Below are 144,179 nucleotides of genomic sequence, written 5' to 3' on the forward strand. Positions count from 1 at the left end.
GTGCTAAAAAGCCATCTGGCAGTGTAGAAGCTGCTCTCCGTCGCTAAACAGGCTGGTGCCAACAGGAGGCTCCCAGCAGGGAGTTCTTGTAAGGCTGGAGGAGTTTGATGTGAAAGAGTGGGATAACAGCTGCCAGCTGCACCACTCTGCTAATGAGGTGTTGCACAGGTTTCCCCCACGCTGCCAAGCCTGGTGTAAGTTGGGATGAGACTTCTCCTTTAATTTACAGGTGGGCTGTTGGACAGTTTTTTAAGCTGTTTTTAGTTCTCTATCAGTTGCTGGCAAGGCCTGGTGCCTGTCTATGAGCAAGATTCCCCTTCCCGCTTTTGTGGTTTTTGGGGTTTTTTCTGGCCATGAAAGTCACATCCTTTAGTGACATGTTGCTGATTTCTGAGAGCAATGCTTACATGCTCTTTCAGGTGTGATGCATTATTCTCTTCTCAACTCCCGTTCTCTGAAAAAGCTTTTGGCTGACTGTCTTGGATGGGATTGAAATGTGGTTTGTGCTCTGCTTATCTACATCTCTTCCATGAGGAAATAACATCTTAAAACCTAATTCACTGTTGACATGACAAAGAGAAAAATGCAGGACACAGAGCCTGCTGCCTTGAATACGTGTAACTCCACATGCACCCACTGCTACCTACCAAAGGAGTCAAACAAATGATAAGTCAGCCTTTACATTGTGATACAAACCTATGTGCAGAGGTAAAACCCGATATAAGGTGTTAAATAAAAGGCCTCATAATAGTCCAAGAATACAATTTTATTATGGCAGTGTGTCACTCAGGTTTCTACCGAAATTACCAGTATTGCAAACTACAAGCAGTGGGGTTTTGGTCTTGTTTTTTTTGTACAAATTTACCTAGACATCTCTGACCAGCTGTGGGCCTAATCATTGGTCACAGAAGCCAGTGGAAAAAAAAATTAGACTCTCTTACAGAACTCTACTGATGTTACCTATTATTATGTATATACTTAATAAAAGTGAGTGAGTGTGTGAGTAACATCTCCATAGTCAGCTAGAGTAGAGGACTTGGCTTTTAGGAGTGCTGACTAGAGCTCCTCACTGTGCTGTGGACATGAATAAAAAGCAGAATCAACTAAATAGGAGGACTCATCAGCTCTCTCCCAGTCTTTACTAGAAAGTGCAGTTGTCTTGGTCTTACCCGGAAAGAGGAATGAGAACACTGGAAACTGAACAATATCTGTCATGGGATGTTGTAATTGCCCAGCAGGTAGAGGGGCTGTTCCAAGAAGCACCAGAAGCCTGTACCATATTTCACTGGTGTTTCAACCTCTCTTGTGATCCTGGGGGTGCAGTGGATCCTCTGGCAGACTGCCTGGGGAGAGCATTTCCTCACATTGCCAACATTAATTTGGGATTAAAGATTTGAGCTAATATCTGATCATAGTCTCGAGCCAGACAGTTTGGTTAAGATATTGTTGTGGCATTATGTTATTGTTCCTGAAGAATAAGTAACCTCTAAGTAGGAGTTGATAATGTTTTTAAAGGCTCTCAGACATAATAGAAAAGTGTGTTTTGTGGGAAGACAGCATATAAAAACTTGCATTTTTGTCAGGTTTCTAATTTATGGGGAACAAGGACATGCAATAACCTAATTTGTCTGTGTACATTATGTCACTGATCACAAGTAATGGAGTACAAGCAGGTGCTTTGATTTGTATGTGTAGAAATTGGTAGTAGGCTGAGCTAATGGTGAAGTAGCTTTAGCTTGCCAGAGGAAAGCTTTTGATTTAGTGTTGGTAGCATGAGAAGGTAAATCCAGGTCTCATGCTGAGCAGAAACACATAGCTAGTGTCCATGAAATCTGTACTCTGCAGGCTGAAATGGTGGATTTTGGGGTCCTTTAAATGATAAGATTTAGAAGGGGAAGCTTCATTTTGGAGATTAAGATTTTATGCAGATGTATTCAGCTTTAAGGGTGTCTCCTCCAAATGAAGACAGTGATTATCGTGATATTTGTCTGTTTCCAGTAAATGTGATTATATGATTATTTTTATCTGGTAATCTTAAATGCCTTTAAAAAAAGACAAATTCTACTAGTGGAAATGAAGATAGCTGATTTATTCCATTTGTTAGTGAAATCGGTATATCATATACTAAATGCTTTAAATTCCCCCTGCCCCCCCCAAAATAAGCTTGTTTTTCAGATCTTGGTGTGTCACAGGAGCAGAAGAATACATACTAATATTTTCATACTTGGGTATATGAACCTTCAGTCAAAGCCTATGAACTATCTGCCATCTTTTTAAACCAGAGATTTCAGTAACAATTGAACTATTTTTTAACGTGTTTTTTAACAGATTCTTTTCCTATATTTCAATCTTCTTAGTCCATACATCTAAAGAAGGATTATATTGAGTTTGTTATTTCCAGGAAAACCTGGGGGGTAGGGAGGAACACTGGGTGACACCATCACCAAAGCAATCTGGTGCTAACAGTGGACAGGACATGTGAACCCATTACATTGGTTGTAATACTTTTATGTACTCAGGACATGTTTGTGAGATCTTGGGGAAAAAACAAGGCCATGCATTAGTAATGAGATCAGTTTGCTAGGAAAGGCACTGAGGACCACTCTGTGTCAATTAAGAGCAATTTGGGGTGGCAAATATCTTGAATGCTGGCTGACTCAGCTTGCACAATGCAGCCAATAACCAAATAGCAGAATTTCACAAGCAGCCACATCAAAGACACTCTGCCTCAGTTGGTGATGCAAACAACAGTAATTTCCTGTGTAAAGTATTTTCTCTAGGAGTGAGATCCATTGAACCCATTTTTTTTTTCACATCTAAGAAAGCATAATTTTCCCACTGTTCATGTCTCCTTGTCCAAACAAATTCATTTCCTCCTTGTTCTTCCTGAGTCATGGATTAATCTTTTCCTTCAAGTATTTTGCCTTAGTTTTCTTCTAGCCTTGTGTGTGAGTGCAAAGGACTTCACCTTTTTTGGTAGAATAAATCCTCTATGATTTTTGACGTGAATATACCAGATTGACCTATAGTAGGTAATGGCGTAATATAAGGTGAGGTTAATTAAAAGAAGAGCACCCCTTCCTTTTGAGAAAATGAGGTGTCTTTCTTCTCCTCTCTTGTCTCTCTCTAGTACAATAATGTTTGGATACATCTCTTGGTCACTAGGAATAAAGGAAAAACATTAGAGGAGAAAGGTGTGTGCATCATTTAAAATGGTTATAAAAGGAAATTGTTTAGCACGGAATGGTCAAATACTTCGGTAACTTAGACATCAAGGACCTTTCTGTAATGTAGTACTTAACAATCCTGAAATCATATCACAGAATAAGTAAGGTTGGAAGGGACCTCACTTGCAATCTTTCTCACAATAACATGAAGAATTATTATAATAATACATTTTCTCTAGCATTAGAGTTATTACAAAATAAATGAGGCTAAGTAATACCTCAATATTAACTCAGAAATGCTAAACCCAGATGGTTCTGACTTGTGCAGTAGTCCAGGATCTTCCAGCATATGCAAACCCTACACTGTTTATGCTGTGAAATGTACTTAATGACCTTGGTTATCTGCTGGAGTTGTGGGGTACCTGTGGAAAAGGAGCCTTTTTAATTGTTTTAATGAGTTCTCTCCACAGAAGAGCAAGACAATCCCACACCAGCCTGGGCTGAAGATGCCTGAGTTTCCTTAGGTTTACTAAATGACTGTTTTTTTTTTTTTTTCTAGATTCCAGCCTATGGAGAAGTGCACATAAGAACTGGATAAATATGGCTTTTAAGGGCGAGGACCACTTAGATTCCCTTTCCTTACCAGTTCAGCGGTAAGTGGTGCACTCTATTATCCAGATTTGAGTGATTAAATGCTTCTGAGGCTGCAGCTGCACTTTCCTTTGAGGCTCTGAAGATTCTTAAAAGCTCACTTTTAAACTCAGTATTAGGTAATATTCCTACAGAATCTGGAGAATGAATACGGAAATTTGAGATAAATTTCTTGAGGCATTTGCAAATTTGTATACTTGGAGTCTGGTAAATCATAGCAGTGTTTCTGCAGCCATGGTTTTAAATGGATGACCATGTTTGCAGTGGAAATGTGACCATGGTGACTGGACTGGTTCTTAGTCATGATGGAAATGACTGGAACCCTCTGCACTCTGGGAAGACTGCTGAAAGTTACAAATGTAAATTATTTAGTGTGGTTGACTTTGTTCTGGTGTAGGTATGGTAATGATATGAAGGTTATGATATAAATTCTCCAGTCTGTGGTGTCCTGTTGGGAGAGGAGACACTGGTGACTCTGCTAATCAACAGATTTAAAAAAAAATCTATCTGTTGGTTGCCATCTTGTAGCTGGCTCTGTGTAGTGTAGTTTTGCTTCTAGCATAACAGAGGTGCCATGAAAAGAAAAAGAATACAATAACCTGCAGCCATTATGTGGCACAACTGGGTTTGTTTTGTTTTGTTTAGGAGGAGGAGGAGGAGGAAAGAGGGTGAGGCCTGCTGAATGCAGGAATAAAATCAGAAATAAAATGGATTTACATTTCAGTCTTTTCCCTAGTCTTCTTTCTTCAGGTCAGACTGCAATTCTTTATTGTAATTAACTGGTTGCTGACATACAACCTCAAAATATGATGCTTTTCTTCATTAGTAATTTGATATTTCTCTACCTTTCCTTACCTTGGTCTTCCAGCAGACACTCTGATAATGCCATTAAACTCACAGAGTAAGACCATATAAATACATTCTCTTCTGGAATAAACACTATATAGAGGTATGCCAAGAACGATGGGTTAGTTAAGACTTATAGCTGTAGAAAACCAGCTGGAAAGAGAGCCAAGGGAACAGGTCCTGTGGGTAGCCAAAGGCTGATCCATGCTGATGATGGCAAGATTTGTTTACCAGTACGTAAATGGGGAAATAACCATGAGTCTCTCCATGCTAGCATTGGAAATGTGGAGTAGGAATAATGCGCTCAGAGGTAACAGCAGCACGGAACAGAAAAGCACTGAATTTTGTAGGCTGGTGACTTCTAGAAAAGGAAAGTGCCTGCAAGTCACAGGTGTGCAGTGTTTGGGGAAGCAAAGCTCTGCCATGTTATGTGAACAAAACCACCTACAAGGACTCCACTGTAACTTAGCACAAGAAGTGACTTGGAAAAGTCCCATATAGCAAGCACTATGTTTTGACAAAGCACTTGACTCAGCTGGGAAATTCTCTATAGTGAAATTTAAAAGTAAATAAATAAATACTCTCCCTCAACCACAATAAAATATAAAGCTCCTATTCTTTTTTAAATTTCTATTTTGAAAAAGAATCCTTTTTCCTAAAGATGAGGGTTGTTTCAGGTAAAGCCCCTGTAAGAAATGGGCAGACTGAAGTTGTTAGTTGTCAGAAAGGTGAAGGTACAGAGAAGGCTGGAACTGAAAAGAAGAAAAGGTGTTTTTAACTTAAGAATTCAGCAGAAAGAGCACAGTATGGACTAGATAAAGTTCAGGAGCTGTACAAAATGCTTTTCTTGATTACTAAAATAACCAACAAATCCCACTCAACAGCTTTTCCGAAGAAATGGAATTTTTATGAGATTAAGTAGTTTCTTTGGGTTAGAGAAAGGAGTGATATGACTCCTGTAGGGAATTTAAAACGATTAAGGGAATTTTCAAAATAACAAGATTCAAATCTTATTGTTTTTATTGTTCCTGTATCCAAGGCTAGGATGTACGACAGTCTCAGGATTCCAGTTCCTGCTTTTGGTGAGAGGGGCTTGAATTAACTTCTTGTGTCCTGTCACAGGGAGAAGGTACCTCAAATCCAGCTGAGGTTAATCCTGTATAGGACCACAGCCATGTCTTGGTTCATGCTGAGGTCATGATCTTTCAGAAATAAAAACAGGCAGGTCCCTAAGCAAGAATATCTGTCTCCATAGGAAAAGTGTATCATAAACATGCAGATTCCAAGTGTTTCCACAGTGGTCATTGGGGTCAACAGTTATCTTGGCTGTATAAGGATTTTAAACCTGGGGCCTTAAACCAAGTCTCTGTGCTGCATGAGTTGTTTACACTCTTTCCTTAGATTTTATGGGAAATTACCGCTTATATTGGAGTCTCTAGGGTATTGAGTCACTGTGTTAATGGCTTCCTAACACACTGTCAGACCTGCTGGCTCTAATTGACATCTAGGCTTCTAAGGATTTAAAACAATGCACTATCCTGAGGAAAAACACAAATTATTGTTACAGAAAATTTATTTTCTATTTCAATGAGTTAGGAACTAAAATGAAGGTTTTGTCTCTTAGGAGAGAAAACAATTGGAAATAGATCACTTTTATAAAGGAGTAATTTAGTACTCTCCAAAAGCTGTACTCCTTTGTGAAGAACCTTACAGGACCATAAAAATTGTTTTCATCGGTGAGGGCCAGTTCACTATAGCATGTGAAATGTGTGTGTATTCCTTAGAGATGCACATTAGCCCCATTCTGAAATAGCTGTTTTTAGTGTAACTTTGGGAAAATATCAGTGCCCTTTCCTTATCTTTATACTGGTATTGTTTTTCCATATTTCTGGTGAGCTTTTACATTGGTTTTTCCATCTGGAATAAAACCTACCTTTCACTTATGCTCCCATCCTTCATCCTGTGTCATGAGTGTTTGTTGGCATTCTTGCTTTCAGTGGGTTAAAATTGTAGTTTGCACAGGCTTTTTTCATTGTAGACATGCAGATTTTTATACTTTCCACACTGGATGGTAAACTAAACTTAAGACAGTGCTGAATCCGAAGTCCTTCAACTAAAGAGAGAGTACTCATAACCAAAAGTTGAAATAGGATACTGTTTTGGCTTCTTGGATTATGTGTTCAGTTCAGGGCTGCAATTGGAGAAATACAGTATAATTAGAATTTTTTTAAAAAAGAATAAAGAATTATCTTTTATCAAAATTAGGTTATAAAAACCAACCACAATTGTCATCACCAACTTCCCCTCTTCCCCATAAAAACCTCCCAACCCTAAAACAACAACCAAGTAAAAACAAAATAAAATTAACAAAACAAACTGAAGAAAAACCTAATCCTGAATATGAGTCAACAATGTGCACTAGCAGCTCATAGAACCAGTTGTATCCTGGGCTGCATCAAAAGAAGCGTGATGGAGATTTGAGCAATCTGGTCTAGTGGAAGATGTCCCTGCCCATGGCAGGTGGGATGGAACCAGATGATCTTTTAAGACCCTTCCAACCCAAACCATTCCATGATTCCATGAATTGTTTAAAATAGCTTGATGGTTTTCAGCAAGCAAACTAAGGCTACTTCCAGAACTCCAGGAGTGTCCCTGAAGGGCTGGGCACCATGTTCTCTTTCACGACTCTGTTGAGTACATTGCTGCTTGGCCAGTGGGGAAAGAAGTACTGATTGAAATGATGCAAATGATGCCTTCATGGAAATAGAAGGAAAAAAAGAATTGTTTATATTTGGTATTAATTGACTCTTAGATAATATTCATCAGAAGTTGGAACTTGTGACTGGAAATAGAAGCAAGAGAAATTCAGGACTTTATACTGCAGGCACTGCATTGATTCTGCTTGTTACTCTGCCAAATCAGGATGGAAAAACTCATAGAACTTTACAGAAAATATGGACATATGAGATGAAAAATAGAGAGGTCTATAGTCCCAGAAGTGAATATTGTTTAAAAGGAAAAAAAAGGAAAAAACCTCTTTATAAAGTAAGAGGATTTCTACTTGATTAGGAACTGAATTTTTTCAGGGACCATTCACATCTCATTTTACTTCTACTTTTAGAGCTTCATGTGGCCCCTATACAGCTGAAAAGAGGTATTTTCAGGGGTAAGACGTGCAAATCTTTCAACATATTTCATATTGTGTTCATATGGGGCTGTCAGGAAAAGAATGGATCCATCCATTGGTCTCTACCTGCAGAGTGTCTAAAATTTCTCAGTAGTCAATATATGATTTAGTGCTCTGAATCAAAGGCAGTGAAATTCTGTTATCCTGTCATAGAAAGTGAATTCTGACTAAAATGGCATCTATTTTTTAATTATTATTATTTTTTTTTTTTAAATTTTTTTTCCTTCAGCTTGCCAATGATGTCCTGCCCCTTGTATTCTGTAGGTCATGGGAATCTGTAGGCATTGATGCTATTGTTTTTCTGGCCCTGAATTTTGGGCAGTGAGTTGTTTGGTTGCATGTCAGTTCATTGAAATGTTTGCTGTTTCATTATCTACGTGGTTTCTTAGATATGAGTCCCCAAGTGGAGGATTTCTAGGGATTTGACTTCTGTGAATAAATGTGAATAAAGATTGTTCTCTTTTTCCCTCATTCTGGTCTATTTTTTTTAAACCATCTCAGTTCCTCTTACCTTTCTATTTCCAATCTGCATGGCTTCTGTAATTTGTTGCCACATCTTAGTGCTTGTTCTCACAAGATTTTCCTCAGTTTTTTATTTTTTTTATACCACCTCATTTAGTTTTCAGTTTTAAGACCATGCTCCAGTTATAATTAATCATAAAATCCTTTTTAAGTAAAATTGCTTTAAATGCTTTGTCCGATCAGGGTTTGTATATGTCCTATATTTTTAGGCATCTTTTGTAAGTGCTGAATTCTTCCTATTTCAGTTTCCTACAGTGTTCGCTGCTGATAACCAAGGCCTTGTTCTGTATTTCTGGCTTTTCCCACCTGTGTCTGCAAACTGAACTTCCTGTCTAACAAGATCTTCATTCAAAGCAGGAAACAACATTTATATTTCTGTCTTGTATTTTACAAGCTACTTTCTGTGCATAGATCTTGCCCTGTTAGTTAGAATCCTACATTCCCTATGATCAGTTTTATTTGGATTACGTCAGGAATTTGTTTGTTGTGGCTCCTTGAAAGTAGTCAGATAAAGACTGTAAGAAACTCTAGAACAAAAAAACACCAAAAACCAAAACCCAATTTATTTGTAATACAAGAGGTAGAGCAGAAAATTTTCAGAATTCCAAGTTCAGTGTGTTTACATGGCTCTATGAATCACTGCTTTGAGTTTTCAAAAACCATTTGAGAATTGAATGCTTGCTGGGGAATTGAAAATGTGTTTTGAAAAACTTCCTCTTGCGATAGGCTGTAGGAATAGATTATGACAGAAGAAAGGAGGGTGCTTTGGCAATAATGCAATAAAATCACCTTCTAGTGACTAGAAATAAAATCAGTTATTGCATAGCTCAAGGCACTCATGATACCTCATTTAATGACCTTGCATTTTTTTTCTTTCATTTGGTTTACCCTACAACAATTCAGCAAATAATTTTATAGCTTCAGAAATTGAGCTCACCTTACTATGAAGTATTTTTGACTTTAGTGATTTACATGGCACCTGCAACCAAACTGAAAACTGAGTTGTTTGTAGGGAGTTTTATGGTGGTTGTAAAACAGATTTGTGAATCTGTATGGTCCTTCTGGGAAGGATTTTCAGGCATGCTAGCTGACCAAGTCCAAAGGGTGATGTTAGTAAAGCAGCATGTATTGATTTGCCATCATTTGATGGCATTCATGAGGAATATGAACTCAACAGATTTTTTTTTCACCCCCCTGTGAATCCATGGGTAAAAATATCTCTGTTCCTCTATTTCAGGATGTTAGAATGTAGGTCAGCAGTTTAGCTAGAAAGCAGCAAAAATAATTGCATTTCACTTGTACTTTGGGCATTTTTGGGGTCTGTAAGTCTGCCAGAATGCAAGATATTTCCTAACCTTTTCCTTCTGATAGTTTTAGCCTTATATCTTTATATTTAGTTGTATAATGCACTGTAGAAATATGTTATACTACTTCCCAGAGCTATGCTGTAAAATATTGTATGTTGAACTGTAGAAGTCACAAAAGAATTTTGGCTTTTAACCTGAAGGAAATTTGAGTTTGTCTGTTACAATAATTGTGAAGTTATGGTAACTTTAAAATGTGAACAAATTGATGAATTTAAACAATCTGACTGGCCTCACTAGACCTTTCCTTCATTAAACTTGATATTTCTTATTTGTGGCTTGCTGTTACTTGGAAACTACTTTTTAAGGATCAAGGACTGCCTTTCATCCTTAAAGACAATTAAGAGTTTATTCTGAATCCCTTGTCAGGGTCAGTGATGTTTCCTAGCATGTGGCGCACAAGCACTGTAAAGAGCTTAAAGTAGTGCTGGTGTAGCCTTTATTATGGAAGAAACTCTCCCTATTATTTTGAGAATGAGTATTTTTGAAATGTGGGAATCTGTAGAAGAGGCTCCTCTCTTTTTGTGTCTTAGATAAAAACCAGTTGTGATCTGCACAGTGAATATCTTGTGTTTGGGCCTTGGTATCCTTTTCAGAAATTAATTTTAATTAACCCTCAGATTAATGTCTTTGAAATCAGTGACAGAACTGTGCCTGAATGTTTGGTTGCCTTATCTACCAGGCATAGATGATGGGTTCTGACTGCATCTTCACAACTGTTGCAGGAAGTTTTTATTGTGACATCAAATTAGTAGTCCTGTCAACTTTACACCCTGTAGCTTGGTCTTCTAGCCATTGGTTTATGGCTTTGACTCCACAGTTTGTGCTTCTCTGCTTTCACTGATCCTAGCAAGACCTTTTCAAACAATTCAAATATTTGTGGTCTGTGTTGCTTACTTGCATTTTGACTTTCATAAGCGTGTTTTCCTGTATCACATCTCAGAAGTGATGTTGATCAGGTTTAGATATCTGCCACCACTCCTGTTGGAGTGCTCTGTTTTCAGAAGACAGACTTGCTAGTTATTTCTGTGTAAAATTAAAGGTTTTATCTTGCACATGGGAGCCTTTCCTGTTTGTTAATCTAACAACATGAATGATGCATTGACACAAATGCTCTGATTTCCTTTAGTCTGCCAAATATTTTTGCTGCAGTTTGATACTTTTCTGCTTTATGAAATCTTCTAGCCAGGTAGATGGATTCTTAGAAGATATTGTAAATGTACTATGAGAAGATCATGGAATTTTTTAAAATTGTAAAGTAATTCATATTGTCATCTTAGTACTTTTGCTCAGAATTTTGCCATTTTCTATTATCATAATGGTTTATACTTTATATTTCCCTTAGCATTAACAGTATTCCTTTTTGGTTCACAGGTGGTCTCCCATAAATTCTCTCTCTGAAAAAAAAAAAGGGCAAAAGTCAAAACCTGAAACTGTTTAATTTTGGTGCAATCTTAAGTGAAGTATGTAGGTATCTTGCTTATTTGCCACACATCCTTAGAAAAAACCCCACCTAAAACCCTACTATAATGCCTCTTTTGGTTGAGTTGCTGTGCAGTAATGTTATGGTTTTTTGTCATAATGTTTCAGCCATGGGTAGCTGCTAGAAACCACAGGCTTCACTGCTGTATTGTCTTTGTGAGCTTCCTGGCATTAAATACTACTGAGCCTGAGCTCCAAGTGTACACTTTCTGAACCCAGTGTGTTTGCTGTGGGGAAGACACATGCAAAAGGAAACTCTCCCAGCAACAAAACATATCAAGTTATTGTAATGGTCTGATCCTGTCCTGCTCTGATAATTTGGTCATGCAGGGAAGAATTTGCAAGTTAGAGTCTTCAGGATGGCAAGGTTAAGTAGTATTATTGGTAAACAGTGCATTTTACAAGGAAAACGCAGAGCCTGCCGTGTCTAATCTTTGACTTCTTTACTTTCCAAGTCTGAACTTTGCAAATGACAGAAAAGACTGTGTGTCTGCTCTTCCATTTACAATACAAAGTTATTAGTTATTTGTATTATTGAGACACTTTGGCTTCCTATGCAACTTTATCTATGTCAGGTAATCTGAATTTACTACCCTTGCTGGCATAACATTGGAAACTATAGCATGATTTTTTTTTTGGCAGGGAAGTGTATGGGACACCACCTGTGAACTAAAAGGGAAAATTGTTAATACTAAGGGAGGTAAAAAGTGTAAATTATTATCATAATAGGTAGACTAAGCTGAAATCAAATGGCATGCCATGGGATCAAAAGTTCCATAATTTTCTCTCCTTTCAGCAGTTAGACCGTATTACTGATATTATCACGTTGGTAATGTAGCTGCAATTGTTCTGGTTAGCCCTGGAAGGAAATTAAGGATGAAATCCTATCTTTTTACTGCAGTAAATATCCAAAATACCTTTCCTGTACAAAATTGAAGCTGCTTTGAAGCTTTCCAGGGCCTTTCACCTTTACTGTTCTAACAAAGAGGGCAAAGAACCAAGTCGTCGTCCTTAACAGAAATACAACTCTGCATGAAACTTGAAAAAAAAAAGATCAGACTAATGAAGGCATCCTAAAACTCAAGGAGTCAAGTTCACTGAGTTAATTATTGACTTATTCTGAGAAAATATGGTGTTGTCACCTGTCTTCAAAAGGGCAGTATGGGTTGTTGAAACTTACTTAGCACTAGAGACATCACTCCTCTTGATTCTATTGTGGCTGTAATGCTGATTAATCTTCTTGCCTCAGGCAAACCTCTTTACCTTCCCCTGTCTTTGTGTTCCACCTCAGCTGTGAAAACACAGAGGAAGTCCTTACTGGCCTATCTCCATATGTTTCTATTTCAGTGGTTCTTATACAGCACTATGCTATGAGCTCATGTGCCCTGTTATGCCTGCCGTGGGTGCAGCATCCTCCTGCACTGCAGCACGTAGGAAATGTTGAATGTTACCTACAGGCTGCTTTCAGTAAATGCAAAAAATATGTTTCTGTTTAAAAAACATAACTTGTTCCTTCCATATGTTACATTCTATCATCGTTTTCACAGTGGTGTTTTCTGGCAAGTGAGTTCATTAAACTCTCTTTACAACCATGGCCATAACAGAGTATGATGAATAAATACCTCTACCTTGGTATTTCTGAGGTTTTCCCCACAATTAAATTTTTTTAAAATTAATTCCTTCATTAAAGATATTTTAATGGTCTTACTATGACTTGTCTTTTCAGCTGTGTAGGACAAATACTAGTACCATACTGAGTTAAATACAGTACTTTTCACGTCATTTCATGTTTCCTGGAAATTTCTTCCTTATTTAATTGCCTGGTCTCTCTTAATCTGGTTCACTGTTGCCTGGGGATGGTTGGGAGGATCTTGTAATCAGTTGTTCAGTAGCCAGTAATGAGCAAATTTAAGAAAGCTGTAAGGACAATGCTCCAACTTTGTTAATTTTTTTTTGTTGTTATTTTCCCTTTTTTACAAATAATATAATGATCTTAAAAAATGTGCTGGTCAGTGTGACCCCATTTCTGGTCTCATTAAATTGGCCCATGTCTGTTAGTGGTTGGGTTTATGAGCTCATATTAACCCTGAGGGATTTGGAGTGCAAACAGGAGTTTAACATTAAGCTGAAATCTGACTGTTAACAATTCCAGTTGTTTTGTTTTGCTCCTCGCAGTCTTTCAGAGAATGTGGTAAAGTGAAAATATATGTACACACATATACAAACATATTGTTTTATTTAGGGCAATCTGCATAAAGGACTATATGTAGTTCCTGTTTCTAAACAAACAGCTTTTCATTATGTTGCATGTATAAACTATGCTTCAGGTATTTGAATTTTGCATTTTGCTAACTGTGGATACTTTATTGCTGAATTTAGTTCAGGGCTATTGTGGGAGTATAGAAAACATCTACATCAAGAATGTAATATTCTCTTCAACTAAAGACATGGAAATAATTTTCCATTATCTTAAATGTCAGCAGCACTGATGTCAGGATAAAGATTAAACAAGAGCAAAGCAGGGAAAAGCTGAGAAAATTATTGAAGGAAAAAGGGAAGAACTAGGCAATGGTATCCAAGTAGTTGAGGCTGTTCAATGGATGACAAGATAGGTGAAAGCAAATTTTTGGGAAGTGCTGTAGAGCAAAAAATATCTTGTTCAGTATCAGCTGCCCAGAAATAGCATTTTGATTTTTATTATTATGTGTTAGATTAGAGTATTGTGTTACACAACTTAACTCTGGGATAACTGTGGTAGTGGGGTGGGATGAAAGCAAAGGGCAGGCAAATACTGGAATTGGGGAGCAGTGAAATCAGCTAATGATACCTACTCAGATTGTTAACCTTGCTTGCCAGAATCCCAAAGTAAGGGAGCCATAGATGTCCACTGGCTGACTTAACAGGCCAGGCTTGATTTCTGGGCCAGAGATTTCTATGCTTTGTGCCATCAATGCAAAATGACACTTTTTACATTATTTTAAAACTTTTTGAAATTTTAAATAGCAACTTGCAAAATGAATTCACTTAAAATACTAAAGTTAATATTTCAAGCATAAAATCTGCCATGCTGGCCTGTCTTTCAGACCTTGTGAATATTACAAGTGCCTAGTCTGCAGCAGTGAAGAGTCCTTTATCCAAAGGTGTTTGAGTTGGGTTCTCAATCTTGAGAACATCAAGGAAGTCCTCAGGCTTCCAGATTTCAAGTAACAATCCTTAAAATCAACTGTTGTTTAACTCTTTCGTATAGTTCAATGCAAGCAGTGGGAAGTCAGGAGGGAGAATTACGAAGAGCCATATATCTTCATAATTTTATTTTTATATTGTTTTGACAGAAACTTCTCTCCGTGATGGTTCAGGCACAAAACTAATTTTTTCCATCTCATTTAGAAGCAAACAAACTTTTCTCAAGCTTGTCTTCCTGTGGCACAGTGCTGATGTGGAGGCGTAGGGGCTGTGTTTATGTTGTGAGGGTGAATCAGGAAGCGACTAGATGGGAACACTCCTGGCTTAGTCTAACCCCCTATTGCTCTTGGCTAAAGTATCAGGAGCAACCTGGAAAGCAATCAGCTGCTACTGCCAGGGACAAATAAGATATTTTGTTCTGCTCCAAAGGGCTGGGATTGTGCTGAACATTCTCTGTTTAAGTGCTGGATGAGAGATTGATCTCAGTAAGTTTGAAAATGTATTTTTTATTGGTAAAATGTGAAAACAGTCCAACTGACTAAACTGCTGCGCAGCTGCCCTGCTGTGAAAGAGAGGGTATTTCAAAGTGCACGTTTTTCCCAGCATTGTTCTACTGCAGTTCCAGCTGCTACAAATGCAAGGTGCTCAGTAGATGCTCAAATTGAACAATTTTTACCACTTAACAGCTTAATATAAATTTACATTCCTCAACAGATGACACAATTTTGATGAATTTTCCAGCACCAAAAAATTGATTCTGCTCTTTTCTCACCAATTAAATTTCAGTGTGCATATGTGTGTGTTTGTGGAAGAAACAGGAAGGGTTTTTGGACAGATCTCATGTTCTTTCAATTAGAATTCAGCTCAACATTTGTCTATCTTTTTAAATTTGACACAGAATAGGGATATATATGACATACATTTAATACAGTTGTGATAGTGCAAAAGCACAGAAGATTTGATTTCAGTTTACTCTTCTAGCAAATAATGTGCAGTGCTTTGTGTTTCCAGAAAGAAGCCTAAAACTATGTTTGGAAGAAATAAAATGGGCTCCATGAATTTAAAAAACTTGTTGTCATTCTCTGTTTTTGTTGTTTACTTCTGTCTTTTGTAGGCATTTTTCCAGTGATCCATCCACTTTGAGGATTACAACTTATTTTTTACATATAGGTGTTTTCCTGCTGTCCCCCCAGCGTGTCTTAAGGAATGGTTTTGCATCACTGCCCTTTTCATTTTGTATACATGATGCTTTTGACAATGACACTTAAGCTGAGATTTTCTCAGAATTTCTTAGAGAGACAGGTTACAAAGAAAGCCAAAGCTATGTGGGGAGGTTGTCCCCATATTTCTATTAGAACCATTGGAATGTCTTGGATTGAAAGGAACCTTAAGCATCATCTGGTTCCAGCCCCCTGAACAGGGACACCTTCCACTACATTGGGTTATTCTAAGCTCTATCCAACCTGGCCTTGAACACTTCCAGGGATGGGGCATCCAACATCTCCTTGGACAATCTGTTTCAGAGTCTCATCACCCTCATAGTAAAGAATTTCTTCCTAATATCTAATATTTAAACCTACTCTCAGTTTGAAGACATTGCCCCTTGTCATGTCACTACATCTTCTTGTAAATAGTCTCTCTCCATCTTTCTTGTAGGCTCTCTCCAGGTACTGGAAGTTCACAATTAGGTTACATAGCTCTGAGTCTTGTATCACCTTTTCTTCCCCTCTTTGGCATTTCATTTGGATCCCCCTCAATGTGTGCTTGCACATGGACATGTGCTTGTGTTGTAAAATGGTGCTTACATGGAGGCCCTGTATGAAGTCACCCTTTGCACTTTTCATATGTCTCTACCTGTTTCATACTCTGAAGAAATGCCTTCTGCAAATATGATCACCTCAGCATTAAATGAATCAGGAAAGAGGAAATGGATATGCTGGAACATGCATAATATTTCACAAATGCGATACAGGAACTGTACCTGCTTCCTGCAGGTATATTAACCTTAGTTTGATTTGAGCCTATAAAGAGCCTCCAATCACTCTTACTCCCAGAGTAAAACTGTGCTGCTCCTCCATTTAGGTCCTTAAATAATCTATAACTAGAAGTGAGTTTAGTTTTATATCCCAAAGAGCATCAGTGGTGAAAACAGCCCATTACCATCAGACCTTTGTATACATCCCTGCAGCTCGTTAGGACAAAGGTTTTGACTTCAGTCAGAAAAATGTGGTACAGGTTAGGTTATTTACTACAGTTATGTAAGATAAGATATGCTAGGATTTCAGGCATTCTTTTATGTCAGAAATAGTAAAAATTTTTGCTAATAGGCAGCAGAATGATGCTGATATTTGTCTTGACACTATTCTCCAAGCTTTTTTCTTCTGGGTGTTTTGAAAAACATTCAGAAAGCTCATAATTCTGTCATTGCTAAGCACCTGTGCAAGGGGTAACCATGTGGTTCACTGAGCCACGTGTTAAAAAGTGATGAAAGGATATCCTAACCAATGGTAGAGTGACACAGAGATTATTCAGCATGACCTAGAGCATTCCTTTGGGAAACTCTTCTTCAGTTTTCAGGAAATATGATGGTAGAAAGTTGAATGTATCTCGTATGCCCGTGGAAGGTGACTATTTCTCAACATTTTCAAACATCAGGTTTGAAAATTAAATAAAAGGGAAATGAAGTTTGTAGGACTGATTATCAAGGTACTGCATTTCTTTTTCCCAAAGCTGAAGTTGCAGAACAAATTAACTGGAGTTCTGAGTACAGTTGGCTGAGAAATGGTTCTTCTGTTTGAATATTTGAGATTGCAATTTTGTTTTACCTCTGCACAAAGATGTTTCTTACCTATTCCACTTAATTATTTGAAACCAGCAAAGGAAGATCTTCCACTGAGAGCTTCTATCCATAAGAACAACCCTCAAAATTGGGGCTTGAGCCCAAGTTCATTATAAATGTCCTAATATTTTTCTGGATAAATACATATATATGTGTTGATAGGCAAACGGTTCCAGCAGGATTTATTGCATGAGGCAAATGTTAGAACAGCAAATATCTAGCAAATGAAATATGAAGTTAAAATATGTTAAAAACACAACCTAGTGATCTGAATGAGGAGCTATATAACCAGGTATTCACCCACAGGTATCCACATATGCATATATGTGCACCCTTAATTGTGACTCCAAGCTAAGTCTGATACATAAAAACTGATCTGATTGAAAAAAAAAAAAAAAAGGGAGAATGGGATGGAGACAGAAGCAATAAAATTGCTCAGAAAACAGCCAGCTACTTCTAGATCTGATGTATTAAATAGCATTTTGGTATTTGGGTTGTAGTCTTTTCCATCTGGTAGTTACTTTTATTATGTGAAGTATCATGACATTTGATTTCAACTGTGTGTGTATGGACACAGACAAGATAATGACTTAATTGGCGTGTGCCCTGTCATGGTTTCACTCCTGCTGTCATCAGCCATCATTCCAGGCAGTTGTGAATACAGGAAAATTTAGTTCCAGTAAGGTTATGCTTGGTGCAAAATCCAACAATATATTTAATATATCAAGGGTGCTGTGAGACAAAGGTAACATTTCACGAATAGAGAAAGAGGATAGTCTCATCCCTCTCCAATCCCAGTGGAACCAATGACACTTATACCAATATTGCTCTTCAAAACCTCACTATGAGACTTTGACATGAATAGTGTCATCTGGAATATCTCAAGTCCTCCAAACTTCCAAGTTCAGGTCAGATGTCTGTGGGGTTGTAGTGGTGTAAAAAAGGTGGGAAGGGAAAAATCATAAGTACACAACTTTGGCCATCAGTACACATCTGACAAAATACAGACAGAAGACATTTAATGATATTTTTACTGGTTCAGTTGTTGGAGGAAGTTAGCAGCATGCAGCATTGATTTCCCTCCACTCCCAGCTTTAAATAGAGAACTGAAGGTAGTTTTAACGTGTGAAATTGTGGTGAACTGCTGTTGTTTTGCTTGTGCCTTCTTTCACACTGTTTTTAATAGCTGGTTTTTTTGATCAGCCTTAAATAAATTCATTGGCATTTCTTTTCTTCTCTCCACTGGAAATGGGCGTCTTTGCCTTCAGTACACAGCAATAGTGAGAGGCAGGAAATCAGAGACATTATCTTGTTTGTTTTGGGGAACAGAGGTGCTTATCAGTGCCTTTTGAAGAGCATGTCTATTCAAATTATTAATTTCTGTAGTATATTGAAGAGGAACGATGACTCTTTCCCCAGGTAGGAATTGGATAATTGGATCTTGCCTTCTGATTTCAGGAGGAAGGTTCAGCTGCTTTTCTTTCAGTTGGATAATGTCCAGTCTAAGAATTAATTTAGTGAAATAAAAATTTTGGGGGAGAGGGACACAACATTTCCCTCCAAGTTAGAGATGGCCCAAAGTACACTGTGTTAAGCCTGTAAAATGTTTTAAATGTAGTATTTGGGTTTCAGGACATTGTTCGAAACCTTCCAGGAACAGGTGTCAGGTGAGAAGTGGAATCCAAATTACACATCTTTTTGCTTGCAATCGATGTGACAAATTAGTGCTGAGATTCCTGCCTGAATTTTTTGTATTAGTGGCAGCTACAGAAAAGTACATCTTGCATGAGAACTGGAGCTTGAAAAGGTGTTGAGCAGGTGATTTGCAAATTTTATGAAGTGATGAAAAGCCTTTAATAAAGCTAAATTGATTTATCCTTGCATGCTGAATAACAGTAGAACACAGAAATCACATAGAAAACTGGATCTACTTTATTTGCTTCTCTATACAGTGAAGTTAGTTATCTTATTTTCTGTTTACATGATGGCAGCAGAAGAGGATTTTTAATCAGACAAACACAGAGCTTTTTTCCTTCCTATGAAGACTTTACTCTCATAATATGGCTGAAAAAGGGAAACTAAAAGACAATATTCAGTGAATAAGTAACTTTATTTTGTGTGTTTCACACGTGTACTTTTCATTTCTGAGGAAATTTTTTTATTTCACAGTAATTTGTATGAAATAAATTCCTTTAGCTAAAGCTGATGACAATAAAAGACTTAATATGGGGCAATATATCCTTGCTTCCATTTCTGATGTATTTTCAAATCTGATTTTCTTGATGTGCTGTGAGGTACCATAAAGGATTATAAGAGGACAAAAACCTAGTTCCACTCATCCTTTAATTGTTTTTTTAATGCAAAATACTGTACTCCCATAAAACATCCATTTATTTATATTTGGTGCCAGAGGCTAATTCATTGAACCTGGGATATATTATTGCAAAACAATGGTGTTCACTACATTTTATGCTCTGTTAGCTGTTTTCCAGGTTCTTTGATGATGGCCACTAAGAGTTTATTATTGCTAAATAAATAATTAAAAAGGGATAATTGGCTTATTTTTGTGCAATGATACCAGAATGTGATACCAGAATGATGTGGGATTTTTTTTTGGGGGGGGGGGGGGGGGGGAAACATCATTGTTCTGTTTTTAATGTACTGCAGAATGTGGAGCCTGCATACCCTTATGAATCATGGATAACTCATTTGTGCCAGAGATTCACTGGCAGTGACCTAAACCCTGCTCCTGCTAAATGAAGAGGAATAAATAGATATTCTGTTTCATTCTACTCACTAAGAAGGGGGAAAAAAGAAGCAATCCTTATTCTGTCTTTTCTTTCTGTCATCGTTTGTAATATTCTCTCAGTCTGTGTAAAAGCCATTTGGTTCTATCCTCAGGGGTTTGTAATTCTTTTCACTTGCTCCCTTGTGAAGGTGGAGATTGACACCTGTGCAATGGGGCTCTTGTCAGCCAGATTTGCTCCCTCCCTTGCTCCTCTTTTACACCTGATATTATGAGTTGCTGCGAACAGGGGAGAGGTGAAAAGTCCTTGCTAATGAATTATTTCCCGGGAATGAGCAATCTGTGGGATTCCTAACCCGCTCATCTTTACTTTTGCCAGGAAACCAGGCTTTGTTTGTTTCTTCACCTCATTCAGTCTTGCGAAGGACCCTCCTGAACTCTTGGTCTATTTCAGGTCTTGGAATCCAATTGCTTTGGATTCTGTATTTTAATGAGAGTGTTCTAGTTCAGGCATTCTTCATACTTCAGCTGTTGCCCGTCATTCCAAAGCAACTCTACGGTGGTAAAAATAACCATCCATTTCCTTTTTCCTTTTCCTATTTGGCCCTCAGAACTCTTCTCAGGATTGCTTGGAAAAACTTACTCCTTTATTGTGTTATGGTAGCATCTGGAAGCTCCACTCAAGATGAGAACACTGTGTGCAATGCTCAGTGCAAAACCAAGGGAGTGTCACTTCTTAGGCTAAGCAGAGAATTTATCAGGAGAGAAGGATGGCAGGAGGTAATTAAACTTCTCAGAAGATTAGTAGGAAAGCAAAGAGCGGAGCCCAACCTTTGAAATTTCTGCTTGAATGTATCCACTAGATCGGTCTTCTGCTCTGAGTAACATTGTTGTGGCTGGAGGGCACAAAAAGCTTTAAGGAATTCAGAAAATATAAGTCTGGCTGTGTACAGCCTTCCACCACATCTGCATAGATAAGTGAGGCAAAATGAGAAAAATATTGTATTTCTTTTTCTGATATGAAATAGAGCACAAAGCTTACAACCTTAAACAAGAGTTACTCAGAAAACATTGTGGGAAGGGCACATCGTTAACTGAACCTGCATGGTCAGCACAGACCCCTGGAAAAAAGGGATTTTTCTGGGTGCTTCAGTCTGTTGGGTAGTGGTTCTTGCACCCTTCTGGCTATCTTGGAGCAATACTCATTGCTTATACACCTTCCCCATCACATGTGTTGTATTTGCTCTTGAAAAATAAATTCTGTGAAGAGCATCGCTTATGGAATGGAAAGGAATCAAACTTGGAAATAATCCTATAGAGGTCTGCTTTGTTTAAACAGATGTACAACTTCCATCATGCCTGGGCAATGCTTCCTTGCACCCCACAGTGCACCCCCCAAACCCTGGAATTTCAAAGCATTCATTATGCATTCAAATGTCCATTAATGAATTCAAGGAGTGAAAGCCTTTCCTAACTGCAAAGGGTAGGAAAATCTATTGACACCAGTGAAGGAAGTATTTCCCACAATTCCTTCCTAAAACTGTATGGTTTTGAGATTTAATGTTCAGTTTAGGGATGGGTTTGCCATCATTGTTTAAGTCAGCATCTTCAAACATATTTAAGCTTTTTTATTATTTACTCTTCTCTTTCTTGCCAGCATTGGATGACAGTATAACACTTCATTCTGAACAAACAACTCTGTCTGCATTATTGCTGGAGGAAACAACGCTAAACTGTTTTTTCCCTGCGTTCCAGTCAAAATATCTTTAGCTTCTTTCTGAACCACCTTCCTCTAAGTTTCTGTTCATTTAGCATAGTAAAGACGTGCTGCACATCCATAGTATTGTTCTGCAAACACAGTCTCTATTTCTATGGTGTTTGTAGCTTGGCCTGTAACAGTAATGCACAATGCAAGGAAAATGCCAGAGTCAAAAGATGAAATGAAGCTGTTTGATTGCAAGCAAATAATTCTGATAAGTTTATTCCTTTGCTTTAACCTGTCTTATTTCATAAACAGAAGTCTGTTACAGCGGGGATACTGTAACATGCCTATATCAAACCAGGAGTCCCGTGGAAAGGAAATATATATGTGGACAGATTCTTGCTAGATGTTTCAGAGATGTTTATTTCTCCAGCCGCATGGCCGGGGCTCTGCTGAGGAACTGAGGCAATCCCGGGACCCGAGGGTCCTTCCCCACGCTGGGAAACACAAACCAACCAATGGGAACGAGGCTGACCAGGAGCAGGGAAACCCCGTGTCTCCCCCCAGGGCCCCTCTCCCAGGGCTACATGGCAGGGATGAGGAGACCCCAACAGAAGTCTAGAATTTATAACGATCGATACAAAAAAGAGGAAATTCTTAATACACAAAGCACAAAGTTTTTGTTAGTGGAGTGAAGTAATTTCAAAGGTAATGGAACCAGTCTCCTTGTAACTAAACAAAGATTTGCTACAGATCTGTCTGTGTGGATGTGAATGCCCCTACTTAGCACAAAGGGTCCTGTCAGGGGAGGCCGCTCCTTTCCACGCTTTCCCCAGTCTCTTCTCCGCTGTGCTGACAAGTGACTTCCTACAAATGCTATCTCCAGTGCCTGAGCAGCATGAAGGCAGTCAAGAAAAGGGCTTTGTATATGTACTGTTGGATCTTTCCCTCTGCTGCCAATGCAGGCATTGTCAGAGCCTCCTGTCTGGCTTCCAGGTCTGCAATTTCCTTCTTCACGCGCAAGTGTAGCAGCCGAAGGCTCGCCTCCTGCTCCTTCAGCCTCTGAAGGATTTCTTCTCTTCTTCCCTTCTCACGAACAATTCCCTTCTCTTCAGAGGACAACAGCAGCTGGTCGATGTCAACAGCTGCCATCAGCAAAAGGAGCACCCAGAACAGTCCCACAACCATGGCAGATCCTTCCTTGAAAAAGAAAGAAAGGTGCAATGATCCAAGATTCAGACTCTCAAGAAGAAAAAGAAGCTTCACACTGGCATGAAACCTTTCTCATCCTTTCTAGCCCTGAAAAAAAGCTGGAAGCCAGAGGTGCTCCTCAGTGCTCCTCCTGGTGCTGCAAGTTCCAAACTCAGCTGCCCAAAGAGGCTCCATCATCATGTAGTGATGCGGAAGGTGAGGAAGGTGTGAGACACCGAGACACAGAACAGAAGTGGCCATGTTTGAGGAGAAAGAAGTCCAGAATTTTAGATGAAAGAGGAAACAAAGTCCTCCAAGCAAGAGGAGGAGAGAAGGGGCCTGACAAGCTGGTGGCAGGCAGATGGGGGAGACATTCCCCAGCTGTCTTGCTCGGCCTCAGGGTGGTTCAGAGCAGGTTGGGTACAGCAGGACCTTCTGCTGGAAGGCAGGGAACGATGAAGTGCTGCGAAGGAACTGTTGCTACGGAACTCACACGCACTCACTTGTTCACAGGAGTTTTAAATCTTAAAAGTGAGAGTTTGTCAGGGTCTTCCTCTACTACTAAATGCCTAGAGATGTTGGAGAGACCTTGACTGAACCTGAGGGGCTGGTGGAAGGTCACTTACCACCAGCAGGTGCCTCTCAGCAGTAATGGTGGCTGCACCTCCCTCTGACACCTACGGTCTGTTGTTGCCTTGGAGACAGACCTGGGGTCGTTGGGTGCCAGGGTCAGGGAGTCCTAGATCACGGAATCCTGGGAAACCACAGATTCTGATGCTGAACTTTTTGCTTGGAGATGATGCTAAGCCATCAGGCTCCTGAGAACATTCTCCATTAATTGTATTGGTATTTTCAGTGAATATCTTGTCTCTTCTCAATTCCAATGTAGGAATATGTTGTTCTTAAAATTCTTTATCCTTGATTGTTTCTCTTGGGGAAATAAACTGTAAGCATCATCAGAAGAATCATGAGTGGCACATACCCAAGCCTTGTCCAAAGTCCACTGAAGCCAGAGGGGGAATTTACTTTCAATTTTAAGGAGTATTGAAACTACACTTCTTTATCCCACTTAAAACTGGTGGTTCACATTTGCTGCTTATGTTACAATCCTCAGGTATCCATGATTATCACCCAAAAGCCTATGATATACTACATCGCTGTCCCACAGAAATATGCTCTATAGCAAGGTGGCTCAGAATTCCCATTTTCAGTTGAAAAATACTGGACTACTTTGTGAAAATATTTTTGCCTCAAGTGTTTTATGATAAAGCACACTGTCATCATGAGCAAAGCATGATGGAAAAAGTGATAGTATAGCCTGAGTCTCTTTCTAGATGTGGCCTGAAATGCAGATATGGTGTGAGTCTGGCTTTTCCTGTTGGTTGTAATTATTGAACCTGCTTTATTTGTGTTTAAACCTTCATTTAGACTGGCTTTCTTAGGTTCAACACCTGCACAAACAAAAAACCACCTAGTTTTGACTTTGTCTAGTAAATGGAAAGAGAAAGATGTGTCTGAGATAGAAGCAAAACATAACTTAATATAGAAAAGGCAGGAAAAATTCTCTACTTAGGCTGCCGAACTTACCAAAAATTTTTTGTAGTGACTCGAGGTGTAAAATAACAAAATATAATGTTTGTATCTAGGAAGTGAGAAAGGGTGGAATAAGATTTAATTGGAAAGGAAAAGGAAGACCTGGTAAAGAGTAGTTAAAGGTTTGGAATAAAGCAGGAAATGGGATGACAGGACGTAAATGAATGTATCAACGATGCATAGTAATGAATAATCAATCGTTCTCTAGGGCAAACAAAATTACCCCTTATCATTTTCCCTCTGAACAAAGGAAATTCAGTGGTTATATACACAGTATTTACTATTAAATACGGAAAACTAGTTATTAGACAAAGGGCTAGTGACAAAAGGTACTTTTGAAAGTAGAGATTTAGAAGTGGACTTTATTGAATTATTGAAGAAAAAGGGTGAGTAATTGAAATCTCAAGGTTATGCATTTGGGGGTTGAGAACTAGAAAGTCTGCAACAACCTGTAGTTCATTCTATGGAAAAAAAAATAGGAGGATGACCTACATATGCTGGTTGATTGAGATGACTGTGAGTGTCTTTTCCAGTAAGATGTGGTGATGAAAGCAGAAACTCAGTCCTAGACTGCATGAAATGAGATTTCTGGTGGAGATAAGGGTGTACTAACATCACTGAAACTTACTGTTAGACTTTGTTTTGTATCAAGCAGGATATCAAGTCTTTCAGTAAAAAATTAATTTAACAAGAACTACAAATCTATTCAAATCAGGGGTCTGGAAAGACATGGTTTCATAAAAGGAATCTGAAGAATTTTGCTTGTCAAGTCTTGCAAATTAGAAGCTGAGAACATGTGTTTGCTTTCTAGAAATGCATTCAAAGATAAAATCTTGTTCAAAAGGAAAGATTAAACCAAAAGGGAACAGACTGGCTTTTAAGAAATTTAGATTAAAAATAAAAAACTTCCAACCAAACTTCCACTGTGATTCTAGAATAGCCATTTAATATAATATATTTGAGCCCTCTAAATTATTTTTGGAGTGATTTTTAAGCCATTTATGAACAAATTATCAGAAGTGTAGGTTTGATGGCATAAGATTTCCTTTTCCATTTTCTGACTTCTACAGAAATATATAAACCTATGCACAAATATTCAATTTGTTTGAAACTGCTTCCTTATTTGATTGAGACCACCTAAGATATTTTTGCCAACTCATTCCAGTATTTGTGACACTGTGTCGCTACTTTTCCTCTTTTTAAATTTTTCTGTTGAAAGGGTAATATTCTGATGGGAATCTTAGAAAAGTCAATATCAGACAGTCATTTCCTCACCCCTTTTTTGACAGTTTTAGCTGGAGCTGATGTGTAATACATGTGAACAAGGGTCTCCAAATTTCTCTAGTCTCCTGAGTGATACTGATCTCATAGCTCTCTGTAAAATGCTTGTTGCTCCCTTCATTAAGTAATCCAGGCTTTACTTAATCAGTAGGGTTAGGACCTTAAATGAGTAAATAGTAGAAGGTGAAAGGCTAATGCTGCTGCTCATAATGCATGTCATAACTCCTTTGAATAAGGCACAGAGAGCTGTACTGTTTGTTATTAAACTACAAATTAAGGCAGATTTGGAGGAAGGAAAAAACAATGTTCAACGAGGCACTGGTGCTATTTTCATGGACTCTCATGCTAGTCTCCAAATTAGTCATTGCTTGTGATTGTATTTGAGCACTTTCACTATCCACGGCCCCAGATTATGTCCAATGTTGTTTTTCTCCTTCTCACTTTCATTTCTGGTTCTCCTTCCCTGCCAGGTGTCTCTCTTCTGCAGCATATTTTTCTTATGAGGCCATGAGAAATATTGTCCCCTACAATTACAAGTGTAGCCTGAGCACTGGGAAGCAGTGAACCAGGATGAGCTCTCTCGAGCATGTTCTCTCCTGCTGCTGGCCTTGTTGATTTTTCTCCTTCACAATGCAGGAAACATGCCCTGTTATTTATGGGAGGGAGAACTATATGTGTACTTGGGAATCTGCAATTTAAATGTGTGCTGATGGCAACATGTCTTCAAGTTTATCAACATGCTTCAGTCACCATGTCAGATTTTAAACTCCTGGAAGAATCTGTACGGATGTTCTGAGCAGATCTGTCATGCAACGTTCCATGAGTGCTGTTCCTCTTACATTGGGCTAAATGAAGCCAAAAGTCATGGATTCTGCCATTGTGTAAAACATTAAGGTCTCTCAGCTCTACTATCTCATCTCTCAGGAAAACTATAAATGTTGCACATTTTTGCAAGACCCAGGCTGTCATTTGCAAAGAGATTGAGTCATGGGATCTTTCATCTTCAGCACTACTTTTGTCTGTTCACTGGAGAATAGTTTGTTACCAATCATCAGGTAACATGCTGAGCAGAAGAACCAATATCCTTCACAAAACTTGGTCAGTAGATTATTTTTTGCCCCATCCCTTATGTCCAAATTTAAGAGTGGCTAAAATTGCCTGTTTCTAAATTTTCAACTCCTTAAATTGGGTCAAAGCTCATTAAGTCTGATTTGAGTCCATAATAGTTTGCTAAATCTAAACATGCTGATACCACAGGGTTCAATAAGCTCAGTGGTTTTGAAAACTTTCCTTGGTTTACTATCTTATAGCAACAATGCAGTAATATTAATTGTTAGCATGAATTAACGATACTATACAAATATAAAACCTACATATTTTGGTTGGTAAGCGCTGTGACAATATTAGCCTAGTCTTTGTCCAGCTTTGTCTGAAAAGAGGCCAATTAACAGCCTTATACTGTCATTAACTTGCTGATAGTGGGGCTTCTTAGCATTTTCCTCCTTTCTTTCAGGAAATTATATTCTTTTACTGAGGTCTTAATTTCTGGGAACTCAGTGGCCAGTGTGTTTGTCAAGACAGCTATTGTTTTAGCAATGTAATGTGCTAGGCAGGAAGTAAAACTCCTCAAAGCCAGCTTGAACTGTGCTTCAGTATCCCTCCAGCTGATGGAGGCTGGAGACGACTATACCCATGTAAAGAAAATTAGTATATGATAAGTTTGTCCTAGACTTTCCATAAACTAATCAGCAAGCTGAGTTAGTCTGTGATTTTACAGAGTGACTTCCTTATGTTCTGTAGTGTCCCAGCAATTCTGGGCTGGTATAATATTTCCAGACATTTTTAGAGGGACAACTCACAGTGAGGATTTCTCAGAAAAACATAAAGATCTGAGCAGAACACTGGTGCAGCATTTACACTAAATTATTTATATGGCCCTTTAAAGAGGCCTGATGAAACAGCTGTAAATTCACACATCATACTATTATATATTACAAGTGATTACTCTGTTTTTACTTTCCTTACAGACTTTTCTACACTGATGATTTTTGAGTAATTCTGGTTTTGTTGCCAATATTTATATATTCTGCCCATTGGCACACTGCTTCCTGAGGCTAGTGGTCATATCTCTTTTATTTCTTTGCGGTTTAAACCCACTCCTAAAGTAAAGAGAAATTTTAAAACGTCTAAGGGTAATCACTACTGGCGAACAAAGTTCTGCCTTCCACTTCAGGACAGCTGGCTGAATGCAGTGCACCTTTCTTTAAGTTGTTTTGTTTTGAGAAATATTTGTGCTGTAGTTTGCATGATCTGTTACTGACTTAATTTGGGGAAGTTGTTAGACTTTGGTAACTGTAAAAATTGAGTAATCACTGAGGCAAACTAAAATACTATTCTAATATAGCCTGTTAACTTTTTAAAACGTAGGAACTCGCTTTTTATCCATGTGTTCTAAAGGTCTAAGTAATTCATGCTAAAGTCACCTTTTGTCACAGTGAAATTGGATTGCTAGTGTTCCACTGGGAAAGGAGTAAGTAAAATTAAGGGGGAAAAAGAACACCCTGCAAACCGTTTGGCTGTACTTTTATCTTGCCACATCAAGTACAAAACCTAAATATTTGTAAGATTCTATTACCTTAGGAATGATCTACACAACAAGTGCAATCACTTAAAAAACAGGAGTCTGATTCTTATCTACTTTAAAGCTACTCTGTACATTTTAAGCTATCTCTCCCGCTAGCTCTACAAAATTTTGCCAAAATCAGTGCAAATACAATTTCATGTATCTAGAGGGCTCTTTTATGTGATTAGTGTCATGTAAAGCAATTGAAGATAAATGAGCACTGTCTCTATGGCTCTTCACTCTCTTCTTCCACTGAGAGTTGAGTTCTGCTGGCCATTGTATTGATGTGGAAATTGGCCCTGAGTATATTGCATATCCATGAATAATTTTGAAAAGATGAATTAGAAAAAAATTAGAGATTATTTATGTTCAAAGAGGGTGCTAAATTCATTCAGTAAGTTGTTTGTTGCCAATTAATTACCTACCACTAATTAGAATAATAAATTTGAACACCGTTGTAAGATTTGGCATTGACTTTTACCATAGGCTTATCTGGAAGCGGTACTAAATGCTCTCATTAGTATTGGTAATAAATCTGTCATATTAGCTGAAAATGGATAAAAAGGCTAAGAAGCCTTGAAAACATAATTTGACTGAGCAGAAGCCTTTACACTTTATAAATATGACCACTGGAATTACTCACGTGAATTGATCAGCTCAGACTTCGCACAATGTTATAAAACATGAAACTTTTGCACTTTAGTGAAACTCAGTGCTAAATTGGAGGTATAACTCTTTTTCATGATAACATTTGCAATTTAAAACAGGAGTGTATGGGCTGCCAGTAAAATGGTGGTAAAGAGCTTCAAGCTGGAAATTTTAGACAAATGATCTAGTTATTAACTCTTGACTTTTGTATTCATGTAACACCAACAAGAGAGAGATCAATCCTTTTGTTATCAATCCATCTTGTCTGTCCTAAAAATCATGATTTTTTAGTCAACAAACTACTTGAGAAGATAGAAAATAGCAAAAAAAAAATTTAAAAAAAGGAAAGAAAAGAGAAATGTTGGTAACAGAACTTTGAATATCATGTGTCTCTTCTTAGATATTTAAAATAGGAGTATTTTTTTTATGTCTTTACCCAGGATGAAATTTGCCTGCAATGTGCTATGTAGTGCAGAAGCATCTATATGAAACAAGGTCCGAACATCTTTTGAAGTAACACACTTCTAACAGGCTGTTGCTCTAAGCTGGCCTCAGCCAGTGACACAAGAGGATTTTTTCAAAATTACACAATTTTTAAAAGGCTGTTTTCTTGGCAAGCGCACTAGAATTCAGAGTATTCAAATTACTTGTTAGTCAAGTTCAGTTGAGTGCTCTTGAAAACTGTGTCAAATACTTTACAACCTCAATTAAAACAGAATGACTTTTAAGAAATATTGGAGACTTTCTCTTGAATTTTCTTCTTGCACTGAATTATTTTTACAACTGTTTTTACATTAAATGCTGCTTTTATATTGTTGAGTCTACATAAATTGCTTTTCTGTCAATATGCCACGGCGCACTAAATTCAGTAATTTTAACTCGTGGGGAACCACTATCCATCTATGTATCTATGCATCTTCCTTTCAAGAAGGAAATCCTAAAGGCACAGGAGCAGGCTGTGGCCATGTGCCAAAAAATGGGGAAGAAGACTGACCTGGCTGAACAGAGAGCCTTGGCTGGAATTCAGGAAAAAAAGGCAACTTTATCACTTTTGGGAAAAAGGGAGAGCTACTCGTGGGAGCTACAAGGATTGCCATGGGGGATTATGCAGGAGAAAATTAGAAGGCCTAAAGCCCAACCAGAATTAATCCGGTTACTGCAGTAAGAAAAAACAACAAAAATGTTTTTATAAATATATTGGCAACACAAGGGGGGCTAAGGAGAATCTCCTTCTTTATTGGATGTGGGGGGAAAACATGGTGACATAGGCTGAGAAAAAGGCTCAGGTACCCAATGCCTTTTTGCCTCAGTCTTTAACAGTAAGACCAGCTGTTCTTCATCTTCTCAGCCCCCTGAGCTGGAAGACAGGGGCAGGGAATAGAATGAAACCTACATATTCCAAGGGGAAATAATCACAAAAGTCTGTGGGATGGAGGGAATCCACCCAAGAATACTGAGGCTCCTGGTAGAAGCGCTCACTGGGCCACTTTCCATCATTTACCAGCACATCTGGCTACATGGAGAGGTCCCAGGTGACTGCTTTTTAGCCAGTGTGACACCCGTCTTCCAGAAGAGCCAGAAGGGGCATCTGGGGAGCTCCAGGCCTGTCAGCCTGACCTCAGTGCTAGCGAAGGTCATGGAGCAGGTCATCCTGGGTGCCATCCTGCAGCATATCCTGGACAACCAGGGGATCAGACATATGGGTTCAGGAAAGGCGGGTCCTGCTTGACCAATCTGATCTCCTCTGACAAGGTGACCCACTTAGTGGATCAGGGAAAGGCTGTAGATGTTTTCTGTCTGCCTGGACTTCAGTAAAGACCTTGACACATTTCCCACAGCATTCCACTGGAGAAGCTGGCTGCTCATGGCTTGGATGAACGTTGTGTCAGGCAGGACCAGGGCAGTGGTTGTCCCCCTGTACTGGGCACTGGTGAGGCCACACCTTGAGTGCTGTGTCCAGTTCTGGGTCCCTCCCTGCAAGAAAGACCTTGAGGGGCTGGAGTGAGCCCAGAGAAGGGCAATGGAGCTGGGGAAGGGCCTGGAGCACAAGTCCTGTGAGGAGTGGCTGAGGGATCTGGGGGTGTTTAGCCTGGAGAAAAGGAGGCTGAGGAGGAACATATCTCTTTTTATTACCTCCTGAAAGAAGAATGGAGCAAGGTGAGAGTTGACCTATTCTCCCAAGTAACCAGTGATAGGACAAGAGGTAATAGTCCCAAATTGCCCCAGGGGAGGTTTAGATTCAAAATTATGGATCATTTCTTCACTGAAAATGTTGTCAAGCACTGGAATGGACTCTCCAGGGAAGTGTTTGAATTCCCATCCCTGGAGGTATTTAGAAGCTGTGTAGAAGTGACACTTAAGGATATGGTTAAGTGATGGACCTGGCAGTGCTGGGTTAATAGCTGGAACTGATGGTGTTAGAAGTCTTTTCCAACCTAAAAGATTCTCTGATTCTATAAACATCAGGGTCTCAGCCAGTTAACCAGATACTTTTGCTAAATTAGAGAGAACTGTGGAAAATCACACCAGTAAGATCTCTTATGCTTGAAGAAATCTTGTTCAATGTATTTAATGACCTGAAAAATAGTTATAAAAGCAGGACAATACAAGACTGTAAAATTCTAGAAGAATTTATATGTTAATGAACATAAATTAGTGCATGTGAGGAGGGAAAGGGAGCACAATTTCTTTCATCACAGGTATAGTGAACTCTACATTATGTATTATCACTCATGGAAAAGATTCCAAAATCAAAATAAGTATATTTTCAGAAAGGTAAAAATGAAACAGCCCTCTGGAAAACACTTTAGTAAAAAACAATTTAAGAATTGTTGCCAAGTAGGGACTGTGTAGAAAATGTGTTTCAAATATAAAAATTTACCTGAGTCTTGTATACTGTGTCTTGTTTCTCCCATCACATCTTGGGACACAGGGAAACTCGAAAAAGCTTTTTGAAAAGGTGGGGAGAGTGAATGACCAGAGGGTTGGAATAATGTCCATAAGGGGACAGACTAGATAGACTGAGTTTCTACACTATAGAAATAAAATAACTTAGAGAAGATGGGGTAGGGCAAATAAAATAATGAATTGCATGAAGAGGGCAAATACAGAACTGTCATCTCGTTTACAGCATCTCAGAATATAGCAACTAAAGTGTTTGTGTTCATATCTCCAGGCAGCAAGTTTAAAACAAACAATAAGAAACACTTTTTCATACAAAAAATAAACAATGTGAGACACTGCCACTAGATGTTGCAAAGGCCAAGAGTTTAACTGAGTTCAAAAAGGGATTAATGGCTACTTTTGTTTCATGAATTGTAAAAACATCCTGCTCAGACACGACTTCTGGCTGAGGAAGTTCCTAAACCACTAATTGCCAGAAGATGGGAAGGAGGGATTGTTCAGCTCTTGCCACGTTTCTTATAATCTTTCCTTATGCATCTCCTAATGGGCATGTTGGGACCAGGATAATGGGCTAAACAGAGTTTGTTTGTTTTTTTGTCTGAACCATTATGGTTCTTTTTATTTTGTAGGCGTAGATTTTTATTTTTTTTTTCAGTAATGGGAAGACAAAATGGAAATTTCCAACTTGATTTTGAGTTCAGTAAATGCTATCTGGAATATGACTCCTAATAACTAATTAGGGATGATCACATTCTTTTGCTTTCCTTATTTTGAGTCTACAAATTAATCTGCAGAATGCTTACAAAGATTTTCTCTAAATACAGTGAGATTTGGATGAAGGTGAATCATTTATGTATTTCATAAATGTATTTCATCATTATCACTCGATAATGATGTATGTCTAATTTAAAGGACAATGTGTCAGAAAAGCTGACACAGTAAGCAGGGGGAGTTTTCTGTGGTCCTCTGGAAAGAGATGAATGGTATTATTTTTGGCTCTTGTTGTTAGTTAAGGAATACTAAGTTTCAGTAAAAGAATATCCTACATTCTGCAGTTGTACTTCTGGCAATTAGTAGGAACAGAAGCAAACAAGGAGGTTTTCTTTAACATCTGTGCTTTTTTTTTTTTTGTACAACTCATTATTTTTTTTTCTCTTTAGAGTGAAGAATGACTTTTGGGACTAGAGGAAATAAGAATTTTTTGTTGGTTTTTTTCCTCACTAACTTTCTATTCTAGTTTTTTTATCTATGTGAATTTATAATGTAGAAGTTTATTTCTACTTACTAAACAGAGATTTAATCAATTATCACAGTGCACTTTGGAAATGAAAGATATATTACTCTGTGTCAAATGAGTTTATCCTGTTCTGCATGCAAACTATGCACATCGTCATAAATCATGGTCTCAAACTTCTAAAGTTGTTGTTTTTGTTTATTAGGAAACTTTGCTTCAGATCCAAAAAGGCAATAAGGAGACTACACGTAGCAAGAAGAAAGTGGGCCTCAATCGATCATGAAATGCAATTACACAATATTCAAAACTGAGTGAAATAAAGACTTTAAATAACAGTAGCCTGTAAAGTTTGGAATTAAAAGTAGTTTCATCATATATTGTGAAAAGGGAGATTGGATCAATGAAACTGATCTCTTGTATCTTGTTTGCTGTCAATTTACATGAAATGATGCTTGAGGTGATCCTCCTTTTCCTGTATATGTAAATACATTTTGTTTATTTATGGAATATTACTGGAGTGGTCTGGCAGGAGATTTCTCAAGTTCAGCTGGTGCTCACTGTATAAATGGAAGCACAAGAATTGAAAAAGGCTTCCACCTGGCCCTCCTTAGCTTAGCTAATGTGATTGCAGATTTTGCTCTAGCAGTAAGGCTTTATATAACAGCATGGAACATGACTGGTGTGTTGCTGAGTTGCAATAAATCAGTATCTGAATTAAGGGAACGAGGACTATGATACAAACTTTCTTTTTGTCTGTTCTGGTATAGCATCATAAAAATCTGCTCATGCTCATGTATCCAGGGAGTAGGCAACAATCCACTACACTGTCAGACTAGCTCTAGGATACCAGTGGAAGTTTGAAAAAAACTAAATCCATTTTTTAAAATAGTTAAATCCAGTCTTGCTTTCACTTGATCTAATTTCTTCTTTACCTTGCATCTTCAATTCTTTGGAAACTTTTAGCATGGTTAGGGTGAGGATTAAAGTGTTTTTGTTAGGACCTGGGCACCTTATAAGAAAAAAAATTTAGGCATCTTCATCTCAAGACTTTGAAATTTGTGATCTCTCAAAAAGATGAGCTCAGAATCAGTGCAACTTCTGCCTCAGGTACCACATTTTACTGGCTGGAGGGTGCAAGGGCACGAAATGCAGGCACATTGCCCTTGTGTCAGGGTACACTTGTCAAGGAGCTTGTCAGCCTTGCTCATTCACATCATGTTTTTTGTAGTGTAAAAAATATGCTTTGGAAATCAGTGTGCAAATTGTACAGAGAGCAATGAGAAATGAGGGGGAAGGTAAAGGTCTGGTTTGGAAGTAGAATCCAGCTCTAGTTTCAGGGATTATGACATGGAACAAATAGATGTTGCTGGCAGTATTGTTCACTGTCTTTGGCTGTGTAAGTTTGGAAGGGCTCTGGAGAGATACTGCAAAATAAAATCCTATGTTAAGTCCTTAATAGGCCAAATGTCTAGAAAAACCCAACAGTCCCATAAACAACAAGAAAACACATTCATAGCTTTGCTCCTACTCCACATTAAACTCTGAATGTACAAGAAACATTTTTCCCCAAAAAACGAAATTTAAACTTCTGTTTACTTATCTCTAATATCCACTGATTTTTTAGATATAATTTTATAGCCAGGTGTGTGGTGTAAAAGTGATTAGAAATCTAGAACCTGTTTTTAGAATAAAGAGCTAAACATTTCACTGTGTTACTACAAGCAAATTATTTGTTCAATTATTTCCTTTGGTCAATCAATTGCAACCTCATAGTGGGTGCAGCTGTATGGTGTTGCTGGTGGTTATTCTAAGGTTTTTTTGCTTTACCTCATTCTTCCCTCTCCTTCTCTGCCTTCCAGCATGCACTTAATCCAGGTGGACTCTGTTCAGCGATGGATGGAGGACCTGAAGTTGATGACAGACTGTGAATGTATGTGCATTCTCCAGTCCAAGCCCATCAGCATTGAGAAGGATGAACCAAATGAACTCATCCTTTCCTCACAGTACAGCACCTGTGATAACTTGCAGCTTCTGCTAAAGAGGGCTTGGATCATAAGCACAGAATTGACCAGGATTGCTCAGAAGCTGGACAAGAACAGATGGCAGAGGGTCCACAGCATGACAGTGAGGGTCAACTGCCACGTGCGTTCCATGATAAACGAGTACAACACCTTCACCAGGAGTTCTTCAGAAGAAATGCACCAGGTGAGAAGATGCCTTGATGGCCTGTTTCTCCTGCTTTTTGAATTTTTATTTTATTGTAATTATTAAAACTTGCTTTAAACAATCTGTAAGAAATCCTTACGTACTGATACTGGTCCCTTGTTTAAGGCTTTCCCATCCTGTTCCAGCAATGGAAATATTCTTGACTTATTTTGGATCCTATTTTATCATGGGCTTGATTCTGAATATTAATAGTGTTGTCAAATTGCATATAAAAAACCGTTTTGCTTTTGACGACTACAGGACTAAAGTATTTTGACAACCAACCTGTGAGTTCCTTTGCATTTACAATGTAGAAAGTGCTACTTTTTTATTGACCTCATTTTTATCTCTACCGGTTTTATACAGAAAAGTAGCTGAAGGGTGTTATGAAATATTATCTTTTGGGAGGGTTTTCAATTAACAAACAAGCATTACTTATTTTTGTAAGGCAACTGTGTGTATGGACATAACTTTAAAACCACTTTCTCTTTCTCTCTCTGCAGCTTGAAAAACTTTTAGTAGACAAGTGTTCAGAATTTACAGCATTCACAGAAAGGTAACTTAAATTTTGTAGTTGCAATATTAATTTTGCTGTTTTATTATGTTGTAGAACTTCTAATGAGAAGCACAAACCCATGAGCACCCTCAACGGTTTGAGCTAGGCCCCTGGAACTCTGCAGTGTTCCTAATGTTAATCTCTTGTGGGTGAAGTGAGTTGCTTTTACCTAAACTTCATCCTAATGAAAGATGGGATCTGCTGCTGCACAAAGAGCCTGACAAAGATGCAAAGCTGCATGCAAGTGTATTTTTTAGGACTTTTAGGCATCAAGAGAGAAAATCTGGCTCTACTGATATCAGTGACAAAGTTCCCTTTTAGTTCTGTGGAGTCAAGATTTCAGGTTGGGTTGTGAGACTGTCGTATTACGTGTTCCTGCATGAACAGATCCATGTATTGTAAATCAAACCACAGTAAATACACATCCCTTTAAACTGTAGTTGTAGGTTTACTCATCTCCCTTCACTCTGGAATGCTGTGACTGGAAAATAAAAATCTCTGTAATTCTTCTCATGATAGTTACACTTTCTAACATAAGTTACCCATTTCCCCCAGCACAGTTCAGTCACCCTTTTTAAATTAATTTAAACACTGTGCAAGTCATTCTGTTTTGGGATATCATCAGGGAAAATGCCACCATCTGATTATCAGGAAATAACATTTTTTTGGAGCACTATTGCTTTTTGCCAAACCTGCACAGCTCAGACTTTAGTTTTGTATTCTACTAGGAGACACGGTGCTTAAATAATGAGCTCCAATCTCAAAGTGTCTGCCCCAAATCAGCCCTCTCCCTTGTCTTTTTGACAAAAAATTGATATACGTGGCTGACAGACAGGTAAAGCTGAAAAGGTGACCTGTGTGCAGCTAGAGAGGCTGATCACCCAAACTATATCTTCCATTACGGTGGCCTGCCTGGGTGGAATATGTTTTGAAAACTCAAATGAATGCCTTTCTGTGGGGATGTATTAGTTATTTTATTTGAATTGTATAAAGTTTTCCATCTTTATCTCATTTCTTCAATTATAGCCAAACATCACTGGTTGCAGGACAACTATACCAACTCTGTAAAGATGCTTTATGTATCTTTCCGTATAGAGGGCCAAATTTTATTTTTGATTATGCTGTTTAACTCATCTGGACACACATTTCTTTCTTCATCCTTATCCTGCTATCATTAAACTATGACAAAGAAGGTAAAGACATGAAAATTACTGAAAGCCCTTCATTGATCATGAAAGATGGGTGGATATGGACAGCTGCAGTTGAAATGCAGGCATCCAAGAGTGATTGGAAAAGAGCAGTGTTACAACTGTATAAACACAGCATCTGTGGCAAAATTTGGCCTGCAGTCTGTGAGGTAAATTGTGATACCAAAATTATTCAGTAGTGTCCACTGTTGTCCTTTCATGGTGTACTTACCATGTGTAGGCAAAGCTTTGATTAAAATCTGGAATGATGCCAATGGCACAAAGACAATGTCCTTGTGAACAGCTCAATTCCCATTATACCCCGTGATTAACATGGGCCTCACCTCTGACAATCAGCTCTGTTGCATCCTTTCTTCCTTCATCCCTATTCTTTCTCTTTCTTTTCAGGTGCTTACAGACTGAAGATGAAGAGATACTGAAGTCCATGAAATCTTGTGTTAATGAAACACTCACTACTGTTGCCCGGTACTTTGGCCAGTTGATAGAGCTGGTTTTGACACATGAAACACAGGTTTGTTTGTAGTAAAAAAAACCCCAAAAACAAACAACAAAAAACCAAACCAAAAAGGTCTTCCAAAATTGTTGAATCTTGAGGATAACCATTCATTAAGGATCCGAGGTTGGGTTGGATGGGGCTTCTGAGCAACTTGATCTAGTGGAAGTTGTTCCTGCTAATGGCAGGGACATGGCAACAGGATGTCTTTAGAGGCCCCTTCCAACACAAGCCATTCTATAATTCTGTGATTAAGAGAAGGATTAGAATTACAGCTCTCAATTTTCAACAAACTTATGATCAGTAACTCACACATGTTGCAATGAGATTTAGGTATTCTTATTCTCAAATTCTGCAATAACCTGAAATTCTGAACAAAATGAACTTGTGGCTCATCATGTTACTTATTTTTCCTGATGTCTCTTTCTTGCAAGGCATCTAAATGATGACTTCTGATTGTCCCTTCCAGCCTTACCCATTCTGTGATTCTGATTCTGTGAAATACACTGAGTAATTTTTCTGAGGCTTCAAATAAGTTAACTGTTTTTCCATTCGATCATTATTGAAACAGTAGCGAGTCTAGCCAACCTATCTTGACTTACACTGTTTTCTTTCTTTCTTTCTCAGTAGAAATCCATACTCTAATCTTCCTCACATATAAAAACCTCAAAAGTAATTCTGCTCAATTAATGTGTCCATGTTTTAGACTGATGTTATGCTGATTTTTTTTGTTGTCCCTGCAGAAAAAGAGGAGAGGTTTAATGAACACAAATAGTTAAATAGCATTTATTACAGTGCCAAAACAAAATTAATGCATGGTATTGGTTAAAGTTTAACATACCCTAATCTGTTAAGACGGCAAAAAAATTTGTGGTTGTTTCAGAAACATCCCTTCTGGTTTTAAATGATTATTACCAGGAGCTGAGAATATCCCAAATACATTTTTAGAATTACAGTCAAACTAACAAGCTACTTGCTAATGCTCTTCAGGTGGGATTTATGAGAACTACATGAAATGTATGAGTTGAAGTGTGTAAATAATTTTGCATATTTCAAATTCAGTGAGTAGGTTGCTGTTGTTAAGATGCTTATTCTTTTCAGTCTGAAGAGCAGTTCTTCACTGCTGATATTTCTGCCTTTGGGCATCTTGGCACCTACTGATACACCTGAAATCCTACTCCATTTTTTTTAAGGGAATGGAATTATTGACTCCATATCATCTTGTGTGTATTTGTGTGGCTGAAGGACTTGGATTAGAAGTCATTAATAAAAAGAATTTTATGAAGAGTTTTCTGAGCCATTCAGTCAGGCTATGTGCCCACTTCTGCCATAAAAACACATTGTCTGGGGGTAGTTTGCTGCTCTGAAGCAGACTAAGTGTCTGTGTGAGAGGTTTCGTCTTAAATTGTATCAAGAGCTTTTTCTCAAATCAGTGTATCAGGATTTTATTCAGGTTAGGTTCATATCAAAATGTGAACTCAAGCTATGTTTTTTATGGAATATTCTTCTAATGCTAAAGGTGGAAGAACAGAGCCTCTTAGAGGGAAGGTAATTGAATATTTTATAAATAACAGTGTAAAATGTGGGATACTTCCTTGCACGCTTCCAAAGTTGGATTAAATACAAAAATGCTTACCTTCCTCCTCCTAGCAAATAGAATTAATTCTTCTAATGATTCTATGCCTTTTTTCAGAAACAAAATTAAATAGACTTTATGGTCTTCTCACAGCTGTGCTTCTCTAAAGCTGCAGCGGCACAAATGCAAAAGCAAGATAATTATTTACAAAGATAAAACTATTTAATCTATTTCATACATTGGAGAAACAAACTGTTTCTTTATAAGAATCTCTATTTGTCAGTGATGTTTTGACTAAGAGTAGTGATGAACCCAGAGCCTTAGAAGGTAGTGTAAGAAGGGGTGTAGCAATGTTCCTTATCAATAAGGTGGAAATCTTGTATGACCATGTGATTCAGCTTTACACTAACTAAATTAGTTGCCTTCTGAAAATTCTGGTTCAATCCCAGACCAAAAGCCATAACAATTTACTAAACAGCTGAAGACCATACTGAATGTTCTCACACATGTACCCGTTGTCTCACTCTGTTCATATTTATTTTTGAATATCACTATCTTTGGTTACATCTACTCAAACGCAGTAAGAAATGTGTGTTATCAGTCTGACTCCAAGTTTTTTATCCTGCATCCCCCAGAACCTGCTGAGGCAGATAGAGCTCTCGGGCAGTCTGTATGTCATGGAGTCGGCCATCAGCAGTTTATTCAGCCTTGCCCAGGAAGGTGCTCACCTCTGCCGCATCATAGCCAAGGTAAGGGATATATGGAGTAATCCAGTGCAAACTAGCCATACAAGAAAGTAATTTTACTGAAGAGCAACAAAATTTACTCTGAGAAACTACTTTTTTCCTCTTCTTGTGGTGCTTTTGCAACTCTTACTCTACATAATTTACCACCACAACTATTGTATTAGAGGTTTTTTTTCTAAAGAGGACCACGTCCCCCCAGTCTTTAATAAAGCCCAGTACCTGTGCAAGCAGCTTCAGTAGGATGGTTAGCTCCAACAGGCTTCTCAGCATTGCTTCAGTTGCTGTCTTTGTGCCAGCTGAGGTATTATCACTCCCTTCATCATTTTGGGAACTTTTTTAGTGTCTCACCTGATAATACTTTTTAAATACCAGCCATATAAATGGAGAAAAACTTTACAGTTGGCCATGGCTGTGGCAGACTGTGCAGAGAAATAGCAAGACCTCTTCAGCTGTGTGTACAGGGGGGTTAGAGATATTATTAAAGATGCAAATGTAGAAATACTTCGCACCCATAATTATCCTTTATCAAAAGACCATCATTGCAGTTACTTCTGTCAATGTGTGTTCTCATTTACTGAGTAGTTGGTGCTAACTTTTGGTATAAATGAGTCATTCTGCCAAGATCTGTGATACTGGAAATCCCTGCAGAGTTTGCACCTTTGTGAACACTTGGATCTTGAAAAAGTGAGAAAGGTGGGACATGGTGTCTTGATGAGGGTGGGATAAGCACAACCACAGGGCATGCAGAAAGAGGAAAACCTCCCTCCCCCAGCTTCTGCTTGTGGAGTGCTGTGCCAGTTCCTTGTCCTACCCAGAGACAGGGTTAGACAGCAGCATTTCATTACTTCTGATGTGCCTTTAGATGGAGATTTACACCACAAAATGTACTCGTCTGATCTGAAGCCTGAGAATGAGGCAGACTTAGAAACCTATAGTGGATTCTGGGAGCAACCTGAGAGAGTCCGTTTTTTTCTAAATTGGTATTTGAGCTCCACTCAGTGGTACCCAAAAACAATGCTAAAATGTTGAGTATAGAGAAAATGCAGAACTAACAAATTAAAGAAAATTGGTCTTGGGCTTTTTATCATTTTACGACTTCCATAACAGTTTAATTTAGCAGAAGTGAAGTCTGACCTTTCATAAATCACTAAACCAATATATTGCTAAAACCTGGGCGTGTGTCACAGGTTTACAACTGAGGAAATGCATCCCCTTATGCAAAGAACCCTAAGTGGTGTTTGGCTGCCAAATTACAGCAGTGATTGCATAACCTGTCCCGTGCCTCTGTCTGCCCTGTGCACTGGGAAATGCATTTGTCCAGACTGACCATTATCCTTCACCCTCTGTATTGCCTCAGTTACCTGCATCAGTGACCAAGGGGGCAGAGGAACTGCAACAGACCAGAATTTCAAATTGGTCAAATGGGTAAAGAGCTCTGTTCAGACAAAGCAACTTAATAGCACTGAGCTTTGCTTGCTTTAGAGGTTAACTTGCACCTTTCCAAAAGCTCCCAATACGAATAAAGTATGCTTTCATTTATGGTTTGCAGACTTTTTGGCATTTCCAGTTTTTGACCAAGTAACACACAAATACTGTTTGTGCTGTAATTCAAGTTTCATTTGTGACAGGCATCACAATCTCTGAAGCAGAAAGGAAGAGAGGGGCACTGGTTTTAGTTAGCTATGACAGAAAAATTCAGGGTGATTTGAAAAAAAATAAACTAAAAAATAATCTGTAAAATCTGTAATTGTTCTCAGTCATTATGAGGGTGAAAAAGGATTGAAGTCATGCAAAGATCTCAAAATCTTTTACAGAATCTGTAGTACCCTTGAGAGCTGTCACAGTAGTATTAAAACTAGCCAGAGAGGTTGAATATTTGTTTACCGTGAAAGCAAACCTTAACTAATTTGTTTCTGTAACCTTGAAGTCTTACTCTCCATGACAAAGTGTGATCTTGTGGAACAGTGCTCTTAGTTTTATTCCTGTTCCAAGCTATAAATTACAACTCTAAAGCACACCAATATCTAGAATGTGCAAACAAAAAAACCCCCACGATAGTGTTGCAAAGCTGCAGAATTACAGGAGCTGGTCTATTTCACATTTTGTTGAGGGTTTCAGTCTTCTCTCTCCTTCTCCTCCATCACCTGCTAATATTTTACAGAAACTAAGAAAGTCTATGAAATGCTGAAGCATCACCTGTAATTTTATTCCACCTACAGGCATTCTTTGACACTTTCTTTTTTAGCATGTAACTTTGTAATCTGCTGTGAAAAAATCATGTTGCTGACTCACCCTGGCAGGCAGTAGTAGTTCTCACTAGCTGTCAGAGACATAAAACCTAAGGTCTCTAACAAAAATGAGTAGTAGCACGGACAAGATAAGAAAATTAGCATTCCTTGGGGCAAAAGGGCTATAAATAGATTTGGATTTGTAACGATCAGAAGAACTGGTAGAAATCTGTTTCTTAGTTCCAGTAAATAGGTCATAGAGTGATAAAGAAAATAGTATTTTTTAAAAAAATTCACTATACTGATGATAGAGTCCAATACCAACTGTACTGAACAGAGTGCTGTGATAATAAGCTTGTAAAAGAGAAAGAAGCCAAAATGAAGATATTCATACTTTCATAGAACCCCCTTTGGAGAATACTTGACTATTGGAATTCCTTACTCCTGTGCAGCAGATTACTTAGTCTGAGAAGCTTCTAATGCATCTTGCCTTACCTTCTTGATATGCCAATTCCTTTTCTAACAAGTATTTATGATGAAGATCTCTTTGGAGATCATCTATCAAAAGAATTATAAAAGCTGTCAAAGCCTTGATGGGAATTTACTGTGCTTTGTGTCATTTCAGTCTGAAACTGCAAAATATTCCACCTTAGAATTAGATGCCTTTTGCTTCCCCTCTTTTTTCACTCAATTCACATAGTTTTGTTGATTACATTTCAGATGATTTCGTGACCTACACCTAGCCCTTCTGAACAGCATCCCACTAAATTGAATTCCTGTTAATCCAATATAGGAGAGACATAGGTCATCAAGCAGCGAAGCAAGTGTCCTTCTCTTCCTCTGAATGTTTACCCACTTGACCAATTTGTGTATATCCCTGTCAGATGGAATGGTTTGGCATCACTGCAAAAGATACAGGGGATGAATCTTGAAAAAGGTGAATAAAGTCTGAGAACTGCTCCGATCCCAGTGAGGAGACAGGTTTTTGACAAGCCAAGGAATGAGGCTCAGCATTTTCCACCCGTCCAATATTTCACTTACAGATCTCTCGGTTCATTACTCGTGGTCAATATTTTACAGCTTAGTAATGGCACATGAGGCACAAAATAAAGAGTACAGATCTCCTCCTGACAAATGCGGTGATAAATCACTCCCTGTCCATCAGAGGCAAAATCAGGGCACCCATTTGGCATAGAGAAGGCTTGAAGCAAATGTGCCAGCACCACTTGAGCATTACTAGATTTGTCCACAAACTTCTGCTTATTATGGCTAGAGCAGAGGATTAGATCATCCCTGATTCCTTTGAACTGTGGGAAAATTCAAATTGATAATGAAATTAAAAAAAAAAACAAAAACCAAACCTGTTACCTTTGGCTTGAGAATGATAATGCAACACCTTTTTCCCTGTATTTTTGATAGACACTTTAATTACTGCTTGGGTGAAATATCGGTATCCTTTTGAGGAAGGAAAAATATGACTGAAACTTTTTTATTCGTGTACTGCCTCTTTTTTCCTTTAAAGGTTCAGAAATATCTTTCTGCATTAGACTATATATTGAGGTACCAGATAAAAAATAACAGAAATGTGAACACTTGCAATTCCAGAAATAAGTTTTACTCCTAACAAACTTCAGCAAGCCTATTGTTTTCACTGATGTCACAGAAATTCCATATGCTTGTGCAAAGACATGATATAAAACTTCTGTCTGGAAAATGTGTTGAAGAGTTAACTTTGTCTAATTCTACATGACTTGGTGTGAATTTTTTGTTAGACTGAACAGAGGGTTTTGCTTCCTCTATTATTCTCTACTGTATTCAAGCAGACCTAGTACAGAAATATAGAATTCTGGAAATGAGTAAAGTCTGAATTGTAGCCCAGAGGTTTTAAGTGAGTATAACCTGTTGAGCTTTCAAATAATGCTTGGGGAAAAAATGGCTGAGGAAAAAATAGATGACTTATGTGAATCTAAATATATTTTTAAACAGAATCTACTGAAACAAGCTTAAAAAAAGGGTGCACTTTTAACACAGTCCATGATTTCAACTATTTTTGATTTACTGCTCTAATCCGAATACTTTAGTCTGAGAACTTTCATCCATCGTCAATAATTTAAATGCTTTCCTCTTCACCACGTCTGCTTTTGCATCATAAAAGTCATATGTAGTTTACCTGATAGCACAACATTTTGAAATGAAAAATAATTTAAAAAAACCCCACCACACGAAGTGCAACAATTGTTGGCATTTACTTATATTTCTATTTGTTATGTGAAATTTGCTAAAAGGTATGTTTGCAAGCTGTGTTGGGAATTAATTAAGGATAGCTACCCTAGTATGTACTCAAGTCTTTGTCACTATTGTTGTATTTAAAGAAAAGCTTTTAGCGATGAAAATTTTGTTTATTAGAGGATGAAGATATGGATTGTGTCTGTTTAGCATTTGACTCCTATTTCCACCTTATTTTCAGTAGCTCTTCAACCATATGACCTTCTGGTTCATAATTTTAGCATTAAGTAAATATAGTGTGGAGCTCAGAAATTAGAGGAATGGGAAATATATGACAATAAAAATCTATTTTATACTAATGAATATGGCTGAAGGATCACTTAAATGTCACTCTAATTGCCGCCTATTGATGATTCTTTGTAACTTTTGCAGGAATGTCAGGTTTAATTTAAATGGAGCTTGTAATTGGTAGAAGTCAATCACTTAAGCACACCTCCTACTGAGGTTGTATTACTTTTCCATCACTCAGTGTACAAGCATTAATCCACTTGAGTTCTCTGTGTGAGCTTAACACCCTCTTTGTTGGTGTTGTTGCTATAGCTATTTTGGATAAACTGCTAAAGGAATCCACCCATCAGCCCAATCTTGGTTAAGTACTAGGGAAACCTCCAGTGCTGCTTTCCTGATTGCCATTTTTCCCCTACAGGAAGGAGGTGTTGTTTCTCTCTTTAAGATCTGTCGCCAGGATTGTTTCAGGTGCCTTTATCCCCAGACCCTGAGAACACTGGCATCAATTTGCTGTGTAGAGGAAGGGATGCACCAGCTGGAAAAGGTAGGCACTTCAGGATTCTTTACTGACTGTGTCATAAATAGAGAAGCCCTGTCTTTAATCTCTTCCAGAAATTGATAATTTGGTGGTGTTTGATACTGTGTTCCATATAATGCTCACCTTTTCAGTGCTGAACACATCTTCAGTCTTTACAAAATTAATCCCAGCAATAGCATTATCCTATTATCCTTGCACAAATAAGCTTTCTAAGTAGGATAGTTTCATCAAACAGGTAAACATGTTACTAACTACATCAAAAAAAAGAGAACAACTAGAGAAATTATAATTTCTGGACTCTCTAAAATGTTTGTTTAGAAACTCCACTGTTTCAAATCATCCTTAAAAGACAGAAGGCTTAATACCTCTTTAAATTCTTTCCTGATGCTCTGATAGGGCTCCTGCTTGTGCCAGTGCTGCAGCTTGTGAGAGCTGTAGTGCACAGAAAGAAGTGGGACAGATATGGTCATTAGTCAATCAAAAAATGCGTCTGCTAATCAGCAGCAGATTTCATAAAAGCCACTTTTAACTGTGATGGCCGACACCAAAAAATTATCCAGATAAAATTATATCAACTTCTTTAGGCTCCTTTCCTTTCTCACACTCACTACCTTCTGCTGTGTTTTGGAAAACGAACACTTCTGGTCACTAAATCATGATCTCATCCTTTGTATTTCATAAAACAGTCATCTTCCCCAGCTGAATTATGGCCTCTTCAAGTTAATGATAAATGATTTCACTGCCTCTTTACATTGACATGTCTTGTAATTTACTGCCCCGAATTCAAGCAAACTGTGACCGAACACCTGCAGCAAAAGCAAGTCTCTGAGTTTACAGTAAATGAAGATGACTTAAATTTTTTTTGACATAATGCTGGTTCAGATTGACACCAGAATCAGTCTAAAAGGATCTTTCATTATGTCCACTATAATGGCAGAGTTAATAGAGTTGGAAATGAAAAAGATTGATTTAAGTCACCCGGTCCAATTCCTGGCAGTGCCAACATGTGTTTAATGTGGCCCATATCAAAGCTGATGGAACAGGAATCCCAGAAAAATTGAACACTCTTAAACTCATGTTTCTTTGATCTGCTTTAATGTTGGCCACGAGTAAAATTGGTCAGGGTAAACTTGATCACAATCAGGATTGGAGTAGTGTTTAAAGGATTCTTAACTGAAATCCCTACCTTCAAGGAATTTCAGTTCTTAAATAATCTTCTTTAAATATGAATAGATTTTTCTTTCAAAATTTGAAGCCCTCTTCCAAAGAACACAAAAAAGAGGTAAAAGTATTAGCAATCCTGTAATTACAAAAGTTATCATAGGACTTCTTATCTTGCAGAAAGGGTGGCTTCTTTTCTCCAACTAAGTATCTGGATGTTGGTGAATCATTTAATTTCTCTAATATGAATATCATTATGCCACCTAGTGCATTAAAATATCAGTGCAATTTGAACTTGGTTTTTAATGACAGAAACTTCATTAAAAAAAGCAAACGTAGCCACCAAGCAATTCAGATTAGGCAAATCAAGATAGAAACAAACAAAAACCTGTGCAAGCCCTTCTCCCTGTATTTTTCAATTCGATTGCACAGCCATTGCAGTGTTTAAAAGACCACTTAAAAGAAAGCATCAAGAGCTCTAATTTGTTATGAAACACTGGTACACTTTCTGCAGTAATTGCAGTTCTTAATTGCTAAAGACATCAGGAATATTTATTTATCCAGTGCTTTTTGACCTTGCCAATTCAGTGCCCATTTCTAAAGATGTAGAAAATTGTCTATTTTAATGAAAAATACTTCTTTCCATTAAAAAAAAAAAAAAAATTATTGTTCTTCCCAGCCACACATAAATATATCACACTGGAAAAAGCCATTATCACCTTTTTTGTCATCTTGATAAACAAGCTGATCTTTGCTATAATTGGAGTGATAAGGTAGTTGTTGCAATGATTAGCTTTTCCTCTTCTAAGTGAATCTAGTTGGCTCTGTGTACAATGGTGTAAAATCAGTTGGTCAAAATGCGAGTTTGGAACATTTATTTCACTTGCAAGTAATTTACTGAATTGTGATAACATACTGGTACTCTTACTTTGTTGTACATTGAAGTGCAGAGCTCCAGGAATCCAAGAGTAACAAATCAGGCAATTAAAGTAGAAAAATAGTGAAGAAATAGTCCCATTTTGTGCCCGAGAACCGCATAAATAAATGTTCTCTGTAAGCTATGCTCAACAAGTGGTAATTTTGGTGCTTCAAGCTGCTTTTGGGTGTCTGGTTGTTTAATACACTTTAATTTTGTAATCCACTGTGACACCAGCAGGTTTGAGATTATTATTTGGTCTCAGCTTCCCGACCAGTCCTACTTCAGAGTGGAGAGGAGAGACCCTGGAAAAGCAATCAGAACATATTATTCCTACAGATGTTTGTCTCTGTACCCAAGTAAACTTTGTCATCTGTGTCTTGTGGCACTCAAGCATGCAAAGTTTTGTGGGGAAAACTCACTGCACCAGAAAAGATGGTTGTTCTTGATTTGGACATTCAGAGTTTATACAGAGGCAATGAGTAATACAGGTAGTTGGGAATAGAGAAAATAGATAAAATCCCTAAACCCAGAACTGGAAGGAGTTTGTGAGAGCTGAGCTTGACTAAAACTGAAGAACACTGTTAGTGCTGCACATGCAGACAGACCTGGTGGTGTGTCGTGCCTGAGGTTTAGGACAGAAATACAATGATGTAGTGGGAGATTGGCTCTCAAGATTTGTTAAGGGTTCTGGAGAGATGAATATCTGAACCTTCATGAATGAGCTTTGCGAACTTAATTCACCTCAGTGTAGGAAGGACTGTTGGAGGCACAGATTTGGAAGAGATTATTGTGTGTATTTAGTGACACTTAAGGTTCAAAAAAGTAAAAATTTTGATCTTGTTATGTATATCCTGGAAATTGAATTAGGAGTAACTGTACTTCAAGTAATGCTTTCATTATCAAGACACACATAAAACCTAACAGATATGGTCTTCAACATGGAGCAACCTTGCCTGGAAATGGGATTTGTGTTTGAATTGACATGTTTTTCCTAAACCATTTCTTCAGCCCTTACCCCCCTGAGGCTGCATTAATTCCTTGTTTTGCAGAGCTCTCTGAACAAAGTGTCTCCTGTACATTTGCTGACACACAGTCTCATTAAAGTCTAAAAACTGTGGCAGTTTCTCTGCTTCAGGGCTGTCTGTACAAAAGCTGGTGATGGTGGTGCTAAAAGGCATGGCTTTCCAATTTTTGCCCTACTGAAGCTCAGTTATGTGGCTTTCCATTGAAGCTTCTGTGGCAATGAACTTCCTGCTGCAATAAAAGAGCTGCAGAGCTGGTTCAGAGCTAAATAGCAAACAGTGAAATGTACTGCAGCTTTTACTCTGCATGTGAAATGTTATCACATTAAAAAATGCATCTTAGGTGGGACCTAGATCACACAAACAGGATGATTATACAAATAGTCAGCTGCTTAAATTTTCACAGTGTGCAGAGTAGGGTTACTTACATTATTTAAACTACTCCAGAATGCAAGACACCTGGAATCAACTCATTAAGAGGAGATAATCCAGAGACATGGGTGACAACAGCTGTTGCTTTCATTAGTAAAACCTTTTTAACAAATGACACAGCTTTTATCACTGTGCTTTAAGTAAAATGGCCTAGGAATAGATTACAAATTACTTTGAATCCTTCATTTAAAGCACACTAAATCAAATTACCTCCAGAAGAAGAAGGGTAAAGAAAGTATGAAGTATATATTTTTTTGTGGCTGGGAAACTATATGAATTCTACAAAGACTTATAAAACATGAGTGACCTAAAAATCTATTACTCATTTTGAACCCACTCTGAGTCTTAGAATAACCATATTCTTATACACAGTAATAATTTCTGCATGATGGGAATGTAGTCTGTCCATGATGCAGCTGAAAAAACAAGCTTTTCTGGGGAATTAAGTAAAATCTACATTACAGAGCTTCCTCCTATAACTTATTCACAGTTTTTGGGTGCATATGTGTTGATTACTTAATTCAGCTCCAACCACTTTGAGTTTCAAACATGAAACTCAGTAAAAATCATGGAGTAATTTTGCTTCAGGTGAAATCTCATCTTCTAAAACCACTGAAGTTCATGTAACCGTACAATGAGATGGAAGAACTCTGATTAGGAAGAAATTCCTCACCGTGAGGGTGGTGCAACACTGGGACAGGTTTCCCAGAAAAGTTGCGGTGATGCCTGGAAGTGGCTACCTGAAAACAGAGGCTAGACAAGACTAAGAGAATAAAAGTAGGTATTTATTTGAAAGGCCTTCAAAGGTACACCTTGGGAGTGTAAACCAATGAGGGGCTCCACTCAAGATGGACCCTGGGTCATGGGTTCTTCACACTTTTATAAGTTTGGTCCATTTGCATATCGGGGTTAATTCTCCAATTATAACTTCAGTTCATGGTGTAATTACCCCAAGTTTAACCCTCCTCTTCAGAGGCTTTTAGTTTACACATTTTGGGGCCTGGGATAATCAAGGTGTCCTTGAAGAGCAAACCTAGAGAGGCTTTGTGATGTCTAACCAGCACGAGAGAACAGCAGCTAACAGGCCACACGAAACTTCAGAGTTACACACTAGGCAGTACAGGATTTGAAAAATACAAAAGTTAAAACCTAAGGCATCAGTGGATGTCCCATCCCTGGAAGTGTTCAAGGCCAGATTGGACGAGGCTTTGAGCAGCCTGGTCTAGTGGAAGATGTTGGAAGTAGATGATCTTTAAGATCCCTTTCACCCAAACCATTCCATGAGTTACGGAGAGGGCTTTCATTATGAGAGCTTGGATGGTATGAAAGTAAAGTCACTAATTCAAAGGCTGAATGCAAAAGTTAGCTGGTGGCCCACGGATTTCATTGTCACAACATGGGAATGCTCCACAATCATGAATGTTTTAATTTTCATAGTACCTGGTATACAATGGAAATAACTTTGTACAAGAGATGGAAAATTTTCCTGATCTGAATGAATGATATAGTTGCCTTCATATTTCATTATTCCAAATACAAAATGTCAAGGGATATTATTAATAATAGTCTTCTCGGAAAGGTATGTGAGACTGCCAGTTTAGATAGGAGAAACCCATAGGCTGCTACATTTAAAAGCATGTCTGCAGGTTGTTTGCTTCTTTTAAGAAGTGCAATAGTAGTGTGCAGCTTTCTGAGGAGCAGTGAAATGTTGATTTTTATTATGGCAAATAGTGGTTGATTCAGAGGACTTCCAGCATTGAGAAAATCTCAGAAAGCACAGAGGTCTGCCTCAGCCTCTTAGCCTTTCTCACTCCTCAGAGAAGAGCTTTGTGTTAAAGTTTCTTTATTTCTTAGGTGAAAAATTCTCATGGCCTATTTTAGCAGTTTCAAAATAAGGGATTATATGGCCTATGAGATGAAAAAATAGCATAGTTATTTTATTCTAAAATGATTTGAATTCAAGAACTCAAATGATTGAGATTTTTTTTAAAGAAAAATATTTTCAAAAAGGCCATAATTTTCAAAATTTAGTTTTAATTCATGGAGAGTCAAATTTCATGTTATTCTGTTTCCCGAGTGAGACAGGACAAGGCTGGGTAATACCAACATAATATAGGATTCTTAGAAGCCATTAGAAGGTGTCAGGTTGTTAGAGACCCTTCTCTTGTCTCTTTCCCACAAAGACAGATAACATGCAGTGTTACAACCCTTTCTGAATTTTTCATGGGTCATGCTGGCAAACACTTCCTTAATGCTGTTTTCTAAAGGGGAGTACCATTCTTTTAGGTTCCCTAAAGCAGTGCTTGTTTACAGGAGAAACCTGTGAAGCTTCATGGTCAGGAAGAGCCTGGAAACTTACTTTGTGCATGCTTGAAAACACAGAGTGCTGGCTTGTGTGCTAAAAACATGTGAAATGATTTAGGTGGATAGGATTCAATGATGTATTGCTTTTACAGCCCTTTGGCTGGAGAATCAACTCTTCTGGTCTGCATAACATACTTCTTTCCATCCTGGAACACTGTTTTGGCTCATCTTCCATGGCTGTTTGCAGCCAGGCTTTGAAATCACACTTGTGAAGTTACAAATGGTAAGCAGGAATGGATAAAGAGGTTTCAGAATTTTGAGGGAGAAGGATAACCTTTTAAAGACTAATTCTGGCAACTTTTGACACACAGAGCACAGCACGCTGAAAGTTGGTGGCATTGATAGCTGGAGCTGGGAACTGTGTCTCACTCTCAGTGGGTAATTGTGCAAGTCATGTGAGAATGAAAAGCAATGAGAAAAAAAGAGAAGTCAAACTTCAGGAGTAGCATGGGGAACAACATTTTTGAAGCTGCTTTTTACATAGCCTTTTAGATAACCAGGCGTATCTGTTTCAGTAGCTGAGTTTGTGGTACAATTAGATAATGTAAAGTTCTAGTCTTGCAGCTCTTTAATTTACTGGACACTTCTTCATAGTAAGGCTGTTTAATTAATTGGCAGTGAAAAATGTGCTGTGTTTGGCAAATTACATTTCTGTCAAAGCCCCTGCAAGATTCATTAAATCACATCTGAGAGTGCAGGAGCTGCCCTTCTGCAAGTGCTGGCTTCATATGTGTTAGGTGGTTCAAGTTTTACCTCTGACTACACAGTTATGTACATGTAATTAGTAAATGGAGCCTCTTTCAGCACCTTCCCAGGCAAGAGTAACAAGACTTCTTAGGTCACTGCAGAATCTGACCGTCTTAGATGCAACAGGCTGCAGTTCTAAGGCAAAATAAGGAAGTCATGGAAGTGACTTATTTGTGAACACTGAAAAAGAGTGTGAAAAGAGGTTTAAAAAACTCCCCCATCCCTCCCCCCAAAAACTCACAACAACAACAAAAGAAAAAGCCTAAAACCAACTGGGAGCCAATCTCTGAAGTAGTGTTTGATTTGTTGAAAACCTTCTGCCAGTTACACAGCAGATTCAAATTTGTTCACTTTGTGGTAGTACTCACTTTTTCATGCAAAAAGGAAAGCAAGAAGGTTTTTTTAATGCCTTATTCAAGAGATGTAGAATTGAATAAAGACAGACACGTTGGATGCGTACATTGCCAGACGTCTGTAGGAAAAAAGTTTACACAAGCTGCTTTGGCTGAGGTCATGGCCATTATTTCAATTCTGTTAAAATGACTAATGAAATTATAGGGGTTGTGTTGTAGTCCTGATGCTCTGAAGAGATACATATCAATTGCTCTGATAAAAGATATTACCTCTCCTTACAAACCTTGCTTCACTTAAATCATATAGATTTTAAAAGAGGGAGAAAGGAGCCAGCAAGTGTAGCACTAAAGATAAACATTCTGATAACACTAGTGAAGGAGGACAATGTGGAACTTAGCTGAGGAGTTGGTGAATACCTGCCTTGGGCTTTGGAGGACACAGATTCTAATTTTTATCAGCAGATCCTCATTTAGATATCTGGCCTTGCCCAGATTCTGCAAACATAAAAATGTGCACTCAGCCTTAAACCTGTGAGTAATTTAATTTAAAAAACAAGAGAACTACTCCCTGCTAAAAATTCCAGCAGACATGAACATCTGTTGGTCTGTTCAGATTTCTGATGGCAATAAATTTCACAAAGTAAATATTAATTTGTTGACTACTGAACACAGTGCTGTGGCACAAAGGAAAACTTTTAGAGTCAAGTCAAACAGGTGCAAGATCTTTTTGATACACTTCTTCTGCCTTTTCAATGGAGTGAGACACGCAGTCTATGAGTTTACATACAGATCTATTTGTAATTTGATAAATTTGTTAACAATTTATGGATAGATTTGTATGTCAATTCAAAATGAGCTGTCTTCTAAACCAACAATGAATACTTTAAGTCCTTTTCCTCTAGTGTGAGTTCTTCCACATCATCCACAGATATAAGCTTTGTGAGGTTTGTCCTGTACTTGAAGTGATGTCTTGCTTAAGCATGGATCTGTGATAGTGTGTCCACATGCAAAAATTTTGTAGCAGACAAAGCAGCCCAGTTTTATTGGTTTTTTTTTTTCATGTTTCAGCAAGACCTGATCAAGAGAAGGCATTGCAGTGGCATTCAGGTATTATCACTGATGTGCTGGGAGTAAATCTTGCTACTGCTCTGTTTTTCATGGCTTCAGAGCAGTGTTCAGCAAGTGAGAGCTGACAGAATGAGGTGTACTTTGGTATTTGGTTTCCATTCAAGATGTAGTTACTGAAGGAGGAGAAACCTCTCTTCTAATCTATCCCTCAGCTCTGTGTTTTTATACACCTCAATTTTATTAATTGAGATGCAGAAGAGACTCTACAGATTTCTTTTTTCTTCCCGTTTTAAAAAGATAAATTTCATTGAAATAGATTTTAAAAGCTGAAAAGGAAAGTCCTCAGGCTATGCCAGGTTATTGAGGTGTACACTTCAGTGTGCAAGATCAACTTGGAGCAGTGCCTGTAGATTGCCATTCCCTCCAAGTTCATTTTGAAGCTTTGGACTGCTGCCAGGTTATTGCTCTGCACTTGTTTGGCTCCCATATAATTTACACATGGTTTTTGCAGTCAGTTCTGTTAGTATTTTATGCTATTATTGATTTTATATTTCGTTAAGTATTTTACTTCAAGCACTCCAAATAGCTCTAGATTTATGTTTCAAAAGTCAGGATGTTAAGAGAATTTTATAAATGAAAAATAATTTGGAAATCACCAGATGATGATTTTTCTGTAACAATTTAAAGTATTACCTAAAGTGATGACAGTGATCAGGGCAGCAAATGATCCACGAATGACGTCCGAAGGAACAGAAGCCAACACATCAAATAACAGGTGGGTTTTCCCTACCTAATAATAATAATAATAATCTATCGAGCAAATTTAATTTTAAGATGAAAGAAACAGCTTACTCAGCTCCTAAACTGAAGGCAGAGATTAATGAGAATCAATTGAAGCATTTAAAAAGAGAGAGCTTTTTTGGACCTCGAATATTCGCCTTGTCCCTGACAGAGGCAGAAAACTGGAAAGAGATGGCCTTACAGAAAGACCTAACAGATGAGTAACTTTCATAATCCTTTTCTCCTCACTCAGCAGGAAACTATTGCATCTCATATCTGCATTTGTATCCAGTTGTAAACACATGTACTGAAAGTGCTTTAGTTGCATTTTCTAAATAGCTTAGCTGTAGCCATGATAAAGGAGAGATAGGAGCAAAAATGCTTGTAAAAGGAGACAAATACATTAGATATTTCCCCTCTATAAAATCTCTGCTGAATAAGTTGTGCTGATCTAACCAATTCATCCTGCTGCAGATTTTATGACTCAGTATTGTGGATAATTTTTCTGGCTCATTAGAAAAGTCCAAAGAGTTTACTGCTCAGAGCTTCCCTTTCTTGTCTGGCTGATCCCTGAGCTTACCTAAAGCCCTGCTGGTTTCTGAGACCTGTGCAGGAAGAAGAGCAGGTACCTTCCTGCAGAGATCTGGTAACATGTCAGGGGTTTAAATGCCTCTGGAGCCTGAGGATTCGTTGCCAGCATTATTTTTCCTTCTAATTCTTCTGTCATGTTTATTTTCCTGCCTGAATTAACTATCACTCTTCGAGTTTTCTAGTGCTCTGTATGGTTTCTTGTTCATCTATTCCTGCTTGCATAACATCGATTTTCAAAAATGTTAATACATATTTAATTTTGAAGGACTGAATTCTCAGATGCACATTACTAAAAGGCAAAAGGAGAAAATCCTTTCTTCATTCATCTAACTGCACCTATGGAATTCCTACTAAAACTGTATTTTGAGAAGTACTGAATGATCAAAACTCTCAGAAACAGACAGTTATTTCTCCTGGTTCCAGGTGATAAATATTTCTTATCTTTAGGGCATGACAGTTGGAAACAAATAGCTCTGTATGTTCATAAATGAGCAGATCTCTGTCATACATGAGGGTAACATGATGGAGGCTGCTAGATGAAGTGACTGGCTTACTTGGTCTGGAAATAGATATTGGTCGTATTTGGGGTGACAGTCAGGACATGAGAGCAGTGCAGAAAATTGGTTTTCATCACAAGAGCATCCATATTCTGAATCAACTTTTCATCTTGGCCACTTCCTTGTGCTTGCTTTTTGGTAGTAGCTCAAACTAGCAAAACACATAAACCTCAGCTTATGTTCAGCTTAGAACTTGGCTCTTTTCCAAAACCACTTTTGCCATTCTATACTCCCATGAATGCTACTACCCCTCCTCCAGTTCAACCTGGGGTTAACAAGCCCTTGCATCACAGCACTTCCCAGAGTTCACACTTAGGCAGGGAGGCTCTAAGAGTCCTGCTGTGACACAGTTCAGTCCAGGTGTAAGCTGGGAATCTTTTCTAGCTGCAGATACTGAGGAACCTTTGCAAATCAGGTCCAAGAAGGGCTCCCAAAATCTGAAAGATCTGGATATTGTTATTGAGAGGGAAATGCACAAGTTTGTATTTTGCAAATTTTAATTTTATACAGCTGCTCGTAGTTTTTGTTTGGTTTCACGCAATGTTTACCAAAATTACAGTCAAAATACTTGGTTCAAACTCTCTTCTCTTTCCTGCTCTCCAGCACCTAACACCGTAAGAAAGTCAGAAAACACTTTACAAAACAAGGGAAAAGTACATGCAGGAAAATTTTACAATATCAGCCTTGGCCAGTTCTAGCCCTGGCAACTATCAAACTTTCTACCAGTAGGTTTGCTTAGTTTAAATGAGTGCTTAGTAGTTTAACTTTACGCCTCAAACAACATTGTAGAAACAAAAACCAGTGTTTTCCTGTTGGTAATATTCTGACTCTGCTACATGGGCCAGAAACTAACCCTTAGAGAAACTGAGTCTCTCCCCAGAGGTAGTTGTAAAAAAAGAAACTGATGAAATAAAACCCAGTGTAATCCAGCTGGTTAATTAGATGAAACCTGGTATCCTTTCCTTGTGATGTTCATTTTAAGTCAGGGCTGGCATTACTCAGGTGAAGTGTCTTGCATGTGCTCCCAACAAACCAAAGGGAGTTAATTGTGTGAGTTTTTTCTTAACTTAGGTTTGTAATGAGCTCAGAGTTGCCCTGTGTCTTAACTGAAGTTCACCCATGATCTGTAGGTGTCTCCATGTATTTCTTAAAAAAAGGGAAGGTTAAATAATAATTAATGGCAGATGACGTAGAGATGTGTTTGTGTGTCAGTGTTAAGAGGATTTTTCTGCTTAGGCTTGTTTGCAGGAAACCACTTATGTCTGATGCACTGCCTGATTTACACTAAAACTTTCATGTTTCATAAAGCATCTTTGAAAACACTTAAAGGGCTGTTGGAAAAACAACCTCTTCTGGTAAAGATAATAATACTGTTAGACAAACATCTAACAGCATTGCTTGTATATTTACCTGACCTCTACCTTTCTTCTCTTGCCTACCATTAAGTTCCCAGACAGTAGCTCTTTCACCCTTGCCAGTACTGTCTTGAGCTTTTCCTTTTTAAGGGCTTTCAGTTTGTTCATTTGCAGTCCCTGGGAATGGATGAGCAAGCTTTTGCATGGATCAGGGCACGCTCATATGCTTGTCTGACAAGGATCTTCAGCTGAGATGAAGAAGGAATCCCTATGGGACCAGCAGGTTGAATTAAGAAGACGGAAGTCTTTCCAGTTTTTGCAGGAACTCATCTTTGTCACTTTGTTCTCACAAAGAAGGTACTGGAAAGATTTCACAGTAACTTAAGCCAAGGGCCAGTCCTGCCTGACCAGCCTAATGGCTTCTATGATGGAGTGACTACACTAGTGGACAAGGGAAGATCTACTGATATAATTTATCTGGACTTCTGTAAGGCCTTTGGCATGATGTCTTCATACTGAGAATCCTGTCTTACTGGAAATGTGTGCACTTCCTTTATACTTCAGATATAACTGACAGATTATTTTGCTCTCACCAATTTTTATTTGAAACTAACTGTTAGTTTCAGTCTCAAGAAAATAATATTGAAGGAAGATAGTAAATGGTACTGGTCTGAATATGGGCTCCTGAGGGACCCCACTCATCACTGCTCTCCATCTGGACACCGAGGAGTTGACTACTACTTTCTGGTTGTGAAAATCCAGCCAACACATCATCCAACAAAAAGTCCATGTCTAATCCCAAGCCTGCTGGTGTAACTAATGTGTCTTTCTAACATCTGTTGTGTCTCCGTTATGCCACACTTGCGTGTCTCTGCCAGAGTCCAAATGTCTTCTTGTCTGTCTTTGTTTAAAAATGGGCTTAGCTGGATTGCAAGAAATGGGCATTGCTGGCATGAACACTTCAGAAAACTGGATTTGGAAGGGAAGCCAAAGGTTTATCATAGATACATCCCATGAAGACTTATTGACGCTCAAGAGGGGATCTATAACGTCTGTCACTGAAGAAGTTGATTTTTTTCTATTAAATGTGCCATGAAATTCTGTGATGTCATTACTACAGTGGTATCTGACAGTTGAGCAGAAACTGTCTTACTAGATTTACTAGTCCCTACACTGCTGTTCTTAGTTACAACTGGGAGGTCATCTGAAGGTTCTCCCTCCATCCTTCAGGACTTTATATCCTTTTCTCCCATATGTACATCCATCTTTTGTAAGGAGATATGTATCTTCTATGTATATCTTGAATTTTCAAAGAAGCCCCTTCTTAGAAGAGTTTGTGACAGCCTCAATGTGACTGAAGGCAGAGCTGGCTGCCCACAAAGCTGAGCCCTATGCCACTGGAGAGACCTTGTCACTTGCAGATGTCCAGTAAGAGCCATGAAAGATCTGCATGTGATGACATCATTTCCTGGTCATTCTATCTCCTACAAACCTTCAGCTATACTGGCCAGAGTCCTGATTAATTAAGGTTTGTAAAATAACGGAAAGAAATTAAACCTAAACCAAAAGAAAATACCAAACCCTAACAGATAAGTAAAAATGGAAAGCAGTGCTGAGGTTGAAGCCTTCTGATACCCTGGCAATTGCCCAGAAAAATGCTGAAGGCAGAACAAGTTTTTAGAAAGTATTTCTGGTGGCTGTGTGGAGGCAGTTTCCTGAGCTGTTGGTGAGGTAGGAAAGACCATACACATTCTAGATTCCTTGAAGTGGGAATGGGCTCTCCCACCCAGAAATTTTTAGTTCAGCTGTTAATAGAAAGACAGGGATCACAAACTGATTTATAAACCTGAACTTCTTTGCATCTGTTATGTTTCCTTTACATCCTCATGCATCTGTCTAATAGCCACACATCAGGTTAAAGAGCAGGTAGATAGTTCTTTTGTCCTGTTGCTTTTTCTACCATGATTCAATCAGCAGGCATAAGGGAGGCAACTACGTGGGTGATGGTCACTCCTGCAGAGTTTGCCATATCTGATGAACAGCAGCTGGAATGCTGAGGGAGCACTAGAACAGGGCTGCTCTAGTACAGTGAAATTCTGCCTCTGTCTCAGTCTTCTTTTGCAAGTGCTTCTGTTTCCTGCCCTGGGTGAATTTCTTGAATTTATTAGATTACCTTACTGGATGAATTGCTGTTTCTCCTTTGCCAAAACCACCACTTTTGAGTCTCCAACAATGCAAGAGCAGCCAGACTTCAGGACATTGGTCTTCCCTGCTGCCCCCAGACCTGCCCCACAGATCTGTTTAGCTGCTGGTGTCAGTGATTTAGCTGACTTTGAAAAACTGTGGGTCAGACTAAGTTTCGGTCTGTTTGCTTTTGCTGATTTTCCTGCTTTGTTGTATAGTCTCTTTCTCTCTTCCTGCTGCATCTCCAGGCCTTAGAAAAGTCGATACTGCCAGACTACTGCTTACATGTTCTTTTTTTGCCCATCTCTGTGATAATACAACCAATACTGGGCAGTCACTTAAGCTTCTCTTTGCAATAAAACCTGTGTCAGAATACAGCAGATTTTCAAAGAAGTATTTTGGATCTCTGCTGGAAAAGATCCTTTCAAAGGCCAGGGACTATAGACGTTTCTGTACTTATCAGTGTCACCCTATATGAGTGTTGAGAGGAGTGTGAGGAAAGATCAAGTTAAAAAAATAGACTTCATAAATGCTGAGACACTGCTTCCCGCATCTTCAGCAACTTGAAACAATTGTGGTTATGTCAATTCTGCCAACAGAGTAGGGTAATAAATTATTCCATGATGGAAGACTGGCATGAAAATCTCCTTCTCACAATACTTCACCTGGAAGGATTTTGTATGTTTTCTGTAAGGTCTCAAAGTATTCCATTGGGTAATATTTATTTATAGAATTATATAGATTATTGAATATAGTATTATATTTTTATTTATTATAATATAAGTTAATATTACTTATCTATTTATTTAATTCTTCGAGGCCTGGGAAAAGGAAATAAAGAAAAATCCAAGAGCAGGGATAATGTGAAATAGACAAACCAAAGGTGATTACATTGTCTGCCCAGAATTTGCAGAAGCGATTCATAACATTAAGCTTCAGTATTTTTGGGTTCCAGGTTGAGTCACCAGAATGATATCGATCAAGTTGTGGATATCCATGCACCATCAAATGGCAATTAAATCCACTCCATAAAACTAATACTTAATTTCTATTAAATTAAAAGTTGGCTGATAATGTATCTTTGGTGTTATTGTCATCCTTGGGATGTGCACACAGTTTAAGAGCATTGAGTGAGTGTTTTTAAGGTATCTGTGGGTCTGTGGTAAGATTTTACCCTTGTGCTAGTTAAACTGTCGTCAAAGCACTGTAGATGGAGACAGAGAACAATAGAACAGTTTGGGCTGGAAGGGACTTTTGGAGGTCATCTAATCCAAGCCCTCTGCAGTGAGATTAAAAAAGATAGGGCAAAATAGAGGGCTAAATTGATTATCAGTCAGAATGGAGGAAGAGATCCACACGTGGGGATAAAAGGCTTATAGAAATACAAAATCAGGAACGAATCTGAGCGCTTTTGAATGAGAGCTTTTCAGCTGTAGCAATCTAGGAAGAATTAAATCCTCCTCGTATTTCTGTGCTAAAATGATTATCATGTGGCATTTTAAGGTCATAAAAACCAAGCGATAATTCTCTGCATATGGTCTGAAAACTTCACGAGAGAGAAGCACAAATCGAAAGTCAGTTTTGCCAGGCTGTTGACTCCCGCAGCAAATGCACATTATGCTGTGCAATAGTGGCACCCAGTGGAGACTGGAATTACAGCAAAGTTTGCGCTGCTGCTGGGCAAGGTCTGCCCAAATCTATCCCGTGTTTAGGAAGGCAGCAGAGGATTTGAAAAGACAGGTTTATGAGGAACAAAGCTATGCGCCACTGAAGCATCCTCCTAAATCAAGGCAAACCATGCCAAACGGGCTTTTAATCTGAAAAGTTTAGGCTCTCTTATCTATTCACAACAAACTGGATAGTGTGAGAACTGTTTTCCTACAGGATAGACGCTCCGCTTTAACTGCTTTAATTAATTAAAAAATAAATCCCTTAAGCAACATCTAATGCAAGAGAATCCTGGAGAGTGGCGAAAAAAAATGCCTTCTGTTCTTGCTGTCCTGAAAGTACTGCCTGGATAGCGACAGTATCAGCCTCCGAAGCTTGGAGAGAGTGTGAGGAGCAGGATGTGCTCATGGGGAAAGGGGGGATTAGAAGGAAAGCATGGCTTCTCGTTCAGTTGCAGTCTGGGCTAAGATGCAACAGTCTGAAAAGGCTGTAAGGTGAGTGAGAGAGGAGTTGAGAGCAGGAGGAATGCCAGGAGTGTCAGGTGGGTGGGAAGGAAGTATCAAGGGAAAATGTCTTCAAGTTCTAAATTCATGGAATGCTAACAGCAGCACCACCAAAAGTAAATGGTTACTACTAATAAGCTGTAAGCAGAACAACTCTCCTCAGTGCAGAGTCCTCAATATATTACAGTGTGAAATATCAGATTTCTCTAAAGAATGCATTATTTACTATGGGGTGCTCCACTTGCTGCTCCGTGGGGAATGAGGCTTGTCATCTTCTGGTTTTTGCTTTCTCGGGCATTGTGTATTGCAAATAGTTGTGATGAGCAGGGATTTGGGAGTGACTGACACGTAGTGCTAAAGAGAATGGAGTGAAATTAGAATAACCTTCCTGCGCACGAGGTGCTGCTGAGCTCAGATTTCAGTTCCTGTTATTTGTAGGCCTACTCATAAGATCACAAAAATGTGATGAATGAGAATGATGATCTGAGTTCCTAGAAAATGTCCATCCTTGAATGCTTTAGTACTCTCTGCCCTTTGCATTTATCTTCATTATAAGCACGGATGCTTTGGCATTTTGACCATGCTGGAATTATTCTAGGTCTGCAGAGGATGCAGGAAAACACCTTCCAGGACTTTCTGTTGATCTGGTTATTATTCGGAGTGAGAAACACTCAAATTATATCTGAAGAAATGACAGTCCATTTGGACAGTAATAGGTGAAATTATTTCAATGGCCTATATTCACATATTATGTGGTTGCAGGTAAATTTTTATCTTCATTTTATAGCACGGGGTATGAGAGGGAAATTAAGTACTCAGAAGTGAGAATCTGCCTCAAATGTGTAATGTGAACTTCATGGCTGATCCAAACATGACGTTTTATTACTGCCTAGGTTCAGAAAGGAATTATAATGAAAGAAGAGGCAAAAAAGCTGTTAGAATAGGTTTGCAATTTATTTTTGAGTAATTGGTTTGTTCTGAGCAAAATAATTAGAAGGCATAAGTCAGCTTTTAGTTACTAAAGATTGCTCCTGTCTCATCCTGTATCCTGGAAGAAAAGCTGGGTTACAAGTCACAGGATCTCACCTAGGAAATATTCATGGATGAAGCCACATGACTGACTTCCTGCTCCTGTTAGCTGAATTTATTTATGTGTTTAAAGGCCGTGACAAATTGCTTTTCTCCTCACTCAGAAGAGGATTTTTGATGATTTGTGCCCCAGGGAACTGGCAGTGTTTGAATTTTCCAGCCCATGGACTTGTGTGTGGCTGTGTCAGATGAGGTTGAGAAACACACCCTGCACCTTTATTTTACCAGCTTTGCCATTGTATTAATGATATTGATGTTGCTCTGAGTAAAAATTATGTGTTTTCTGCTCTCCTTCGGTTCATCTTCCCTTCAAGCTCCTTTAAACATGAAATAACACACTAGCATCTAATTTTTGGCACTTTTTTTTCTCTGCCAGAAGAATTTCTGTCTTGTATGAGCCAGTAAAAATGAAGCACTTGCCACAAAATGTATGAAGAAGGTAAGGCACTCAGGACCTAGGGCATTGGAGAAGACATTAGGACAGAGAAGTCAATTAATCAGATCAGGACTTTCAGCCCAAAAAAAAGGACAGGTCATTGAGACACTCATGTAATTACAATTGATTCTTCTTACAGAAAAAAAAAACCCCAAAAGACAAAGAATGACAATTGCTGAAAGTGGTAATGGCAAAGGAAGTGATTTTAAGTGGAGATGACACTGGCTTTTTTTCCTTCTTTTTCTCTCTTGGTTTTTAAAGAAGCTATGAGTGCTGACTTCTAATCTTTCTAGTCCTAAAAAGAGCAGTAAGCCTACACCAAAAAGTAGTATTTTACAGTTCAAATAAAGAGAAAATAACAGAGGGGGAGAGATAGGAAAGGATATAAAAATCAAAGGCCTTTTCAGTAACATGAGAGATCAGTTAAAACTTATTAAAAGCGGACTGATTAGACTGTTGGTTTTTAATTTTTTTTCCTTTAAGAAGAATGGTTTGTGGCCAGTTACTTAGAACAAAAAACATTTGCACTTTCCTTTAAAATCCTTAAGGCTTTGGAATAGGTACTTGCATTTACTTTGGCCATTCATCTTTGAAGTGACTCCTGTATTTTCCTTCTGGTTAAAGGTACTTTTCCCTAAGACAACTACAGATTTAAGCCATGAGTGACAATAAAGCCCAGCCAACATCTCTGTTGCTAATGGGCAATTGTCCATAGTGGCTGGCAATGGAGATGCAAGAGATATCCTGCAGGTTTTGTGCATTAGGAATGGGAAGCATTAGCTTTCTGTCATGGCAAGGATCATCTAGAAGGTGGTTTGAATCTACTTTGCTTTAGAAATGTCTTTGCTCAGTGATGGGATTAATGAAACTCCACAGTTTGTGGTGAATCTTTGCTGTTGGCAATGTGGAAGTTATTTTGATGGGAAGCAATATGGAAATAAATGCTATTGGTATTTGATATGGGTGTTAGGAAAAATCATAGCCACAGACAAAACTCCAATGATTCACACTGCTGTACGTTCACACACAGAGTTGCTTCAAAAACTGGCAATTCTATAAATATTTTGAAAACAAAGGCCAACATGTTCCATGCTGCAACTGCTATTTAGGTTTTCATACAGAACTTAAGGGATGATGTTGTGACTAGAACACCTAAGTGCCTAGGCAGTCTGAGAGTGTTCATAACTGTTTAGGTGCAAGGACTTTTGTTGATGGCTCCTAATTTCACTGAAGAATGCTAAGAGTTCAGTTTGTCATATGATTAACGTGCCTCAATTGCAAGGCACTTTTCACACATTTTGGGCAAAACCAAGCCTGAGGCATGCTCTTTATTCGTGGAAAGTGAGAGAGCCAGCAGTTCTTAGCACACCAGAGACTCACTTCAAGACAGTTTTGAATCACCTTCACAAGAACATCTCTTCCTCTTATGCAGAGAGGAAAAGAAAACATGCAAGAGAGATTGGCCTGAATTTTTTATTTGGAGGCTAGTAATCTAGTGATAAACAATATGGGGGATATTTTAAGAAGTAATTTGCACTGATTATTCTTTTATTTCCTTCAGGATCCTTGTTGGCTTTGAACTTGATATAATTTGTTTTTGTTGAAACTTGTTTTGTATGGTTTACTTTCCTCATCAGACATCAGTCAAAGTAAATTTCAAAAAATATGCTAAATGCATCTTTGGTAAAAAATAATGGGAGAGACATAGCACAGACTTCGCAGTGGTTTTTCCCTAGCACTCACTATCATTGTTTTCAGTGGCAGCTCAGGCTTGTTACACTTTCCCAAGGGTGAGAAGGGTGTGACCAGAACTCTGCCTGCTGCCCAGTGAAGCTGGACATATTTGTATTCTGAGACATGGTGCTAATATAAATGGAATGTCCACAGTTATTTCTTCCTTTTGTTCTTTGTCAGCTGTAGAGATGAAATATTAGAAAAATACTTCAACTGACATATTTTATTTACAATCTGAATTATTCTAGATTAGATTGCCCAGATAATGACACAAATTTTGTTTTTAATGCTTTTGGGAGTGGGGAGTGCACTGCAGGCAAGTCTCAGGAGAAAATCCAGTAAACCATGGTTTCTTTCTAGGCAATTGTGCTTCAAAACAGCATTTTTTCTTTTAGATGCCTCAAATTTGATTTCTTTCTAGAAGTTTGGTACACTTCAATCTAAAGTTAAGTTCTTCAGCCTCAAGGATTCAGTAGTTCTGTTTTCAGAGAGATATGTATATACCCCAGTTTCCAGGTCACCACACTTTTCTAGTAGCTCCTCTAGATTTCCTGTTGTGTTATCTCTGCTTCCCTCTGAAACAGAACAGGCCCTAATCCTGGGAGCTCTCCTGGAGCCAGGAGAAGCCCTGTACCATTCTGTGGAGACCTGCAGTGGCTCTTCTGTTCTTTATGGGCTGGCAGACGGCAGAGTGTAGCTTGGCCATGTGAAATTTCTAGTCCGGATTTGAGCTTTACAGATCCTGGAGGATTCTGCTGGTTTGGAATATGGAATGGGAATTTTCACTGCTTATGTGAAGTGAGCCTTAAGTGTTATTGGGGAAGTCTAATATTTAGTACTTTGCAGTTGTCACATTCCTTCTGTTATAATGTCTCTTGCATTTTTCTAAAAGTGAGAAAACTGGTTTATGGATTGGGGACAATATTAGAAAAACAGGCAGTGACTGGATGACAGAACCAGAACAGTATTTGGGACTTTCCTAAACTACATGTTTGTTTTCCCAGATCTGTGCAGCTAAAATATGACAAATTGTGGTTTTATCTTTGCCATAGCATAACATTTACACACTTATCTAAAATACCTGGAGAAGATCCTGGGCTATTGAAGCTGGAATCTGCTCACTAGGTAAATTCAATTTCAGTCAATTCTGACCTGTTTTTCTGTTGTGAGATCAGTTTATGAAAATAAGCTGACTTGGAAATATGATTTTTGAATGCAGATTGGAACTGCCTCTGTATCAAAGCTCTGTGTTGTACTTATCCTTGGAAATTTTTGTACTTGTCCTTGGATTTTCCAGCTTATCTTGGAAGAATAATCTCTATTGAAAGTGGAACAAAGTTTGTGGTTTTATTCCTCCTGGTTCAAACACTAGCTTAACTTTAAATACATGTGGTTATTATCATTCATAAGAGTGCCTCTTTATGTTGAGGTCTTTTAAGGCAGCAAAGAATATTGAGTAGAAGGAAAGTAAAAATTCAGCTTGTAAAAATATTCAATTTTCTCAGCGTCTTAGGACTGTCCTTATTTCTTCTAAGATAGAATCAATGTAGCAACTGTACTTGACCGAAGAGCAGCACTGGAAGGTGCTAATGGAGAGAAAAACATCTGAGATCACTTTAACTGGTGACTCCAAGTAGATCTCTGACTGCTCATAAAGATTGTATGCAAACAATTGATCTTAAACTTGAATTTCTTAGGCTTAAAGCAATTCTGAAATTGTTTTATTGCCACTGCAGTCATAGAAATAAATCAATGTTTGCAGGAGACCCAAGGAGATTTACCTAACTGTCAGGAGAGGGACCTTAGGACCAAATACTTTGGGTCTGCTGTAGCCAATAAAGTTCTATCAATTTTCACCAGATGAAAACTGCCCCTTTTTCACTTTTTAAAATTTTTTTGTTTAAATAAGGGTAGCAATTTCCTCTGTTGTTATTACAACGTGAATGGACTCTTATTGAGTTGCTCACTAAAAGTTTTATAGCTAAAGTACTGTGAGTGTTTTCATTATAAATGGGTATCATAAAACTCTATAACTTGCTTGTAAAAATTCTCTGCCAATAAAAATCTGGCACATCCAAGGTTGGTTCTGGAGTTAATTTATTTAAAATAATTTATTAAAATAATTGAACAGCCATTGTGAAGTAATGAATGTAGCAAACAATTCTATTAATGCCTGGTGCCTCATAGCACTGTTTTTAAAAGCAACAAAAATTTGGGGAAGAAAAACATGGATGAAGCAGTGAGTCAGTTTTGCTAGCCATGTCAATTCAGACATAAGAACATTCTTCTGAGCAAGTTATATGTATATATTTAATACTTTACATTACATAAGTGTTCTACTATTATGGTGCATTTGGTTATCGTACATATGATTCAAACACTGCAGAAGCCTTGCATTTCGGAGACAGGATGTTTTTTAGGCTAAACTGACTGACACCATTGAAATGAGAAATATTTGCAGGAAAATTTTTTGCATAAGGATCTTTTCCTTAAAAGTGTTTCCAAAAATCTCTTATTTCGAATAACTGTAAAAAAAGGACATCGTCCTATGCAGTATCCATTGCTCAAACACTTTCTCTGCCTCTCTAATGTAGCTCTGCTTTCTGCCTTGGTGTTTCCATTGTCATAATTTGAGAAGAGAGTAGGGTTGTGTTTGTATATAAGTCATGGTATAATGGTACACGCCTGGCCAAGAATTTTAATTCAATGAGAAGCTGTATGTGAAATTACAGTAATAACAACAACAGGGATTATTAAAATTATTAATTAAATTTTTAGCATAATCAAGCTAAGGTTTCAAAGTTTTGACTTGAACAAATCCAGAATTTTAGCAGGAAGATTATCAGATACTTTTCCTGAGAGAGTAAGGACTCTGTGAAGAGTTAGATTAGGTGATAATGAGTGGCTGTGACCTCCATGCTGCTCTTTTTGGATAGAGACCCTTTCTCATTATTGTAATAGAGTAAGAGGGTCCTCTAAAAATGTGGTGTGCATGGGATTTTTTTTCTCCTCACGAAGAGGTACACTAAGAGACACTTCTTGAAAATAAAATCCATGGTGTCACACCAAAACCTAAATGATACAAAGTAATCAATCATGCTGAAAGAGTGTCCTTGTTTTTAAATGCCAGGCACCAGGTGTTGGAGAATATGCCCTCACGCAATGAAGTGTCTGTGACATTATTTATTTAAAAGTAGGTGATTGGAGCATGTTTCTTTCAGGGAGCACATCTCATTTTCTGGAGTGCCCCACTATGAATAACCCTGGAGCCCCTGGTTTTTTATAGGAATAGTTGAGGTGGGTACTTTTCTTTTTCTCAGACTATGATCCCCCAGGGTAAATAAAAATGAGGGCTATGTGAAAATGACTAATGTATGGTCTTTCCTTAATTCAGACTTCAGGTCCCAGTATCTTGTTCAGCATTCTTGTACAACACTTGACAGCTCCTCTCATCTTGTTGACAAGTCCTTTTTTGGGTCTGTGTGGCTTCATTTTAATGGATTTCAGACCCCAAAATATAATATATAAAGTCTTATCTATTATTTAAAAGAAACAAGTATGTACTTTCTGGAATTTGTAATGCAGATGCAGATACCAAGAAAACCCTACAAATAGGAATACATTCCTGCAGCTTAAAAACAAGCCAATGTATCCAGCCCTCAAAAATGTAGGGCAAAAGAACCTGAGCAACATTTGGTGTCATGCGTCACATAACTTCAAGAATTTAGTCTTTATCATATGTGAGCATAAATAGTTCTTCCTTATTCTTATAGGATTCTGACACTAGAGGTAACATAGTCATTTTTGGGATTGTTTGACAGAGTAGGAGAAAGAGAATGTAACAAATGCTGAGTACAAGAGTCATTGCAAATGTCTTTCCCCCCCCCGCCCCCAAGCCACCGTACTCATTTGTGACCTGTGGTTTTCCTTCTGTTTTATCAAAGCATCCCAATCCTGTGAACACCAACAGTGGCTGAGTAGAAGCACCTGTACTACAGATGATTTCCAGATAACTACAGGTGGATTCTTTTGCAGTCTCTTCTCCTGCCCTTTGTAGCCACTCTGTGTTTATCCTGTAGAAGTGGAGGGATATCATATAGGAGGAGTAGATCAGGAAAGCCGAGTTTATCCTTGGGTGTTTCTCTTATGTTTGTAGAGAGCAGTTTGAAGCAATGTAAGCTGTGATTTATGGGAGTGGGAATATGTGAGTTGCTAGGCTGATAGCAGTGCAGTGCCTGGTTTCTTTTATCAACCAGAGAAATACTTTAAAAGACTGTCTTATCCTTCATATCAGTCCTCAACATTGAGGGAGTTCAAAGCCGGTTATTCTCTTATCCTTGAAGCAAAGACAAGAGAGGTCTGGATATCGATCTTACTGATTTGGTCCACCCTTTCTCTAAAATGACTTTTTCTCTATTATCTCTTTGACAAACAGTTGTACTTTTTATCTGCAACAAGCTTAGAGCATCTCTGAGTGCCGAGGAACATGAATTCTGAGGTGCAAGGCTGCTTCCTCTTGGTTTCATAGGGAGAAAGGGTTTACATATGATTTATCTTTTGACTCCTAGTCAGCCCAGAGTAAGGAACTTATTTCATCTTTCCCTGCAGTCTGTTTCTCCCTGCAATATGGATGTAAGGTTGCTACTCAGGCGTTGCCACATTTACTGCATCCTTCAAGCTGATACAGCCAAATGTCTTTTTTCTTATACCATACAACAATATTCCTCATACAAAACACATCAGCTTTACACTTCTCCTTGATGGATAAATGTCAGGAAGAACAAATACCTCTTCATCAATTTGACCACACCTGAAGGAGGGAAGTTTAAAAGGGAAGCTCTTGTCAAAGTTGCTGCAAACCAAAGCAGAACTCATTGCCTGTTTAGATACAAAGCTAAAGTTATGGACAGAAGTTTCAAAGGTACTGAGTTCAACCTCTATTGAGCTGTTCAACCTCTGTTCAGCCCCACACTATTCTGTCTTGCATGAAATAGGGCTTATAAATTAGATGCCATGGCCACTGTTGTAGAGCATTAGTTATAAAAATCATTGCAGTTTTTTTCACTGATCACTGCTGCTGCCATAGAATTGCCGCAGTAGTTTGGACTGCTTGGGATTTTATTTGGGGATGTTTTAATGGCATCACTTTGTTACAATATCACTTTATTTTCAGAACAGCTGACCAAGTGTTCATCTGGTACAAATCAGAACAGTTCTCAGCTAAGGCAGTTTTCATCTGCAGAGCACTTGCAACGCAACTGCTCAAACATAAAAGATTGTTATGTGCAAGGTAGCATACTTTCGTCCTTTTCCATTCCTTTCTTAAAATGTAGAAATTAAACAAGACTTGTAGATCTTCTAAGAGACAGAATAAGTTACAGAAATTTACACCGGATATACCTCAGCCTTGATGATCAGAAATTCAGTTACTCAGTAACAAGTCATCAAAATAACAGTATATGGGTTTTGCTGGATGAATATGATAATCCTCCCTCCCTGCCTTCTTTCTCAGTCACCCTCTTCCCCATCCTATAAATTTTGATGTGTTTGGGTTTTTATCCACCTTTTTATATTTGGTTTTCCCTGCTAATGTTCATGTCTTCACCTACATGGTTAACCCGTCCTAGCTTCAGGTAGGAGGTGCTATTACACAGCATGTGTGAAAGGACAGAAGACACACAGCTCTGATCTATCAGTTCTTGACTGTTGGATCAGCCTCTGCTTTTGAAATTCTCCTTTGGTAAGGTTGAGATTGTTTAAGGGGCAATCCCCTTTGTGACAGTGTTTCCACATTTGCTGCTATGAGAAAAGGCCTTCGGCAGCATTTTATACAATTGAACATAGACATTACTGTAAGGAAGGCAATGGGTCTTGCTTCCCAGAGCAGCCTGGAAAAACTGCCTTAAACCTCCTTGTGGAAAGCACAGAGTTAAGACTGCTGTTGTGTGTAATATTTCAAATCATGAAGTCGTTAATGCAATTCATCCCAAGTTCTGTATTGGTATCTTTAATGGATGCCTAGTTTTATTTAATATTTTTAGGAGGAAGGATAGGTATACTGAAAAAAGAAGACTCTTGCCCTAGAACTCATTCATTCCTGTGTAGAAAAAAGAAATTATTTCCCTTCAGAAGACTTGATCTATGCAGTAACATGGTCACACATTTATTTTGTCACTTGGATTAAGTTTCTACAACAGGGCTATGCTCATAAGGATGTAAGTTCCTGGCATTTTTCCATTTATCAATACTGAAATATCAGTGATCAAGCGTTTACTGAACGCCATTCCTCAAATGCAGGGGCTCCTCAGCATCTTGTTGCATTCATGGAATTCATTTGTTTGCATTATCTGGCTAACTGGTTCTTTTGTATTGCCAAGGTGATGAACAGATTTGACATTTAGCTGATTACTTCACCAAAATTAAACAGAAAACAGGGCAGCCATCCAAAGTTCCTCTCAGTGTGAAACCTAATTATAAAAATGCTTTGAGCAGCAATTTCTTTTTGGATGTTAAAGTGCTTTTATTAGATTGTTCCCCTGTCATTTTAAAATTTATTGCTAGACACTTATAAATGGGGTTGCCTGCTGAAGTAGAGTTATTTTATTTTCTATATTTAAGATGAGAGGTAAAAGTGTATGGAGCAAATTTTAGGCTGAATTTGTTAGTATTTTACATCTTTCTGAATAAGAAGGAGAATAACTAGTGCTGGCTTTCACAGACCCAAAATATGTAATTTATCTTTGTGTCGAATGAAATCATTTTTTATTCACAATTCAGCAACTCCCAATTTCCAAAAACTATTACTTAGCAAATAATGAAATCAAATATATGATTTAAAAGTTGAGTACAGCCCTGTATTTTTAGGAGCTTGTATTATTAATGTAGATTTACACAATCACTGGTGATAGAAAAATCTAACCATGTACTTGTACCTGTCTTTCACAATCCATTACCTGTTCTCAAACAGCATAAAAGTAGTCTTAAGTCATTTGTCAAGGTCATCGAATAAGAGTTGGCCAAGTGAATTTTAAACAGAAAATTTAGAGCTGAAGACTGCTGAAACGATCTTAGAAGTCTTGTGAAGTATTTTTTTGAATGTCTTGGAATATGTTTAACTTTTTATACTGCCTGTTGTTATTAACATCCTTTGGACCCCAGACAAGGTGTGATCTGGGGAGATTTCAAGGTGACAAAATTGTGGGATTTTGCATATGATATTGTCTAGCACACTTTGGGTACTAAATCATCTTGTGAGGACATAGATTAATTCTTGACACTGAGATCTATTAATATACCTTGAAGCCCAGTGAATTATGTGAATCTGCTGTTTCAAGCTGTAGAATTCTGCCATAACTAGGAGGAAATATTTTGCTGTAGGTAGATTAATGTTGAAAGCTTGTCAAGAAAAAGTTTAATGTTGAAAATTTATTCTTTCTATTTTTGCCAGTACCGGAGCTTCTACAATAAATACCATTTGTGATCTGAGGAAAAATAGAGATATAATTTCTTCTATATTTATCTGTGTTATTAGAGTTTCAATGATATAGTCTATTCCCTATTAAAAACTGCATCCCAGTGAATAATCTCACAGAGGGTAATTTTTACTCCCATCTGAGAGCTTTTCTCGTAAAATAGAGTAACTGTCAGTGCTTATCAAATAATTTAATTCATGCCCTTTGCAGGATAAGTAATTGAGATAACTTAACATTCTGTATTAATAAATTTAAACAATGAGAATAAGAGATTTGCTAAATACCATTTTATGAAGATAATGGATAGATTTTAACATGGATGTTCTGAGGAAGCTTTGAGTTGACAGAGAACACAGTCTGAACAACAGAGCTAAGAAAGAGTCTAAGTGGTCGTACAACACAAATGTGGGTTTGGCTTTTGTTTGAGTGTAGAAGTGTATTTCAGTACTAATCCTTCTCAACTCCTCTTTGTATCTGTAAAGTGTCCAGAGCTGGGGGTGTTTAGCCTGGAGAAAAGGGGGCTCAGGGGAGACCTTATCACTTTCTACAACTGCCTAGAAGGAGGGTGGAGCAAGGTTGGAGGCGGCCTCTTCTCCCAGACAGCCAGTGACAGGACAAGAGGAAATGGCCTCAAGCTGCACCAGGGAAGGTTCAGGCTGGGCATCAGGAAGAATTTCTTCATGAAAAGGATTGTCATGCATTAGAATGCATTGCCCAGGGAGGTGGTGGTGTCACCATCCCTGGAAGTGTTCAAGAGATGACTGGACATGGCACTTAGTGCCATGGTCTAGTTGACAGGGTGGTGTTCGGTCACAGGCTGGACTTGATGATCTTGGAGGTCTTTTGCATCCTAAATGATTCTGTGTTCTAACTACTTGCTTGTCAACGTGATAAATTATTCAGGGCTATGTTAAATAGGGAGAAACACATTGCTGCTAATTTGAAATTTCACAGATTATGCCTCTGTGCACGGAGAACGTTCCATTCCTGCACTTGGTTGCTAACAATGATCCCAAAGGATGTGCTCTGTTGCTGCCTTTCATTGTGTCAGTGAGTCTCCTGTAATCTAATCAATATGTGCGTAAAAGATCTATGTGCCTGAACTGTGTAAGAACACTTCAAACACTCTAAAATCATAAACCTAAGTCATTTCTCATTTTTCTGTTTCCCTTTGAAGTAAGCAAGGGATATGTGGACCTGGCTTTAATTTAAGTGCTCTGCAAGCTCATCAGGAACATTTTGGCTAGGGTCATCTTAATAGTATTCTTTTCAATCCTGTGTTTGCTTTGGGACAATTTCAGGGAAAAGTGTCAAGTGTACCTGTTTAGAGCTTAGTGCATACTCAGGTTCAAGTCTTGTGGAAGACCTCAAATGAGGCATAGTAGCAATTAAATGCATTTGCTTATCAGAGCTTATTTTTGGATTCATTTTTAAATTAGGATGTCTGTCAGAAAAGATTTTGTTTGACCAAAATTGATTTCATGGAAACATTAAGGAAGAAGGAACTGCAAGGCTTTTGGCAGGTCCACAAACTCATGTGCTAAACTCATTTGTATTTGCTAAACTGAAGCTTCCTGCATCACAAAGGCCACCAAGCTTAGGTTATTTTTGAAAATAAGTTGAGTAGTTTAGTCACCGCTGAGAAAAGACAACTGGAAAACCATCTTTGGTTGCAAAAGTGCTTCCTACAGTATTTCTAACTTCTACCTATTGTTATTTCATAGGTTGATGGGATACTGTGCCTGGCTGACATCCTCACTGATAACAGCCATTCTGAAGCTACTCATGCAGAAGCAGCTGCAGTAATAGCCCAGATCACATCTCCACACCTCACGTTCACTCAGCATCTCAGCAGCTTTCTGGAAAATATGGAAGAAATTGTGACAGCACTTGTCAGTAAGTTTTCTGCAGGACTTCTGAGTTCAGTTAAAAAAACAGAGCAGGACTCTTTCATCAGAAATATTCCCTAAATAAGGTTTACCATACTTCCCTTAACAGACAAAATAACAATTTTAAATTTTGAAACAGAGAATTCTTAAATTGTATAATATTTTTTACGCCAGTCCACATTTGAATAGAATTTATGCATATTTGTAAAAATAATATCTGTGTGAAAATCTACCTTAAGAGCCTCAGGAAAGAAAGACTCAGCAAAGCATTCTCTTGTCTGATGTTTGTCTGTAAAAGAGCAATATTAAGAGCTGCTAACCTTCATGCCTGTTCTATTTTCCAAATTTGCTAGAACTCAAGCTCACCACTACATCTGAATTTGTATGATAATTCAGAGGAAAAGTAGTGTGTCGTATAATTTATAGGTATTGTTAAAAAGAAATAAAAGATCTGTCTTTCTTGTCTAGGCCTCTGATCCATGGTAAAAAGAGACAAAGGTAACAGCAAGATTTTTCTTAACCTGGGTCAGTGAGGATACTTTAGAAAAACAAGATGACATTTCTCATTACTTTATAAAGAGAGTAATATCTTATTTCTGGCACTGTGCTCCCTCCCTCTCAAATACCAGAAGCTTTCATTCAAGCATTCTCTTCTCTCTAGTTTGGAAATTCAGTTTCCCAGAGCTCCACGTCAGAATTTACTGTTTGGGTTTTCTAGTTTGATTTCTCATGTATAATGGATCAGTACATTGGGATGTTTTTCTAGTGAGCCCAGTGGTTACAGTTAGACTGCAGCATTTCAATTTGAATGCATGTTTTTGTGTTTGGGGTTTTTCTTTTTTTAAAGAAGAAAAAAAGAGTAGTACCAGTGTTTGAGGATTCTGCAGTGGCTGGGAATTATCTGAGATGTATTTAGGAATTCTTCAATAGGCCCAAAGAGAACTAGTGATGCAAAAATCAAGGGAACAATTTATTCCTGATGTCTGGCAACAAATGGAGAAGCTTGTGCCGTGACACTGCCCTGAATCCAGCGGCTGAAACTAACCTGTGCTGAGCTTCATTCTGTTGTAGCTAGAGGCATCTGTCCTGATTTGTTTCAGATGATTTTCTGGGTTATTATAGTGTACCAGAGCCAAGGGCCTATCTGAACAGCCTATCCAGAAGGCATTAGCTGGTGGATCATTTCCTCAATTGTTGCTGTTTAAGTTCCACAGGAATTTTAGTGGTATATATTCTGCCCAAGAAATGTAAGCATTAAAAATGGAACACGTATAACTTTGCAAGAGCCATTTCAGTAATCACACACCAGTTTCTTGTAATATTTATTACTCAGTAATTGAATTACTGTAATATCTTCAATTTTTAAACCATGCAGAAATCCCATTACCAGGTGATTCACATCTTAGTTAAAGTACATATGTACAAGAGATTAAAAGGTAGCTGTCTCTTCAGCACTTCTTATTGAAGTTGAAAAATATGCAGGATGATTTTTGACTACAGAGAATTAGATTTAGAGATAGGCAACATGTATATGTACCTTTCTCTAAAGAAGAGGATGTATAACAGAATTATTCTCTTATGGAGCATTTACTGTTATCTTTCTGCCTCCTGTATTTAAAGCTTTATTTTGAACAACATGCAGTGAAATATTCCCAGTAGAATGGTATATTAGGTAGAGCATATAATTCATTAGAGGTTGTAGTAAAGTGGGTGTTGGTCTCTTCTTCCAAATAACAGGTGATAGAACAACTGTAAATGGCCTCAAGTTGTGCCAGGGGAGTTTTAGATTGGATATTAGGAAAAATTACTTCATGGAAAGGGTTGTTAAGTGCTGGGAAATGCTGCCCAGGGAAGTGGTTGAGTCGCCATCCCTGGAGGTATTTAAAAGCTGTGCAGATGTGGCACTTGGGGACATGGTTTAGTGGTGGACTTGGCAGTGATGGGTTTGGTTGGAGCCGATGATCTTAGAAGTCTTTTTCCACCCTAAACCACTCTATGATGTTACATAATTTAAAAAAAAATCAACTTTATTTTTTGTTTCCTCTTTATCTCGATGTTTATGAACTTGATATTTGCTAATAAGATCACTATTGCAAGCTGCAGATGCTTAAATATTGCCTTTAAATGCTGCAATGAAAGAATGACTTTTATTCAGTTTATTTTCTGCATTCCTAGAACTGTGCCAAGAAGCCTCATCAGGTGAAGTTTTCCTGCTGGCTTCAGCAGCTCTTGCCAATATTACTTTCTTTGATACCATGGCTTGTGAAATATTGCTTCAGTTAAATGCAATGAAGATTCTCCTAGCAGCATGTTCCGACAAACGCATAGTGGATACTCCATATTCTCGGGATCAGGTGAGGAATTTCTCAGCAAGCCCCTGTCACATTTGTGTAAAAGCCAACAGATTTCAGCACTGTGTCTGTTTTGGCATAGTCAGACCTAAGTTTCTTTCATGTATTCCTTTCTTGGTTCTTTTCAATATATGCCTCTTTCTTTATCTGCTTCAGCTCCTTCCTTGATTTTGGTTTCTTGTGTTTTTGTTTTTAATGAGCACTACAAAATATGACAACTTTAATGTGATTTCAAAAAAAAAAAAAAAAAAAGGTGCAGTTTCATACATCTAAGATAGTCAATTTTTTTTTTCCATCATGAATTTGGCCAAACAGTGAAACAGAGACCCAGAGAGGTGGTCGATCTGTCTTTGGAGTGGTTCAAAACTTGACCGGATGGAGCTTTGAGGCAAAGTTATATATGGAGCCTAAATAAACGGTTGTCAGCTCAAAGAAGAACTAGCTCCAAAAGCTGAATAAGGATCTGATCCCCAGCCCATTGACGTCGGTGGGCTTTGGACCAAGTCCTCACTGCCTGGTAGATGGTTTGAAAATTTTTATTGGCAAATACTGCTAATGTACTTTTGCCCTTCTCTTTCCTTCTCACCATTATTTTAATTTTTTTTTTTTGTAAAGGGACACAGAATACTTATGGTCTATGGTAATGCACGGATGAAATCAGAGGGAATTCCTTTGCTCCTCTCAGGAACTCCTATGCAATGGGGTGCTGCAGAGGCACTGCTTATTTGGCATCTCAGAGATTAATTTTGCCTCAGCAGAGTAATGTGCATGAGGCCTGAGGGTTCCAGCAGTCACTGCTGAGGGATGGAGGTTGGTACTCAGCTCCCTTAATCTACTTCTGTTCAAGAGACCTTGTGATTGTAACTAAAAGTCCATCATTCAGGCCTCACAACCTTCCCCTTCACACCTCTGAAGTAGCCAAGAGATGAATTGTGGTAGATTTAGGATCTGCACTGTCAAAGAAGGCTTTGTTCACCCTTAACCAGGAGCTTGGCCTTGGAGATTAAGGCACAGTGGACCCTAGAAACTGATTATTGGTGTTCTACAGGGGTTACTAGGTAACCTAGCTCATATTAATAACACTTACTAGCTTTTCAGCTCAGGACAGTGCATAAAAAGATAGAATTAAGCCATAATTACTGTGCTGCTCTTTGGGCAAAGTCAAGGATACCAGCTGTGGTGTTGACATGGCTGTGTACTATTACATATGTAGCATTCTTCAAGTCCTTTTTGTTTTATTCCTCCCGTATGCTCTCATAGTTTTGATTTCCTTATTTCTTTATACCCTCATCTGAATTCTGCTGTCACCTGTGAGTTTGCAGTTTGCTGTGAGGGTAGCACACCAAGCACCTTCTTTTTATGAGGCAGGCAGACATTGAAAGAAATAGCTATGACTTTTTTTAGGTGACAGACTAGTTCCAGGCCTTTTACAACCTACAAGCTGCAAGTTCATCTCACTAGCTGGATGAACAGCAAACTGAATGGCATCCTTCCAAGAACTGATGAGATTTCATCCCCCATAACCCCTCACCTTCCATCTCAGAATGAAAAATTAGAGCAGAAAGGGTGATATTCTCTGTGGTGTGCTGCAGGAAGCTTCTGAGCCGACTCCTTGGCTCCTGCAGCAATGGAAAGTATAAAATCCTACCTTGGGGTCTTCTTTTATTGAGCACTGAATGTCCAGGTGGGATCTGAGTGCTGCTCATCTTGTCTTTTAAGAGCTACCAGTCAAGAAGTTTTGGTAATGTGGAAGTCTTCCTTCAAATTCCTGAACAAGTGTGTGTTTGACTAAATTGCTCAGTCATGTATTTGGGGGTGGGGGCGGTATCTGCCAATTCTGGCAGTTTTATGGAATACATTGTCTTTTAAATTACTCTGTGCCTAGTTGCAATGAGGAAAATACTCTCAGCTGAAAAGAAAAAAACCAGTACAATACTATATTTTATAAGGGTATCATAAATTGCCATTTTGGTTTTTGATTGTACATCCTTTTAGGCAACTAATGTAGTCAATATCTTTTCCCAGTATATATAGTATTATGTCCCAGGCAGTAGACATTTGCCTAGGGAGATGTACATTAAGGATGAGTAGGTTTGAAAATTTTTTGATTCAAGATTTTATTTTGGAATATGCAAAAAATGTGAAATGTATTTTCATGGACTAATGCCCATTCTGAATGATCAAGTCATCCTGACCAGTCAAACAGATGATTTGGAATTGAGTTATACTAGATGTTGAAACCATTAAACGAATTAAGAAGATTCATAGCAGATATAACAAAATATTATCTGAATTATAAAATTGTATAAAAGAGCTCCTCAAACTTAAATGCTATGTTTTTCATACAAAACTTTAATTGAATTAACACAGCTACTTATAGAAAACCACCTAATATTTCTAACTATATTACTACTTTAGCATTAATGCTGATTTAAGAAAGTTTAATTTGCTAGACTGAAGTGTGCTTTACTCTGCAAGCCAAAAATGGGAGAAAGACAGCTGAAATGCAGGGAAGGAACAGTGAACTTTGTTTTCCTTTGTGCCATTTTATCTCATCTTAAATTCACACTATGTCCTTCTATACAGGACATAGAATTATTATTAATTACCATCCTCTGTGATGGTACAAATAAATAACAGTCTTCCCAGGAGCTGGATGTTGGATACATTGTGTGTTGTCTGCAAGAAGTATTTTACTGCTCGAGCACCTTTAAAAATGTTCTGCCTTTTGACTTCTGGAAAGCTTTTTTGTGTAAATGATAACAAACATTTCCTGTCTTCACTATCTGAAAACCAAGCTACTTCTTCTTTCAGTTCCAAGGCAGTGTTAGATTAGGTCAGGAAAGAAATCTAGAACTGAGAGTTGGACTTACTGATAAACAAAATTATCGTTGTCCATTTTATAGAAGCATGTGACAGTTTCTGTAGCCAGCAACATTATGCTGAGATTCCTCAGTATTTAGCAAAAAACGTGGTATAAGTATTGTCATAAAGCAGTATTTTCCAGATTCCTTAGTTATTTTCCATATTCTTTAGTCCCCTCTTTTGGGTCAAAATGCATATGAATGTACCATGTTACTTTTCTTTCTGCAGGCAGTTATTTTCTGAAGAGGGGGTTTTTTACTTCAAAGAAGTATAAAAATATCCTATCAGAAGGGCTCATGCCTAAATTCAGCAGTGTAGTATATACATATACAGTCTTAATGGAGTTTAAGCCCTGTCAGGAGAGGGGTTTAGCCAAACCCCTTATCATTCAGGGTCTTCTTGACTTTAACCATCATCTTAGACTCTACATGGAAAAATATGAAATATGTATGTGTGGGCACAGTATGTTTATATATAATAAAACTTTTCTCTCTGCATTCCCACTTGTCTCTTCAGTGTTGTTAGTATTCTCACCTTACCTGTGAAGTTGTGGAGGTATAGCCTAACACTTTCTGATCTTCTCTTATTCAGGCAGACAAAGAATTAATGTGCAGTGAACACATTTTAAAGTGGTTATTCTTAGGTCTAAAATCAGTGAATTAAGTTTCAAAACAGTTTGAGGTGGAGAAAGGCTATTAAGTTGGAAGGAAAAAATGAAAATGGTTGCTGCTTTTTTTTTCTTTTTCTTCTGATAAATTCTTTCCTGTTTTCTTGGTATTTAGGAGATGCTGCTGGTTTTGTCATTGAGATCTTCTCTCACTTAAGATTTTAAATCCTTAATACCATTTTTCCTCTAGGTTCCACATTTTTTCTCTGCTCTTCATCTTTCCTTTCCTTATCAGGCATTTGTGGTTTTTTTTTTTACCGTCTTTCCTCACTTTTTTCCTCCTTAAATAGAGATTGTAGCGTCAAAAGGCGATTAGAGACAGTTGTTACTTTAATACAAAGAAGTTTTGCTTTTTAAATATTGTTGAACCCCAGGTAAAACACTTTGAGAATTATGTTTCTAATGAGAAGAGTATTAACAGCTCTTTTAGATTTCTTTTGAAAATCCCTGTCTGTATGAGAGAAACTTGCAGTACTATTTCTCAATGTGAGGCTCTTGAATACTGGGGAGTTTATTAACAAAGCCTTCACATACGGACAAGGTCATAAAAGGGTATCTGTACCATTTTCTTGCACAGGTCTCTGTTAATATCCAGCTCTGACATTAGTACCATGATCTCTGAGAGGCCTGGCTGTGCACTGTGCTTGGTAAACTGTACATTAAAATTGTGGGATCCTTTCCAGTATTGACTAGATCACACTGAAAAAACATGATTTAAACTAATATAACTAGAAAGAGAACAGATAAATTAAAAAAAAAAAAATTAAAAAAGCTTAAGAAATCAAGAGAAACATGAATGCCAGTAACAAATGAAAGAATGAAAATTAGGCCAAGAGTCACCTGACTATCTGAATTTTAACCACACCATTATATTATTGATATTCAAATAAGTTGCCCATGTAAGACTGTAATAATAATTTTCCTGATGTCTTTTTTTTCTTTTCAACTGGTTATCTCTTTCTTTTCGTGCACTGTTGTAACCACTGGACTCTGCCTAGCAGGCTGCTGCTCCCTGAGAGCTCAGCGAGGGTTTCTTAGGGCCGTGCAATCAGTCACACCCCCGAGTCCATTTCGGACAGCCCCTCCATCTGGGTCTGGCAGCCAGCAGAGGTGGTAAAGAAGGTAGAGAAGGGTCTCTCATGAGGGTTTGAGATGGCTTTAATCACACCTCGTCCCCACAATGTTCAGAGGTAGAGAGACCTCGTGATCTGGGTGTGGGGTGGTTTTGTCAGGGGCCCAAGGGTGGTCCCTGGGTGGGGTTGGGGTACAGGAACAAATAGGGAGAAACCGAGGGAGTGGCCAGGACTGGGGCAGGGAATAGGGGGATCATGTGAAATAGGAAAAGCAGTGGGTTAACAGATCCCCACATCACACATGTGACCAGCATAAATAAATAACAGTACTGACTGGCATTATGTGGTCAGTGTTATGGATTGTTATACTTCAGGGGTCCAGCTCTCTATCTTAAGCACTAAAATTTTTGAGACAAAATTCCTGCTTAGTTACAATTCTGCCTTTCATATTTCAGATTCTATGCGGGATAAGACAGTGTGCTCCCACTTGCAAAGCAAGGAGCTCAGTTGGAAGAATAAAATCTCTGCTCAGTTGAAGAGCTAATTTGTATTGAAAAGCTAATTTGTACTCTGGGGAGATCAGATGTCTTAGGTGCCTTTGGCTGGTTGAGCCTGTTTCAAAACATGAGAGGCTTTTCAACTCCTTGGAGGAAGTCTGAGAGATGGTTATTCTTTCCCCCCACCAGGTTTTAACCTGAAAGACAGAAAACTGTGGCCACTAACTCAATCACTCTTCTAGTTACATGCCCTGGTTTATGGGATGTGTTCTTTCACAATGTGACCCATACAGGGTGCATGTCCTATGTGCTTTTTTATAAACAAATAATGTGAGAACCTGGATATTCTGCCTATTCCTTATCTAGATTAGTCAGCAATAGGAAGTAAAGTAAATAAAAATGTAGTAAAGACATCCTTTGTTCCAAAATATAAGCTTCCTACAGCTTTAGTCCCTGTTGCTATGCCTCAGCATGCCAAGAATACAGTTCCTTGGCACAGACTCAGAATAAACCTAGACTTTGCAAGCAGATCCTGTCTCCAACCACTGTTATTATTTTATGGGGATGTTAGCTTCTTCTGCTCATCTAGGTGTATTTATTTCCTGTTTTCAGGGAGAAAAACTAAATTCCCAATCACAAATATGGCTATCAGAAACAATTGAAATTATTTTCTCTTTTTAAGCAATATAATGCCCCAGAAAATATTTCTAGAGACTTCTTAGTGAAGTTTTTTTCTCCCAGTAGATAACATCTTGAAAGGTTTTTTCTCCCTCAACTTGCTGTAATGCCTGTTCTTGATCCCTGCTATATGTACTCTCTTGCTGTCTCCCTGTGGATGGATCTTGAATTGTGATGTTCAGATGATTTTAATTTACCTTCAGAAACAGAGACTCTGTCTTGCTTCTGAGTAGTGTTCAGGTGCCACTTTGTTTCTGAAGATGGGTATCTGGAACTTTGCAGGCACACTATCATTTATGCTTATGTCATTTATTTGAGTGAATTACAAAATGCTCCTATAATATGTACAAAAATTAATATTACTTAGCAATCAATCAGCCTTAAAGGAGTAATTAACTAAGAGAATTAGCAATTCTATATTGATCTACTTTGCCACTTTATTAAATTACTTGCTAATTCTTTTTTTGAGCTTGTGTCTTTCTTTTTATGTCAGGACTGTTGATAAAAGCCTACTGAGCAGGGTACCTTTATTATCAATAAAAGTATATTAGCATCACACCTTCCACCTCTGTAGACACCCCCCTCCCACAAATGAGGTAAGAGACCCTCAATTGTGTAAGATATTGGCCCTTTAACAGGCTAAAATATGTGCTTTCATCCTCCAAATCCTATGGCATCTTTCTTCCTGAGTAGCTGGTTTCACAATAATGGGAGATACTTTCAGATCATCCTAAATCTCCCACTAAGGGAAAGTTATCAGAGAAGCCTTCTGTTTCTTAAGTATTCTTTAAGTTTAAACCCCTTTGATAGATTTACACAGGTTTACACTTTCAGTGTATCTTATTTTATAGCAAAGCATTTGTATCTAGTTTTCACTTTTGCATCAAATATTCAGTATCTCTGTGCACTGGTTGGTGAGCATTAGTTGCCATTAGTTGTTTAGAAAAGTGTTGTTATAGTGTTAGTAATTACATATTTTAGCAACAACAATTTTCAAGGTGACTGCAGTTTGAACAAAACTATTTTAAAGGTTTTTAATTAACCGTGGTTTCTCAAATTTAAATTGCTCTTGACAACTCAAATTTCTACAGTTTAGTGCAAAGTAGACTACAGAACTGAAAAGGAAGGTTCACCACTCATAAATTCAATACGTGTGAAAGTCTGAGGGAGTGGAAGGAAGCTGTGGAAATAAAAACAAATTGTAAATTATGAAATATATGTATAGAATAACCAAAGAAGATCAACACCACCAATTTTATAAAAATATATGATATTGTCATTTAAGAGAGGTATCTGTTTAATATCTGTTTACTTATTTTGCTTATAAAAATAGAGATATTAAATTAGATTTCAGACTAATTTGCAGGGCAACTGCAAGACTAAGAAGATGATGCTGTATTGACATTTGAAAAATATGAAATAATGATGCTATTTTTAAAGTTAATTTATTAAATAGCGAGATTTTTCCAAGGACCTAAAGGCACCCTTCCCCCTCAAATATGTCTTTATACTCAGTTCACCAAAAACTATTTAATGATGAACCTTCAAAGCTTCTTGATCTTAGATGTGTTTTTTTAAGTTCTGAAGGTTAACTACTTAGTCTCTTACTCTTGTGAAAAATCTTACTACTCCCAGTGAAATCTCTGCATGTTGATATTTTGCTAAGTTGGTGCCCCTTCAAAAGGTGCGAAAAGATGAGCTGGTCTGAGAATTCCTTTCCTGAGCTTTTGCATTTTCCTGTGTCTCAGTGCTCCGTGGTTCAGGTGTGTAGAGTGGAGCACGCTGTAACAGGCAGGTGTTGAGGGTGGGATGAACCCGGCAGGCCTGTTCCACTGGGTGTTTTTAGCAGTGTGACTCGTGACGCTGACCTGAATCATCCAGCTTCCCTCTGATGGCAAAGAAATGTCATAGGCCTTCCAGGACCTGAAGGGAGCTGACAGGGAAGATGGGGAAGGACTTTTTACAAGGGCATGTAGTGACAGGCCAAGGGAGAATGGCTTCAAACTGAAACAGAGTAGGTTTAGATTAGATAGTGGGAAGAAATTCTTTGCTGTGAGGGTGGTGAGGCACTGGAACAGGTTGCCCAGAGAAATTGTGGATGTCCCATTTCTGGAAGTGCCTGAAGCCAGGCTGAATAGAGCTCTGAGCTACCTGATCAAGTGGGAAGTGTCTCTACCTATGACAGTGATTGGAATTAGATGATCTTTAAGGTCCCTTCCAACCCAAGCAATTCTATGTTTCTATGCTGATTATTTGTTGATCAAGTCTATTTTTCTGTGGTCTTCGTTAGTACAGTGGATTTAGGGCTGCCAGCTCACAGAGAAAACTGCAGCAACCAGGTTTATCACACTGCTGTGTTTTAGAGAGGCACCTGCAATTCTTGATGGATTTGGATGGCAGGGAAAGGAGTGTGGACCAGCCTGGGTCAGTCCATCAGACAGCACTGCTAAAACACAGATACTGGAAATGCATGGATCAAGATCCACCTCCAAAGCAAATCTGACTAGCAGAGATACAGATGCTGAGGTAGGGAATTATGCTGGATTCCCTGAACAAATTTGCTTAATAGCAAATCTCAGAGGTTAAGACATCATTAGGGAACTGGAATTAGTGGGTGGTTTCAGCACATTCCTTCTGCATGGTAGGATGGCACTGGCAGATGACCAGGGCTCACATGTCCTGCCTTCAGGATATCCTTCTTCTTATACTTTGAGTTGACCACAAGTTCATTGCATGGCTTAGGAATACAGAAAAATTGCAAGAATCATAAATTGTGTCAGGTGCCAGTGCTTTGTAATCATGGAGTGTGCTCTTTTACAGGATCAATTGCTTGAGCAAGTAATGAAATTGATATTAAAAATTGAGATTGAACAGTAGAGATTCCATGTTAGATGTCTTCAAGTCTTTCAATTATTTCAAAGTTATTTCAGTTCTAAAAGAGGTTTTAGTATCTTTTTTTTCCCCAGTAATTTTCAACTATGAAATGAGGCTTAGGCAGTCACTTTTATCTGTATCTGTTTGTGTGCTCCATGTCTCACAATAACATCTGAACTGGTTTGCTGATTCAACAGGACTTTGTAGTTATTTTTGAGACTGCCTAAGGCTTTATAAAATTTGGAGCCAGATAATGGGAAGAGAGTGTAAGATAAAGATTGCACTGTAAGTCTGGGTATCATTAGACAAAAACCCCCTAAAAATCTACATCTAGAGATGTAGGGAGACATGCTACTGGAAAAATCTACTTATGTTTTTTGGTAAACTCTAAATCCAAAAGAGATGAGATTTCATTAATACCAGTACTCAGGGACGTGTTACTTTCTGAAATCAAGTCTACATTTGTTTGGGTTTTCCTCTAGAGTGTTTACCTTTAGTAGGAAACTTCCTTGAACTTTGGTTTGTATTACAGAGGAAATTTTCATGTAAGTTGCATGAACTTTAAAATAGGAAAGCATAAGGGAAATAGAGCATTCAAAGTCAACTCTTTATTCTGCTTGCCTATTATACCTTTACATTATCCTATTTTGTTACATTGTTTATATCACAGGAGAATGAATTTTCTTGGGAAAAGAAAAATCTATCCATATGGAGTGAGCTAATCCATGGCTTAACTAGCATTTGAGTCCTACTAAGATTTTAAAAGATAATATAGGTAGAACCTGATGGTCATTGATCATAAGGGTCTTTTTTACACCCCTCTGAAGAAGGTTGCATACAAACCTATTAGGGTAGTCCATAAACCTTGCAAAATATGGGGGCCACATAATCAACACAAAGGAAGTACAGCTATAACCTCAAATAATTTTTTGGTGTCAAAAGATGCACACAAACTATTTTTATGTATGAAAATACTTATTAGACAAAATAAGTTGAAGCAGTGGAATAATTGGCATGTATTCAAATTGTGGTTAATTGAATTCTTCATCTGTGGCTTAGAGAGCCACATGGGGTACAGATTCTGCACAGAGGAAGCAATTTTCATTAACGGGATATAATTTAGAATGAGAAAACATATACACTCTGCCTGCAACACAGTTAATAATTAATATGGAATAAATACATAGACATACACTGAGTTACCATATTTCTACCTGTCACTCTAGAGTTTCAGCAACTCATTTGCATGCTAAGTAAGTATATTTATTCAGAGAGATGACACTGTAACACTGCCTTCCAGAGTGGAAGACCTTTATGTCACAGCATCGGAAATGAGTCATCCTTGTTTTTAAAATGGCAAAGTGAGATCAGAATGATGATTTGATCTCATGCCTCCTTAGATCTAAGTTAGCTGGTTTCTGAACTGACACTGCACTGTTAAAAAGTTGATAACCATTTCCAAAACTGACCATTATTTTTGAGGCTGGTCAGTTTTCCTGAATTAGATTAGAGAAAATTTAAAACCTCTTAAGAAAGGATATTGTTTTCTGTTTTGCATTCTGGCCATCTCTAGCATTTATTATTTGGTCTCTCACATATACTGTTAATATTGAGATGTGTCTGCATGCAAAAAGCAAACTATTTGAAGGATAAAGAAGAATGTCTTGCCAGATGTGTGAGAAAGTATGTGATATCAATGAAGGGAATGGGGGACTGAAAGCCAACGGCACCACAGGGTCCAGGCTCTGTCAGTGGCTTGTTGCATCACTTTAAGCAAGTTGATTTACACCTAACCTCAAAAACAGTTAAAGCTATTTGGGATAAGAAATTCTGTAAACCAAGATCTCAGAATGTGCTTGTGCACATATCAACACAGAATGTGTTGGTACAAGCCTGACCATGGTCTTTACCTCTGGAAAGGTATAAACAGATTTTTAAGTCCAGTTCCTTTTGTGATAGTGCCTTGACATGCACACCTTTCTTGACTTCAACAAAACTGAAAAATATTCCTTAAATATTCCCTTGAATCAAAGCTCAAAACTCCAGATCTCTTGTGAGGATTCTTAGCATTTCACCTGAACTGATTCAGCTCAATAACAGCACTCCCAGATGTTTGCCATATTTCTGCCATATTTATTTTATGAACCACAATGATATTTAATATTACTGAATTGTAGGACTAGACTTCATATTTCCTTCTCTTTTTAACAACAGGTGGTAACAATATTGGCAAACATGTCTGTGTTGGACCAGTGTGCTTCAGAAATCGTTCAAGGAAATGGTATGTATTTTAGCTGAATTATATTTTTTTAATTTATTTTTGGAGAGTCTGAGTAGAGCAGAATGTAGGACTTACAAGGTAAAAGAGAAAGGCTTCACTAATAAAGCTTAATTTTACATCCTATCTCAGCTGGATATTGCACATTGCTGCAGGGTGCAAAATGAGTCCTGGGGGTGGTTCTACATAACAAATAAAATGCCACTGTTTTAGAAAACTTTGCATTTGTGACCACATTGCTGGTGTTCTGTGTGTGTGACTTACTCCTAGATGCAAACCTAAGTAGTAAAAAAGGTTTCAACAACCTTTACTGTGGTAATTACACAATGTGGCAATTCTTACAAGCTGCAGGTCATCACCTGATGCTGAGCCATGCATACCTGCATTTTGTGTCACTTCTTTCACAGGTGTTCAGAAGCATTACGTACTTATTACTGTACAGCAATTGCCAGTTTTTTCCTCACACTTCTTTGAATACCACATTATGCAAAATTCACTATGTTGAAGAAATCCTGGGTGTTACTGGCACACCAGAAGTCCGAAAAGTTAATAATTCTGTGAATGAAATAGAGGAAGATGTAAATGCTGTATTAATACACCTACCAGCAAATTCAAGGCCAAGCAATATAGTAAGACAGGTGCCTTTGTTTTTTTTTTTTTGGTGGGAAACATTAAATTACAGTGAAAATTCATATATATTGCTTTGCTAGGCCTAACTCATGCTAGGCACTGCAGTGGATTGTCAGGGACAATGACACCAAGTAAAATTGCTGTATAGACGTCATCATGGAAGTTCACAAGAGGCATTTGCCCCCTGGCTTTTGAGAGGGTTTGACATTCATTCTGTGTGTGAAGTCTTTTTTGTGTCTGCCTAATGTTATAATAAGCAGGTGCTAGTCAGAAGTGGCATTCTGAGAATGGTCTTTGAATGCTGGAGAATTTAGATACTTTCTTCTCAACTCTGACTTTTTTGTATGCTGATTGATTATTATCTAGCTGCATGGTTCTGATGATAATTCTCTGAATTATTTATGCAAATGTTCTAACAGTTAAAAATCCTCTGATGCTACCTGAAGTAATCTGAATGCCTAATAGCATATGGAGTCTAATAGCACATAATTGTCTTTACACTTAAAATAATCTAGAAAAGAGAAGTCTTTTTTTTTTTTTTTTTTTTTTTGTGGTACTACTAGAAGAGTACCAACTCCTGCAGGCAACAATAAGTTAGTGAAGCCACTTTGACATGGATGACATTGTCTCTTCTGGAGTGAAGAGTTAGTCATACAGTAAACTTCAAGAAACAGATGTAATCATTCCCTTCATTAAAGGATTCCTCATTCTGAAATACCCTGAAACAGTTTGAAAAGGCAACTTTTAAAGGCTTGCTTAAAAATATGTAAACAAACAAAAAAGAATTACTTTCATTGAGACTGAAACTTCATTTAGAAAGCTGAAATATGCCATTACAGGTTTTTCAGGTAGCAATTCCCTTCAGGTTAATTTAGAAGAAAATAAGGAATTGCATTTAGTTGACCAAAATAAATTTGTGAAATTTAAAATACCAACTTTTAGAGGGGGAAAGAGTTAGTGCATTTTCTAGTTCCAGAAGTTCTGTAGCTTCCTAGTGGAGAGAAACTTATGCACAGATCAGATGTGCCTGAGTGCTGATGTTCAAATTGCTGCCTTCCTTTTTGTATTCTCCATGCCCTACCTGGACAGTGACTGGTCTGTATTAACCCAGCTTTCCTTTTCCCTTTAATGCACTGAGTTTTTTTGTTGCAGAGAGGATAACGATGGCTCTTGTGTTCTTTTAGGTGTTCAGCTTTTAATGGAAATGCTCTTTGAAAAGTCCTCCTCAGGAAATCCAGCTGAAGTTGCCGCTTGTGAGCGAGTCCAGCAGAAATCTGCAGTGACTCTGGCACGGCTCAGCCGAGATCCCGAGGTGGCAGATGCAGCCATAAAACTCAGCTGTAAGGATGTGTCTTCTGCTTAATGGCACTGAAAAAGGGAGGAACTGCCAGTCATGGAGAAGCTCTTTTTAATTTTTAGCCTCACTTGGTAAACTTTATGAAAGATATTCCCTATGGAGTCTGTCCAGAGAATGACTGAGGAGATGGAGCTAAATGAACCTCTGGCTCATTTCCCAGAGGAACCTGAGGTGCAGCATCCACTCAACACGTAGCTGTGCCTTACTGTGCTGACTGACTCTGCTGCCTCCTCCACTCCTTTATGTAAACCCTTGTGCAGGGTCTGTCAGGGCACAGAAAACCAGGACCCCAGCAGGTCCAGATGTGATGAATCCAACGGGAGGGAAAGTGTTCTTTGGGTAGGAGTTTTTTTAAGGGTGCATTGGAGGATAAGTAGGGAAGAAAATGGAGTTACAATTTCCACTCTGAGAGAGCAGTAGCAAGTAAACCCAATTTATTTGTTTATGCTTTACAACTATTAATTATCACTGCTCTGAACTGCATAGCTCCATGGAAAGTCCCTTAAGTATTTGCATATCATCTTTGCATTAGAGATCATATCTACTAAAAAAAGATAAATATGATGCATCTAAAAAATTCTCAAAATAAGAAGTTGTTTTTCTAAATTATTTCTCCTGACACTCTTTTGTGCACTCAGGTATTCCTCGCCTGATTAAACTTTGCAGATCACCAACAGAAAGAAATAACAGTGATTCTGTTTTAGTGGCATGTCTGGTATGTACATTTTAGTGTTTCTTTCATGCTTATACTGGAAAATTAAGAAAAAAAAAATCCCTATAGGTTTCAAAATGCATAAGTATTGCAGAAATGTTTTAAATTCATGTCAGGCTCTCCTGCTTTTCCCCTTAAGCATAATCCTGTACACTGTCAATTATTCATCATCTGATTGAAGATTTAACACATAAGGAAAAATGGCTTCATCTTCACATTATTGGGCACCAAAGAATTTCACTGGGACACTTTGGAATTTAAGGATGCATTAATTCCTAAATTCCATTCTGTGATGGTTCTATGTTTGTTGAAATTAGCCTTGAGTCATGGGGGTAGCAGCCCTTTATCCACACTCCCACATATATATGAAAATATCTATGTAAAGCATCCAAAAAGGGGGAAAAGTATTTCTTGCTTCCACTCCAATTTTTTGTTCTATTAGTGTCTCCAAGACAATGTAGTGCCCAGTCAAGGAGTGGGCAACAGAAGAGTAACATTTTCTCTGCTGAGGAGAAAGATCCCTGCTGCTGGCCCTGCACTGCATGGACTGTGAGCCAAATGCCAGAGCTGAATGATTTCACTGAGCATTCTGTGAAAGGGCCCTGGGAACATGAGTGATCTAGGGTTAGGACACAAGCTCTGATGGATGAAGACTGAAGAATATTGTTTGACAGTGCTTTATGTTATTAATGTTGTTTTAAATGTAAAAGTAAAGCTCAGTTATTGCAGCTTGTTCGTTTAAAGAGGTCTCATTCAGGATGAAGGAAGTATAAATGTGAGCATTGAAAAAGCTGTGATTATTCTTCCTACATGCCAAGAAGACTTGTTAACCTTGTATGGTTAGAGCAGAGACCACAGAGTAATGGCAGCAAACCAGACTATGATTTTTCTGTCTCACTGAAGTTTTTGCTGCACATTCCTTGAATCCATGCCTATTGCTTGAGACGTTACCTACCTCCCTGTCTCAGCAATTCTGCTTCTCCTGATATTTTAGCAACTGCCTGAAGACATTTTCTGATAAAAATGTGGCAAAAATATTGTCCTTGACACATAAGATGCTTCAAGTTCTGACAGATATTCTTACTGGTGTCTGAGGGCTTGTACTGTGCTCAGAGCTGCTGCTTAGGTCTAGAAGTAATGTGCCCCAAAATAATTGTCATTTAATAACTTTGCTTGAGGGAAGTTTTATCTGACAGATGAAGACAGTAACGAGAGATTACCCAGGTAGCAGAATTCATAGACCTGCACAGTTCAGTTTTGAGTTCTGCCTATGATTTAGATATGGCTGTTGTGGACTCCTGCAAAGAAGGCTTTGCCAAACCTGTCTGCATGGCAATGATGCTGTTTTGTTTTTCTAGGCAGCCTTGCGGAGACTGGCAGTTATGAGTCCTGGTGGACTGGAAGATTCAGACTTTCAGCAGCTGGTAAAGCCCAGACTTGTGGATTCTTTTCTGCTATGCACAAATATGGAAGAGAGCTTTGTATAAATGGGAGCCAAAAACCTGTGAACAATATAGGATGATAGGTATACAGTTAGCTAACACATGCACAATTTTATTTTGTTTTAGTCCTATTGTTATTTATGACTTATTTATTCTAAACCCATGAACATGTGGTTTGTAGGAGCAAAGGAACAGAATAAGAAAACTTGTTTCAGTGGTTTGCAAAGGTAATTTTTTATTTTCCTGCCAAGACACACCAGACCTTATCATTGCCATCAAACAAAATGTTTTGTTTAATATAGTTGAATTAAGGTAATGAAGCCAATAATTTGTTGCTCTGATGTTAAATGCTTCTAATGATGTTTTATCACTGATATTTTTCTATAGTTAGGACATTTTGTAGGTTTTTTAATAAATGTTTTAGCCTTATCTGTATTAGAAGAAAAATAATCCTAAAAGCTGCAAGTATATACCTTGAAATGAAAGGGATGTTACAGTGTGAGTCCAGTTCTTAACTATTTTTTAATAGAATTATGTAACTGAGAGAAAAATTTCCAAAAAATGTTCAAATACTGGTTTCAAATGATGTTAGAAGACATTCTTAGGCTGTATAAAGGTGTGCTCCATTAGAGGATACAGACTTGTAGAAAGTTCTCTATTTACGTTGACTGAAATTTCCTATAGAAATTCATAGAATTCTAGAAAAATCTTTGATGGTGTGTGTGTTTTAATTCATAACATGAAATTTTCCACCTATGGCTTAGAATCATTACACAGTGATAATTTTTTCTCCTTTCCAAGCCTTACAAGAACTGGAATTGCTCATGTTCAGACATGTTTTCAACATTCAAGCTACTGTTTTTGTGAAAAGCTGTTCACACACATGCTAAATAATCTGAAGAGTTTAATTAATTGTAACTTGAATTTTCATTTTCCTGGTTTTCTAACTAGCCCTGTATTTTTTAAAACTTAAATGGGACTTTTAGGAGCTCTGGAAGTTGAGAAGTGGATGATAACCTAAATAACAGACATGATTTTAAAATAGATTTTTTTTTACCAACATTCTTCTTAATTCTTGCTTTTTCTTTTCATTGAGAAACTACATATATTGAAAATTACTTAACCAGCAATATCTTAGTAGTGGTTTTTTTCCTTATCTTCTCACAAAGCACTCTGTAGAATATGAAATAAGATATAATTTTTTCTTGATGGCTTCCAACCGTTGCTTTGGATCATTTTATGATCAGCAACTTTAGGGTACTAGGATATCTGCCAAAAACCCCCCACATTTCCTTCTTACTGTACTCACTTTGTAGATATATTAAGAAGCTTAATTCATTAATGTTTATTTAGTGTTATGTGGTGTTCAGATGAAAGGCACCAGGAAATTGTGAGCTGTGGTTGCCTTCCATATTTTCTGTATACACGAAATCTGTCTTGCTTCAAGCAGTGAGACAACGATGGCTACTTTTTTCTCCCTTGATTGTATGGGTTAAGAAGTCTCTGCCTTAATGTCTTTCTTGTGAGCTCTTCATTTAATAAGCTCTATCTTGACTGAATTTTAAAACCTTACAAAACATACAACAACCTCTGTCATGAGCAGCTATTCAAAAAAAAGTGTTGAATGAGATGTTCTAGCAAGCACAGAGATGAATTCTGCTTTTTTTTGTTTACTTTGAGACAGCTTCTTAAGTTTCCAAGATTGTTAAAATGTATAGTACTGTAAAGCTTTAAAAATATTGTATTAGTGATGGACTTTAACACTTTCCTTGCTAAGCAGAAGTACATATGTGAGCCATGGATGTCTTGGTATAAACAATAAATTCATAAATTTCATTGAAAACTAATTCAAAATAAGATTGTGTTGCTATCTTTCTGATAGCATGGCAATCCCTGATAAACACACATCAAATTCTGTAGAGAATTGCTGTACAGAACCTCATTCTGTCAGCTTCAACTAACACCAGAGATATGAGTTTCTAGATGGAGTAGGGTTTATCCCATAATGGGTAAATTTAAAATCTCATTTAAAATTTTTCTCCACACATGCACAGTGAACTGAAGCAGCTCTTAAGAAAATGCCATCATGACTCATAATGTTTTAATGCAATTTCTAACACGTCAATCAAATATTCAGTGAGCAGGTTGGCAACAACTAATTTGCTCTCAAATACAGTAATGTGAATTGAATTTACTACAGATACTCTCAATCTGCAAATACATGTCCATAATTCTAGGCCCATTTTGTCCATTTATGTGTACATATTATGAATGTGTCTGTTTATATTGCAGGAGAAAAGTACATTTAGGTGGAACTCATATTTGCAGAAGAAAATATATCTTGAAAGAGCCATTTCAGCAGACCTCTTGTCACCTAAGTGTCCTCAAAACCATTTTAGCTAGGTTTGATTTTTTCACCTAGAGTTGTGCACTTTATTTTTGTATATGTTAAGGTTTATGAGAAAATAAACACACCTCTAACATTACCTCTTGATTCACTTGGAAATATGAGTCATTAAAAATATTGATTTACTTTTCTCATTATTTCTGAATGAGAATTCTGGATTCTGAATGAATTCTGGATTCTAAATGTTTGCTTTGAAAGTGACTCCTCAGCTTTTAAACAAAACAAGCCAACCAAACAAAAAAGAACTGTTTAAGCCAGAATCCACATTTTTGCTTTCAATGTAGTATGAAACAAAATATTTCATATAAAGAGATTTTCATTAAAATAAGTATTGTGGTGGGACAATCTTTGGACTCCCTGTGTATATACATATGCAGGTTGGAGAGAGAGAGGTGGAGAGTATGTGTAATACATTCACAAATCAGCTAATTTATGTGGACTCATTGACCTATACTGTATGTAGCTTAAGTATTGGTTTAATCTTCCTGGAAAATGAATGTTAAATTTGTTAGAAATGTTGTAGTTTCACTTAAATTCTTCTGAACATTTTCAATTTTGTGTGAGGTTAAAAATGCTTAACAAACATGCAGTGAGCTGCAGGATTCTTTGTAATTTTGATTTACACTCCAGCAACTTTGGACAATGTCTTCAAATTTCAGCTTTCGTTTCAAACTGTTTACAGATATTCAGGGCCCAGATGTTTCATTCATAGAATAAAGTTTGGTTTTTCTCAGTTTATTGTGTACTTGGTACATGAATCACTTATGTGGAATGTTACTTGTCTGACCTTTTCAGTTTAAAATAGTATTTGTATCTACAAAGAATAAAATAATGTCTTTGTAAATTGCATATCTTAACTATTTTTTGGGGTTGCCTGTTAGTATACAGAAGACTGGATTTCAACTGTAGGGTTTTGCCTTTGTACATGAGTGATTCTGGTATCTTATATGGCTTGTTCCAAATTTTTGTGTTGACCATCTCCTTTTAAATAACAGGAGTAAACAGTCAAAATAACCTTGGCTTTTGTATTTTGAGGAATCTGCTTTGATTTTCAGTTTAAATTCATATTAAATTTAAGGTATTTAAAGAAGCACTCTAGACACTGTAAATTATTCACCAGTGTTCCCATTTTTAAAGGGAGGGGAGGGAAGATGTCATGAAGCATTGAAAGAAAGGTCTAGGGTGAATTTGTTAGTTGGAGTTGGAAGTGCAGAACTGGTGGGAACGTGCATAAATAATTTCAGCCCTTTACAAGTTAAAGAACTGGGAACAAGAAAAACACGGGCCCATCTAATCTAGATAATTATATTCTTTGTGAGAGCCCTATCTCTGTTTTCTGGCTTGCTCTTGGATCTGAGTTTCTCTTTTTTCCAGCTGTGAAAAATTTCTTCCTCTTGGGGGAATATATTTGTATAATTCCTAGTTATCTAATAGAAGAGAGTTACATTCCTTGGTCTGGTCCTGCTAATTATTAAATTTATAAGGTTTTTGCTGAGAAACTAAGTAACAAAAATATCTTGTAAAATGGTCGTAATAAAGATCACCTAGAACAGAAAGAAATGTTTATTGTTCTTATAACAAGGGGAAGGACCAACATATCCTCCCAAAAGCCCGAGAGAAAACATAGATATGGTAGCTTACTCCCATGTTTTGGTACTTTTACAAGCAGACCTGCTAACTAAGAGTTTATGAATTGATCACTTGTCAGCCAAATAATCACTGAATCAGAGGAATAAAAGAAACCCACTAGACCTACAGACCAAATGCTAGAAATTCAGATTTTTTACTTTCATTTTCAACGGTCAATCAATGACTTTTAATATTTGAAATGTTCCTAGAACCCAAAGAAACCTATGGGAAACCAGTGGGGGAGAAAAACAATGCAGCAGGTAGTGCTGCTAATTTGCTTTGGAAAGAAATTAAAAAGGATCAAAAAGCTTAAACGATGTGAAGAACAAGGTGTGTATAATGCAGTGTCTCTCCCATCACTGTTGTGATCACCTGTGTTACAAATCACTGCTCATACCCTCTTCTTTAAGCTTTCTGGATTACCACTGGTTTTTTACCAGCTATTGGTCATGTTCTTCACAACCTTTAGAATGTGACCTAATAATTCATACGTCTTCTAAGGGATCTACTTAGGCTGATTCATTTTTTTGTACCACACATTGTAAAAATTTTCTTTTTTTGCATAGTTCTGAAAAGATAAACCTAACAAGATGTCTGTTACATATGTTCATCAGGTGAGACAAAGATTATGATAAATCAAGTAGATATATCTAAAAAGATCCAGAAACAGCCATGTGTGTTTTCACTTGTGTCAAAAGAATAACTATGGAATGGGCACAAATGATCTAGGGAATTCTTATTTGATGCTGCTTCTTCTGACTTCTTCTGTAAGTCAGTTTGCATGCACTGAAGTAAAGAAGAGCCAGAGGTAACCTCAGGGTTTCCAGGATCCTGTAGAGTTACGACTGTAGAGGTTTAACACATAAAATAAACATAAATAAAATCTTACTACATGAAACTAAGGATAAAACCCTTTTTTTTCAGTAATTAATACAAGTCAATGATTTTAAAAGCTTATTCTATCAGTAGAAGAAATCATCACATGCTTTATCTAGGGGAGAATTTTCAATTTTATATATATCAAAATATAAACATCTTTGTATTATTACAAAGTTCAATTCTGTAAGCATAGTCCAGACCAGTAATTTAGGTCTTTTCTGTAGACCACAGAGAGAAGTGGGCAATACTTTTTTTGAGGATGACTGCCCAAGAGAGAGAGTATACATAACACCATGGGGCTGCCTTTTTTTTGTCCAGTGGCTATTGAAAAAAAGGGCTGATGATTTCTATGAGGGAGTTGTCTAAACACCTTGACATTTGACTCTTAGTTCAGATCAGGGGAGATGAATTCCAGGCTCAGTCTGGAGACAAACTGGAGGCACTCTCTCAGCTAGGGTTTTACATGCTGTTTACATATCAAGCACAATTTCCCTCAAACCAGAAAATTTTGCAAGTTCAGACTCTTCTTTTGAAATGACCAAGACACCCTTTACTTACTTGGTGTGTACTAACTGAAGACTTCTGTTTGCCAGTATTTTAAAACAAGGAATAGCTAGAGCAACTCATTGATCTCATGATAATATACCAGCTCACACATTTCTTATTACAGCAAAAGCTCTTGCATTTCAAAAAAAGGGGGGAAAAAACCAGGTCACGGGACATTAACCCAGAACTCCAAAGTGAGCTGTCCTGGACAATATGCAAAATACCACTGAGCTGATCAATAGCATTTCACATGCCAGAAAAGCTATTGCTCACCAGAAAGCAAGAAAAAAAAAAAAATCCCCTCAAACCCAGCACACCTTCTTTCCCAAAAAGTAATAAGCTGAGCTGGAAGAAGAAGAAGGAAGGACTCTTCATTACAAGGCAGAGCCTGGAACATAGCAACATCACAGGTAAGACCCTGATAAATGAGGACTATTTCCAGGTGGTTCAGGCCATCCTATAGGAACCCACGCTGGCTTGGAAGTTGCTTACTATCAAGACCATTGCTAAACTCTTTCATGGAAGTCTCAGTTGCTGTGCTTACTGTGGCTTAATCTTTGAGCTGTCAAACACTGAGAACTCTTTCTTAAATGCATATTCAAGAATATGCTTTGCATCAATGTTGCAGATGGTGGATGGGTGGTAGTTCCACCACTGTGTTCCTTTCTAAGTTTCTCTTAGCCTTTCCCCCTACTGTCAACTGATTGATGCTCCCCTTTAGAGTGAATGACAGCGGAAGGATTTTCATGGCTCAATGCAAGGGAAAGCGACTGAAAGTTCAAGGCCAACATCTGTGAAACCCAAGATCTGTTTTACAGTGTATTTGCAGGTGGTGTCTCACTGCTCTGTTACACCTGCATCAAGGCAATGTCTTGGTCTAACATCTTGGCTAAAAGTTTGTTTCCTTGCTTGCACTGTTATCACCAGCTGACAACTGTTTCTCATCAAATATTATCTATTTTTCTTTTTTAAAAGCATTATACTTATAGTTACCAAAATGCTGGGTAGTGCACTCAGATGGAACTTCTGGATTCTGCTGCAAAGACCAGATGAATGTGCATGAATTGTTCCTACTCTCATGTTTTGTTTCTCTTTCCTGTGTAGGCTAAAAGCTACAGGAGTGAGGTGTTTCTTTCCATCCTGTTGTATGATACTAAGGTCTCCAAGATTGCTCCTTTCATTTGAGGCCACTTAAAGAGAATTTATTTTAAAAAATAATAATAAAAAGACCAGTTCCTTTGACAGTACCAGTATGGTCTTTTTGTTTGTGCCCTTAGATATTCCTTGTGTGGAAATGTCTTTGCAGCTTGTTTTGTAGTTAATAATCTGGCATGGCTGTAATAGAGATGTCTTTTGTGTCCAACCCCTGTACAGCTGCAGCTTTCATTCACTAAAAACAGCTGAATTCAAACTTTTTTTTTTTACCATTTATACTTCTATTGCTTGCAAACTCATCTGAGAGCCCTTTTCATGTGGCAGTACTTTTGTTGCTTCTCATACTCAAAGTTTTGCCTTCTTCATTTACTCATTGATCATCTTTATAAATTTTTTCACTTTTCTCCTTATGTGTATCAATAAAATATTGTAGCTGTTTTAATTCTGATTTAAACGTTATAAGTTGGTGTGTGCAATAATTGAAGAGGCTGCTGAAAATTAAATTACTAAAATGTGGTTTTGGTACAGAGGTGTTATTGACACCAGGATCTCAGGCTTTAAGTATTTTGAAATAGTTCTCAGGTACTTTTGAGGTAGAGCATCTTTCACTAAAGAAGTATGGATATATTTTTCTTAAAATATTCTTTCTAAGATAGTTGTTTTTTTTTTTCTAATTAGAAATATTTCTATTTAAATAAACACAAATAGACCCTCACTGTTATTTTCAAAGCTAACTAGAAAATAAAAACTATTTTGTTTAAAGAAGAGTCACAATAGAATTAACAGTTTAACAGTTAACAATTCTTTAGCCATTATTTTGTTTTCTACAGTCTTGTTGCATATGAATAAAGGTATCAGGTTATTCCCTGGTGATTGTCAATAGACTATATATTTTATTAATATTCTGAGGCTACTTTTTCTGATATAGAACTGTTTCCTGGCCTCAGTTGTAATCAGTAGAATGAAACAGGGCTGCTGTTAAGTAAAAATTTTAAAATTCTGCAATTATTTTAAAATTATTTCAGTTTAGCACTTCTTCCAAGGCCTGGAGACTGCACTGGTGGAATAAAGTTCCCAACTGCAAATTGTCTTAAGGTCCCAAAAAACTCTTCACTGTCCAGTGACTGTCTATGATTCTAGAGACTCTGCCTTTGAGAAAGATTTTGCCAAAGTTATTACATGGCATTTTGCAGAGTTTTTATGTCCCTTTTTTCCTTGAGTCCACAAATTACACTGTTAGTAGGGAAAAAAAAAAAAAAATTCTAGTTTCACTTAGGGGCTACTTTTTTAGGCAAGTGAGCAAATATCACGTTTGGTTTTACTTGCAGCACTCTGGTAGTTCTACACTGCAGACTGAAGGTGTGTTTTGTGTGGGAGGCCAAGGGGCAGGAAATGTATGAACTACAAGCAAAAGCAAAGGTCTTGCTGAAAGTGCTTTGTCTGGTTGAAGTCTCAGCACAGCCTTTGTCCTTTGGAGAATGCTCCATGGCCCCTATGGAGTTCAGGTGTTCATGGCCTTCACTCTGTATCCTGTGGACTTGTTTACTTTTTAAAAAACCTTGAGTGGCAACTTCTCTCTGTTCCCATCAAGACAGCTGAGAGCTGCAGCCCTGTGGATAATTCTGATTTTGTCTGCATACCTCTTTTTTTCTGCTTTATTTGCAACACTTGCCTGCTGAAGAATCGTCTTCCTTACTATTTGTTTACTCATTGCAGGCTTTTCTGAAATCTAAAAAACTGCAGTCAAACTCACCTCATAATTAATATGCTTTTTCTGTGCAATGACACCATTATTTTTGTCATGCTAGAGCATTTTCTGGAAAACTTAATCAGTTTTGTCAGGGACAGTTGCTCGTATTATTCTCCTCCATTTACATACTCTCATCAATAAACTGCTTTTAACAGTTCAAGCAAAAAATCTCTCTTCAAGTTTAACTTATTTTCAAACAAGGAAAAATTTTCAAATGCCTGCCATGAAGTTTGTTTTTTAAAAAAATAGAAAGCAATTAGAGAATCTTCTAAAAAGAGTCAACTGTCACATAGCAGCCCAAGGTTTTGCCATAGACTGTATTTTTCCTTTTTCTTGAGAAGGAGTACAATGCTACTATTGTTCAGTTTAATGTTAGTTCTGGCTGCTATTCTACAAATCCCATGGACAATAGAGTTATTTAGAGGCCCCTTTGCAGCTGGGTGGGAAAGGAATTGCAACAATAATGTTTTAAATATCCTTAAAAAGTGCTTGATAGTTTTTTAACTTGTCCTGGTGACCTGATCCCATGAAAAAAGACATTTTAAAAAGTCTAAGGGATGCATTTGAATCTTATCTCACTTCCTAAAATACTTAAGAACCAATTTCCTTTGCATCTCTAATGTCTTTAGTCAGTTTGGCTGTTTTAAGCTGGGTGAAATCTGAATGAGAGTAAGTAATCTAGAGACCTGCAAATGAACCTTTCTGAAGTCTTTAGACCACTGTTGAACTCATCAGAAATATATGATCATTATACACTGTTATGCATCCAAACTCTCTTCCAAGTCTTAAGGGGTGAATGTAACCAGAAAATCAGCTTCCCTTAGGGCCACATGGTCAAGTGAAAAAAAAGTCACACAAAACATTTTCTTACCCTGGGAACTGTTGAGAGTTAATTTTGTCTTCTAATGTCCCTTAGAAAATGTAAAATTTGCTCTAAAGAAAAAGAATATTAATGCCTCTTCAGAAAATGAAGACTAAAAATTTTTTTCTGTGGCAGAATAAGTTCTTCTTAGTTTGATTTTTCATATTATAACGTCCTGTGGATCTGAGTTGTTTTTAAAAGAACAGAGTAAATATTCTTTTGTTGTATTTCATATTACAGAGAAATATAAAGGGATGAAAATTTATTAATTGTCAGATGTGAGGAGTCAAGGTCAGTATAAGCAAATGAATATACATTGATGTTGTTTCTTAAAGAAGCAGATTTTAGCTAGACTTGAGTTTCATCTGATATTAGTTTGAAAATATTTTGTTGCATGGAGACTTAGTGTGCAAAGAAGAAGGGAAAGTACCGAGAATGTCTTTCTGGATGTAGCTGACCAGAAGTATGAGCCTTCTTCCATGATGTCAGAACCCCAGGCCTCATGGGTACCTTGTTCCCAGTGGGAATGGAGAAAAATGTAGCCATGAGAATCAGGTGAACTGAAGCATGAGGTCTCATTTTTCATGAGAGGAGAGGATAGCAGCAAGCAAAAGCTGAAAAGAATTGAACCCAAACGTTTAGGAAGGAGACACTACTGGGGCTTGTTGAAACTTGGGAAACAAAAGCAAACGAAATGTTGCAGGGAATGGTTATGAACACTGGAAAACTCAGAGTAGTCACAATCAGGGCTGTAGGTACAATCAAAGTATCATTTAAAACTTTGGTATTATGAAGTATCAAGTGACAAGGGAAAAAATTAATACAACACTAGGTACTGTTTTGTATTAGCAACAACATCACAATCGACAGCTGATCTGCTCGTGCCTTGGTTTGCTATAGTGGCACGAGTTCTAGAAGCTCATTAATTCATTGACACAGATTAGAAAAATGGATATATTCTTTTTCTGTCAGAACACAATGTAACCCAAAGCAAAAGGAGTCTCTGTGCTTTCTCAACTCATGATGAAGTGCAAACTGAGTTTTCAAAAGCTTCTTTTAGATGTACTTAAGGACTTGCTGAGGGAGAAGTGGTGACATCTACTGGAATTTTAAAACACTTCATCATATGTTTCCAAGGCTGCTAGTGAGACATATTTGGTTTAGGTCTAAAGTTGAATGAATAATGCAGAAACAATTTCTCCTTATATTTGTGCAAATTTGGAAGCAAATCTTCAGCCATCTTGGGGTTGCTTTTGGTGTCATTTCCTGCACACACTCACAGAGTTATTAAACTTTAATCGCATAACTGTTGGCAGAAAATAAATGTTAAACTCACACAGGAATACTATGAAAAGTGAATTTCTAATGTGCTTTCTGTAAGCCTGTGTACCACAAAGCTGATTCCATGAGTTATGTTCATTAGACTGGAGGATGGAAACAATATTAAGTGATTTATGGCACTAACTGCAATTGAACAGTGAGTTTGTGCTTGGAGTAGCAACCCCTTACTTTAAAAGAAATTAAAAAAGAATTCAATGAGGAAGGAATATGTGAAGGAAATTGCAACCCGCTCCCCACATTTCGTGGTAAGAAGGAAGGAAGCTCATCCATCATTAAATGCATTCATTAAAAATTATTCACTCAGATCCATTTAAAACATGTTCTAACTTTAATCTCCTAATTTCTTGGGGCTAGATTGTGATGTGCCCTGCATGCCCAATAAGATCTTGAAGGCTCTTCCTGCATCCTGATGTAGGTTACTTGGACCTTGGCTCTGGGCCTGCAGGAGCAGCAGGGTTATGGATGTGCTCCCTTTCTCTCTTCAGAGAAAGCCCGTGGAGGGGAGGGCAAGGGGAATTAAGATTGCAGAAGCGGAAGCAATTCCCCTTGATACAGAAATCCCAGCTAGCTGGGTTTAGATGAGGGTCAGGGTTTGCCAAAATTTTATTACTATGAACCAGTTAATAAATGATTTGTGCTGGGACAAGGAAGATGTAGGCAAAATTGGCCTTTTAGATGTACCCTAAAGATGTGTTTTCCAGTGTTACCTGTGTGCCACTGCAATTTGCCTATCTTGTGCCCTTGAGTCTATGCCTTATTTTAATCTCTAAAGTTCAAAGACCTTATGACTTTACAAAGTTTATGACATGATTGTATGTTGTGATTGTGTCATACAATTAAATGTTGTGGAAAGTGAGGAGCAGGAGTTTTCCCCCTCACCTTAAACTAAAAGCCAAATGACCAATGCTTGAAGTACATTGGTACTTCACAGACTGCTCCACAGAGTTTCAGAAACTCTCTATTTTACTGGGCTTTTTGCATTTTCATCCTTTGCACACAATGGACTAAATAAATTGTGTGATTTCTGGTGGGTAATGTTAAATGATTGCTCAGCAATATTTAGAGTAACAGGCACAGAAATGCAAAATGGAGAATGTTGCTCATTTAAATCCCACCATCATTTTTCATTCTTACTAAGGACTGCTTCAAATATTACACATAGCTGGTTCACATTACTGTACTGGGTTTTTTACTCAATATATCTATTTTGTTAAAAATTGTCTAATCTGTGAGAAACTTTCTGTAAGTCTTTCCACCAAGCTGTCCTTAAGGATTTTCTGCTGGAATGACAAAAGGATTCCATTTGCTGCTATTCACCAAGACACACGTTTACCACTAATCTTACCCTTAATTCTGAAAGTTTCAGATGTGTGGAGACTTTACGTGGATTTTTCCACCTGTGAACATACGAGCTGTTGTAATATTCCATTCTTGCAGCCTTCAGTTGGGTCCTGGGAATCAAAGGAGATCCCAGCCACAGCTTTTCCAGGAATGAGATTTGTTTTGCACACCATTTGCAGTGTGCTCTGGTTATGAGACTGTCTGGTTAAAGAGCTCACAGGTGACAGTCTAACTTACCTGCTGCTAAATATCAACAGTTTGGCTGTCAGCATTATGGTGGGAAATGCTGACATGACTGTTTTCTGACTCTAGTAATAAGTTTTAATCCTCCAATTTTGTTAGTAAGTGTTGACTTTCCTGCACTGTGTCTCTGATTTGCTAAACTGACACATTTCTATCAATATATCACTCTTATTTAGCTGGCCTGCTGCTCACAAGTTTTTCTAAATTTATCCCAAATAACACATTTTTAATTGAAAAGAGATACCCTGAGTCTGTATGCATATCCACATCCATTTCTAACCATTTTTGAGGCTTAAACCTACTCCTGTTGCAGACCCTCCAATATCCAAGATCTGTGGACAAAGTCCTCGTATATTTTCAATTAGTACTTTTCATAATTACACTTTGGTGGATCAGTCATTGCTGAGGAAACACATCTGCATGTAAGAAATGCCAGAAGCTGCCTGTACAAGGATGCTGGCAGAACTTCTGGCACAAGTTCAGAGTATTTTAGTACTGCGTCCACTTATACAAGCTGAAGATCTGGCTGAAGACATTAAAGCAAAAATACTCCGATGTTGAGCTAGTAAGAGAATAAATGATTGAGGGTGCAGATACTAAAATCTTCCCCAGACAATAGCACAGGATATCCAATTAATAGTTGTGGGTGAATCTGTCTGAAATGTATTCCATATCATTTGTGGCAAGATTTGCTTTCAATCGGAGATTACAGAGAACATTTAAATTAGCAATGAGAATTACCCTGAATAACAAGCTCATTATTTACTATATTTGCATTTTGTTGAGTTTATTAGTTGCACTGCCTGGTTGGATTTTGTAGATCCTTTTCTATCCTTTCTGCACGAAAGCCCAAATATGGAACATTTCTGAAAGCAACAATTGTGATTTTATAATGAGCCACAAGAGGGGGGAGAATGAACATAAATGAAAGAACTTGATTTTAATGAACTGTTACATTTAGGACAATGCTGTATCAATGCTGAATTTAGGAATCTTGGCCAGGTGTTGGCTGTGGAATGAGGAGTTTGAGCTAATGGTGAGATGTTTTCCCTAAGATTCATCTTTTCAGGTCTCCTGATTTATTGCTGAGCTTCACTTAAAGCTGTGGGCAAACCACACTTCCAAAGTCACAAAATGCCATGCTGAGTGTGTTCATCCTTTTCTTTATTGCCTTGATCAAACACAAAAAAATACTAACGAAATGGTAAAATTAGAGATCTCTGTGACCTGAATAATGAGTTTTATAGCTTCCTACCCTGCATTTTAATTTCCCCCCCCCCTTATACAAAGGAGCTCTCTAACTCAAGTAATCAAGGACTTCCTCCCTGGTGCATAGATGAGTTTTTAGTGTCAATATGAAAAATAAATCAGCTCACTCTTGTGATTATGGACTGACACAGGACTGGTGAATTTCCAAGTGGTTTCAGCCTACTCTTTAAAGAAGTCTCATAGTCCTCTGGTCATTGTGTGCAGAAGCAGCTACATTGATGACAAAGCTGGGAACTCCTAGAGGTGGTACTCTGGGACTGTGGAGAGCACATGTCCCTTGATCAGCCCTTGGGAGAGGATGCACAAGCAGCTTTGGCAAGGAATCAGCTTCCTAATCCCAGGACTGTGGTGGCAGTTCCTATAGCCAGCTGGAGGGCAAGGAAGTAAAACAGATTTCAAGAAGTCACCCGCTCCACTGTCCACTTTCTTTCATTTCAAAGCGGATGCAAGGGACAGAAACTTTTCTAATATTTAGTCCTCTGTATCTAATGTTCCATGTTCCTCCCATCCTAGGGTGTCAGTCCCCTGGGAGAGGGATAGGAAAGAGAAGAATTCTTACTTCCCCCCAGATTAAGAAAGCAGCAAAGCAACAATTATCACAGTAATATGAGGATGGTGTTGCAGCAGGTGTTTGCAGCATGGAAAAAAAAAGAATGGAATAGTCAGCAAACCTCAGCTTTTTGCTGCAAGTAATTACAAGTAGCTCAGTAGACTGTAACTCTGAGAGAAAACCATGTAATATTATTAGGCAAAATGATAATATCCTTAATTTCATGTTCAAAAGCTGAATGGTTCTGAAGGAGGCTTGCAAAAAGAAATTAAGATAGTTATACTAGAAGAAGACAGAACGTTGATTACCAGCAGTGAGGTATCCAGATTTGACTAATGACACAGTTATTGTATGCATAAGCCCTAATGGTGTTTAAGTGGTTGCTAGAATGGATGCAATTAATGTAATTTATTTGTCAGCATCCAAACACTTCTAATACTTGAAATAGGATGGGAGGTCCCTTGCCTAGCATATAACCCTATGAATGTTTTTCACAAGTACACAAAACCAGTGACTGTGTGGGGGTTTGTGTTTTCTCTTTTTTTTTTTCTTTAATGATTTTCATGTTTTAAGGGGAATCATCTACATAACTTCACTGATTTAAACTGATTTTGTTTTGCTTCGTTTCATGGATTTCAGAGAGATATTTTGGGATGTTTTAGTTTGCCTTGCCACTTGAAGACAATAAGCTGTATCTATCCTACATGTCCTGAGTTGTTTTTTTTTAGAGAGGGATCTTCCTAGTTTTTCTGAACTACTGTAGGGTTAAGAGACAATCGATTACTTTCTTAAATTGCTTCAGTGATTGATGGTGATCTGTGCTTAAAAAAACCAAAAAAATCCCATGTATTTCTAATGGGAGTTTCTTTCAGCTGAAAGCTGGAGTTAATCTTCATCTGTGAGGTCTTACCATGCTACATCAGAGAACCTTGTGTTAGTGGAGAACTTTCCCTAAGTTTGACTGGGATGTAATCAAAATCTTTGAGTGGCAGAGATAAAGCTTCTGATGTTTCTCATTGTGTGTCTGTTGCTTTTGATTTCACATTTTTGCAACTTTCTAACCATTTCAGTATTTTCACTTTGCATTCTTTGGGGTTTTTCTTTGGTGGGGTTTTCTGTTTGTTTGTTTTAGATCTGAAGACCTCACTAATGTGGTGTCTGAGAAAAAAACTCTTGTGGTGTTCTTGTTTGATATTTTCTTACTTACCCAAGGAGACAGGGGTATCAATCCTGTTGAGAGATATTCCTCCCCATGGTACAGTTCTTCCAAGTGTGTGTAGCAGCTCTACTGCAATACTCTCCACTCTCCTTGCACTAATGTGAAAACATCCCAAGCTTTGGCATTGTTCCTCGCTGACTCAGAGAGAAAACAGAGTCATTATTCTCCTACAAATGAAAATTGATTGATATATTAGGGTTAATAGCAAAACTTTATCAACAGGCAAAAATTATCAGCTTACATTTCAAGTAAGTTATTCAAAAATATTGACAGGCTCTCTAAGCTACTGCTGCCCTCTGCACCGAGGACTGACATGGCAGGACTGGGGTGACACACAGTTGCCTTTCAGTCTGGATCCAGATCAATTGCTTTATTGTGAAGCCACCAGCAAGAGAGCTGGGTTGTATATCAAAGTTCAACATAAGTAGCAGCTGTCAAAGCCATCAGATTAATTATTGTTCATTAATCATTTCTTGTTCGAGATGGAAAACCCTTCCAAATCAAGGCCCAGAGACTTGAAGTTGCTGTTTAGAGCAGTGGGTGTGTATTTTGAAGAAGGTTTATAGATCTGACAAATGTTTGTTACTTACCCACTAAATATTTTTTATTGTAGTATCTCCCTGCCATACTTAACAATGCAGTTAAAGATTTAGGAAGGGATCCATCAGTGCAGTTCCCTTATTAATAGGGGAGCTATATAAATTTATGTAACTGCTTCCTCTTTATTCCCCCTGACCTGTATGGCTCGTTTGAAGGGATGGCCATGTTTAGATAAGCTTAAAGTAGCATGGAAATATTTCTCTTAAGATGTATTACTACAAGAGGAAGGATTGTCTTCTTTGTCTGTGTTTTTTTCTTTGTCTTCTTTTACTTCTTTGTCCTCTTAGGCTAGCAAAATGTACAGAGAGAGAAGCATAGTTAGTAGGGAAGGCCCTTGTAGTGGAACAAACAAACTGCTGCTTTTAACTCTCCTGTGAAAAAATGGAAGACTGAAATTTAACTCTGATTCAGAAAGAGTAAATTACTAATGTGTTTTATAACAATCTGCTATATTGAAAAAATATATCCTCATGCCTATGTGCCTCTGAGTTCCTCATGACATCTCACAATCTTGGAATTGCTTTTTGTTGGTAGCTTGATCTTAGGAAAACCTGTAAGAATCTTGACTTAGCATAGTGGACAAGTTCTACTGTGCATTATTTCCCATGCCTGCAATCTATACAATGATAAACCTGAGGTGCCTGAGTTTTTACCTCCAATAATCACAACTAGAAAGCCACAAATGGGCTTTTCATTTCTCCCTTTGCAAGAGCTATAAAAACTAAGGTAAACCATCCTGCCAAATCATTTTTATGGGGACCTCACTTTCCTGTTCACTAGTTTTACTCCAAATAATTAAAAGCAGCACTCCCGCCCTTCACTGTGGTTTCCAAGGAATTCACAAGGTGCACATGCTCCATCCAAAGTCCTGAGTGAGACTGAATTGGAGGTCCTTGGTGAGTTCATAGCCCAGAGCTCCTACACCTGGGGATTTGAGCTACAGTGTCCATAAAGTCCCCTTCTCCAAAAGATGGAGGCTTTATAATGCTGCAATGAGCAGCCCACATAAAATTTAACACAGTGATGAAGATGAACTTAGTTCTGGTACTTTTATGTTTTGTTTCCTTCAAATACGATTTATTATTTTGATGCCTCTGTAAGGAAAAGGTGAGCTGAATATTTAAATCTGTGGGTGTGTTGTTTTTTGGTTTGTTTTTTGTTTTTTGGTTTTTTTTTTAAGAACATATTCCTCTCTGTAAAAGGTCTTTAAGCATTCTGCATTCTCCTTGCTTTCCAATTAAGTTTTCTGGGGTTTCTAATGTGGTCCTCTGGAGTGCTGGAAAGTAATAGGAACAAGAATGCATTTAATACCCGGCCTGGTGTCTTGGCAGCAAAGCTTAGCACTCCAGTGTGGGGAGTAGCAGGTTCAAGACCAACCCCAGGAGTCTCAGTACTTGGACTGGCAGAGGGCTGGTGTAATGCACAGACAGTGAGCTCATTCTGCAGGTGGAGTGTTCAGCTGCATTGATCTTATGGCAAACCCAGCCTGCTAAGGTTTTGGAGAAACATTGGCTCTGATCTAAAAGGAAATTGTGCTGCCTTTCCCTGTCTTTCCACTAGTTTAGCTTGCAAGCTCTAATAACATTAAAACATACTCTAAGCAAGAAGGCTGACGCAGCTACAGAGACACAAAGTAATTTCCTAGAAATAGTAAATACAATAAGCAAAACTCTAATCTCTCATTAGGTAATTGTATTTTCATGGGGTCAGCCAGCCTCCGTGGCCAGGTTGAGGTCAATTCTAAAATATGTGCATTATATACATTAGGCATCTGTTAATGAAGCATAAATTTCATCAGCAAGCTGGGTGCCAAAATCAACTAATTTGGGTACATGGTTTGCATCTACAGTGGAGTCTTATGGATTTGTTCCATAGCTGAAACAGCAAGTTTGTGTAGATGCCATGAATGGCATATAGCAGGGAAAAAAAGAGCACCACAAGCATTATAGATGCCCAGGGGAAAAAAAAAAAACAGACAGCCATAAAAAAAAAATCAAAAGCCAAACCCCCAAAAAACCACCCCCACACTTAAATTCCACCTCCACCACCCTCGGTTACCAGCCACCACCTTGTCTGTGGTGCCATTACAACTGCTTAGTAGAGTAGATCATGCTTTCATGCTTAAAACAGCTGGATTGAGATGGAGGTGGGACAGTTACTTTGTTTGCTTCTTTCACTGAGGACCAATCCAATGTGCAGCATTGACACAGCTTCACTAAGGGCAAATCCTTCCTGACCAGTCTGGCAGGCACCTGTGATGGGTTGATGAAAACAGATGACAAAGGAAGACCGACCAACATCATCTACCTAGACTTCTGAAAGGCCTTTGACACAGTCTCACACAGCATCCTTATCTCCAAATTGGAGAGAGATGGATTTTGAAGAGAGACTATATATTGGATAAGGAATTGGTGGGATGGATGCAGACAGAGAGTTATGGTCAGTGGCTCTGTGGTTAGGTGGAGGCCAGTGACAAATGCTATCTCCCAGGGCTTTGTCCTGGGACTGGTGCTCTTAATGATCCTTTTCAATGAAAGACAGTGGGATTGAGGGCACCCTCAGCAAGTTTGAAGATTACACAAAGATGAGCTGTTCAGCCTGGGTAAGAGGAAGGCCCCAGGATGACCTTGCAGAAGGCTTCCAGCACCTAAAGGGAGCCTAGAAAAAATTACTTTTGAGAGGGGCGTGTAGTCATAGGACAAGGAGGAATGGCTTTAAGCTGAGAGAGGGAAGGTTTAGTCAGATATTAGGAAGAAATTATTTACCACAAGGGTGATGAGGCACTGGAACAGGCTGACCAGAGAAGTTGTGGATGCCCCACCCCTGGCAGTGTTCAAGGCCAGGCTGGATGGGACCCTGAACAATCTGGTTTAGTGAAAGGTATCCCTGCCCATGGCAGAAACTGTATGATCTTTAAGGTCCCTTCCAGCACATATACAAGGAACTGTATCACATTATCTAGAGGTAAATACAAGCTAGTTTATTCTTTTTCGGGACAGCCAAAATGAGGTAGTCTGATATAAGATTGCTACCCAGGCTAGTCTTCCAAGACTCCAGGCAGTTGCTTTGGCTCTAAAAGACAAAGAGCCCATATGCTAATGAAAGCAGAAAATATTGCCCTGCCTCCTCTACTGAATTCCTGCTTTGCTCAGTCTTGGAATGAAGATTGAAGACCATGTGGCCAGAACTGAAAGGTATAAAACTGAGCACCCTCATAACCAAGTACTTATATATATAAAAATACTGACCTGGGGGGCCGCCACATAGTGACCCATCAAAATCAATGGGTGCCGCCAAACAGTGACCCCAACCCCCTGCCAAATAGTGACCCATTCAAATCAATGGGTGCCGCCAAATAGTGAGCCCACCGCCAAATAGTGATCCACTAAAATCAATGGGGCCCGCCAAATCGTGAGCTATTAAAATCAATGGGGCCCGCCAAATAGTGATTCCAACCCCCCGCCAAAGAGTGATCTGTTCAATTCAATTGGAACCGCCAAAGAGTGATCCCTCGTCAAATAGTGATCCATGGAAGTCAATGGGCCCCCCAAATAGTGACCCAAATAGTAACCCGGACCACTGACTCCAGGAGCTGTTTCCAAGGGCATCTTAGCGATGACGCCCTGAAGTTCCAGCCCCTCACACCTTCATCCATCGTCTGTTTGAGAAACAGAACCTGAATAGTAACCAAAGGCTTGGTACATTCAGTGGAGAATAAAGGCTGCGTGTTCAAATAGGCACTAACGTGCGTGGGTTGGTCAAATTTTCCCTACAGTTGTTTTATTCTGGGAACCTCACAATGGAGAAAAGAATTCGTTTGATATCCACATTTCAAAGAACACACTTTTGTGAATATTTTCAACAGAAGATGATAGCGGTACTGATTTATATAGACTCTGTATAAATCTACACATGCATATGCACAAACATACATGCACAGCATATACATATGTATATGTAGATCTATCTGTAGCAGAGGAGGAGATCTTTTCATTTTGCCTTTTGTTCCGCTCACTCCAGGAATCTACCCTTGATCTTGGCAGAACTGATAGTTTATAATTAATACTTCTCCAGCTTTCATGGCTGGCACCAAGGAAACACCTGGGAGTAAGATTTGTTCACAGCAGTTTTGTACATTTCCTTTTTAAACATAGTTACTGTTGTGTTTGCCTCTAATAAACATTTTTATTGTGTTTAAATATTTTATTGGTTCGGGAAAAACCAAAACAAATGAAAACTCATAAGTAAACAAGAGAGACTGCTGTGCCTCTGCAAGTGGAAAGAGATACTGAAAGGGTAAAGAAACTGGGCCAAAGGCAGGAGTTGTGCCATTGACTGAACTGCAGATTAGCTGATATTTATCAATGCCTCATTTTCCCTTTAACTGCCTACGTAGAAGAGAGATGTGGGAAAATGGTGATGACTCTCAAGAAAGCCCTGACTCCTATTTACAGTGCATATGTGGTCGTCAGAAGCATGGCATTTACTTTATATTGTATTCATCTCAGCAACAACGCTGTGAGACCGAGAATGTGATATTCTCACCTAACAGAAGGGAGCCAATGCAGTAAGAGGCCAAATCATCTACAGAGGGTGACACCAGAAATTTCTGGTGAAGTTCTACGAATCTGACATAGAAGATTTAAAGTACAGCCTACTTTGTTGCATCAGTTTAATACAACAGATATTAATCCCAGAAATAATATTTTAAGCAGGATAAAATGCCAGATGTAGAGCAGAGTAAACAGAATATTTGAAGTAGAGATTTAGAGACACAATACCCCCTTCATTCTATTTTAAGGAACCAAGTCAGCACAGTCAGATAACATTCACATTCTACATTGATATGGTCAGACTTCCTTTGTCATTATGACATTCCTTACTCCTTCCTTTCTCTGCAATTTTCTGCTTGAGGTTTGAAACACCCTTGACTCTAGGTAGTAGACTTAAAACTGCCTGTTCTGAGATTTGAATTGTTTCCAGTAACAACTTCTGTTCTAAGCAAGTTACAGAGATTAAATAGAGCTAGCTGAAAAGATGTGGTGCATTTTAGGGGATCTCTTTCCAAAGGTTTTGACTAGCTCTGTAAACTGAATAGGAATAAAACAAAATTGAAAAATCAGATATCTCAGAAAACCAAGAATATCTGCTTTGTTATTCAATTTAAATAGCAAACTTACAACCTAAAGGCATACATGCAAGAAACGCAATCCGTGAACAGGGTCTTATTCTATCACCTCTTTGATAAAGTTTTGGGGTAGAAACCAGTGAAGAGTCAGTCCTTTTTCCACATGCAGGTTAGCAGGAAGAGGCTACTTCATGGACTCTGAAATGCTTACATGAAAGCCCTAGTACTTATGTAGGTAGTCTAAGAAAGCAACTGTGGAGTCTGTAAATCTCAGTATTCCCCCATACTCTGCTGCTCCAGCTGAGCATGGAGAGGAATAGCACTCTGTGGGATATTTTTCCTTCCTGTGATACCCTGCATTTAGTCTAGCCCATCTCTGGAAAGAAGCTTCACTGGAAGTTCAATCAATTCCACAGCTTCAAATGTGTTTCAAAACCAGCAGATATGAAAAGGGGAATAAAGGGGAGCTTCTAATTCTGTATCTTTATGAATACTTATGAAAATATGTGGATCAAAGCCTCTTCCTCTGCAAGTAAATTTCAAGCCTCCTGTAGGACTCAACGGAAAAGTATTAGAACTCATTTTATATTTCAGTTAGCATAAAGCATGTATTCTTGCAATAGGCTTTCCCCTAATTTGCAGGGAACTGCTTCAGAAATGGAGCAGAACAGCCTAAGCCAGGCCTTTCTTCTGCTTCTCTTTTCAGGGATATAACTAGAATGCAAGCTATCTGTGTCATTACCTTCACAACCAGCTCTAGCCTACCTTACACATGGGAAAAGTACATCTAAAGAGAGAAATGATCCCAGGTTAGACATAAGATCCTGAGCTCTCTCCCTATTGAAACAAACATCAGCCAAGCTGGCACCTGCCAAGGCCCTTTGGGCTTCAGAGTGATCGATCAAACCAAACACTTGTTCCAACAACTTCAGGTGACAACTCTTCCCTGTCACTGCCATTTCTCCTGGAGGAGCAAGTCAGTTGCTAAGGGACCAGCCACAATGGAGAAGTTCTACTTTCAATACTCAGCTGTAAAAAGGAGCTGTGAACACAAATTATTCTGACCTGAGATCTCCTCCCAAGCCCAGAATTGCCCAGAACCCAAGCAGTAATGTTAGCACAGGGCAGCACATTTGCTGCCATGGCCGTTCACCTGAGGGGGAGTGAGCTCCTCCACAGGCTCCCCTACACCATCCTTTAGCTTTCCTACTCCCAAAGCTGTTGAAAAATTCAGGAGCAAAAGGAGTTACGTGTCCAATGTTTGTTCCGTACAGCGGCTACTGAGGCTTGAGCTTTCTGGTGACGTTCTATTTCCAGAGATAGAAGTGGTACCACAACACAACAACCAGCAGAGGAACAACTACCAAAATAAATCCTTTTGAAAATACTTTCTTGCATGTTTTTCAGAAGCAAGAAGGGAATGAAGATGAAAGAAGGTAAGTAACTGAGACTGAAGAAACTTCCTCTGCTTAAAAGGAGGGGAATTTCTGCTGGTAGGAAGGAGGAAGTTCGTTTTGAAAAACACCTACACCCATTAAACAATTACTGCAAAAGGAGAACAGAGCACTGAATTCTGTTGAGAGAGCACTGCCCAACTTTCAAAACCTGCCCAGGTCCTTGGAAAAACAACTGATACCAGCAGTTTTGTGTTGGCACAAAACTAGTGCGTCTCTTACTATATCTACTCAAATATCACACACCACCAAAAATTCCAACTAGCCAGGAATTTCACAAAACTCAAAACAGGAGAATTGCATTCTTTGGATTTTGGTGCACGTCAGTCCTTTTTTTTTTTTTTTTCACATTCACATCCGAGAAGAAAGAAATAACTAGGTGGGATCTCAAGAGAAAGGGAGCCACTTCCCAGTTCTACCACAGACCTGATGCACCATTTAAACAAGGCATTCAGTCTTTCCGAGTCTTCGTTTCCCAGCAGTAAAATCCAGGCAACAATTCATTAATTCTGTTCTTTTACTCATTTACATGGGTTGTGAATGCTGAAGGGCAGAGGCCATCACTTATTATGGATCCGTGTAATAGCTAATACAATAGAGATCTGAACACAGCAGGGCCTTTAAGGCCTATCTTGTGTTTGAAGTATATTCCAAAACACACTGTTCCATGCTAAATATGTCTCCAAGAGCTTATTACAGAGAGAGCTCAATAAAGATTCATGGTCACTGAGTGTAATTTAGTGTCAGAAATATGACACTAATATGACGCTGCTGAATATGCTGGCTTTTGTAAGAGATGAAAAACAGAGTCTGTGATCATTTGTGGTCATTAAGGATAACTTTTTTTTTCTTTTTCATGAATAGAGGTGTTAGTGAAGGTGTTCTGGCCTAATTCCAGCTCCAGTAATTGGATTTTTTTTAACCTACACACATTCCTCCAGCAGTTTCATTTAGCTCTGTGTGTTGGGCTCAGTTTAGTCTTGCTACATTGCCCCCCCCTTTTTTTTAGCTAAACTTATGCAAACAGACACTAAGACAACTGTAAGCTCTCTTTTCCCTCCCATATAGCCTTTTATCCCAAGAATATAATTACTGCTTAACACAGTTTCTTCAGATGTGCTTTCAGTGGTGTGTCTGTACCACCTCTCCAGCAATGTTTGGTAGGTGGACATTTCTAGAAGGCAAACTTCAGTTGGAACTCAAAAAGTGTATGGATTATCTATTAGGCACTGGACATTGGTGGCTGAGTCCTTCTGACACTGATTTTTAGCCCTGTAGTGGCACACAGGAACAGTCTCAAGTCAGCTTGTGGCAAGAGGTGCCACCCACTCTGTCCTGCACAGTTGGATTTGTAGTGATGGCTTGTATCAGCCAGAGATAAAGATAATTCTGTCTCTCTGTGTAATCTGGTAAAACATTTCCAAAAGTCATCAGGGAGGAGATGAGCAAACTGAAGGCAGAAGTACAGTGTTAGATGGAAAAGTGGAAGAAACATATGAGGGACATGAAACACATGAGAAGCTGAATCAAAATATTATATCTTCCACTCTGACAGATGTGAGGACATAATGGAAAGCAAGGTTGCTGCTTTTCTGCTGCTGTGCCTAATTGAATTCACAAAAGATGATCAAAGGTCAGACAAAGTGCAAACCTCTCGTTTTTCATCTAGACTGAATAGTTTCCAATGGGCTGTATGCCACCAGCTTTAGCTCCTCTACCCTGCTTTTTAGAGGGGCTCTTCAGTCAGGCATGAGATGCCCCAGAATGCCTAAACAGCCTGGGAGTGGTGAAGTTTGATGAATTTCTAGAAATGTGGGTTTTTTGTCTCTCCACAGAGATCAGCTGAGCTAATATGTAGCAATGCCACCAAGCTCAGAGATTTTCTCAGACATTCCTTGTCCCGTGTGACTCCACGCACATCACAGTTTAAAATCCACAGGTAAACCCTTCTTTCTACACCAGAAAAAGTCCATTCACCCATGGAAGAGTGACTAGGGATTGCCATATGTTTAACAAACCTGGAAATTCTCCCAGTTGTCCTTGGAGTTTGTTATTAAACAAGAGAGAACCCAAATTGGAGCGCAGTTAAAGGCCTGCAATGAAAACTTTATGTGGGGTGCACCCTCACACTGTTGGTGACAGAGAGTGCCTCTGTCCTCAGGCTGTGACCATCAGCAGGACTGGAGATCACGGGGAGGCAGTGCAGAGAACAGGCATCCAGGCTAGACAAGACCACAATGCATCGGGAAAAAAAGTGTATATTTCTTATACATATTACTCTTTTCAGGAAAATAAGTGTGCTTGCTACTGGGAAACTTCATTGTAGGCTATTAAGGGTTAAAAAGCATTTCAAAATCAGCTTCTATTGGATTATTTTGTTTGGCCAATATCTGACGTGGGTTGTACTGAGCACGTTTTGCCACCTGGCCAATTTTTTTTCCTGCCAAGCTATTCACTCAGGCTTGTGGTGTGAAAAATAGATGTTTAATAGTCAATGAAGTACTATAGTGGGTAATAGTTTATAAATTTCCATGACTTATTATGCTCAGCCTAAGTGACTGTTTATTAAGTGTATTTAAAGCCCCCCATCTCATTAACTTACAGTACTGGTGATTCCCTCCTCCCACCACTGCTGTTTTTAATGGAAAGTATTCACACATGTCTTTCTCCTAGGGCATGTGAAACAACCCTGTGGAAAAAAGACTGCCTGGATAAGAACAGGACATCATCCTTGGCTAGGTACAATGTGTTTATAATTTTTGGAAATAAAGTGAATCTGAAATCTGAGATATATATGTTGTGGACCAAAAAAAATCCATAAATGTCCTTTGTAAAAAATACAGCTGCCAATATCCCACCCTTTTCTGCTTTGGGTTCACAGTGAACGACACGGTCAGTGTTATCAATAAAGCATGTCTCATGTAAAAAAATATTAAACCAGCAACTTAATTATGAAATACTGCCTTATTTTCTTAATGGATTCCATGATACTTCAGGGAAGTATTACATACTAAGGTTAAATAAATTCTCTGCTAACAAAAACCAGGCCCAGTCTTAACTTTAGGGATCTACTATTAGCTGTGCAATGGGAAGGTGAGTTTCTGTAGCAGGGAAAGACCGCTAATTATAAAAGAACGTGTTTTGTTCCCCTATATTAACCTCTAGAATGAAAAAGGTCATTGGTTGCTCTTGATAAATTCTGTGAAATCTATCAAAAGGATCCTGCTGACATCAATGAGATAAGTATCCTTTTGTCATATATAATATTTTAGTAATGCTGTGTAAGTAAAACTCCAGATTAATCCCTGAGGTAATTCCGCTGAAGCTACTAGGAACGTAATGCAGTTCAGTTTGGTTCTCTAACACATGGCCTCGTTCTGTTTGCATCAATTTCCTGAAGGTCACTTGGAAGCTGAAGATAAACATGAGATAATGGCAATATGAAAACGGAAAAATCAGTAAGTATTACGATAATGTGAAGAGATGGCTCTAATAAAGGTAAAGGAAGTTGTGCATAAAATCCCCTCCAGTAGAAAGCATCTGAGAATACAGTTTTTCCGAACTGGGATGTTAAGCTGACACAGATGTTACAGAGGAGCCCTTTCCATATAATCTCAGATGATACATATGGAAAGAGCCACAAACATCAGCTCAACCTGCAACAGAGACAAGTGGTGCAAGAGCAGGGCCACCTGTGTTGCAGAGAGTGAGCAGCTCTCTTCTGGCCTGCTCCCAGGTACTTCCAAACAGCAGATATAAAATACGTGCCCCCAGTGTTGAAGGAGTTAATGTGACATTGCAAAATGAGCTTTGCTATTTGCTGTTTTGTTTGGCCAATAGCTGACACAAGCACATTTTGCCACCTGGCTAATTTTGTGCTGCCAAGTTATTCATTCAGGCCAGTGGTGTGAAAAAGGAGGCATTTAATAGTCAACAGAGCACTATATAGGGTAATAGTTTATGATTTTCCATGACTACTTAGATGCTGCTCAAATTATTCTTGATTGAGCAAATTATTCTTTTTTAAAATCATCCCATTCATTTATTTACTAATGACTCTATCCCATCTCTCCCGTACACCATTTTTTTAAAATGGGAACAATCAGCGATTTCCATGTTTGAGGGGATTTAGCCAAAGGAAAACTATGAGCGCATTATAGCTCAGATCACAACTTTGAAGACCTTTTGCCAAGGTATTAGAGGTTGAATGAAATCCTTTTCTGAGCTTTCCAGGGAGCCCTGCACAAGGGTGAGGTGAGCCGGAGAGAAACCCTAACATCTTGGTTCAGCAGATGAAAATATTAATCCTCCCTGCCCCCCAGTTATTTTATTTTTTCAGCAGGTGATTGCTTCGTTGGTTGATTGTCAAGCTGAACCATTGTCAAGCTCATTCCAGAGGGGTCACCATGGCTGAAAACCCTTCAGCCCTTTGCTGACAGGGAATCCTTGGCAAGGCTATCCAAGATTAGTGTTGGAACAGCAAACCCCTTCCACAGGAAAGCCTACCTGTTAACAGGCGAGTTATTTATCCTGCAAGGTGCTGGTGCAGGTGCTTAGATTCATGCCAGAGCCAAAAATGCCAGCATTTCTGGAGCAGATTGCTTTCATACTTGTTTGGTGCTGTGTGTACTTCCTAAGGTGCTGGAAGCAAGCAGGAGAGGCAACCCATTGCCTGTCACAGCAAACACACAGTGGCACTGTGTGTAAATTGATTTTCCTGGCTTTTGCTTACCTGTGTTAAACCAAAGGGAGGAGGACAGACCAAAGCATCCTGCTCTACAGATGTGAGTTTATGAAGCCATAACGCCAGAAGTTGTCAGAGCAAAATAATGCACGCTTTTGTGAGTTTGTCTGATGTCATATAGTTTAGACAAACACCGGTGATAATATTCATTGTATGGCTTAATTGGTTTGATACAGAGTAGCAACACAAGTGTAGCAAGAAGCTTGTTATGTAGGTCTTCGTGTTGTTTCAAAGTCTTTATTATTATGACAGCAAAGTCTTGTTCATTAAAGTTTCACAATCCATTTTCATTAGGATGAAACTGATTCTGTAAATGAACAGTTGCTCTGAAAAATCAAACCCTTGCAGCTATCACAGGGGAGGTACAAAGTCTGTATTAATTATCAGGAATATGGTGTCGATCGAAGATGTTAATTGCCCTGATGGTTAGTTATTTGGGGAATTGCCATGCATTTCATGCAGGGATAATAAAAATGAATTTTTAAACAAAGAGATCTTAAAATAATATATAATCTGTAGAGAATACCAACATCAAAGGCTTATCTCAAAGCTTTGAATTTTATCTTTGTGGTCCAAAATGTTAAAGATGAACTGAGCAATATTTCAGCTGGTTCAAGTTTGTGAGAGGAAAACAAAACAAGAGTTAATTAACTGTTATTACAAACCTTTTCAACTTTAATTTGACTTTCAAATATTAGCATTTATCTATGAACTATGCTTCTGGGTTTGACAAATTAGCTTTCACAGAACAAGTTTAATTAGGCTTCATTGTGCTTTTATGTCACTTTGCACAGTTCCAGACAATGAATGGATTAACTTACTAAAAGTCATATGTTTAAAAGAATTTGTTGAATGCTAAAAAGGTTGACAAAGTTGCAAAGCTTTACCAGCCTAATGCAGAAAAGATGCATCCTGTTTAGCATGATAACACGCATTCTTTGCAGAGAACAGCTGGTGCTGACACACACAACCCTGCCTGGCTGCTCTCAGCACCCACAGGCAATGGCAGCACCGCCTTCCCAACCCACACTGCCCCGGGAAACTCTGGGGTGTGTGTTTACTACCAAAGCCTGATACCTGTGAAAAACAGGAAAGGGGAGAGCTACAGGTGCGCATGACATGACTAAGCATGCTGGTTCTCTAGCTGGAATAAAATAATCTCCGTGTGAACTTGTATTTCTGTTTTAATTTTTGATTTATTTCTTTTTTTACCAGTGGCATTACGATGGCTCCATACTTATGCCATATTTATGAGACATCAAAAAAAAAACCAAACCAAAAGTTTTAACTTTAACTATAAGGCTCTGAAGCGGTATGGCAAACTGATTTGTCTCAACAGACACAGGTGAGAGTGGAGAGCGTTGCAGAAAAATATAAATAGATGTGAAGTTGAGAAACATGTTGCTTTCCATCACAAAGGGATATGTCACTTTAGAACTCACTAAACACAGATTTGGTATTACAGTAGGTACTTCAATAGGAGAGCTTGTTTGTAGTTGGGCATTAGACCTTTTCTGTTGTTTTCTGACTTCTCATCCTCCTCTCTAGCCACCCATGTACTTCTCTGCTCTGTAGTGTTAAACCACTTTTGTCTAGACGAGCTAGCACAGTCAGGAGACCCTGAAGAGATCTAAGAGGCAATTTAGTGAAAATTTTGCTCGATAACAGAAAGCCATGGCAATCTGTTCTGTGGAGAGAAAGAAGAACAGAATTCTTCTGGGGATAGAGCAGTGTTTCTGACCAAAGAGCATATTTGTGATGGCTGCATGTAGGGAGGCAGAAGTAAATGCTCTTAGAAACTGGCAGTGCTGATTCTAAATCACATAGCTCTTTCCTGGTGGCCAGTATAATTTAGGCTAACATCAGACTGTGCTGACTCATGGTTGGCTGAATGCCTGCAGATTCTTCCAGGAATGATACTGCACCAGGATTGTCCAGTCAGGACATCTACACTAAACATATCCCATATTCCACGGACAAGGAAGGCCCATACTTATGTATTGATATAGTAGCTCAGTGCCAGTTAAGGATTTTCTCCCTGCAGGAGCATTGCCTGGGAGGCCCTGCTGGTTTCCTGGCTCAGTGCTGAGGGTGTGTCCTGTCAGCTTTTGTGTAAGAGCGTTGTTGGACATTGCGGACCCTTTTAGGATGCACGCTATGTTTGATAGAAAAGAAGAAAGGTCATATGTGAGAAAGTAACAAAAAAGGAGTTTAGGAGGATAAGGAAGACAAAATAGGGAAGCAGTGTGATGAACAGAGCCAGAGGCAACAAGGAAGCCATTATGAAGCAGCAGTGAAAACCAAGCAAAACTAGGGACATTGCAGAGGGGAGAAGAAATCAGTCAAAAAGTACATTCCAATGCAGTGATAGCAAGCTGAAATGAAACCAAAGAAACAAGCAGCAAGCATCAGGCTGCCACTTAAATCCCACTAGGCACCACAATGAAATATGCTGTAGTGACCATTTCGTAAAGGGTCCTATAAATTAAGGAAAGAGAGGCAATTTAGCACTCGCAGCACACCATAAGTTGCACAAATTCCTCCCTCCCTTCTAGCTGGCAAGTGCCAGTTACTCTGTTTTTCTGTATGCCCATTATTGGAATTTTCCAGTAATTTTGCACAATTCATACAAATATATAAAGCAGAACTCTGGATGAAATCAATGTAGGAAGAAAGTAGAGAGAATATACAATATGCTTTTATACTTAAAACTCCTATTCCCCTTATCAGGATTTATGAGTGTTCAAGAAAGATAGGCCCACACTAAACACCTTTAACATTATCTTATGTTTTCCTAAAGTTCTACTAAAAGTAAAGATAAAATCTATAAGGTTATATGTATAAGATCTAGTTGGAAAGTGGAAAAACAGTTTATGGAGTACTATAAAATATTTGACATAATTTCTGTTTTATAAAGTTGAAAAATGCATACTGTTTTCAAAACACAGTCCCTGTTTTACAAATCAACTTTTTCCCTGTCGCTGGTATTTTTCCCTGTTGGTACTGAGTCCATTAAAATCCATACTGTCTACTTACTTCCAACTTTCCTTCAGCTGTCAGTCTCTCTTCTCTGCTTTATCTATGTTGGGAAAGCTATAATAAATAATAAAAAAATCCCTTTCTTTTCTAAGCCCAAGAAACAAAGAATATTTTAGTTCTAGAGAACAAATTTACATGAGAATAAGCGCCTTATTCTGCTAAGGAACTTTGACATGTAAGAATCTCAGATGTAGTATCTTGGTTTGAAAATACCTTCTGGTACTCTGTTTATTACTTATCCTGATTGATTCCAATGAGAGATTTCTGAATAAAAGTAGTTTAAAATATTAAGTAAGGATTTCAGGATTTGGTATGCTTACACTGAGGTCCCCAGTGCTGGAAAGGTTTATACATTTCCTTTAAATGTGTACACTGTATGTACATCCTTTGAAGTCAGTGGGACAAATCCTCAGCTGATATCGATTGCTCCTCTTCCGCTGATTTCAGTGAAGTGATAACATTTATTGTAGCTGAACACCTATCCCACAGAGACTGAATGCTATTGTAAAGTTGCATGCTTAGAAGCTTTTTTCACATTTACCCCAAGACTATTTCCTCTCTGTTCCCAGAACCTTCAAGCAGCCTTTTATAGTATTTCATTTTACTGCAGTGCTGACATGAGTTCCATTTCAGTGAAGGAAGAGAATCCTATACTTCTGTGGACCATAAAATGTTATAAACAAAAGGCAAGTGATAAATCGGACCCACATGCTATGCTTCACTTACCTATTTTTTGTGTGTACAGTGTGCTGCTTGTACTGGTATGGCATTCTTTCAGGTATGGTTTTCATATGTGAAAAGCTTGTACTTGTGTCATTTTCCACTCTTCTGAATTGTACATGGGTTCTGTGAAAACGTGGTCATTGAATTCTTTTTTTTCCTGTTGAAAGGTGAAATCAAGCAAGACTTTTTGTCCATGTTGTCATATCTGACAAAAGGCTCAAAGGCATGATTTATACTCTCATTTTACAGCTGTGGAGCCCCTTCTTTCAAGTGTTATGCTGATTTTAGTGTGTTGATCTGAAACTGCTCTCAGAGACTCCCCCATATTTTCTCTTGTAACTTCTTGTATGCTCATACAGTGCCCAGTGGAGCTTGGTTGTGTGTAAGGCCACAGCCTACATGGTTTTTTATGGCTTATTCGTTAAGACTTTCTAGTATTTTTCCTCTGGATTCAGTGCCTCTGGTGACATCAAAATGACTCTTTAGGTTGATATTCATGGGTTTGTAAATGGACCCTGGAAATATCTTGGGAGGGAAACAGAAAGAAAGACATGAAGTTGTTTTTGCAAATGAGCTCTTTCAGAAGATAGGATGGAGCATAAGGGTTGGTACTGAGGAGTTGTGGAGTTTCTGAATTTAAACTTTTCCATACTGAAAATCTTGACAGATGAACTTTGGGGCAACAAACTTCAGCTGTGTGTGAGACAATTGGGAAAAGACGAGATCATCTGACTTTGCAAAATCATTTTGACGTGGCGGTCCTTCCATAAGCAGAACACAAACATAAGGCTCAGAATAAGTCTTTTACTGCTGAATCAGGGAGTATAAGTATTTTCACACTTCTTTCCTGGAAAACACCAAAACGATCCTGGGTAATTAGAAACAGTAGCCTTACTTGTAGACTCAGCAGTATATGAACCCTACAGCTACCTTTTTTTGTCCAAAGCATGGTTGTCAAAACCCAGAAGACATGGCCCAGGGCCAAAACCCCTAACCCATCCTTACTCAAGGGAGGAATTATGGTCTCTTGCTGAGGGAGGAATGTATGCCTCTTGCTTCTGAGGTAGCAGCAAAGGGGACTGTACTTAATGCAGGGGGGAATCTTCCCTTGCATTTTTTTCTGGAAACTTCTCCTGTCAGCTTCAAATGCCAGGTCAAGTTGTGTCCAGTTACCTCCATCCAGAAACTGCTCTGTTGGATGAAAATGGGCATGATAAAAGGGGCTAAATACAGATTCTCATATTTTATGAGGAGGACGGTGAATTATTCCCCCAGCTTGTGTGAAAATATAAAGAATGGAAAGATATATCATTTGGAGATATTAATCCCTAACAAATGAGTCACTGCAAGAACTCTGGGAGGTATTTACGCTGCGGAGACAATCTATTGTTAGCAAATTGCGCACTTTGCTCACTGTAACCCATTGTTACTGCAGATCTCCCAGGTAAATTGTCACCCATTTGCTGAGTTGTTTTGTGCAACCTCTAAATCATTGCAGGCCATCTATTTGAAAAGCGTTAGCGGAGGAAGCATAATGTGCTTTCATGGTAATGTAAAATGCATTAGAAATGAATTGCATGATGCTTACCTCTCAAATTACAGAAAAGACAATGACACCCATATATGCGAATGCAAATTATTTATAAAAATATCACAGATGAATCCCTGAGCTGTAACACTTGTTGTTCATTTCTATAAATATTAACATATCAGGATTTATTTTGACATACCACTAAGATAAGTGCTAGAACTGACAATAATAATGTATAATTTATGTCCTTCATATTACCTTAACATCACTGTGCTTGCATTATTGCATAAATTAATTTAATGTTTCTGACATGCAGCCGATTATTCAAGCATTTGTTCTTTTGTCTTCTACTGGTTTCTGTTGCTGTTTTCCAAATTACAGAATATTATTATACTCTAATGTTTATTTTATGGTACATACAATTCATAAAGTCACTTTAAAGTTCTGAAAGCTTTTATTTAGCACTCAGATAAACGTGTGTTGTTGTATGATGTGGAAAGAGCATTAAAGCTTTTGTATATTAAATAACTTTATGCTTGTGATGCAAATTGACAATAGCTGAGAAATGCAAAGCTCAGGAGAAATTGAATCTGCAGCCTGTACTTTTAGGGTACTCAGGGAATATATGGCTACTACGGTGGGTGTCTGAGTGTGAGAATCTCTCCCAAATACATCTAAAAAGTCCTAGCTGCATCAAAAAATCTGTTGGTATTTGTTGGTCTGAACTACAGTTCTGTCCTTACCTGTTCCATGTGATAACCTATATGTAATTAAGTGTGCATTTTCACACGGCCAAAAACCATAAAATGATGTGCCTATTGCATTCCACTGCTGAACTTGAGACTAGAATTCAACTTTTCATTTTGTTCCCCGAGAAGGCAGAATTCTCTGGACATGCAGTATCCTTTCTTTAAGTTAGAAATGTTTTTCTAAGAATTGATAATTCAGTGCCTTAATTTCCTTGCACTTAATAGCAATGAAAACTAGTTCCCTAAAAAAAAAAACCAAACCCAACAAAACAAACCAAATCACACAACAGTAGCATATGCTTCATTTCCTCAAATGGTTTTGACAATGCGTAATTGAAAGCATTTAAAACACTCAATAACTGTTACTTGGTAGCAGTTGTGCATCTTCACTAAATCTGGAGAAAAGAAAGTGTGATAAAGACAAGCTGTTCACAACCCAGCCCAGGCCAGTAGCCTGGAGAGCTCAGGGTGGAGGATTCCCAAGTTGATCCTCTCTTGCTCTCTCAGTGCCCCAGGCAAGTACCACCCTTTTCCTGGGGCTAAAGGAAACACAGCATCACCTTTTGCTGTAAGAGCTCCAGGGTGTGGAGGGCAGGATACACTAAGCACATAATGCTTTTCCTGATAGATTTTTTGGATGGCTTCCCTTGTTTTTTAAGTCTTCATAGCTACATAATCACTGCTTGTTAGCATTTAAAAAAAATTAATCAAATAGGGCAACTGGCTTTGTTCTAACTCCATTTTGTGTGTACTCAGAAAATAAAGGTAGAGGAAAATAAATTTACATTTTAAAGGCCAGATTCATCTGTGCAGCGTGGTAGTGTGCTTGCTGTAATACTTAAAACTGGTATAAGCCTCATCAATAGCTATTGGTGTGTTTAACAAATTAGTTAATAACCTCCAAAATGAATAAAATTTTTTCAATGCCAATACTAAATAGCAAATAATTGGAAGCATTGCAGGCTTACTTGTGCTTGTTTACTTCTTTTGTTTGGCTATTAAACAACTTTGGGGATTCGCTGACAAAATGCTGCAGAAAGGCAAAGCTAAGGTCAAGGTTATGCGTCAGCAGTTTGAAAGAGGCAGATGTAATATATGAGTATTGTAATAAACAAAAATCAAACAATAACAATCACTGGAAAGACCCACTATAGATTTGGACATATGAAATTCCATTGCAGCAACAAATTCGGAGGCACCTGATCTTCAAGGTAGAATCCATAACCCTCATTACCTCTGGGTAATGACTAAGGAAAGTCAATTTTCTCAAAAAGACAATCTTCAAACTAACTGTCATCTGTGCTGGGAGCTGCTAAAGCCATGGAAGGGAGTTTGCTAACATTCTGCAGCTACTCCAGTGTAAGGTCCCAGGAGATGGGTAGAGGCTTCCATCCATCAGGGATCCCCATTGCAGAGTGGTACATCCAGCTGCCTTCAGGATAAGTGTAGCATTACTGAGAGGCTGGCTCTCCTTGCCAGTTCATATCCAGCTGATGTGTAAACACATCACTCATCTCCTGGGATATTATCCTAGTCATGGTGATAAAACTTGCATGGTCAGGGCAAGCACTGTTCTGTCATCTCTATACCCCTGTGCCAAAAAGGATGCAAGGTCCTTGGCACCAGAACTGAATTCCTTATCTTCTGGTGAGATTTTTCTGGCATTTAATTTTCCCTCTTAAGGAACAATTTTGTAAATTACCTACAATAATGCATCTGGGATAGGAGGAAAAAAAAAAAATTTCTGAATTGCCATTTATTAACACTTGATATACATAAATTCTATTTTTCAAATCTCACTCAAGACTTTTATTCTTTCTCAATACAACTTGTTGCATTTGTTTGAGGACATCAGTAACCAAGGCATTAGTTTGCTGTGCTGAGGGACTTTAACAAAGCAATCTCTTGTACATGTTCACAGAGCACCTCTAAAGCTGCTGAGTATGGGAGCCTCTTTGGAGGTGCTGGCTATGCCACTCTTGATGGTGGCTGGCACAGAACAAAATGCCCTGCTGGAATTTAATTGCTGCCTGTGTATTTGTATATGAAACCAAACCTAAAAGCAGGCATCCTCAAAGGATGCTAGGAATTATAATTTCACAGTGAGCTGATTATCAAAAGTTCAAGTTAAATGGCAGATTTAGATGGATCAGTTTAAATCACAAGAAAGAACAAAACAGCCTTTTAAAAGTAATGTATTTTGTGGTTGTTTAAATCATCTATATATAGAAGCATTAAAAATAATATTTCAAGGAAAAGCATTCAATATTTTAACAGTGTCATTGTTTTCCTGCTTCCAAGTTCTTGAGGTGCTGAAACCACTGTTTAAGACAGTTTCCCATTTTCACTGGAGTCTGCTTTTAGAAGTGGTAGAAAACAGAATATTCCTACTTTTTTTTTTTTTCTTGTTTTGATTTAAAATAATCCCTTACTTTATGATTGGTCTTTCTCCCTTACCAGCAGGAATAGTACCATGCTGGGTTTTTTTAACTGAAGGTCAAGGAGGAGGAATTATTAAGAAATCAAAATACTGTTCTGCAGATACTGATGTGGAACAACTTCGGATTTTTAGTGATGAAGAGGCACAGGGGGAAAATTGTGTTCTGTATCATCCAGCTACAAAAGTTGCACTCTGGCTAGAGCAGAAAACTGTCTTAAATGTGCAGGGGGTGCAGTCCTACCTGATATCTGGTGCAAGAGTCAAATTTGTTTCCCACAGAAAAAGGAGAGATCGCAGTTTGAAAGAGGACTACAAGCTGGAAGCAATAATGCTTGAGAAAGACAGAAAAGCTGAATAAGGGGATGTAGGTGGTAGTGGATCAGCACTTTCAGCAGCATATCAGAAACACCATGCTGCAGAAGTCCTTTAGGATGAGAAAGAGGCAGCTGTGCAAAGACCATAACTAGGTGATGGAACTGCAGCTGATAGCAATTATTAGCACAGGCATCAGCTGAAATCAGAGCTGAGCTCAGAAGCACAAAGACTTCCTGGAGAGTAAAGGCAGTGGGGAGAAGGTGATGTGCTTGAGGTGGCCAGAGAGAGGGAATGTAATAGGATAATTTAACTTTCCTTCTAAATTTAGCTTAATGTTCTGTGCCACCCCTACAGCAAGCAATCAGGACAAGAAAGAAAGGGAAAAAAAAAAAAAAGGAGTGGGCTTCATGATCCTGGAAGCAGCACTAGAGGAGCCAGGTAACTCTTTTGTTTGGTTGGTTGTTTCCTTGCTAGATGGCCATGGTTGCAATGTCAGCCCAAGGTGCACATATGTTGACAAACCACTGCTCTGCTGAGACTGAGAGTGTGCCTGCCCTTGGAAGTCAGCAATGGCAGCTCTGTAAATGTCTCTAACGCCAGTGATCCCGAGTCTGGACGCAGCTGTACTGGCAAAACTAACTCCCAAGAGAGAAATTAGCTATGCTGGCAAAAGTTCAATTTTGCCGGTAAAACCACATCTATGTTAGGGCCTTTTGCCAGCACAGCTGTGCTGGTTGCAAATCCCATGTCCTCACACCCCTGACTTTCTGCTAGCAAAAGTTTAGTGTAAGATTTGCCTCAGAAAGAAAATAATAGGGAGATTCGCTTGTATTGATTCAAAGCTACTTGTTTTAATATAGAAAGTGAGGCAAAATCTCCATAATGGTATAGTTTATTCAGTCTCTCTTTAGAGCTTTTCTCACTTGCATTTCTTAAATGTTGATTTTTTTGTATGTGTGTTGAGAACTTTAATACCAAATCATCAAAATGCAATCTGGTAACCTGAACCACATTACAGCTTCAATGCAGCTCTGCCTCATTCTGTGCTAAACCACAGCTCTTTGATAAAAAACACGATAAAGAGCTACATTGTACAAAACACAGTACAGCCAGCTGCAAATATTCCAGGGCTATCCAGTAGTAAATAGCATAAAGTACAGAATGTGTGGAGGCTAATGCTCTCATTCATTCCTGGATATATATATATATATATTTAAAGTAAGAATCAGATGAAGAAAACCATGTAAAATCTGCCTACCATCAGCTGAAAGCATGAAGAAAACTGAGTTTTTATCACTTATCTGCAAAATGGGAACACAGTGAAAATATAGATATATTTTCAGAGCTCTAAACTAGATTTAAGAGTGAATTAAAGCTCTAGATTCTTTCTCTTCCATGCTGCAAAAAACTGGTGCTGGTCCTTGCTTTTTGGAAGTTAAGTCATACTGATTTTACCACTTTGACTGAGAAAGAAGAAGGGTCATAGAACCCTAGAATATGTTGTACTGGAAGGGACCCATCAGGATGTTTGAGCCCACCTTGCGGCCCTGCACAAGACTCCCCAAAAATCACACTCTGTGCCTGAGAGTGTTGTCCACCTATAGTGTCACTGAAATACGGTTTATAAAAATAAATCTTCAGAAAATGTGTGTGCATAAAGGAACTAGAAGATGTGGGCTCTCTCCTAGAGGCCTGTGTAATGGATGAGGTTGATGCACAGGACCTGGCTGCCCAGATTGCTTCTTGGTGTATCCGATGCAAATTCTCTTTCTAAATGGGAACACAAAACCAATGAAGTAGCTTTGAAAGTGCACAGACGTGCACAAGGACACCAAGAACAGGCTGTTTCTGAGCTCTAATGTTGTTGAGCTACATTGATACAAAGAACACCGTAAAAGGTAAAAGCAAATAGTTGCAGGAGTATAAGAACTATTGTGGACTGCTTTCAGTGGAAGTGCATATAATACTTGATAGTGAAATCTGACATTTTCCATGGCTTGGAAGGATCTCCTGTCTTTACCCTAGGGTTATCATCCAATTTTTTTCAACCGGAGAAAACTATTTTGGTCTCCCCAGTGTAAACTTTCCTAGGGACCAGTAAGTGCACGTGCCCAGCCTGGAACTTTTCCTTCTATTGACAGCCTGTTTTCACTCAACCTGTCTTTGATACTAGTTCTACTTGCAAATGTGCTGATGTGGGAAGCTTTGGTGAAAAACAGATAAACAAATGTGATTGCATCAGCCTTGTTTTCTGGGGAAACCAGGATTAAAAGTCTATTTGCATATCTTTATTCATAAAGAAGAGTGCTTTGGGTGACCCATTCTTTAAAAAAAAAAAAAAAAAAAAGGTTGCTCTGTAGGTAGAATATCCTTTTCCAAAATGTTACCTGAGTCTAATGTGACGGTTGTAGGAAAACTCTCTCTTGCCAGAAATATCCTGAAGTAGTGCCAGAGGCTTGCTGGCTTTGAGACATGTTGGGAGTTATTCATAACTCAGTGTGGGTACCTACTAGCGCCGGAATGTGCAAAGCAATTTTTCGAAACCCACACAGAATCTTCAGAAGATGGTCATATTTGATGTAGGCTTTTTCATGCTATAGAGACTGTGCATAAGAAATCATAGCATGCATAAATAGTGCCAAGACTTGAAGTTCCAGCCTTTTCCTGAGGAGACAGTTCCCACAATGTTGTTTTTTTTTTCCTTTTCCCTCCTTTTTCTTTTGTGGTCATGCTGTGGCCAGAAGATGAGTAGGAAGTACAATATTGTATTTTTGACATGGTGAAAATTATCCTTGTGTTGCTGTAGATCTGAGTGAACATCTGTGATATTTCATTATGGTGGTAGCACCAAAGCATTAAAAAGATATTTCTGAGCAGTCACAACTTGTCAGGAAGAAAGCATAAACTCAGGTTTGTTTAACTGGTTTCTGGTTTGTTTGCCTAGAGCTGATAACACAGTCTAGGCCTAAGAATGGCTCTCCTGAGAAACAGCCCATCTTCTGAAATTCCATTAAAGATATAGGTACTGTGGTTGTTCCATGGAATTTTAATGATGACTTCTTTTTCAGTAAAAATAAGCAGCTTTGTGAGTAGATGCAAACATAGAAGTTGATCTGTTTGAAATTACTTTTTGCTCTTTGTTTGTCATATTACATTTTCTTAGGCCAACAAAGGGAACAACCTTAAAGAAGATCCCAAGTAATAGTGTGAATGGGATGGTAAAAATCTGTGCAGCATATTCAGAAGCATTACAGGAGATTTGAACTGACTCAGTGTGACAAATTACGCAGCAGAATACACAGGTTTCACACACTCTGATGCAGACGGTCATGATACCTGTTTGGGACCAGGAAAGGATGATGATGGGTCATCAGCCCATCTGCAATGGGGATCCCTGATGGATGGAAGCCTCTACCCATCTCCTGGGACCTTACACTGGAATAGCTGCAGAATGTTAGCAAACTCCCTTCCATGGCTTTAGCAGCTCCCAGCACAGATGACAGTTAGTTTGAAGATTGTCTTTTTGAGAAAATTGACTTTCCTTAGTCATTACCCAGAGGTAATGAGGGTTATGGATTCTACCTTGAAGATCAGGTGCCTCCGAATTGGTTGCTGCAATGGAATTTCATATGTCCAAATCTATAGTGGGTCTTTCCAGTGATTGTTATTGTTTGATTTTTGTTTATTACAATATTACATATTTTATTTTTATTAAAATATTCTTATATTTTCAGTACTGGTTACTGAAAAAGAATGGCAGCTATGAAGGGTGAAAGTCTCTGATGTGGGCATGGTATAAAGATGGCAGAAGAAAGATGAGAGACTGTGCTGTCAAATATTCCTGCCATGGAGTCTTGGACTACTGGTTAGATAAACATCTATTTTTAAAAAAATTAAAGTACGCATGCTTTTTTTCTTCTTCTCTAAAAGTACTCAAGTAGTGAAATGGATTCTGAGAAGATGTACTTTCGAGTTCCTTCTGATTCTAATTTCCTGAAGATGGTTGCAACCCCACACTTTCACTAAGTCTCAGGGCAACAGATCTCTGAATGCATTTTTTTCCATGGTGACAAAATAATCTCTTCACAAAAGTCCGAGTTTTTAGGGGACCTTTAAGTCACAGATTACTTCCAGCCTCTGATAACATTAAATAAATTAAGAATTTGCCTGCTCTTCTCACCACAGAGATACAGCCCATATGTTTGTTGTGCTTATTGTCAGTAGAGAGAGAGGTCAAACAGCTATTCCTTCCTGTACTGTTTTGTCTCAATACACAGGAGATATGTCAAGGAAGTTTGGGGTCTTGCATTCCAGCAGTGAGGAAGTTGTCTGCTCTGTGACAGAAAAAGGCTTGCTTGCTTGCTTGGTTTTTACTTTTGTTTGTGGAAGGTCCATTGAAGCAGCCTCTGTGTTAGGAAATAAACAAACAGTATTTTGGCAGTCTTCTCAGATCACACAGAAAATGTGAAGTTTACAGGAGATCACTGAGATAAAGAACTGCTTTTCTGCAATAATGTCTTTTCTGTGGTTCATTGCATGGCTGTAGACATGATAGAGCAATTTGAGCTGGCCTTGATTAAACAGATGGCTCTTCCCTTACTTGCCTTGGGGCAGGAACACATTTCCATGCTGTAATTTTTTGTTTGAATTACCAGGTATACACCAATAAGTGATGTAAGAAAAGATTCAACTGCCTTTTCCTCCTTTTTTCTTACCTGACAGAGTATGGTCTTGATTTATAGAAATTCCCTAATACCTGATATTTTTGATGCTTTTTCCCTTTAACCAGGGTGGGTTTCTACCCAGGCCTTGGCTCCTTTCTGTGCAGTGGCACCATCTCTGCCAGGCTGCCCGACAAGCTGGGGTGTGCACAGTCCACGAGGCCATGATCTGCAGCCTCCCACCCCTTTGGCAGGGCATGAGTGCACAAAGAGCTTTCTTGCTCTAATGGTTGTGAAAAGCAAGCACAAGTGGAACGCACTCTGCAGATCAATTCTGAATTGCTGAGTGAATGCTTTCAAAAAACATTTTCTTTGTTGCCAATTTCTTATGCCATGACTTCCAACCCTTCTGGCTTGAAAGGCAAAGGCATTATTTCAAAACCTTTAGGGTTCTAGAAATCAATAAATGGGGAAGATTCTCTGCTTTGTTTCTGAGCAGCACAAAAGGACAAAAGCCACCCCATCTGGATGCAGACACAGAAAGAGAGCATAGATGGGTTTTATTCTGTGTAAGCTCCAGTACACAGAGTATCTCCTGGTGACAAGAGGGGATATGAGAAGAGGGAATGGTAAAACAGTTGTAGTCTGCATTTGGTCAGTGATCTCTGGGGACTTCAAACAAGATGGCCTGAGACTGAAATCTGTTCTCAGTTCAGTGGAGCAGAACTTGGTGTTCAATGGAAAGGTGTTGGTTTTTCCTTCTCTTTCTTGGGCTATCCTCCATGGAAAAAAGTCCTAGTTTTTAATGAACACACTCCAAAACTCCTAATGAGCAGGTTGATTTGGGACCCCCTTATGTGGGCCGTAAGACCTCTGGGTGAAGAACACAACAGGAATGTGTTTCTGGCTCCATGTCTGTGGAATCTGTGGTGAATCAAAGCAGCAGTGACATACTCGCTCTCCTTCCTGGAAGAGAAGGACCTGGCCTGTAGGACCAAAAGTCTTTCTGATATCTTCACAACGTCTGGGAAACCCAGGGCTGGGAATATCTCCAGGTGTGGAGAGGGTCGGAGTGAAACCCAGAGGGGTGCTTTGTTCTGTGTGTGTGATGAAAGGTGGTTATCAGGCTGGAAACCCTTCCCTAAATGGTGGGAATGAGATGCTCCTGGAAGGAGGACTAGTGTGGGAATCGCTTTGAACAGAGAGAAGAGCAGGAAATAAGGTGGATCTCCAGTGAGATAGCACATGTCAAGGAAGAAGGTGGACAATACAGAGTATACAGTCAGAAGAAGAGTAGTACATGAGAAGAGAGGAAGAACTGAAGGAAGAACAAAAAAGGAAAAGCTACTGTAATGGGAGAAATGAGGTCAGTCTCAAAATGTAAAAGATACAGTCTTCTAATCAGATGGAGCTGCCAAATGCACTCCTTTCTCCCAAATTACCAGGATAATCTCTTTATTCTATTGCATCCCATCTGCTAGTCTAGCTGGCATGAGTTATAGCCCTTACAAAATGGGCATGTGTGGTAAGCAGAGCTGAACTGTAAAATAAGAGTTTTCTTAAATGGGATATGAGGAAATTATTTGGCTCCACAGACAAGCTTGCAGTCTCCTTTAATGAAAGTTTTGTTTTAGACTTTCCAAAAGAGACAGAGGGAGGCCTTGCAGCAATTGCATAATTTTAAATATTAAGGGTGTAAATTTCAAAAAGCCTCAAACCATGCACAAGGCTTAATTTCTCCATATTTTCAAGATGGCTTGCACACTGGCTAATGAAGTTCAGCTTCACTTCTGATGTTTTAAAGTTGAGTTTACTTTCTAGTACATCTTTCATGTCCTACCAGTTAGCTGCCTGGATTACAAGCAGGGAACACAACAGAGATATGGTTACATCCTGTTATAGATGCTTCTTTGAACTTTTGCCACTTTATAGATGTTCTTGTTTCCTTGTAATGAGTTTTCAGTATTTAGAGAAGAATGTACAGTCAGTCTCTGCTAATTTTATTATAGGTAGTTCTCAAAGTGAAGGATGGTGTGGGACTGACCCTTATGTCAGGAACCTATTCAAAAACCTGAACATTGGCCCAATATTGCAACTGCAGTAAGAGCTGCTTGCATGACACATGCTGGGACAAATTAATGCTGTGTTTTCTTTGACAATTGCCAGAAGCAGAGATAATTCAGAGAAGAGTCTTGCTTCTGTGACTCCACTATGGTAGGAAACCACCCTGAAAACAGACTTTGCCATAAACAGAACTAAGACCTAAAAAATATTTTCTTGCCTTAGAGAGTGTAACTGTTCTCACTGACACAAAAATAAAGTCTCTGTTTTGACTTGTGTCATGTTGAGCTGTTTGATAATTCAGTAACTAGTAACAATTGTGTGTGTTATATGTATACACATTCAACAGGATCCTTAAATAAATTACTTGCATAATTGTGCAAAATGGAAATGAATAATTTGTTGTCAAGTAGGTCCTTGCAAACAGTAATTTACCCAAGAAACTCTCAAGGACAGCAGGGAAACGGGAAGGAAAGAAGAGAGAGGGAGAAAAATTTAACAGCAGAAGGAAGCAGGCTAGATAGAGGAAGTGAAGATGCAAGAAAACTGAACACTCAGGAACAAATGGGATGAGTTGCCCATGAGTACATTCAGGTTGAAAATTGGGAACAAAACTGTCAGAGCAGTGGGAGACTAGAACTGCCTCCCATGAGCCCTATGGATCAAAGGTGCAGTTTCCAAGATGGAGATTTAACCCCTTCTGGAAGACTTTACATGAAGTATACGCCTATGAGGCCAGGAGCTGATAGTCCAGGTAGCACCTCATATTCTGTGTTTGTGTAGGAGGTTCATGTGTAGGATTATCCTGTGTCTGGCTTGGAACTGAACAGAAAATGACCATCTTATGCTTCTTTTCCCATGTTAAACTGAAAACTTGAGTATGAACAGTAGACAGGTAAGGGTTAGATGGAATGTTGCACAAAAAATGCCCCAGCATAGCCATTTATTTCCAAAAATATACTATTAATAATAAATGCCATAGCAATCATTATGAAGCTACAGCTCATCTTGCATTCAGAAAGTAGAAGCCTCCTTTACTAAGTATTTCTGGGTTTTTGTCATTAGCAGTTGCTATTTTATATGCAGTCACATAGTAACTCTAGACAGTGAGTGGTAGTAGTCAAGCAGATTTAATTAGGTTTTTTTTAAAGAACTTTTCATGAGAGGCCCAGTCTTCACCTCTGGTGGGAACTGGCAGAGGTACATGGGCAGAATCTTTATTAAGGTTATTATAGTTCAGCCTACAAAGTTGGTGACATTCCATTTGAGTCTTTGTGTAGACCCACATGTGAAAATTATACCGATTCCTTTTTTTAATAACAAACGAGTTTGCACACGAGACAATTGATTCCTAAATCCATCTGTTCAAACCAGTATGTTATGCACTGTAAATCAGGAAACTCATGAAAAATGAAAAGTGGTGTTATCATATTAGAGAATTTTGCTCTTTGGCAATACATACGTAATGCCAGTTCCCATAACCGACCAGACTTTTCCCTGTACTTTCAAAAGCCTGCAGGCTAAATGGAAGTGAATGCTGTGGGCATTATGGTCTTGATTATACTGTGTATCCATTTTCATATCCTGGATGTCTGTCCATAGCCTCTGGGCATCTGTAACAGAGGAGCAGGTCCTACTAACTCATGCATTTGTTACTTGTATCTACAGCTGCACTTTATATTGGTATGGGGCACTTCTGCTGTTAAACCTGCTCTCAGAATATTTTGAGTAAGTCACCCTGAATGGCTAATTCTGTTCTAGCTATTAGGTTTCACAGGTACAGCTCCTCATTAGATCCCAACTATTCTTCCCTGACACTGCCATGCTTTCCAAGTTCTATTTTCATTCCTTTTTTTTAAACTCCTGCTTCTCTAGTAATCAGTGTCTCCGTGGGCACCTAAAAGCTTACACAAGCTTGAATCACTCACAACAATGTCTCAATATTAGATTCCTATCATGAGAATGTGAGGTGTCATGCAGAAAAATGATAAAATGTGTTTTTATAGAGATGGAATTGGAAGGTAAGGGACAAGGAAAAGGTACAGAGAATTTGTATTTTACTTTGTCAGTTCTCTGGAAAATGGTATCTTGCTTTTCACTCTAAACGCAATGTTTCTTTTGTTGGGAGGAAAAAAGTAAAAGAAAGGAAAAGTTTAGTTTTTCTACTAAATGTACTAGTTTCAGTTTCTGGAATTTTGACTTCTTGCTCAGTGTTTCATTTTACCCACATGAATGTATGTTATTCAGAGTTCAAGAGGAGATAATTTTCCTCTACTTTTGGGGAAAAATCTTGGTGGTGCTAATAGGAGCTAGCCAAAGAAGCTGAGAAGTGGTTTTCTGTTGTTTTAGGTTTTGGGGTTTTTTTTGGTGACGTGGTTTTCTTTCCCATCTTGAAAGTCCTGTTTACTTACTATCTTCTCCTGTACCTTGTCCCTAAAATAATTCTGTTTCTTCTCAGTAAAATGTTTTCCTCTAAAGCCCAGTGAAGCCCAGCTATTGATAGTGTCCCTAGTGTACACATAACAAAATGCTCTCTTGGGTCACAGCTGGTTGAAATGTTCATAAAGGGTTTTGTCCCTAGAAGCCTGTTTCTTGAGCCCTTGGGTATAAAATAGTATTTAAACAACAGTTGTGGGGGATAGGATGATATTGGTGTGAAGTTTTATGTTGTTTTTAAATGGTGGGATATTTTTAAGTGATTTCTCCTCAATAGTAGTATTTTTAAGTACATGCATTTCTGTGTGGAGACCCGAGGCTATTTCCTCTGGCTGGCTTGCTTTATCTTTGGTGGGCTGCTCTCCTGCATGGAAGCAGGGTATGGTAGCTCCATTTGCAGATGTTGAAGATCCAGTCCTCCTGGCTTGCTGTGCAGAGGAGTAACTTTCTCGTCCTGGACTTCATCAGTGGTGGTGCTGCTTGGTGTGTGCTTCCCCAGACAATTCATCTCCTTCTAAAAAGTCTTTCTGACAGTCCTTATTAGTGTCCCGCAACATTCTTAACCAGGCTACTGCAAAGGATGAGGCACAAGACATTCTTTTTCTATCCTTGGAGAAAATTGCTCTCTCTGTGTGCATAACCTACCTACCTGATTTTCCTACAAGGCTGTGGGGGCTTGGGAAACTCATGAAAAATCACAAGTGAATAGGCTGATTGAGTAAGGGTGAGAGATGAAAAGTTGTGCTGGAAGTATCCCATGGCAATACCAGAAATTTTGTGTATGAGTTGGAGCAGTTGCACTTGACGTGATCTATCCACAGAAGAGGCAGGCTTTGCATTGAAGCACCCTTCGTTTCCAAAGGTAGAAAAAACCAAAGGAAATATCCAGCTATTCCCATTTTACAGAAAAGAGCAAGTGAGATATGAGATGTTCAGCTCAGAAACGCCCAGGAAGCACATGATAAAGTAGGAGACGGAGCTCGAGGCTTTTGTGTCCCAGTCAGTGTTCTAAAGAAGGACCAGCTTTTAAGAGGCACATGTCCTGAATACTCTGTTATTAATAGTGATTTACATAACAGCTTGTAGCCCCATTTCAACATTACAGAATAGGACTTACTCTTCTTTTGTGGTAATGACCTGGATTTATATCAGCAGTAATAAAATAGTGTTGCAGAGAAGGGCTGTGAAGAGGGGGGAGGGAGTATGAAACTAAAAATAAGAAATATGTACAGTACATAATTCTAACAATGTTATCTGAAAGACAGTAAAAATAGACTCAATTAGATATTGTCAGAGCTTTTTTCTCCATGCAGCTGCCTAGCCAAATATGACAATTTTTCAACAATATAAAAGTTCTAACACAATGCACGATACATTGTACTGAATTCATTAACACTTTGCTACCTTAAACATCATTGTAAAGAAGGAAAATAATGTAAGAGAAGCTTGTCATTTTTTGTTGTTCCTTTTGTTTCTGTGACATGTTTGGAATTGCATGCCTGTGAGAGTTTTGTGATCTAAATTTAATGATCCTAAAAGGGATTTAGTAAGATATTGTTCTTTTCTCCTGCAGACATCCCTAGGCTGAGTGCTACATGAAAACTGTGACTCAATTATACAAAAAAATTTAATTTATCTTTAAAAATAAAAAGCCTTTTCATGCAGTATTTCCACAGGGATGTAGCCTTAGTGTAGAGCTTTCCTAGCTCTGCTTTGCAACAATGTAATTCCTATAGAAAGAGAATTTGCAGGCAGCGCATAGAATATCTATGTGCACATATGTGTCCCCCTTTTTTGTGAATAAAGACATTATGATGACAGTAGATATACTTGGCTTTGATTTGGCAATGGAATCTGCAGATCTCTGCTCTCATTCAGAGCTTTCAATTTACAGAATTACTCTAGTGGACAGTTGGTCACAGTGCAGGTATTAAAACTAAAATCCACACCTTCAGCATTAGACTGAAACTTTTGGTCCAGTTCTAATCCAGATTTTTAGGTACAATACTTTTACAAAGTAATAAATTTGAGATAGAAATTTACATAATTTTGGGAGGTTGATTTGGAGCCAAAAGCAGGAATAACACGTTGAATATATATAAAGTAAAATAATCATTGGTTTGGGCATGCTGTTTGGTTTTAAGATTTTTTGTGGATGCAACGTGCTCTGTCATTTCCCTGTGTCTTGGCCATCACACTTGAACTATAGAGAAAGGAAACCCCCAGGAAAGAAGAAGAACCTGATGCATTTTTGAAAGGAAATAAGGCTGATGTCCTCTTATTGGGCAATATAATAAATTTATAAATCTCTTACCTCCTCTCTTGTTCCAGTTTAGTGTAATGTGTACTTATATTATATGGAATAATGCATCCCAAGTTGGACAAAACTTAACCAGGGTTCTTTTGCTGTGCCCTTTAACCCTTAGCCCTGGGTATCAGGAAAGATATCTGCTCTGTGTGCTCAGAGCATGAGCAAAGAGGATTGCTGTGATTACTTAATCAGGACATGGTAGGTGATAGCAGTTAGTTTCTGGGAGGTTAGACTAGAAACCTCTTCACTCCTAGCAAGGAATTCATAGCTGTGTAGCTCCAATTTTCCAATTTGAAATGTAGAATACCAGGCTGACATGGAGTTTCCATTGCTATAGATACATGTGTGTGCAAGTACTGGATTCTTTCTGCTTCTCCTTTCTAAAGTGAGCTTGAGAAAACTGCTGCTTCTTTCTGACCCTGGTCACCATCTCTCAAGGTATTTAAAGGTCATGCAGATTTGGCACGTGGGGACCTGCTTTAATGGTGGCCTTGGCAGTGCGGAGTTAGTGGTCGGACTCAATGCTTAAGGGTCTTTTCCAACCTAAACGATTATATGAAAATTGGGAAGGAGACACTGGAACATAAAGACTTTGAATTTACGTATCTCTGGAAGGTTCTTTGCAGCAGTTAGTAAAAGTTTCATCTTTAGTTGTGGCATCTTGCCCTGAATTAAACTGAATTCTACATGGAAAGATACTGTACCACTCAAACACTGAAGAGATTAAGAGAGCTGAAGAGAGAGTGGTGTACACAAATGACATGATTAGCATGAAAGAGCAAGACAATATTTATTAGGGACACATTAGACAGTGCAGGCAATAAAAAGGATGCTGGCTGTTGGGAAACACCCTGTGCCAAGGCAGCGTTTTCATATTTAACATAACCTTCTACATGAATAAAACACCCGTCTGCACAAGGAAACATACTGGAATAGGTGAAGGGGCAAAAACCCAAACCAAATCAGAATCAAAACCAAACAACAACATAAAACCACCCTCAAACCAACATCACCCACCTCCCCCTCCTGCAAATTTGGCCTGGGCATCTACCTGAAAGCCTAGAAACAGGCTGGCCAAACTAGAAGTATTTCAGTCACCACCAATATCATGGGAACAAAATGACACAGTGACTCATCTAATAGCACATTAGTTAGAAAATCAGAAATTATGGGGAAACATGTATTTTTCCATTGTAGAAAACACATGACACATTCAACATTTGTGCCTAGAGCTGTAAGAAAATTAACTCTATTCCAGCCAAACACAGTGTGTCTCACTCTGGAAGAAGTTAGTTTATGCTATGTCTTGGTGCAGAACCACAGAAAGTCAAAGAGCAAAGTTATTTTATTTTTTAAAATGTAGAGGAACCCTTTAAACTCAGTCATGTTCTGCATAAGCTTACTGAGTTCATTCTTTGTGCCATTCCCCACTGTGTAATGATTGCTTCGGTTCCAACCGAGCTGAAATTAAGCCTCTGTCTTCCCCTGAAGCTCTGTTTTCACAAAGTCTGTAATTACAATTAAATTTGAACCACATACATTTGTATGTGTATCCTTGTGAAGCCTCCTCTCTAGCATTGCTCTGTGGCCATGGCATACACCTAGAACCTGCTGACATCTGCTGAGGGCCTTGGCTGATATGGCACCCAGATTTTGGTTATTTGTTAATACTGAAGTAGTCCAGTGCTCTTCAGAGATTAAAACAGCAACATGATTGAAGGTAGGTGCTACTAAATTATGTAAAGTATGGGTAGCCACTTCTGATTTGGGAATGTGCAGTTTACTAATCTCTTATTTAGGGATAAAAGGCCTGATATCTTAGAGTCCATCAGAAGTAATTACACTTTGCCAGTCAGCCTCGATGGTTGATTTATTTACCTTATGACTTTTATGGTAAGATTCCATGGGAGCAAGAGGGAATGGGTCTATGTTGCACTGAATTCTGCTGATGTTCACTAAGGTGCTCTTTGCTTCTTTTCACAGTGTTGCTGTGGACTTTTAAACAGTTGAAGGATTTCTCTTCCAGGGAGGTTTGGGTTCGAATAGTGAATGAGTCCCTCATCGTAGTTACAAAAGTGTCTGTTTGTTAGAGCTCTCCAAGTTCCTTTCAGATGAAAGATGCTAATAGATGTAAGATAATGTGTACATGCAAGAATGTCGTCATTAATAAATATTGAAGGAAAAAAAGCTCTCTGTGAACGATGTAAAATAACACCAATGAGTATTTAATCTGCTTTTTAAATTGAATTTTCAGCTTAAAGAGGGAAACTTTTTTTCTTGTTTGAAAAATTAAAATGGAAAAATGAATATTGAAATGTATTGGCTTGGGATTTTCAACGCAGTTTAAATAACTAATTAAGAAAAAGTTGCAGGGAGGAAAAACATTAAAATATGCAATAATTTATTTTTAATAAGTGTAAAACAGATTATTTTAATTACCACATCTTTAAAAATATGGGGTAAATAAAATGCCTTAAATTGTCATTCATAGAGTTTTGGAATTGAAGTATAGAGATTAAAGCCTTTTATCAGTAGATGTAGACAAAAGACTTAATGAATAACGAACACAGAAATTAACTGAAATGACAGCTACATATTTTTTTGCTTGGTTTCCCATGTCCACTGATGTTTTCTTCCTTTTTTGGTTTTGCTTTTCAGAATTAGCTGCTAGCCAGGTGAGGTTCCATGGTATCTTCTGTATCACTATTTTCTTTATTTAAAGCTTTCAAGCTGCTTTTACATATTTATCCTTGGCTTTAGAATAGCAGCTATCTGGTTGACCTCTTCTGCTGCACAAGGACTTGAAGGTAGATTCTAGTCTACATAATTTTTGTTTCATTTGATTTTCAGTCACCCAGGTTTCCATTGAAATCTTTGTAAGCAACTGTGCCAAAATCACCTAACACCAATCAAGCTTTGGCAAAGGCTGTACACTCTGGCTGGAGTTAATATTTTATATTACTACATAAATGTTGGGTCCAAGTGCTCCCTATTTATTGTGCAGCTTTTTCAGAGGGGTTTCGAGGAGCCATCAGGCTGTCTGTCAGTGCATGAACTCTGTTCTCTGGACCAGGGTGTCTCTTGGAGAGCTCTGGCTGGTAGTGAAAATTTCTCCCTTTTGTTGCAACAAATTCCATGCAGAAACAGAGCACAACAGAGCCACATTCGCTGTGTTATGTCAAGTGGGGGTAAAGTTCCCTTCTCTGTGCAAGCACGTGCTTTTTGTGGACTTGCTCAAAACCATCTAAATGACATGCACTCTGTGTTACTAGCCTCGTGTTTACCCAAAACCAGGGTCTGACCCTGAAGTGCTGTATTTGTCCTGGTTGTTATAAGCTTGTAGGTTCATTGTGCATAAATGAGTAATTGTCCTTTAGAGGCCTGGGCTCTAGTTCACCCTGTTAGGGCTGCTGAGCCAACATGCACAGAAAGAGCTGTACTTTGGCATCATCCCAGAAAGTTAGAGGTCGTGAGCCAAAAACCCCAGGAAAGCCTTTCAGCTTTCCCGTCAGCCCGGTGTGCTGGAGTTCAGAGCTGCTGAGCTCACCTGGAACAGGACAGCAGCAGGAAGGTGGGGGAAGGGACAGCTCTTTCCAGGGAAGGAGTGTACAAGCTCTCCAATTCTTCCAGCAGCCGGGGAAGCTGTCCTCCCATCAAGCAGGGAAACAAGTCATCTTTTGCCTCGAGTTTTTATGAGAAATGTTTGTTCTCCTGTTGGCTTGTTCTATTATGCATCTGACTTTCCTGCTTCTTTAAGGGGGAGAAGATGCGCCAAGAAACCTCTGTCAGTAAGCCAGAATAATTCTGTCATGTTCTCCTCTCATTTTAGCACTCCAGCTATTCTTCTAAGTGGGGAAAAATAATTTGGTAGTCCCTGGCAGTTTTGCTGTTTTTTCAGGAAACATGAAAGACAGGAGGATTTGGCCCGATGGTAGCTGAAAGCAGTCAGGCCGTGCCAGGAATTAAATCCTTGTGAACTCTGACCTGGAATGAATACAACATATGTGCTACTGTTCCTCTATAATTTAGCATCCCTTTTCCCTGTGTGGGATTTTCTCCACACCCCCTTCCCCCGTTTGTTTCTGTTAAACCTGGCTGAGTGGTTTATCCTTTATAACTGGTATCCCTGCAAGGGAGAGACTCTCACTGTTTTTACAGGTCTCTCAAGACTCCCCCTAAAAGGTACTGGAGGTTTGCCTTCACTGGCGTTGGTAATGCTGCTGTTTTTGGATCCCAAGGCCTCCAGTTCAAACGCCCCCAGTAGAGTTAGATTCCTCACAAAGTAAAAAAGGCACTCCATGGATTAAAGGGACTGATTGAATGCTGCTGTGTAGACCACTAATGTGTTACAAGGGTACTCAGTTCCTTAGCAGGAACTGCAGTGTGCTGCTAGGGGACTTCTCAGGCACTGCTACTTAGAAATTACGTGGTGCTACACCAGCTCTGGGACTTGTAGATTTGCATTCACTCTGCAGCTTCATTAAAAATTTTAACTGGGACATATTTAGACTACTCAAGCTGCTTCTATAGAGTTGATTATTTTGTCTTGTCCTTAGAAAACAGCTTATCCTTGTGAAAATAACATATAAATTGTACTATTATATTTAGTGCTGCAAGCTTTGCTGTTGCTGTTTAGTTTTCTTTTCCTTTTGAAGCTGTGGAATTTCTGACAAGTAATGTCTTCTGAGTTAAAATCCACCATAGGAAGAATATATTCTTTTCCATTTTTCTCAGTGAATCCTATGAACCTCTGTCATTTGTGTGGTTATTACCTAGAGAATAAAGAAAAGAGAAACAGGATGTTTCTGTGAGTAAGACACGAGATGCTTCAGACGTGCCATTTCATCCAGAGGAAGTATTAGATCCCTTTGCACCTCTGTTCTATCTATAAAGGACAGGTAGTAAGATCTGCTCATTCTGGAGCATTGTTTGTGTCTTTTTCTGTTGAAGAAAGCTGATTCTTTCCTTAGGAAGCTTTTCTAGAAATACAAATGCTACTCTCATAAGCACAAGGTGTTTTGTGGTTTTCTGAATTCTGCTGCAAAACACTCTCCTTATGGGGAGTTGTGGTCAAGTTTGTGAGATCCAGAAGGTCTTAAATTTAGAGATGCTTGTTACAGTCAGTTTCATGCAAAGCTTACAGTAAAGCAATCTGTCAATTAAAGAATATGCCTCACCAGTTCATCCATTTCAAGTTCCCTATGTGTATGTTTAAACAAAACAAAAAAAAAGTATAACTCTAAATGCTGTTTGCTCTCTTTTACTGTTTTCTGGGAGCAGCAGGAAATTATTTTCACACTTGATAAAGCTCAAGCTTCATAAGGAAGGCAATGAAGAACAAACTATGCACCAGAGCATAAAACAGCTTAGAGTTAAACTTGCAATACCAAGTAGAAGCTTTTCTGAGAAAAAGACCCTGAGTTGTTTCCAAGGATTTTTGAACAAGCTTTTTGGGCTTCTTTTATTGCCTTTTCATTTTGTTGTAATTCTGTGTGCTGGAAATCTAATTTGGAGTTGCATAAAGGCTGTGACTGAGTAAGATGTCTGGGGATGAAGTTGTGACTTTACCTCTTCTTTGGGAATGGCCAGCTTTCCTGATACTGCAGTAATGTTTGTTATCCTGTCTGAGGAATGGAGGAGCCATGGGAATTGTTTACCCCCTTACATTTGATTGAGGAGGGGGTGCCTAGGGCTTTTTTGCAGGGGGAGGGGGATTGGTGTTTTTTTTCCTTTTAAAGATCCATAATGTATATCATGGACCAAGTAAGGATTGAATAACACTTGCTGTGGCTAAGAAATCACTAAAGCCTTTTTTTCCTCG

At 38.4% G+C, this 144,179-nt stretch overlaps 1 protein-coding gene across 1 annotated transcript; it reads left to right on the forward strand.

Annotated features, from left to right (window-relative positions):
• Positions 1-3,740: 3,740 nt before the first annotated feature.
• Positions 3,741-91,020, forward strand: INSC (INSC spindle orientation adaptor protein; the record flags this gene model as incomplete). Its single annotated transcript, XM_082284347.1, has 12 exons — positions 3,741-3,820; positions 35,023-35,368; positions 35,872-35,924; positions 37,520-37,643; positions 39,837-39,950; positions 45,108-45,233; positions 73,387-73,558; positions 75,727-75,905; positions 86,771-86,837; positions 88,649-88,804; positions 89,460-89,536; positions 90,892-91,020. The coding sequence occupies exons 1-12, from the start codon at positions 3,768-3,770 to the stop codon at positions 91,018-91,020; spliced, it is 1,596 nt and encodes a 531-aa protein (XP_082140473.1). The 5' UTR covers positions 3,741-3,767.
• Positions 91,021-144,179: the final 53,159 nt, after the last annotated feature.

The sequence above is a fragment of the Coloeus monedula genome (assembly GCF_965178545.1).
Source record: "Coloeus monedula genome assembly, chromosome: 6".
In the NCBI taxonomy this organism is placed as follows: Eukaryota; Metazoa; Chordata; class Aves; order Passeriformes; family Corvidae; genus Coloeus; species Coloeus monedula.